The 144,179-nt window shown below is 39.6% G+C and overlaps 1 protein-coding gene across 2 annotated transcripts; it reads left to right on the top strand.

Moving 5' to 3' along the window:
• Positions 1 to 48,943: 48,943 nt before the first annotated feature.
• Positions 48,944 to 115,069, top strand: pbx1a (pre-B-cell leukemia homeobox 1a). 2 transcript variants are annotated; one of them, XM_077221245.1, is made up of 9 exons: positions 48,944 to 49,535; positions 50,534 to 50,607; positions 104,284 to 104,528; positions 104,738 to 104,928; positions 105,157 to 105,292; positions 105,434 to 105,593; positions 107,860 to 107,969; positions 109,616 to 109,705; positions 112,179 to 115,069. In XM_077221245.1, exons 1-9 carry the CDS (start codon positions 49,348 to 49,350, stop codon positions 112,269 to 112,271), a joined length of 1,287 nt encoding a protein of 428 aa, XP_077077360.1. In that variant the 5' UTR covers positions 48,944 to 49,347; the 3' UTR covers positions 112,272 to 115,069. The 2 variants fall into 2 exon arrangements, with proteins under 2 accessions (XP_077077360.1, XP_077077361.1); XM_077221246.1 differs by lacking the exon at positions 107,860 to 107,969.
• The last annotated feature ends 29,110 nt before the right edge of the window (positions 115,070 to 144,179 follow it).

Genomic DNA, 144,179 nt, shown 5'->3' with positions numbered 1-144,179 from the left:
AAATATCCTTGATTCCTTTCACCACATGTGAGACAATGGTGGGCCCTCCAGCCTTGTTGCCATAGTTACCAAGCAGTTTAGGCAGACAAGAATTGTGGGTGCTGACAACAGTGAATCAACTGATACTCCAGTGACCTCCCTATTCTATCAGCGATCACTGTTAATGGAACGTCTTAATGCGGCAGCTCTGAGAATAGTGCACGGTGATAAAAACCAGCAAAACACCCATATGTGCTGAAGAACAGCATATCTGACCATGTATAAATGAGCATTTAAAGTCAACATGAAACCTTTTCGTGCAACCCATATTGCTTCTGTAATGTTATGATTCCGAGTGAATCAGGTTATACAGTACATTGTGATACATCTCATTATAATCACTGGTAAAACGTGGTTCTAGGACACATATTTGTATATGAAGAACTTTAGAGATGAACAAATGTTTACAATTATTTTTAGATTTATTAAATAATAAATTCATAGAATTGATATATTGATTTTATTGTATTTGTTCAATGATATAAATAAATATGTTCAGTGTCACATTAAATTAACACTTTTATTAATACTAATTTGACATTATGATTTAATTCTAAATGCATACATTCTGTCATCATTTAATCAGTAATTTTATAACTAAAATTATTGTCATTATGCATTTATCTGGCAATTGAAGTTTGGGGTTCAAGAACAGGGTTGGGCATCATTTGAATTTAACGATTCTGATTCTGATTCCGATTCCACTTATTGATTCTGATTCTTATCGATTCCTAATTTTGATTCCAATAAGATAAAAAAAGAAAGAAACATTAGATGTTCACATTTATATTAAGTCTTATTGCAAAACATTTAATTGTAGCTTAATACTATGAACAAAAATCAACAGGTTAAAGAACACACTTACGCAAAGAACTTTTTCCTATTGTTTAATAGCAAAAACAACTAGACTAAATAATCTAAATTTCAAGCATTAATAAAGGCAAGTAAACACTCAGTAATTAAAAAAGAACAAATTAGCAATTGCACAAATAAATACAACTGAACAAAGATACGATTGAAATAAATGGTGTTTTAAGAATTTCAGGTATTCAGGAACTAATAGAAACTAATGAGATGTAACTTTTAATAAAATATAGGCTACATTACAAATGTAGTTACAAAAGTTATTCAATCAAGAACAGCGAGTGAATTTGTCTTTTGTTGTTTGATTAACGTTATTATAGAGACGGCAGCAGGAATATTAGCTGCTGTCACTTTAAGAGCTGCACGGATCCAATATACTGTTATAAGTTTTCTTTGTCAACCTTTACATTAACTTAAAACATAACTGACTGTGTTTAAGAAAATATTTTGACATATTTTTGTGTGCATTTGTCCGTTTAAGTGCAAAAAGACGCAGAAGAGAATTCAGTTAAGTATTGTGCTCTATTCAGTATGAGAGGCGGCTTTCTGTGCGTGCGCTTTGGATGTGTGTGCAGCACAGAAAACAGTACACAGGTCTTCTTGCGCCTGAATGGTTTAAAGTCATTTTAAAATGCACAAAAAAGAATAGACAAGAGGAATCGAAACTTTAATAACAAGTATCCGATTTCTGACCATAAGTATCTGATTCCAGAATTGGAATTGATTTTCGATTCCCAACCCTATTCAAGAATATCTATTTTTGGGGTGTGCAGTCTTTACCATGGCACCACTGTATAAAGGTCTAACATCACATAATTTTCACAACTCATGTTTTTTAAACTGTTTTATGGAGTTTGTCTAACTGAAAGTTTTTTTGGGGAAATATGTTTCAATTGAATTGTTGTTAAACACGGGCCAATCCATTGAACACACTATATTCTATCTCTCACAGCCTCATTTTCATTGCTTTCAAAAGTTAAATATGGTGCTAAGGTCTTTTTCACAAGAAGCTCGTTTTAACCCTTTAATGCATGAATTATGTTAAACTTAGTCAGGATTTTTCCCCGCTGTGTGTTTTTATTGCTCTTAGGGCATATAAAACAAGATCTAAACTTTTTTTTTTTACACATTTTTTTAACAATTGTTTTTCAGATGTCCACTTAAGTGGACAGTATGCGTTTTTGGTATTAACTGAAGAGATACAGTATTAAACATAGCCTAATACAGTAATAACACTATAAAATGATATAAAATCATGTGAAAATTTTTACAATATTTACAAAAAATATAATAAAGCTTCAATTATTGCAAACACAATTGAGTTTGTTGAGTTTGACTAGCAGACGGAAAAGAACTTCAAACAACTTGAACGTTGTATGTCTTTTGATATCAGAACTTGAGGATATGATTCCATCAAAGATGTGGTGGAGGTACAATCAAAGTCCCTTTCAAGTCTTTGGTGCAACTCTATGAAAATCCAACTCAGACTATGTAGAAAATTATCATGCTCCCTCCAGTCTACCAGAGTATGTCGATTTACCCTTATTAGCTGATAATTAAGTTTAAAATGGGCAAATTTCTACCATAGCTCTCCTCTCTGAGAAAACCTCAGACTGAAATCTATATTGATCTATTGATGTTTTCAGACTGTCGAAAAAAAATAGCGATCAGGTGTTTTCAAATCTCATCTTTGATGGTGGTGATGGCGCAGTGGAAAAGACACATGCCTTTGGTGTGAGAGACCCGGGTTCGAATCCACTGTCAGACACCAATGTGTCCCTGAGCAAGACACTTAACCCCTAGTTGCTTCAGAGGCGTGCGACCTCTGAAATATAGCAATTGTAAGTCGCTTTGGATAAAAGCATCAGCTAAATGAATAAAATGTAAATGTAATGCATCTGAAAACAGCAGTGTTGGGAGTAAAGCATAACATACATTATATAATCAGATAACTTTTTTGATGTAAGGAGTAAAGCAACACATTACAAGTAACATGCATTATGTAATCAGATTACTTTTTTTGATGTAACGGCAAATTACATTCTAATAAAACAATTACATTTATTTACAACCAAAGAAGTTACTGCAGATTAAGGATTTTCAAAAACAACAGTCACAGGAGTAGTATAAAATATTGGTAGTGATGCATGATGTCCAATTAGTGAACAGATGATTAATCAGAATTTCCTTCCAATCTAAAATCAATACTTGGAAAATGTAATAATGATGTGACTCTTTAGATGTTATGTGATTTTACAAAAATTTCCCCCCCTGCAAGATTCTCCTAGGATAGAAGGAATGGATGGATATCCCAGCTCAACTTGGCCGTCGGCCATCTTGGTTTGGAGAAAAACAAATTCTTTGGTTGCAGTGTATAGGGTGCACTAGTGCCTACTGTAGTGGTTGATGTGCAACTATCCATCAAAACCCATGCCCATGCAAGAAATGGCTTTTTGAATACTTGTCCACTGTAGTGAAAGGGTTAACTGTAATTCGGCTCCCTTCATAATTTTCATTTAAAGGCCAATTCACATTGCACTGACAGACGCTTTGTCAGTTTTTGTCGGATCAGTGTGTTACCCCGGTCGGCGTCTGATGGTTGGACGTTGGTTGGCACTTGTTTCGCCAACACCACATGTAGAGTTGGCGTTTGTCGGGTTGTGGAATATCTGAGAAGTGACGTCTGTCAGTGCAATGTGAATTGGCCTTAACAAATATGCCTTGTATCATTTCTTTTATTAAAAAATCATACTGACCCCAAACTTTTGAACGGTAGTGTACCTAAATACTATTTTTTAAATAGTCATATTTTATGTTTTAGTATGTATCCAATCATACACAAATTGTGTGATCGTTATGTACAAATACCTACAAATATTAATGAGATTAGGCAGGGACTACATTATTCTCATCAAGAAGTCATAAAAAACGGCTATGTATATTGCATTAATGAAGTAAAATATATAAAATATACTTCATGTTAACTTTAAGACACTTCCTTTTTTTTTACTTTAAGACACTTCCTGTTTTTATATCTATTTTCTACATATGATTAGTAGTCCTTCAGAGGGTCATATCTAGGTTGATGGATGAGGGTTTGGAAAATTTAAATTGATACTATTGTTAGCATGATAGTGTGTGATGAAGCTGGTTGTAGGCGGATAATTAGGCTACTGTCAAAAGCTGCTGCCAATCAAAACTGCTAGTATAAGTACACAGTAATGGTGAAATACACCGTTGGCACGTTTAACTGCTAAGAACTTGTATCTGAAAGTTGAAATAATATAAACAAAAACAAGTATACAGCGAAGCATCTATTTTTTCTCAAGCTCAATCCATTGTCACCTCTGTTAGCACCTACTGTAAATGCTGTGTGTTAGATGGGATGGAGTACGAGCTTGCCAATGAACAGTTGTGACTGTGCACTAATGGTTTTATATGAGAGCTAATCACTGCTGTGCTGTTAGCCACATGCTCGTCTCTCGCTCAGCTTTGTGTTTCAGGGGTTAGCAAAACTGGCGGAACACATGATGGCTCTTTACGAGGTGGAGGCCAGGAAGAGGGGGTCCGTAGACACCGCTAAAGAGACGATAATGACAGCTATTCACCGCAATCCAATTATGCAAAAGGGAGTCTAAACAATTCCATCATCCCCCAAATTAGATTGTCCTAACGAGATAAAGGCACCAATTAATCCTGAATTAATTTCTATAGCTCATTTTCCCAGAAAACACTCTAATATGCTAATGCAAATGAGAGACAGAAAAGAGAAAGCCCTTCAGCGGGGGTTGCCCAGAGTTCAGGTCGTTTTGCTTTGCAGAGTGTTCCCGATAAGTGCCAAGGTGCTACATGAAATTTTTAACAACGGAGACGAGATTGCAAAACTCAGAAGTGCAAAGGTGTCTTTGAAAAGTCTCTGTGTAGAAGCTTGTTGAGCTGTTGGGCTGAAACCCCAATGGTCTACTGAAGCTAAACTATAGTAGGAAATATGGACATCTCTGTGAACAATAGGGCATCACTCCACAACTATTGGTCTGCTCAAAAGGATGATTCACCTGGCTGGCGTTGCTTTTGATATTGGTAAGCTATGGTTGTGGGGCTCCAAAATTAAATGGTAAATGTTAAATGGACTTTATTTATATAGCGCTTTCACAGACCGAATGGCCACCAAAGCGCTTTACATATTTGCCTCACATTCACCCATTCATACACACATTCATACACCGACGGCGCTGTCAGCCATGCAAGGCGCCACCCAGCTCGTCGGGAGCAGTTGGGGTTAGGTGTCTTGCTCACGGACACCTCGACACTTGGTCAGGTGGAACCGGGGATTGAACCACCAACCTTTCGGTTTGTAGACAACCTACATGAACCACTGAGCCACTGACGCCCCAAAGAAATGTCAGTGAGATTAGTCAGTGAATTAACATTCGCCAAGTAAAATTAGACTTTAGTTATAGTAAATAAAGATTGCCAGTTGGTATGAAAAGATATGACAAACAAAAACACAATGCGTCTAACTGTTTTTGTCAGACATATGCTCATTTCCTACTGTATATAATGCTGCAAATGACCTGCTGTAATGCTGTGTGTTCTGTTTTGTTTTCTCTCGGTTTGCTCTGTTCCCATTTGCCTGTTCTTATTAGTTCCTTTGCTTACTCATTCACACTCTTGATTGTTCCCATACTGATTTTGTTCAGTTCCCTTTCGTTGTCAATCCGAGTTACGTCGGATGACGACGAATGGGGTTTCTCTTAGAAAGCCTATCAACTTCGAGTATTACAAAACGAGCCAATGGCAAAAAAATGCCATGGGTCTGCGGAATTTGCATAGCGTATCTCCGCCCTACCTCGTGGGTATAAAAGGAAGATGCTGGCAACATGCAGATATGTTTTCGCTTCGGAGCCAAGTTAATCCTTCGTTCCACAAGCCATCTCTGAACTGTCAGCTTTACAGACGAGCGAGATTCTCTGGTGTTGGTTTGACGGCGATCTCTCGGCGAGTGCGCACTTCCTGCTTATCTGTGCAGTGGTTTGCCAGTGAGTGTGTTTCTCCCCGGGCGCTTCAACACTCTCAGAGTTTCTTTTCTCTCACAAAAGAGCTTGCACGTGGCACGTTTTTTTTTTAAAGATGCATCGCCCGTGAACTTCTGGTTGCGGTAGACTGGTGGCCGACTTTGATGGGCACGAGCGCTGCATAGTGTGTTTGGGCATTGATCACGCTAGAGCAGCGCTCGTGGATGACTCATGCTCTCACTGCGGGAACATGACCATCGCAACATTACGATCAAGACTCAGTGATCTCGCAAGAGTGAGGGTCCCCTCATCCACACCCCGATCTAGCGCATCCACGAGAGGTTCTACTTCGGCTGGTGGCCAAGGTGATCTGAGGGTGACGGTTTGGAACAAAGCGCCGACTATCCGTCCGTGCCCATCCGCACCCTCTCCAATGTTGCAACCCACGAGTGTTCAGGGGATTTCCGCGGGACCATCTTCTGATTCCCAGCGGATTTCCTTTGGCGCTCCAGAGGAGGATACTATGTCTATCGCAGCATCACAAGGTGGGTCTGATTCTTCTGGAAGTGAAGACTCGTCACAGCTGCCACCTTCCGGTGTGCATACGGCTGTGCTCGAAGTCCGATCCGGAGATGACGGCCATGCTTTCTCAACTGCGCAGAAACAGACTGAGGCTATCAAGCACATTTTGCCCGACGGCCCGCTGCTGCCTCCACCGAGCCGACCGGGCAGAATACTCAGTCTGTTCGCCGCCGAGAGCGCCCTCCTGCGGTCTCCCCCCCTCCCGGCGTCCCAAGCAGCAGCCTCCACCCGGGCCTGGTCGCGGAGGAAGCCGTAAGAAGGCGCCCCAGCCCTCTCCTGCCCCGCCCCCCGCTAAACGCCGGGCCAAGCGGCACTCCTGAGACGGGCTGCTCAGGGATGACTTTCACTTCTCAGGAGATGGTAGCAGGACCACTCCTTCAGAGGGGGAAGAGGGCTGCACGGCTCGGAGGCGGCGCACCGTGTCGTCCGAGAACTCTGTGTGCTCAGGGATGAACATGTCACTTCTTTCTTTAACCACATTAGGGTCTTTTGTTCTCCAGAATCTTTTGTTCTCCACCCCCCGCTGCTCACCCCTGGGTGGGCAGCACCCTAATGTGGTTGCCGCTTTGCCGTCCACGTCGGGAACAGTCATTCCGCCTCGCTGCCCCACCGACGGGAAGTCTGTGGTTCGCATGACCCCGCTGGTACAGTTCTTGGGAGCCTGGCTAGAGCTTCCCAACCTGTCTCGCTGGGTCGCACGAACGATCAGGCTCGGCTATGCGATTCAGTTCGCGCTGCCTCCTCCCAGCTTCAGGGGAGTCCGCTCCACTTTGGTCGGTGGCAATGCCCCTATCATGAGAGCGGAGGTTGCCACCCTGCTGGCGAAGGGTGCGATCGAGACTGTCCCTCCAGCCAAAATGAGGTCCGGCTTCTACAGTCAAGTCAAGTCAAGTCATCCTCATTTATATAGCGCTTTTAGCAATGTAGATTGTTTCAAAGCAGCTTTACAGAGATAAACATATAATTTAAGGTAACAGAGATTGGTTTGGTTTTATAGTGGCTCTTGAAAAATGTTTTTTCCAGCTAAAGTTAGTTTTGATTGATTCACTTCCGTCTAAATGATCATTTGTTATTAAATTAGGGGCCGCTAAGACGACACCGTTCTCTCTAAACAGACTTTAAACGTGAACCTGTGATAGACGCTGATGGCGTTCACATGCGCATTAAGAATTGATTCTATAGTTATGTGCGTTCCGCACATACAGTCCGTACTTCATTGTCTCGAAGAAAACTGGTGGGTTACGGCCAATCCTGGACCGGCGCGTGCTGAACCGCTCCCTTCACAGGCTGCCGTTCAAGATGCTCACTGCCAAGCGCATTTTCGAATGTGTACGGCCCCAGGATTGGTTTGCAGCAATCGACCTGAAGGACGCCTACTTTCATGTCTCCATTCTCCCTCGACACAGACCGTTCCTGCGGTTTGCTTTCGAGGGGCAGGCATATTAGTACGCGGTTCTCCCATTCGGGTTAGCCGTGTCTCCTCGCGTCTTTACGAAGGTCGTCGAGGCAGCCCTTGTTCCCCTTCGGGAACACAGGGTTTGCATCCTGAACTATCTCGACGACTGGCTGATCCTAGCTCACTCTCGAGATCAGGTTTGCGAACACAGGGATCTAGTGCTCCGGCACCTAGCCTGTCTGGGCCTTCGGGTCAACTGGGAGAGGAGCAAACTCTGCCCCGTGCAGAGGATCTCTTTTCTCGGTATTGAAATCGACTCGGTCGCCATGTCCGCGGGGCTTACGAGCGAGCGCGCGCAGTCACTGCTGACTTGCCTGAGACAGTTCGAGGGCAAGAGTGCGGTTCCACTGAAATTATTTCAGAGGCTCCTGGGGCATATGGCATCTGCAGCCGCGGCAACGCCGCTCGGATTGCTTCATCTGAGACCGCTTCAGCTTTGGCTTCGCGACCGAGTCCCGAGGTGGGCATTGCAACACGGCACCCTCCGAGGACCAGTTACTCCTGCCGTCAGACCTTCACCCCATGGGTGAACCTCAGTTTTCTACGGGCCAGAGTGCCCCTGGAACGAGCTTCATGGCATGTTGTTGTAACGACAGATGCCTCCTCCACAGGATGGGGCGCCATGTGCAATGGACGTGCTGCTGCAGGCTCCTGGACAGGACCCTTCCGCCTATGGCACATCAATTGCCTCGAGTTGCTGGCTGTACGTTTTGCTCTGCGCCGCTTATGCTCTGGCCGTTTTGCTCTGGCCATGCTCAAGGGCCAACACGTACTAGTCCGATCAGACAATACCGCGACTGTAGCGTACATCAACAGCCAAGGTGGTCTGCGCTCCCGCCGTATGTCGCAACTCGCCCGCCACCTCCTGTTATGGAGTCAGAAGCATCTGAGGTCGCTTCGTGCCATTTATATCCCCGGAGCTCTGAACTGTGTAGCCGACGAGCTCTCACAGTTTCAGCTCCTCCCGAGGGAATGGCGGCTCCATCCCTGGGGGGGTTCAGCTGATTTGGGACCAGTTCGGGGACGCACAGATAGATCTGTTTGCCTCTCATGACTCGACCCATTGCACCCAGTTTTATTCCCTGACCGAGGGCACGCTCGGCACGGATGCTCTGGCGCACAGCTGTGCCTCCCGTGTGCATGGTCCCTCCCCTGAGCGACCCCCACATGTGTATTTCCACTGTAAGCCTCTCTGAGCATGTGTCTTTCCCTTGGCAAGCCACCTTGCTATCCCTGGGGTTGAGATATTCCACCTGCGGCTGGACACCCCAGTGTTCTCCAAATGCATCCTTCGGGTCATATGTGTATTTTCTAAGTCCCCCCCTCTGGGTTGGCAATAATTGCATTTCCACTAAATCTTGAGATATGCTCCCCAGTGTACCTTGGTATTCCTGTGCTAAATAGCAGTCCTTCGTCCGTGCCAGTCTCACGACAGGGATCTCAGATTTGCGCAGGGCACTGGAAGCAGCCGAGAAGGTGGCGTGATTAGACTGGTAACCCCATTCGTCGTCATCCGACGTAACTCGGAGTGACAACGAAAGGGAACGTCTCGGTTATGTATGTAACCCTCGTTCCCTGAGTAGGGAACGGAGACGTTAATTCTTCCTGCCACTTTCCGCTGTACCGCGGGTATCGCCTGAAGCTCAGTCTTGGCTCCTCAGCGGAGAAACATATCTGCATGTTGCCAGCATCTTCCTTTTATACCCACGAGGTAGGGCGGAGATACGCTATGCAAATTCCGCGGACCCATGGCATTTCTTTGCCATTGGCTCGTTTTGTAATACTCGAAGTTGATAGGCTTTCTAAGCGAAACCCCATTCGTCATCATCCGACGTAACGTCTCCGTTCCCTACTCAGGGAACGAGGGTTACATACGTAACCGAGACATTTTCCTTAGTTTTTCGTCCGTTATTGTTGACGTTAAGTGTTTGTATTGACGTGACAGCACCTTAGTTTCGGCCCAGATCCGGGCCAAATCTGGTACATGTGAATTCCACACGTACCAGATGTGGGCCGGATCTGGACCGACACTATGTTGCCATCAGGGGTACTTTTGTGGATTATATTAACGTCTGTTTTCCCTTCTACTCCTTCGTCATGCGATTCCTACTGGCAACAACCAAGCGTGACACCTGTGCTGTTTGTCACAAATATGCAAGAAAAAAAAAAAAAAATTCCATTGTAATAGGGACAGATATATTTGTATGTAAGTTACTGTGGATCAAAATCTCCAAGATGCGTAAACGTAAATGATTTTTTTTTATTTCATGGCCGGTAAGAAATATTTGTAATAAAGAAATATATAATACACAAATATATATTTGTTTTCAATAAATGTATTTGTATCTAAATCACTGTGAATAAAAGTCTGCAAAATGCATAAATGTAAATGTAAAATAATGTGTAAAAAATAAATACATTTAAATAAATAACTGTGAAGTACATTTTCATGGCTGGTAAGAAATATTAGTAACAAATAAATTAATGTATAATAAATTATTATATTTGCATTCAAAAAAATATAGAAAATGTATTTGTAAGTAAGTCACTGGATAAATGTCTGCATAAATGTAAAAAGTAATAATGCTAAATATGTGTTTATGGCTGCAAAGACATGTTTATGGTAGTAAATTTGTCTTATACCTTTTTTTCTTTTCATTTTGGACTCTAGACTCTAGTTGATTTTAATCTCATGTTACTAAACACTTTTTTAGTTTTTTTGTGAGAGCAGTTATTTCCACTATCGCCTCAGAAAAAGGGCAAAAGAGCCCTTTGAGAGCGAGTAAATCAGCCACCTTTCAATCATTGATCACAGAAAGACTCACCTCCTTCCTGTTGTCTAAATCAATCTAGAGCAGTGGACTCCCAAGGCTCCAAAATGTTCAATGGAAATGCTGCTAGATACTCTACAGTGGCCTCAATTCTAGATTCATGCCTTCAAAAGGGAGCCATAATTAAAATTGCATAATTACCATTGTCTGTCATTCCAGCATTACCTTGTCAGTCCCAAATCGGCATCCGACGGTGTAATCTGGACCAAGCCCTGCTGTAGGCCCACAGGCACAGGGTCATGGCAGAAATTATTTTGCTTTGTTAAAAAAAAAAAATATTATAGATTCAGTTCATCATCATCATCATTATCATCTTCACAGTCCTAATTGTTTTGCCTGCCAGCTGTCGGGTGGTGGGATAATTGAGTAATCTGACATTTTTGTAACAGCTTCCTGAAACAATCTCCCCATCAACACAGAATGTTTGTTTACTTAAATGAGGTGCTTATTTCATAAAGAGAAAATAAAAAAGGCTTCATTTGGTGAATTGGTAATATATACTGTAGCTTGTCCTTGTCAGTCATGAATGAGCTTGCTGGAAATGGCACCAAATATATATAGGAGAAGAGTGTTATGATATTCTCTTTCACATTGATAAACAATTTTTGGAATGGTTTATAAATGCAAAAGGGACAGTACTATTAATAATCAGTAAAGAGGTTGAATTGTCACTGGCTTTGATATTATCTCATTGAGCAAAACTTACAAGTCAGGAATGCTATTGTGTTTCCGTGTGCTAATTTAAAATGGCAGGTTTTTAGGATGTCTTTTGTAAACTCTTAAAAGTGCATTAGAAAAAGAATGCAGATTTATGGTACATAAAGTAATTTGGCTTTATTTGATTTGCTAACGACAGCTGCTGGGCTAGAGTGGATAATTAACAGAGAAAGAAACAAATCGACAGGTGCCAGCCAGCCTATTGATTGAGAAAGACTTCTAAATTTAGCTGCTCAATAGTAAGCGCTTTATATTTTGTCGAATAGCATTTGAGTGTATATGAATGTGAAAGGCCAAAGAGATATAATGGGAAACATATTTTGGATATTTTCAGTTACGCTTTTCAGTTTCAGTTGGAGAGTAAAAAGTTAAAGCTAGATTTTTCCAGTCCATGCCTTTGAAGATTGTACATAATGATTTATTATCCAGTTTGGTCATATATTCACCATTTCACGCGGCTTTCAGTCTGTGTCAGGTGTACATCTTGACTTGTATACCCTTAAGAAGTCCAGTTAGAGGAAAGTCTTCATTTACTCGCCCTCATGTTGATCCAAACCTTTCTTTGGTGGAACATAAAAGGACAATATTCTGGTATCTCTTTTTAAAATAATGAAAGTGAATAAGGACTGGCGTTGTCACACTCAAAAATGAGAAAACAACTGCAAAAACAACAACATAAAAGTAGCATGCACTGTACTGGTCTGTAACTCATGCGCATGAATTCTCAATTCATAAAGCTCAAACATTCACAAAGCAACTGTGTGAGGAACAGACTGAAGGAAGTCAGGTTATTCACAGATAATATTCCCTTTATATTGCCTCAACTGGATCCAGTGTTATTCCTGTATTATTTATAAGCTATTATATTAATATTTTGAATTAGTTTTCGTTTTTCAAATCTTAGTTTTAATTTTAATTTTAGTTAAAGCTTTAGTAATTTTGTTTGTGTGCTTTGCTTGAGGGTAACCAGACAGTTGACGATCTCCCTTGACCTCCATAGTATTTGTTTTTTCCATAATATGGAAGTCAATGGGGACCAACAACTGTTTGGTTTCCAACTTTCTTCAAAATATCTTCTTTTTATGTTCAACACAGTGTTAATTTCGTTAACGAAAACTATGGCGAAAAATGTTCGTCGACGACCTTTTTTCCCATGACTAAGACAAGACAATGAGAGACGACACCCACGTCATTAAACGATAACTGTGACTATCAACACATGCAATATCGTTGACGAAAAAAGACGAGACTGATCGGTTAAAACAAAAACAAGACTTTACCAAAACTACTTGTTTTGTCGAATAAAGGAGAAGACAACACATTACAGACTGTGTTTGCGAGCGTTCATGCTTACGGTTGCCTTTTTTCAATAATTTAATCCCCAGTTAAAAATTTCTGTTTATATAACACGTTTTCTAACGACTGTCAAAAATAAAATTGTTCAAGCGAGCAAAAGCAGCAGGCGAGAGCAGATCAAGCGAGAGCGTGTGAAATGATCATGCGTGCGCGCGAGAGCGTGTGAAATGATCATGCACGCGCGGGAGGGCTTGTATATTGCGTTCAAGGAGATGTCATGAGCGCGCGCAGAGTATGAATGAGCTCGCGAGTTCCCATTTCATCGCGTTTAGATCTGTTATTCTCTCGCGAAAGTCATTTACCGCGCGCGCCAACATCAGTTTTGCGCTCGATTATTATTGGCATTGATTTGCCGCCATAGTATCTGGCAACCATGCGCGCGCGCTGTCTCTACATGCTGAAGAAGCCCGGATGATCTGAAAAAACAGAGTTTCCCGAATATCCACACGATTTCAAATGTGACATTGATTTTATACAACAGTTCAACAAACAAAAGGGTAACAAGTGATGTAGGCCTATTACATTTAAAACTGTATTGTCAGTAGGCTATTGCTCTATTTTGCAACAAACGCCACAGCAGAACTGCAGCACACAGCAGTGATTCGTGAACGAATCTGTGGCTTTGAACGAATCGTGAGATTCAATGATCCGTTCATAAGTACAGCAACTTGCTTCGTTACTGAATGAATGAATGGCTCGATGACACACTCATAAACTATAGACAGACTTACCGCCACCTAGTGGCCATTTTAATTTAATATTTAAAAGTATAACTTCGTTTTTACCATCATTGCATATTTATTGAACATTGTTTTATTTAAATCATTATTTATTTTATAAAGGTATTTATAAAGGTAAAAAATAAACTGGAAAAATCGATTAAAGAGGGCAAATATTGTCCCTTAATGGAAAAGGTGTGACAGCAATCTAAGTGGAAGAGGGGTTACGGCATTCTAAATAATTGAAGAACCACTGAACTAAGGAAAATGGATAGAGAATTGCACAAGTGCTACTGCTAGAGTGCAATGTCAATACAGCCTGTTACCTTGATTCAAATTTCTCATAAGCTTAATGAACTGGCGTAGAGAGAAACTTTTTTATGACATTTTTTGTCTAAAGACTAGGCTACATATGCCAAAATTCGGTAACTGCAATTTGACTAAAAGTAATGACAAAGTTGACAAAAAATGCAATGACTTTTCGTCAACTAAAACTAGACTAAAACTATGAAAGACAAAATGACTAAAATGTGACTAAGACCAATAAGCATTTTCGTCTGAAGATGAAAACTAAGACTAAATCAAAAATTGCTGCCAAAATTAACACTGGTTCAACAGAAGGAAGAAATTCATACAGGTTTGAAACAACTTGACTTTTCATTTTTGGGTGAATTATCCCTTTAAGGACAGGATTGTGAACAAATCAGATTGGTTTTGTGAAATGGGTCGAATGATTCATTGGAAATATTGAAGAATATATTGGATCTCAAGAATAACAAATTAATTGTCACATGAACTACTTTAAATTATACCTTTATAGTACTTGTTTAACTCTTAAACGCATACCTCGGGTCTTTAGTGACCCGAGATGTCATATCCTACCTTCCTCATTCATTTTTTTACATCAACCTTTTTAGTATTCCTCAATCAATTCATTATTAACAATATAACAAGAAACAATAAAAAATTATAAAAGAATGCCTGTTTTCCCATTAATTTTTTGTAAAAATTGTATAGGGTTGCTAATGACCGGAGTGTAAGAGTGCAAGTATATTTCTTTTCTGTGCAACAATAATTTAATCTTTGATGACTGAATAAGTGCATTTCACCTTTATTCCACAAGGTGGCAATGTCTGATACACAATGATGAAGTGACATTTCACTCATAGTTACCGCAGGCAGAAAACAAAAGAATAGAAAGTATTATCAGCAATAACTTGAAATGGCTCAGCGGTTTACTGCAGAGTAAGTACTGAACACAATCAGATATTAGTGACTGTGACGGGTCTCCGGTTGTTCCTGCTGTTGTCGACCGGTGGGTGTGGGTGGGAGACTCATCAGGAGAATGATGTACACTTGTGTAGGGTCATGGGAGAGTGATGTGCACCTGTATATAAGCCTAGGTTTTGAGAACGTTGAGCGTGTGCTTCGGAGAGCTTCAGAGCTTGAAGACTGTTGTGAGATTTGTTTGCCTCCGTTCATTTTTGTGTCTGGTTTCTGTTTTGTTTATTTATGTTTTTCTATGCTATTACTTGATTCTGTCTGAGATTTTAACATCGTTTATCAGACAGAAATGGTAGTTATTTCGCAATTGATTTCCTGTTTTATATATTTTCTTTTTATGTTAATAAATTGGTTACAACCTGACCAACGTAACTGTCCTCCACTCATTTGTTACGGCTTTGAGCCGGTCGTGACAGTGACACTGTCACTTGATGGCGGATCTGGTGAAGAGGCTGTCATCGATCAAAATATTGATTTTGAAAATAATAGTTGGCTAGATGCTGAATGTTCTGGGAAATGAGCTTTGACGAAGACAGTGATGATGGTATAAAACATCTGCTCAAACTGAACCCTTTCAAGCTCCAAAAGGTAACAAAATATGCTTTATTTTATTCTTCTGTAATTGTTTCTCTAAATCAGGAGAGTTTTATATTATCTCGACAGGTAGAGATCCAACCGTGTTAGATATTGATCCTGGTCGCTAAATAAGTAAAGTAATTTTTGGGTAAACTATGCCTTTAAAAGTTCAGTTCATTCTCTCTAGTATGATCAGCGGTGTGATTGGTATGATCAACAGATAATGACCAATCTAGGCGCATATGCTATTCTACAGTAATAATGTTTTCATACGCATGACCCTTCCTGCATCCGCACTGATCCTCTCCTCCAAAGCTTTTGTTTGAGTGCTTGCTGACAGACATAAAACACCCCCCCCCCCCAATCTCCCCATCCTCACTGAGACTCCCTCTCCCCCTTCCTCTCTCTCTATCCCTTTATTCCTCACCTAGAGTTATTTTTCATTACGGTGTGAGCCGTTGCAGTAAATACGGCGCTCCTCAGACTGCGGACCTGGGCTGAACCGCTGACCCTTGCATCTCAAACGCCAGTCCCAAGGTCCCTCGCCTCCAAGGCCTCCCTCTGTGCGGCTGTGGCCGGAGTGCGGCCTCTGTAATTCACCCGCTTGCTAGATCGCCTGCCAGCGAGTATTGATTTTTGTTTCCCCAATCTCCAGGAGAGAGGGCAAGAAAAGATTAAAAACACTTTGTCAGTTTGGTGGGGAATAAGAATTCCACGCAGGGGATACCTTGGAGTGTGAAGGGTCAGGGCTGAGGTACATCTTTATGGCCTTAACTCCATCCTGACTAGAGACATTTTGCTCAGGCTCCTGCAGCTTCTTTCCCCCTCATTCTCTGTCCTCCTCATTTTTTTCTATTTGTGTTTTCCCCTTTCTTTTGTATTATCTTATTGTGTGGAGGAAATATTTAGCCAACAGGGAACTGGCCTCATCATTATTAGGTTATTAAATGTGGCTGTGTATGAGAGATGAAAACTTCCTGCAGAAAAGGTGGCCTGCTTAGTGTTTGTGGTGTTGTATCCACCGTAAATCAAGTAAATAATCTTGCTGGATAAACGCTGACCCCAGGTGTTAATTAAGAGGCTGATTGAGACATAATTCTGAGTAGGGTAACTGTTACCGCCCACTTTTTCAGCAGCCTTATGCTGCGTTCCAGTCCACTTTTAGACATGCACTTGCGAACTTCCCTAAGCACGTCCCCTCGGGGGAATCCCTGCCGCCATTTTGAAGTGTGTTCCACTTCGTGAAGTGGACGAGGGAAGTTTATATGGACAGACCCTCGCTCCCTCGATTTTGACCGAGGGATAGCTCCATAGCTGATTCCAAATGATCAAGGGCTTAGGACGTCCCAATTCAGCCCATTGCAGTTTCCACCAGTAGTGGGCACTCATGCAACGTAACCAATAACGTACATCCGAGGGAACAAGACGGAGGGAAGTTAACGAGTGAAGGGCATAACAAATTTGGAATGGAACGCAGCATTGGTCTGGGAACTATTTTTTCCATATGCATTTAGAAAAACAATATTCAGTAAAGTTTAAAGCTGTGAATCTAACCAAGCTGCTCTGAGATTTATCTCATAATACAAAGTTTAATTCGAAGCAAACAAGTATATGGAAATCAGAAAAGAAAGACAAAGGTGCAAAAGAGTAAGTTCTTTTGATTTAAAGGTAGGGTAGGCAAATTTTGGAGAGGCTAGAAATAGAGAGCTAGCTTTGAAAGCATAAGATCCCACCCTCCCTTCAGCGTCTCCAAAGCCACGCCTCCTTCAAAACGCATGAGCGCATACAACTTCTACCTCATGCAAATGACATTACAATAATAATAAACAAAAAACTACTTAAATTGCATCTGACTGCTGCAGATTATTTCGGAGTTGATAGTGTTGCCATTGAAACGCATTAATTCGAGTCACAAACCGCTCAGAGTATAACGTTATGGGTTTGCATCTCTTCCAAATGACGCAGTTATGGCGTGGATGCAGTATAAGCTTGTTTTGGTTCAGGAGGCACAGTTTTCATTTATTACATACTAAGTATACTACAAATCCATTAACATTTACTGACAAATCGCTTGAGACTTACTAATATGAATATTATAATTAGTACTTCTTTATTGCACAATGCGGATAGTATGGATATAAGGATAGTATGATCACTATAATATCAATCTTTAAATGCCAGATATTTATAGTGTACCTAAAGTATACTTGCAATAGTTCCACTTTAGCACAAACAGATAGCGTAAAATAAATGTATTTCAAAAACATACATTTATTTTTCACTATGGTATATAAAAATATTTAAGTTTGAGAGAGAAATTGACTTATGTCATTCGCAGTGCCTAAAATGAGTGAATGGGTGCTTGTAAGGATCACCAGTGAGACTGCCCAGGATAACCATCAGAGGGCACTACAACCCCGACAATCACCACACATCCACAAACTACATTTCCCATAATCCTTTGCCCAGACTAATCAGTCATCATCACATTCACCTGTATGTCATTATCTTGTTTATTCACCCTATATAAGCCTGGTTCTTTCTGTCATTTCCTGCAAAGTCTTGTTAGTTATTTACACTGCATCTCAGAGTATTTTCCTCTGTTTTCCATATTCCAGGTTTTTGATATCTGCCTGTGTTCTGGTTTTCCCATTCCTGTCTCACCCTCTGGATTTGTTTGTTTGATTGGACTGATTTATCGGCTGCAATTGTGTATTACCTTTTTCAATAAAACTGCGTTTGGATTCTCAACCCTCTTGTCTCAGAGCAGTACTTGAAATTGCAAAAGGTTTAGCGTGATTTGCTTTTTTCGATTGGTGGAAATTTCTTTACAGAATCATGGGTAATGTAGTTTTGCCATTCCAAAATGGCTTTCCCATTCCTGTCTCACCCTCTGGATTTTTTTGTTTGATTGGACTGATTTATCGGCTGCAATTGTGTATTACCTTTTTCAATAAAACTGCGTTTGGATTCTCAACCCTCTTGTCTCAGAGCAGTACTTGAAATTGCAAAAGGTTTAGCGTGATTTGCTTTTTTCGATTGGTGGAAATTTCTTTACAGAATCATGGGTAATGTAGTTTTGCAGGAATTCTACTGTTAAACACGATTATTTAAAGAATAAGTTGAAGTAATGCCAACTAACATTAATAAAGTCTCTGAGCCTACACTGTAAAATACAACAGTGTTTCCAACTAACACTTTTTAGTTAACTTTACTTAATGTCTTAACATAATTGTCAAGTCAAGCCACCTTCATTTATGAAGCGCTTTTAACTGGATTGTTTCAAAGCAGCTTTACAGTGATAATAGAAACTACCGTAACAAATTGTTTCAGCTTTACCATAGCTCTAGGATAAAGTTATTGTCCAGCTAAAGTTAGTTTTGATTGATTCACTTCAGTTGCGAAGATCATTAGTTATTAACTTAGGGGCCACTAACACGACACCGTTCTAACAGAAAACCCTTAACGCATAAATCCGCATCCGCATAAATTGTAAATTGTAAAAATCTAGTAATCTGTACTATTCACATACTATGCTTTGTTTACTCACAAACCCCAAGTTAAGATTAATTGATTGGTTTGAGTGCAGTTTGTGAGGCGGGGAAAATCTTAATCGACTTTTGACTATTTTCTTCCACTTGTGCAGTTATTTTTCTGTTTGGATTCACTCAATTCCCATAGTGATCTTAAATGTTGAATTGTCAATACAACTGAAAAATTTGAGGGAACATCACATAAGCTGACTTCATAAATTGATGTTGATTTGCCTAAAATGTTTATAGTCACCATTATGGCGATTAGTGATCCCTTTCGTTGGGCACTTGGAACTTCTTTTATACTATTGTAATTCTCTTTCTATCTAAGAAATCAGTTATTCAGTTTCAAAGGAAGAGAAGTTATATATACAGTATATGTATGTATGTATATATATATATATATATATATATATATATATATATAAAAACTGTATATATATATATATATATATATATATATATATATATATCACTGCTGTTCAAAAGTTTGAAGTATACACCTCATCCTCTCCACCTGCTTTCGCACCTTGTTGACTACCAGTTTCCTCCTTTGACCTGGGGCTGCCTGGTGCCACTTAGGAGGAGCTAAACTGAGCCCAAAACCCTCTCTTCCATGCTGTACTTGTCCCACGATATCACCAATTTGAAGGGCAGCCTTTGCATCTCCAACAGATTTCTTTGCTGACCACTTTCTTCCAGTTTTTAACACAGGTGCTGCCTCCCTAACACATTTGTCGCGTGACTCTACTAAGGTCATTTCGAGTCTGACCTTGACGCACTTAAACTCCTCGGTTAAAGCTGAGACTGGTAGCTGCAATATTCCTTTACTATAAAGTCCCACTCTGCTGAGGCAGCGTGGAACTCCCAACCATTTCCTGATGTATGAACTTATTAACGCTTCCAGCTTATCCACTGTTGTTAAAGAAACCTTGTACACAGTCAGTGGCCACAGCAACCTCGGCAGTAGACCAAACTGAAAGTACCAGAGTTTTAGTTTGCCTGGTAGAAGGCAGCTTTTTATGCTCTTCAACTCTTCCACTGCCTATCATCTAACTTCTCCCACTCAAACTGTGTCCTTTAGATCCCCATCGTACCATCTCCCAAGACTCGTCACTGGCTTCTCAGAAACTGTTGGTATTGCCTCACCATTAATGAAGAATGTTTTATCTACTACTGCCTTTAATTATCGAGATGCTCCTTGATTTAGAGGGCTTCAATTGCATTCGTGCCCATTCAATGTTATTGGTTAATTTACCCAATAACCGATTAGTGCAGGCTACTGTTGTAGTCATGGTTGTCATGTCATCCATGTATGCTCTGATTGGTGGTGGTCGCATCCCAGAAGCCAAGCTCTCTCCTCCTACTTCCCATTTTGATGCCCTAATGATTACTACCATTGCCATGGTAAAAGCCAGTGGTGAAATGGTGCATCCTGTCATTATTCCAACCTCTAGGCATTGCCATGTAGTGCTGAATTCTGGAGTTGAGAAACTAAATTGCAAATCTCCAAAATAGGCTTTCACTAAATTTGTTATTGACATCAGTACCCTGAAAAAATCAAATGCTGCCCAAAGAAGCTCATGTGGCACTGAACCATATCCATTAGCCAAATCCAGGAATGTCACGTGGAGCTCCTTCCTCTCCTTTTTAGCTGATTGAATTCATTGCCAGATAACACTGATGTGTTCTAAGCATCCTGATAACCCTGTAATGCCCGCTTTTTGAACTGAAGTGTCAATGAAGCCATTCTTTAATAGGTAGGTTGACAATCTCTGAGCAATAATGCTGAAGAAAATCTTACCTACGACGTTTAATAGTGAAATAGGACGAAACTGACTGATGCTTGTAGCATCTTTTTCTTTAGGTATAAAGACTCGACCTGCTCGGCGCCATGCTCTAGGTACAACCTGTTTTTCCCATGCCACTTTTATCAATTTCCACAGAATTCGTAGAACTCCTGAAGCACTCTTCTACACTCTGTACGGAACTCCATTAGGCCCTGGAGATGATGAAGCCCTTGCCTTTCTCACAGTCTGCTCCACCTCTTTCCACTTGCACAGACCTCCATTTGGTATTCTGGTGGATTGATAGGTGGGATGTCTGACGGAATTGACATAGGCTCATGCCTTTTTGCATCTGTATGTGTTTCCTCCAAATATCTCTCCAGCTCAACCCTAGATGCTATTAATGTGCCATTCTTCTCACTGGTGAATAACTTCTTTACGAATTTGAATGGGTCTTTATAGAAATTAGTCCTCACACGCTCCTTCTTTTTGTAGCGTTTCCGTATGCGTTCAGCTCTGCGTAATGTTGCAAGCTTATCTTTTATGGCCCTTTGTAAGAGATTGAGTCCCTCCTTCTGACTTTGTTCTGCTCGTTTCCATTGCTTCCTCAGCTGTCTCCTTTCTCTAACTAAACCTACAATTTTCTGCTGCTGTCTAGACATTCCAGGAGTAGTTTGAAATTTTTTCTTGCTTTTTTCCATACCAAACCTCTCACTTCCATATGCGTAAATGATGTCCCCAAATGTATCCAGCTTCTTTTCCACTTTACCAGTTAATCTTTCCAATGCAAAGCATAGATCTGTGTTTACCGTGTCCCATGCAGTTTTCTCACAAGCTCTTGGCCATCTAACTCCAGGCCTATGCCCGTTGAGGTTCTTTTCTCTCTTATGCTGGTTAGTCTGACCGGGTTCACAAGTATCTATATGTTCATCACTAACTGTGCAAACCCTCCTCTCCTCTATGAAAGGGGTGCTGATATCCTGCGAACTGTGGTTTGCTTCCTGTCACTGTATTTCATTCGACTGACTTGACTGACTTCGTAAGAAGTACTGATCAATGCGAGGCCCTTGTCCCTTCCCCCTCAAGCAATTAATTTTTCCTTGATGAATCTTCAAACCCCTGACCGTTGTCGGTTTGATCCAGCCACAGAAACAAGCTTGGAGTTCAATGTCTTTGCTAACTGCAGATACTGAACTAGTCTTTTGTGAAGTACTCTCCATACTCATATCCATTTCCATTCTTAAGTTGTTAACCATGTTGTCCAACATTAAGTCATCTTCCGCCCCCGCTCTCGCAGACTCTAGGGATATTTTCCTCTTAAATTTCTCAGAAGCCTTGGGCGGGTGTCTCCAGGATCCTGTAAACACAGAGCTGGATACTGCCGACAAGGGTAACTAACCCTTACCAGCCCCATTGGGGTCTCTTTCCTCCTGTCAGCTGTCTCTCCAGGCTGTCACAAGGTGTTTCCCTTGTTGCCAGCAGCACTATTCACTGCAGTCACTGGAGGTATCCAGATCTTCATGATTTCCATTACACTAGAGTAGATGTTAAAAACTTCATGCTGATTTGTACTCGGCTTTTGCCAAGATAAGCACCAACTCAGACGTAGCTTTACAGTAACCTATGCTTCTCCATCCATTTACGCTTCTTTCCATGTGGTGATGTGAATCTCCTTTTCTTTCTCCTATTTGGCATGTCAGCACACACAACGGCTGCAACCACAGTGCGGTCTCCCCAGTGGATCAGCATGACAACCGTCTGGATTGAGCCGAGTAGGGAACATCTCTAGGGTCTTCAAGTGGGCACCTTCCATCCTCAGTGTTTCGTCGACTAGCCCATGACACCTCAAGAGGGCTCGACAGTGACTCTGGCGTCCCAGAGTCACCCCCCTCCGTCCCCCACTCAACTCAGCCCAGCTTACTGACCTTTACATCCCTTCTGCTGCTGAGGTTGCTTCTTCCTCATAGTTCACATGTGACCTAACCACAATCTCACCACAACCCGGCCATACACGCCAACCCGTTTGACTAAGGCTGTCGAGCCCCACTGCTGTCGTTAAAGCGGGTTCAGTGGCAACGGTTCCGTATGGCATACGACCTACCGCAAAACGCAATATCTGTCCAAACACCGATAATACGATTATTATCAATGTTGAAAACAGTTGTGTACCATTTTTTTACGATTCTTTGATGAACAGAAACTTAAAAACAACAGCATTTATTTGAAATAGAATCGAAATAGAATAGTATTGATTTATTTTATTTATTTCCCCCAAAATAATAAAATAAAAATTCTTACTGACCCCAAAGTTTAGAACGGTAGTGTTTAATGTTACAAACTGGAATGTCCACGAGAGCTTTTGCCTGTGAATTGAATGTTCATTTCTCTACCATAAGCCGTCTTCAAAGGCATTTCAGAGAATTTGGCAGTACATCCAACCGGCCGCACAACCGCAAACCACGTGTAACCACACCAGCCCAGGACCTCCACATCCAGAATCTTCACCTCCAAGATCATCTGAGACCAGCCACCCACACAGCTGCTGCAGCAATCTGTTTTCATAACCAAAGAATTTCTGCACAAACTGTCAGAAACCGTCAAATACCAAATACCATAAAAAATCTAAACCTGACAACCTCTGCTAGGAATCTTATAATGGGCCATGTTTGGATCTTAGGACAGTGATCCAAAAACAAACATCAAAATCAAAACAAAAATGGGTCACTGGGCACAAAACCAAGCATCTGCCATGACCACCCCAGTCCCCAGACCTGAACCCTATAGGAAATGAGTGGGCAGAACTGAAGAGAAGAAGCACCAATATGGATCTAAGTATCTGAAGGATCTGGAGAGATTCTGTATAGAGGAATTGTCTCTGATCTCTTGTCAGGTGTTCTCCAAACTCATCAGGCAATATAGGAGAAAACTCAGAGCTGTTATCTTGGCAAAAGGAGGTTGCAAAAAGTATTTAAATAAAAAGGGGGAAAATAATTGTTCCCAATGTGTTTTGGAGAAAAACATTTATTTCATAATGAGATTTTCCCCCCACTTTCAATTCTATTACTTCAATGAAAGGTTAGATTGTTTTTTATTTGTTTCAAAATGAAATGTCAAAAGAATGCAGATTTATTTTTTTACATCCATCTTTGATCATATTTGTCAAGGTGGCAAATAATTCTGACCAGCACTGTATACTGTATGTATTTATGTATTAATGATGTATTACACAACTATATTTAATGTCAATTAATGATATTTTATAAATTTGTTTCTAACACTTAGGTCCTAAACACCTTGTGAAACTTTTAATTGGGTTTATATAATCTCTCTGTATTTGTGACAATCTTGAAAATTGATTTTACTTGAGTCACACAGACTTCAACGTTCAGCATGCAAAACACAAAAATGGTAACAATTGTATTTTATTTAAAGTAAATTATCAAGTACTCTCTACAGTTATTTTTTAGTTACTAGAACTCTTGTGAAAGTGAACTATACTAGTAACTAAGCATTTGTCAGTACCACATTCTATTCCTATTTCACTTTACTTATTTTTTTAAGGCAATCGGTTTGCATGCTTTTTTTAAGTAAGTCTAACCAATTAGATTTTACAGTGAACAGTAGGCCTGTCTTTAAAGGTTTTTACAGAAGATTATCGTGAAAATCAATTCCACAATGGAGAAAATTAGTGCGATTTTTACTTTGAGAACCTGACTGCACTCTATACTTTAAAGTAGAGGGCCGTCAGCTCAACTTTTGCTTTAATTTTAGTTTCCATAACAGCATAATCTCTAATTGGTGGATCGCTTCATCACTGAAAAAAATTTGGAGTAGGATTTACTTGAAAAAAGTTAGGCAACTTTTTCCACTCAGAAAATGCTAGTAAATTTACAAATATTTGCCAAGTAAAAACCTAAACATATTCATCAGTAGCTTTAATTAGAAATCGTTAAGTTAAATTTTACTTGGAATATGGAATTAAGTAAACTTTACTTAACCTAGTTAAGTGAAAGTAACAAAGAAAATAAGTAATTTTAACTTGGCTAGTAAAAGGTTGATTAATATCAATTTAGTTGAAATTTCCTTTGCATTACATTTCACTCAAACCATTTTATTGAATTATACCAGTCATTTATAGTATGTGTTTTACTTAGAGTATCTAAGGAATTTATACTTCATCATGTCAAATGTTAAGCATGATGTGAAAATGCAAAGACCCAGTTGCAAGGTCCAGTGCATGATGGGAACCCCAGTGTCAGAAAACTTGAGTAATTTTTACTTAATTTTATTGAGTTGATATTTACGCTTTCATTTCTACTCGCTTGACTTAAGTACTGATATGGAATTTACTTATTTTTTTTTTATTCTTGCCTGAACTAACTTTTTCTTGTAAATTACATTGTTTTTTTTTGAGGATTATGATGAGGATTATGGGTGTTGTGGTCTCTCAAGTGGGGTTTTATAAATACATTGAGTTAGTGTTAAGTGATGCATAGAGTTTGACTGTGCTGAATCATTCGGTGATGTCTGACTAATCGAGGTGTTCACTTACTTGGGTCTGAACAGGCAGTGAGATGGAAGTAAAAGTGTTTATAAGTTGATGCTACTCCCTGTGTCAGTGTGATCATTATAAAACACAACATTTGGCGACGAGGATGGCTGATATCGCACTACCACCGCCTGCTCCTTTCCTCGCGCTACCTGGTGAGCCTCTGATTCCCTGGACTCGCTGGTTGCAGTCCTTTGAGACTTTCATCTTGGCAGTGGGGCTGACTGATGTGAGCACAGCCCGCAAAAAGGCGCTGTTACTACATTGCTTGGGAGCCGAGGGTCATCGTGTGCTGGGAACGCTTGAGTCAGGCACCACAAGCGATTATGACACAGCCGAGGAACTGATGACCGCACACTTTGCGCCCGTACAGAGCGCGCTCTTGCGCCGTTTTCTGTTCCGCCAAAGACAACAGCTGCCCGGGGAGTCAGTGCAACAGTATGTAGCCAACTTGCGTGGATTGGCCAGCACATGCAAGTTCGGTGCGTTGCAGGACGAAATGATTCGCGACCAGTTAATTGAACATACCAACAACGCAAAAGTACGTGAAACTCTGCTATTAGAACCGGATGATTTATCACTGTCCCGAGCGATCACGATTGCATTACAATTAGAGAGTGCAGCTGCATGTGCGTCGGCGTTGACTAAACAGCAAACAATCACGGACTACCCAGCCCCCTCCCCCATGCCCACATCAATATTACAGCCTAGTCAGAACGACACATTGGCGGCAGCAGACTCCTCTGCAGTTATGCTACTGAGACGCCCGCAGCGGTTTCGGCCACGCCCACAAACCCCAGCGTCGCGGCCCTGTGATAACTGTGGATCTTCATCTCATCCGTCTAGAGCGCAGAACTGCCCAGCCCGTGGTCAAACGTGTCGCAACAGTGGCAAACGCAACCATTTTGCTTCAGTTTGCCGTTCTGCTCCAGCTGAGTCACCCACTATCATTCACAATGTCTAATCTGGGCCAGTCTCATTTAAAGCATGCTCAGTGCGCCTAAATGATGTGTGTATCCCACTGCTTTTGGACACTGGTGCCAGTGTGTCTCTCTTGAACATGCACACATACAGTATTTTTTTCGGAGCGCTGCCACTGTCGCCACCCTCGGCTTCACTCTGTGGCTATGGCGACTCAAAGATTGACCTAGTGGGTTCGCTGCAAGCGACTGTTGGGTATGGCACCAAATTGGTACCCAGCTTTATCTTCCATGTTGCCCATCGTGGGGCCAATCTGATGGGTCTGGATTTGTTCTCGGCTCTGGGATTCTCCCTGGTGGACACAAAGGGAGCTGCGATCCTGACAGTCTCCACGCCTTGGCAGCAAAAGTGGTCGTCCCTGTTTGAAGGCTTGGGGTGCCTCACTGCTTTTGCCCACCAACCTCTCCTGAACCCTGCTGTTACACCAGTCATCCAACCACTTCGCCGCATTCCGCTGGCTTTCTGTGATGGTGTCTCAGTTGAACTTAAGCTGCTGCTGGACGCTGGCATTATCGAACCAGTGGATGCATCGCCCTGGGTCTCAAACCTGGTGGTGGCTCAGAAGAAATCAGGAGCCCTACGGGTGTGTGTCGACCTGCGAGCTGTGAATAAAGCAGTGATCCCGGACAGGTTTCCACTGCCTACCTCCGAAGAGCTCACTGCTCAGTTCCATGGCTCAACCGTGTTCTCTAAACTTGATCTCAGACAGGGCTACCTACAAGTGCCTCTCCACCCCAGCAGCAGGAACCTCACAGCCTTTGTGACCCATGAAGGTGTGTTTCGTTACACACGCATGCCGTTTGGACTTAGCTCCGCCCCCAGCTGCTTTCAAAAAATCATGGTGTCGGTATTGGCTGGTATACCGGGGGTGGCCATTTACCTGGATGATGTGGTTATCCATGGGCCTTCTCCAGTGAGTCATGATGAATGCCTCAGCAGAGTTTTTGCAGCCCTAGCGGAACACAAGCCAACCCTCAATGCCGAAAAATGTGTTTTCTCCTCACCGTCCATTGAGTATGTGGGTTTCCGACTGTCGGCAGATGGCGTCACACCGCTTCAGTCAAACGTAGACACTATACTGGCAATTCCCGAACCCAGCTCGGCTGCACAGGTTGCCTCCTTCTTGGGCATGACGGGTTACTATCTAAAGTTCCTCCCACATTATTCTGCTACCACTGCCCCACTACGGCATCTGCTGCGTAAGGATGAGCCTTGGATATGGTCACGGGCATGCTCTGAGGCGGTGCAGGCGCTCAAGGTGCAGCTCACCACAGCTCCAGTGTTGGCTCATTTCGATATCTCTAGCCCCACCTTGGTTACCTGCGATGCGTCGGCTACAGCCATAGGAGCAGTGCTGTCACAGACTTAGCAGGGCGTCGAGAAGCCCATTGCCTTTGCGTCAAGGGCCCTCAATCAGACGGAGCAGCGGTACTCGGTGGGGGAACGTGAAGCATTAGCCTGCATCTGGGCCTGCGAGAGGTGGCACTTGTACCTCTATGGCCGCGCTTTCACCCTGAGGACTGATCACCAGGCCCTGACTGAACTGCTTTCTACATCTGGGACAGGCCACAGACCACTGCGGCTACACCGCTGGTCCGACCGTCTTCGCCAGTATAACTTTGACCTGAAGTTCACCCCAGGCAGAGACAATGTTGTGGCTGATCTACTGTCCCGTGCTACTCCATCCCACCCTGTCATACACACAACCACTGACACGGACCAGGTGGAACGGGACATTGTTCAGATGTTACACACACCCCTCCGGGCCGTCGTATCGTTACAAGAACTGAAGGACGCATCTGAACATGACCCGATTCTTTCTCAACTCCGTGTCTATATTCTGAACGGCTGGCCTCATGAGATATCGGAAGAGCTTGCAGCATTTTCCAGAATAAAGCAGGAGTTGTCCTGCTGGAACGACACCTGTGTGGCACGCGGCCTCTGCACAGTCATCCCCAGCACCCTACGTGCACGGGTCTTGGCAATGGCTCACGAGGGCCACCTTGGTATTGTGAAGCTGAAACAGCGCTGCAGAGACCGGGTTTGGTGGCCGGGGATAGATAAAGACATTGAGGCCCTGGTGAAAGACTGTGCCGCCTGCCTCTTGAGCGGAAAGACGGGTCACCAGGCTCCCCCACCCTTACAACCTCTTGCTTGGCCATCACAGCCTTGGGATAACCTGCAGCTGGACATATGTGGTGAGATACAGGGAGTTCCTCATCACCAGCGCTTCCTAGTGGTTGTCTATAACATGCACTCGAAATGGCCCGAGCTCATTGCCACCGGCTCTGTGACCTCTCTGGTCATAATCAACTTTCTGGACTCTCTGTTCTCCCGCTGGGGCCTCCCAAATACTATCACTACGGACAATGGCCGCAACTGATCTCGGCCGAGTTCACCACATACCTCAAAAACAAGGGTATTCGCCACATCCGCACGGCATACTATCATCCCCAAGCTAACGGTGGTGTTGAACGCTTTCACCAGTCCCTGAAAAACAGCCTAAGAGCACACCTGTTCCAGGGATGGACCTTCTCACAGGCCATCCGCCACACACTGCTGCACTACAGAGCCACCCAACACTCTACAACGGGGGTCTCTCCAGCTTTCCTCATGCTTGGCCGTGAGCTCCACCTTCCCCTCGACAGGCTCAGCCCAGCACTGCCTCAGGGCCCACTACCACAGGTCAGGGCCTCAGTTGAACGCCAGCAGAGGCGGATGAAGCAGAAATTCGATCTCTCAGCACACGCAAAGGCCCCTGACATACAGGCCGCAGATTGGGTCAGGGTTCGCAGGCCCCACAGAGACCACAAACTCACTTCTTACTGGTCTTCTCCTCTCAAAGTTAGTCATCAGCTGGGCCCGGCCACCTTCTTGCTCAGTGATGGCACGCGGTGGCATGCAAGCCGTCTCCGCAAAGTACGGGCCCCGGCACATACGACAGGTGTCACATCTCATGCCACACCCTCAGCTTGGCAGGATAACCCGGCGTGTCAGCCAAGACCTCAGATAGCTCCTGCACAGGCTCCAGGCATCCCTATCAACCTCCCAGCTGAGATGTGTGCTTGTCCATCACAGGCTGCCCAGCCTCATCCTTGTGTTTCACCGCGGCCTGTTCGCACTCGTTCTCGGCCGGGGCACCTACAGGACTTTGTGTCAACATTTCATGTCTGAAAACCTGTAGGAGGGGGGGGGGGGGGGTGGGGGGAATGTTGTGTTCTCTCAAGTGGGGTTTTATAAATACATTGAGTTAGTGTTCAGTGATGCATAGAGTTTGACTGTGCTGAATCATTCGGTGATGTCTGACGAATGGAGGTGTTCACTTACTTGGGTCTGAACAGGCCGAGAGATGGAAGTAAAAGTGTTTATAAGTTGATGCTACTCCCTGTGTCAGTGTGATCATTATAAAACACAACAATGGGCTCTGTAGTTCTTCACATGGAATTCTGCAATTAAACAGCATTTTTTTTTAATTAAGTTGAAATAACACTTGTAGCTTATACAGGAGCATGCATCATCACCTTAACAACCTTGGAGATCATGGTATATCTGTCTTGAAAGATCTTTACAGGTCCTTCTCAAAAAATTAGCATATTGTGATAAAGTTCATTATTTTCCATAATGTAATGATAAAAATTAAACTTTCACATATTTTAGATTCATTGCACACCAACTGAAATATTTCAGGTCTTTTATTGTTTTAATACTGATGATTTTGGCATACAGCTCATGAAAACCCAAAATTCCTATCTCAAAAAAATTAGCATATCATGAAAAGGGTCTCTAAACGAGCTATTAACCTAATCATCTGAATCAACTAATTAACTCTAAACACCTGCAAAAGATTCCTGAGGCTTTTAAAAACTCGCAGCCTGTTTCATTACTCAAAACCACAATCATGGGTGAGACTGCCGACCTGACTGCTGTCCAGAAGGCCATCATTGACACCCTCAAGCAAGAGGGTAAGACACAGAAAGAAATTTCTGAACAAATAGGCTGTTCCCAGAGTGCTGTATCAAGGCACCTCAGTGGGAAGTCTGTGGGAAGGAAAAAGTGTGGCAAAAAACGCTGCACAACAAGAAGAGGTGACCGGACCCTGAGGAAGATTGTGGAGAAGGACCGATTCCAGACCTTGGGGGACCTGCGGAAGCAGTGGACTGAGTCTGGAGTAGAAACATCCAGAGCCACCGTGCACAGGCGTGTGCAGGAAATGGGCTACAGGTGCCGCATTCCCCAGGTCAAGCCACTTTTGAACCAGAAACAACGGCAGAAGCGCCTGACCTGGGCTACAGAGAAGCAGCACTGGACTGTTGCTCAGTGGTCCAAAGTACTTTTTTGGGATGAAAGCAAATTTTGCATGTCATTCGGAAATCAAGGTGCCAGAGTTTGGAGGAAGACTGGGGAGAAGGAAATGCCTGAAGTCCTGTGTCAAGTACCCACAGTCAGTGATGGTGTTGGTCCACTGTGTTTTATCAAGGGCAGGGTCAATGCAGCTAGCTATCAGGAGATTTTGGAGCACTTCATGCTTCCATCTGCTGAAAAGCTTTATGAAGATGAAGATTTCATTTTTCAGCACGACCTGGCACCTGCTCACAGTTCCAAAGCCACTGGTAAATGATTTACTGACCATGGTATTACTGTGCTCAAATGGCCTGCCAATTGGCCTGCCAATAACCTGACCTGAACCCCATACGGAATCTGTGGGATATTGTGAAGAGAAAGTTGAGAGACGCAAGACCCAACACTCTGGATGAGCTTAAGGCCGCTATCGAAGCATCCTGGGCCTCCATGACACCTCAGCAGTGCCACAGGCTGATTGCCTCCATGCCACGCCGCATTGAAGCAGTCGTTTCTGCAAAAGGATTCCCGAACAAGTATTGAGTGCACAACTGAACATAATTATTTGAAGGTTGACATTTTTTGTATTAAAAAAAACACTCATTTTATTGGTCGGATGAAATATGCTAATTTTTTGAGATAGGAATTTTGGGTTTTCATGAGCTGTATGCCAAAATCATCAGTATTAAAACAATAAAAGACCTGAAATATTTCAGTTGGTGTGCAATGATTCTAAAATATATGAAAGTTTAATTTTTATCATTACATTAAGGAAAATAATGAACTTTATCACAATATGCTAATTTTTTGAGAAGGACCTGTATATTCTTAAATTTTTTCATAGAGAAAATTAAAAGGATTTTTACTTCTGCGATCTGATTGGTGCACTCTAATATAGAAGCTTGTTTCTTGCAATTCTGACTTTTTTTTCTTTTTTTTCTCAGAACTGGACTTTATAAATTCTGAGAAAGAATTTCAATTGTAAGGAAAAAAAGTCAGAATTGTAAGGTAAAAAATTGCAATTATCTTTTAAATTTTGTTTTATTCCATGGCAGAAATAAGCTTAAAGAGAGAAAAAAGAGAGAAATGGCAGATTAGTCTTTATTCCTCACATTTTGTTATACCCACACAGGCACACGCACGATTTTAACATGGATTGTTCACCGAAAGTTAACGGAGAGCACAGGCGAAAGCTCAAAATCAGAGGCAAATCTGCTCATTTACGTGAGTGACAAACACTTGTGTTTGAATTATCAAAAATGCAATGCAATTTGCAGGTCTACGAAGCATAGATGTAGGTATAATGTGTTTAATAACCTGCAAAATATAACTGACATCGGAAACCACTGTTGTATATTGTATACTTTGGAAGTCATGCAGAGTATGGGCAGCATTAGTGGCTAAACAAAAATTGTTAAATGTGTTCTTTTAACCAGCTTGCCACAAAACTCCATGCCACGGTTATGTGGTCTTCCCAACAATCTTCATGCTGATTGCGCTGCACATTTAGTGCCTTTTTCAAATGATGCTTCTTGTTTTCATCTGACATTTCTTCAATATTTGATGGCCCATTCATCTCTAACTTCCCCTCCCCCGTCGTGCTCTTACTGTGTTGTCAAGCACCTAGAGGTTCTTCAGCTCTAACCTGAGGGTAAGACATTTTGTGGTCTACCTTGCATCACATAGTCCATTATAACAAGTATCCCGTCCTCAAAAGCCTCTCCCCCCAATCTAAACCAAATAAGGTTATGGATGATGGCCACAGCTGCCAGACCCCATCTGGATCAAAACTGTACTCACCTTCACGTCTTTCCAAACCTGTATGACTTTCTTCTGTGGAACACAAAAGAAAATGTTTTTTTGTCCATACAATAAAAACCAATGGGGTCCAATAGTGTATTGGATGCCACTAACTTACACAGATGCAAAATATTCTTTATGATATATTTTATGTTCCTCAGAAGAAAGAAAGCTTTGGAACGGCATGAGTAACTGCTGACAGAAAGGCATTTTTAAAAAAGACATATCCCTTAGCACACTGAATACTTTTACATATTTAAAAGGACAAAATATACATTAAATGCAGTATTTAAGGGATAATGTACTGGTGTCAGCCAACATGTCAGCCCATAATAAACTGACAGGTTGATCAGTTAATAAATAAGTGGACATTAAGAGATTTTAATTTGAGTTTGTGTGAGACGAGAGAGGCTGAGAGATATGAGAGACATTAAACCGGATGGTAAAAGTATTATTTTACAAGAAAATCCTATTTTTCAGTCTTCAAAATGTCATTTCAGTACTTCAAATTGGCACATTTAATTCAGTGTCCTTGCCTTTGTAATTATTTGTGAAATTTACTTGCAATTTCAGTGAGTGTATATAGCATACTGAATGTTGTGATTGACCAGCCTGAATCAATAGACAACTGTGTAATAAAAAATGTGCACTATTGTATCTATAGTAGAAGTTGTTAAAACTGCTCTTGAATTTTATGGATTGCAATTGCAGATATCTAATCTTTCTCTGTATTGCCTGAACCCTCTGAGGCTCCAGTCTGCATGACATTGAATGGTGTCATGACATTTACACTTGGCCGAGGGCTTTTTTATATGGCCGTATTTGCTATTTGATTCTGCAGTATATTGTCTTCATATTCAGCTGTACCTTTGAAAATCCTCTGAGGGTGAACACACACAATAAGTGCCCCGCTTAAAGGCATATAATTTTATTCTCTCATGCATATTCATTTGCTAAGCCTTTGAGCATAAAGATTTGTCACATTTAGATGCAGATTTCTTTTCCATCACTAGCTATATACTCTTTGCCCTGTAGGCATGGATGTGTTCTTTCTTTCTCTCTCTTTCTTTCTTTTTTCTTTCTTTCATTCTTTCTTTCTTTCATTCTTTCTTTCTTTCCTCATTTCTTTCAGCATTTTCTCTTTTATCCTCAGCTCTTTTCAGCACCAGCCAGTTCTATTACGGGAGACATTGTTCCTCGGAATCTTTATTCCTTTTTTTTTTTTGAGGCTGGCCAGGTGAGGTGTCCATGTGTGTGTCGCCGGGGACCGTGTGTGTGCATCCATGCCTGGACACGTGGCTTTGTCTTGTCCTGGCAGCCCTCTGCACACACCAGATGTTCACATACATTATCCTGCTCCTTGTGGGCCACAGATTCCAGGGGAGGCTTTCCCTATTGTTCCAGCACCATTTACACCTATTTAACAATACGACTGCTTGGTTATCCTCATGTTTAAGGGATTTTGTTTGCCAGTCTAAAAGGTCATTAGTCACGGCAATTAAAGCAGCTGCTCTCTGCAATAAATCAATTCGAATTGTGGAAAATTGTTGCGACAGACATGTAGACTCCTGTTTGTTTTTTATGTGATATTATGCTGCTATATTGAGAAACCGTTTTGGACATTCATCGAAATTCCTCTTCCTACATTTTGCCACAGTATTTCACAATATGCATCCCAATTAATGAATGGGTGATGAATACACGTCCAAGTAACATTTCACCTAAAAAAAAGAAAGAAAATGACTATTCTTTAAGTAATTTCAACTTTCTCAGTGGTCATTCGTTTCTCAAATCTATATACAATGCAAAAAATATTTAAGCAACACACACACACACACACACACAGAAAGACAGACACACACACACACACACACACACACACACACACACACACACACACACACACACACACACACACACACACACACACACACACACACACACAATACATATTAACCAATACATAATGTGTTAACCAATACATCATAATTAACCAATCAGCATCCAGGACCAGAACTAAATGTGTTTAATAAACTATTATAACATGTCATTATTTTGATTTTGGACTGAAATGTGACCTGAACATATTCTTGACAGTTGTCATGGCATAGGGTTCTTTAACAATGTTTGTTTTATCTTTGTGCTTTTTTTAAACAGGAAAATAGAAAATGCAAAAACCACTATGCAGCTGCTTCAGACCAGTGACACTTGACTTTCACTGCTGGATGTTGTGGAAAAGTGGAGAGTTTCCTCTTCCTTTTTAGTTTTTTGTTTGTTTGTATGTTTTTTAGAGAAACACAAACACACACATACTGGAATCTGATGGCCAGGTGGAATTACGGTTAGCTTGTCTTCACTGTCCACCTTGGTCACTCACCGCACACGCTCACTGGGAATGGAAACATACGGCAGAGATCCTTATGATGAGAGGGGAAATATTTTATTCAGATTTATTAATTCAAAACTGAAGGATGCCTGTCGACAGAGGGACAGTTCTTCTCAATCTGTCATCGTTGAAGTCAGACGCGGTTGACACCGCGATTCATTTGTCTTGTCGTCACTGACAGTCGGATTTTCCCACAGCACTCCCGCGAGGAGTCGCACAGGGATTTTAGAGACGGCATAAAGAAAGGGAGGGGGAATAAAAGACAACACACTGTGACAAGGAACAGCGATTTCATTAATGCAATAAGCCTGAAAAACTGCTATGAACAGCACTGGAAATACATTTTGCATTAGTTAGTTTTTACCCCCTTCCTAACACTTTTTAAAGAGGAAAGAAGAAAAAGAAGTATTGAGTGTGATGGTCTAAAAAGTCATTTTAACACTTAGGGATGGAAATCGTAAAGAATTGAGAACATTTTGGTTTTGATTCCTCTGAACAATTCTGGTTCCTTAACAGTTCCATTACAGATTTTTGTTTTTAGTATTTATAAAGAATAAATATTTTAAGAAAAAAGAAAGAAAGAATAAATGACAATCTCAGAAATAAATAAATGTAAAACAAATAATTACAACAAGTATACTTCTAGAATAAATAAAATGCAGTGCAATAATTGGTCTTAGCCTATATAGTAATATAAAAAATGTGGCAAACCTATTTAATTCATTAAAAAAAATATATAAAATACTACAAAACCCATAATGTCAATCTTAACTAGAGGTTTGTCTTAATGAACTCCCTAGCTTCCTAGGTTGTAGACCAGTATATCATGTACACAAATTCTGGCACTGGTAAGGACAGTAAGAAACCTGGTTCACCACACATTGGGACACTGATGACTCTTTCTGGTAACATGACAACATCCTCATTGTACAACATCACTATACTGGTATTCTTGAAAAACATAATGAAGAAGGGATATCGTGATTATATTATGTTTTATGTATGTTAAATAAATTTCATTTTTACATGTACTTGCAACATTTCAGCCGCAAATAAATTTTAAATGTTGTATTGTCTGTTGTATTTTTATGCTCACATATATAATAGAAAATTGTTCGCATTTTAAATAACATGGATCGCGTCTCGTTATTATGTGTGAGTTGGCTCATGGGATTAATGTTTCACGCTTCCGTTAAGGGAATGATGACTGCAATATCACATACTTCTCTACTATATAGTAGGCGAAAAACATTATGACAAAAGAAGTATGTCTGAATTCACAGTACTCATAAAAGAGTAGGCAAAATGTACCCGGATGACCTACTACAGTACTTCCGGTGAGATTCTGACGTGTGGACACTTCACTATCCCATGAGGCCAAAGGAGAGGATTTATGAATGGCAGTAAAATGACGTAACTGACTCTGGTAGGTCACATGATAATGACAACACGGCGAATAGTACGTCGAGATTACACTCATATACACACACTCATACTATATAGAATGTACTTTTTTAAGTGGTAAAAAAATAAGTACCTACTCAAGAGTGTATGCAATTTCGTACACAGCCATAGTGAGCATTGATGCTTCCTGCATGGTTTTCATAGTGCATTCGTGGGACTTTTTAGGGAGTTAACGTTTCAGTGCACTGGTAGGATTTTGAGATTGAGACAGCCCTTAAAATGGCTGACTTTAAACTTTCAGTGTGTCTACCACTTGGGGGCGAAATGCAACAGTTGTATGCAAAAGGCATCTTATTCGATCGTTTGGGGGAGTCAAACAACAGTTGAGCTCTGTGGTTTAGATTCAATAAAAAGTACAGACTCATAAGAGTTGTTCATTTAGAAATAATTTGTTCAGGCATTCATTGATCACGCTGTTTGTTTCGTGCTGTAGATTTAGCAGTGGTGTATCTTATGAGATTGCATGTGTGCGATGACCATAACAAACATAAACTTCATTATATATATAAACAGCTTCTATGAAATATATTTTGTGACGGAACTTTCCGAATATCCAAAACAATGCTGTTCGCTGGGCTAAATGCGCTCATACAGTATGTGCGTACTGCATGACAGTCATCACATCCTGCTTTTTGGTCCTATTAGGTGTCTTTGGTCAGGTTTCAGATGGCAGTGTAAACACTTATTCAAATGAACTGCACTAACAGAGCAATCCCACTAAAGTTTGTTTTAACCAAACCAAACCTGGCAAGTGTGAACACCCACTTCAGAATTGAGTTCTTATTCAGGTGCTCGGTTCCCAACCCTGCATTTACTGTAAGCTAAGGTGGATGATGTGTTGTCAGTGTTGAACATGTAGGTTTATTTCTTTTCTCAATTTCTCTCTCCTTCAATGTCTTCCTCGTTCCCCAGCCTCCCCCGGCCCAGCCCGCCCAGCCCCTGCTATTTGTAAGTTTGATTTGGAGCGCTGGGTCAGCACATAAACTCAGCCTGCTATCTGCCCACTGCTCTAAGTGGCCTTTTCGCATGGGAGGCTGGGAGGTGCTGAGTGGCCTTCCAGTAGCATCTCTTGACATTTACAGTAGTTACTCTCTCTCTCTCTCTCTCTCTCTCTCTCTCTCTCTCTCTCTCTCTCTCTCTCTCTCTCTCTCTCTCTCTCTCTCTCTCTCTCTCTCTCTCTCTCTCTCTCTCTCTCTCTCTCTCTCTCTCTCTCTCTCTCTCTCTCTATTCCTCCAAGCATCCACCCTGCAGCCGTAAATGAGAATGCTTTATGACAGGTCCCGCTCCCTTTTTACTGTGGTCAGGAAGAGCTGCGTGGTGTGTGTCCTCACAATGGCCTAGGAAACTGACAACCTTGTGGAGGGATGATTGGGAGAAACACTCAAAAAGGGACATTTAGATGAGCTACAGTTACCAGTACCCAACGTTTCAGCATTTTTCTATGGAAAACAGCTTTTTGCATATGAAATAGCAGGGTAACATTGTTCCTGCTTTTTGATCGGATTTGAAATCACTCAGATCATGGGGTTTGTGTGTTTGGCTGTATTTATAACATTGAAGGTAATGACAAAAAAAAAGACAGCTTTTTTCTCAGAGGTGCGATGCTAAGTGAACAGGTAGATTTCTTCTTATCCCCAAAGCTTTAGGAAAGCGCAAAATGCTGAATCAACCGCTGACCTGTAACCCATTTAAAGCTCAATGAAAGTTTAATTCCTCTAGCTCCACCTGAAGTCTGTTAGATGGAGAGGTTTTCAGGTTTGCACTTGATGCAGACTCAAGCTGTGTCCAAGTCTCTGTATTTCACACTGCCTTTTATACATGCTTGGGGGATACGGCGCCCCAAACAACTTAATATTTCATCGCAGCCTCCCCCTGAGAGATGTACTTGAAGCTTGCAGCGCTGCAATGTCTTCTAAACCTGGTCTGCACTCACCGTGCAACATTGATCAATAGACGTGTCATGAAGTGCTTTACTCAGTCTCTGTTACATTGTGGCATGACAGAGGTGATGAGTATCTAATGTCTTACTTAAGAATAATAAGTGATTGCTAGATTAATTCCCAAAGTTTTTTTTTAATGGAACCCAAAGCTTCTGGAAATCCTTCAAAATGTTGCACGCAAAAAAAACAAAAAACATTTTAATATTTTGTAACATGTTAATTGCGTTAGATCACAAAGTGACATCATAACCTTTAGTCTCTCCCTTATATAATTTTGTCTGTCCTTTGGTGTCGAAGATCACCAGCGGTGAAAATGAGAAGCCAAAAAAAAATGCTAATATTTAATTCGCTAAGAGTTTGAGTCATGACTTGTGACATTCATTTATTGTATGTGACTATTAGTTAATATAAAAAATACATTAAAAGTGCAATTAATATAAACAACGACTTAAAACCACATCTATTATGATGTTTTTAATTTTAATTTCTAATAAAACAACTGCCCTGATATTATAATAAAGAAAAAAAGACTCATTCAAATAATTAATTATTTTAATTATAACTTAACATTTTTTTTAAATAATGAATAATAATAAATATAGCCGCAAGCAGCTATTAAGTGGCCATGCACAAAGAAGGGATGATAAGTCATGCCATTATGACTGGGAGCATCAGAAGAACTGCAACAATGAGCAATTTAACACTTATTAAGATGATTATAGGCAAAATGGCTGACAAATCATAAAGACAGTCACTAGTAATGTGATTTAATGGTTTATCACTTTTGACCAATAGGTGCCACTGTGTACAAATTGATGGGGTGTGGTCGGAGTAATGTGACAATGACATGCAAAGTTTGGTGTCAATATGACAGAGCATTGCAGAGATACAGCCTTAGAGTCGTTTTTGCATCATGCCATCATATTTGTTGATGCGGTATATGAAAACGGTTTTGCCTATCGACACAAAATCTGTAACTTTTTTTGCCGGCATGGTCTGAAGATGATCTGACTTGAATTTCGTGAAAATCGGATAAAAGGTCTAGGAGGAGTTTGAGCTTGAATTTTATTTAAAAGTTATTAACTTAAACAAGAGTGCAACTTTGGACAGTTGGTGGTGCTAGAGCGATTGAGTTAGCGACTACAAATATGCTGTGGTGACAGTTCAGACTGTCATCTATCTGTGTGCAAAATTTCATAACTTTCCCGCAAGTGTTTCTGACTCAAGAGCGGAAGAAGATTAAGAAGAACTCTACCGATTACAATAGGTACACACCTTCGGTGCTTGGCCCCTAAATATGTAACAGGTATTCTGAGTTTGGGTTGTTTTGGGTGGGTTTTGTATTATGTTTCAGTTCTGTGTCCTAGTTTTCAGTTAGTTTCCTTGGTGATTCATTATTTGATTATTTTTGCAAACCTGTTGTTCATTTAGTTGATTGGTTTGTTTAGTGTATTTTTTACCCTATGTTTCCTTTAGTTCTTTGTCAGTTCTTGTCACATTATGTTGGGTTGTTCTGTTCTAGTTTCATGTTTTCTGACTTCTATGTTAAATTTGATACTGCTTGCGTTTAGATCCTGCATTCGTCTATATTTTGCAACCAGCTGTGGCAAGTAATATATTTTTTTTTTTGACAATTTATTACAAGGCAAGATAGTTCTGGTGGTTCAGGTTTCATGTGGTCCAAATCCACACAACCTAATGAAATTTATTAATTAATGACTCATGATTTGTCAAACTTTTTCTTATGTAAAATAAATAAAAATCTTAATGAATATGCTTACGCGCATGTATTTAAGGTGCAAGGGAATACATTACTTTTTTTCTTAATGGTTACAAAACATGATATTTTTATGTTCGAGTCATTAAATCAAATTTTGTGTAATTTTTATCGAAGTTTTTCAAAACCAAATGAAACCAATGTGAATAAAGAGTACATTTCTAAAACTTGTCACATGTGTTTTACACTCGATTTTTTGATTGACCCAACTATCCAGCTTCACACTGCACAACCATTTATATCTATTTAAATGTTTCCAAAGCTTTGAAAAAGATGAATGTGCTTGATATAAGTGAGCGTATGCAGATCAGACGTTATTAGAGAGGACAATTTAGATGAGCTGGCATAAATATGAATGAAACGAGTGAGCTAGAAAAGTGTTCGGCAGCAGCACAATGTGCTCCTCTCACCGCTGGGAATACAGAAGTGCTGATCGGTAGGGAAAACCAAACTACTCTAAATTCAAACCACAAGAGTTCAAGCGTCTACAAGAGAATGTCAAATATCTGTAAGTGTGTTATTTGCTGCGTGAAGCTCATTGTAAATTCAGACTGGGCATCGTTTTTTTTAATATGTGGGCAATTTCTGACACTGCTAGAATGACCGGGAAATGTTCAAATATGGGAAACTATATCAAAAGGCTATATTCAAGCCTGATGTTGCAATTTTCTTCATTAATAAGAGATGTTCATACTGTTTATGAAGCAGTTACATTTTTTGCTAACATTTCTGGACAAGTATATAACCAGCCAACTGTTTGTGAGTCAATACTTGGTTCAAAAACACCATATTCTTTCCTGTTTCGTTTGAAGATGTTTGACATTGAGCTGTGTGTCTACGGTATACGTGATGCTGTAGAGTCTGTTCTGGCTGTAGGCTATAGCTGTGAAGAGGTCAGACAATCAGTGTGGTCTGGTTTTACAGAGGAAGGTCACTTAGCCTATACATCTGTTCCAGCCCAGCAGTCTTCAGATACTATCACAGCAGCAGGGCCGATTCCTTTCATCATTAACTAGTTCCTCCTCTTCTTCAACTAATGAGAAATCTGATTTATCGATTTAACTTCTGCCACGATGTGAAAAATGTATTTTACCAAGAGTGATCCTATTTTGCCATTATTTGCAGCAGAAACATCAAGTTGTTCCAAATACACCATATACGAATTGCAATAGTTGCTCATTGCAATTCGTAACTATTTTTTTTTTGATAACTAATTTGTATAAATTTGTATGATGTCATTCATAACAATGACCCAATTCACATTTAGGAGATATAAGCATTCAAAACGTCTCGGTTACGTATGTAACCCTAGTTCCCTGATAGGGAACGAGACGCTGCGTCAAACGCTGCGGGAACGCCCCTGCGTTGTGCGTCATGAAGCACGTATGGAATCAGCCCAATGGAGAGATGAAACGTCATAGGCGGGTGACGTCATCGACCAGGAAACTATAAAGCACCCCAAAAACACAAGCGCATTAGCTTCTGATAGGCTTGAAGGAAGCGCTAACGGGAGTGCCGGGAGTATGGCGGAGCGACGCAGCGTCTCGTTCCCTATCAGGGAACTAGGGTTACATACGTAACCGAGACGTTCCCTTTCAAGGGAACTTCGAGCTGCGTCAAACGCTGCGGGAACGCGAATACCCACGTCGCCATAGGACCAAATGACCGTCATGTGAGACTAGCGCACAGAGGACGAGAGCACCTGTGCCCCAGGGGTAGAGCTTAAGTCTAGGTCATAGAACTTAATAAAAGTATGCGGTGAAGACCATCCAGCCGCATCACAAACATCACTCAGGGAAACCCCCGACAAAAGAGCTTTAGAAGCAGCCATACTCCTGGTAGAGTGAGCTCGGACAACCAAAGGTGAAGGCTGGCCAGCCGACTCATAAGCAAGTGAGATAGCCTCAACCACCCACTTGCTCATTCTCTGTTTAGACGCCGGACACCCTTTCCTGGGTGGCCCGAAACATACAAAAAGTTGTTCTGATTTCCTCCACAGGGCAGCTCTGTGGACATAAGCGTCTAATGCCCTAACAGGGCAGAGTGAATTAAGTTTCTCCTGGTCCGATGACATAAATGGAGGAGGACAGAAAGCCTGCAGAACCGTAGGTCTAACAATATTAGTAGGAACCTTAGGAACGTAACCTGGTCTAGGATGCAGAAAAGCTTTAACCATGCCAGGTGCAAATTCCAGGCACGAGGGTGAAACCGACAGAGCCTGCAAATCTCCGATTCTTTTTAGTGAAGAGATAGCAAGCAAAAAGATAGTCTTAAAAGTGAGAAACTTCTCGGGAACTTCTTCGATAGGTTCAAAAGGAGCTAGGGAAAGACCTTCTAATACAATGGCCAGATCCCAAGTCGGCACCCTCGTACGAACTGCTGGCCTCAGCCTCAAAGTGCCACGGAGGAAACGAGTTATAAGCGGGTGTCTCCCAAGAGAAACTCCACTGAAAGGGACGTGGTAAGCAGCTAGTGCCGCCACATACACCTTTAGTGTGGAGGGGGATAACCCTGTGGAGAAGCGCTCCTGCAGGAATTCCAGCACTGCACCCACTGGGCAGTTAACTGGGTCCTGCAGGTGTTCTCCACACCAAGAAGTGAAAAGTTTCCACTTCAAGGCATAAAGCTTCCTCGTGGATGGAGCTCTGGAGTTAAGAATGGTCTCAACAACCTCGGTTGAGAGACCGGAGTCTATGAGCTGGGCCCCCTCAGAGGCCAAGCCCACAGTTTCCACAATTCTGGGCGGGGGTGAAGTATCGTGCCCCCCGCCTGGGAGAGTAGATCCCTCCTGACCGGGAGCTCCAAAGGAGAACCGTCCAGGAGAGAAATCAGGTCCGCAAACCATACTCGGGCCGGCCAGAACGGGGCTACTAGTAGTAGACTGACCCCGTCCCGGCGGACCCTCTCCAGAACTCCTGGTAACAGAGCAATCGGGGGAAAGGCGTACAGACGTGACCTCGGCCACGGCTGCACCATAGCATCCAACCCCAGGGGGGCTGGAAGAGTGATGGAGAACCACCGATGACAATGAGTGGTCTCCTTGGAAGCGAATAGGTCCACCTCGGCGCGACCGAAACTCAACCAAAGGAGCTCCACCACCTCGGGGTGGAGTCTCCATTCCCCTGGCCTCGGCCCCTGCCTCGACAGGGAGTCTGCTACCACATTCAAATACCCAGGGAGATACATTGCTCTCAGAGATAGTAGCTTCCCTTGGGACCACAGGAGGATCTGACGGGCCAACTTGTAAAGCCGGCGAGACCGCAGGCCCCCCTGATGATTTATATAAGAGACCACCGACGTGTTGTCTGATTGAACTAACACATGATGGCCTCTCAGGTCTGTTAGGAAGTGTTTCAGAGCCTGAAACACAGCCAACATCTCTAGACAATTTATGTGCCACGAAAGATGATGATCCTGCCACAGACCTTGGGCTGGGCGACCACTCATGACCGCCCCCCACCCTGTGAGGGAAGCATCCGTCGTTAGCGTTATGCGACGACAAAGAGCCCCCAGCACAGGACCTTTGGATAGGAACCAAGTTTCTCTCCACATGACCAGAGCACGAAGGCAGCGCCGCGTGACTTTGAACGTGCGGAGCGGATTTCCCCTCGGGGAGAATCCCTTGGTCCTGAGCCACCACTGTAGCGGTCTCATGTACAACAGGCCGCAAGGTATAACGTTGGACGCTGCTGCCATCAGACCCAACAGTCTCTGAAACTGCTTGACAGTGAGTAGCTGGCCTAGCTTCACTTGTTTCACAGCTGAGAGAATCGAAGCGATGCGGGTCGGAGAGAGTCGCGCCCGCATCGATACCGAATCCCAAACGACACCCAGAAAAGTGGTCTTCTGGGAAGGAGATAATACACTTTTCTTTGCGTTCAGCCTCAACCCCAACTTTCTGATATGAGCGAGGACGACATCTCGATGCCGAACCGCCATCTGCTCGGTCTGAGCTAAAATCAACCAATCGTCGATGTAATTGAGAATACGAATGCCCTGAAGCCTCAGAGGCACTAGTGCTGCATCCATGCATTTCGTGAAAGTGCGGGGAGATAAAGCTAGGCCAAACGGAAGAACCCTGTACTGGTACGCCTCGCCCCCGAAGGCGAACCTCAGGAACTTCCTGTGTTGTGGAAGGATGGACACATGGAAGTATGCGTCCTTCAGATCTATCGTGACAAACCAGTCCTCGGACCTGATTTGAGACACGATCTGCTTGATAGTGAGCATCTTGAATTTTAGCTTCCCTACCGAGCGATTCAATATGCGCAGGTCTAAAATTGGACGCAACCCCCCATCCTTCTTTGGAACGATGAAATATCGGCTGTAATAACCTGACTCCAAACTGGGAGGAGGAACCCGTTCTATAGCCTCTTTTTGAAGGAGCGTTTTCACCTCTTGTTCCAATACCAGAGCCTGCTCGGGGCCCACCACTGTGTGCAGAACCCCTCTGAATTTTGGTGGACGACACCTGAACTGGATAGCATAACCCTTTTCTACTGTCTGCAGGACCCAATGAGATATTTTTGGAAGGCTTTTCCACTCTGCCAGAAATTCTACTAAGGGTACCAGCCTCTCGAGACTGGCCTCTGGTGTAACTTGAGCAGCAGACGCAGCGCCCTGTAACGGCGCACCGGCAGGGAACAACTGGTCTGACCGCTCTGAGACCCTCCTCAGAGGGAGCGAGCGTCCCTCGGGAAAGCGCTCGCTGGGATCGTCTGTGCCCCGGCATAAAGGCGGGGTTGGCAGAACGAGCCCCTGAGGGCACCGAGGAGGAATGGGCACCGTAAAAAGAGGTGAACACCTTTCCGCCTCGGTGGGGACCACCCTCAGCATCCTGAACGGCTTGGCGTCAGGACTTCTTCTTAGCCGAAGCCTTCTTAGCCAATATAACTGTCCTCAGATCAGTTCTACTGGGAGAAGGCTTCGGCTGAGAGTGTCGCGGCTGAGCCCACTGTCCAGCAGGGGGAGCACGAGACGCGACACTCTGCCTCTGCTGCGCTCTATGTGATGAGCTCGAAGACGGCCGGGGCTGCTCCCGCCCAGCAGCCCCAGGGACATGAACTTTAAGGGGAAGAAACTTTTTAAAAGCTGCAGTTTGTTTCTTTTCTTCTTGGAATTTATCGATAACTGAATTCACAGCATCACCAAACAACCCCATGGGAGAAAGAGGAGCATCTAAAAGAAAAGCTTTTTCTCTCTCTTTAATATTAGTCTGATTTAACCACAAATGTCTTTCTGCGGCCACCAGAGCTGCCATAGAACGACCCATTAATTTGGCCGATTCTCTGGTGGCACGCAGGGATAAATCAGCAGCCTGACGCAGTTCGCGAACTACGTCAGTACTGACCTCCTCACTCTCACTCATGTCCCTTAGCAGATCAGCCTGGTATGCCTGCAAGATTGACATAGTATGCAGACATGACGCAGCCTGACCTGCTGCCGAATATGCTTTACCCACCAAAGCCGAAGTGTTTCTTAAAGGCTTGGTGGGTAATGCCGGTGCCTTAAAAGATGATGCTGCTTCGGGGGAGAGATGGCTCGCAAGCGTCTCTTCCACACGAGGCAACGCACCATAACCATGAGCCTTGGCTCCCATAATATTAGCGTATGTTGAAGTCTGGGGACTAAACACTCTATATGACACCGGTTTTCTCCATGATTTCGACACCTCGGTGTGGAGATCATGGAAAAACGGCAGGCACCGGCGTGGAGGCTGCACACGTGACGGCAAAAATCTCTCATCCAACTTTGATTTAGAAACAGACTCCTGTCTAGTCACTGGCCATTCAATATTAAGTTTTTCAACAGCTCTTGTTAACACCTCCATAAGCTCATCACTCTCAGGAGTGTGGGGTGGCGAATCCTCCACATCTCCCTCAACACTAACAACATCAAGTTCCTCAGAACTGGATAGCATTGGTGCCTCAGCCCGAGCGGAAGAAACCGCAGCGCGTGCTTCCGAACCCGGGACTGAGGCACTGGATCTCACAGGTGAAGGGAGAGATAAGGCAGAGCCCGTCTCAAACCCCGCTGTGAGATCCATCTGCGATCCCCACGATAAGCGCCGCCGCTCTGCCTCGGCAGAAGCGGGACCCGAACCGCGGGGAGCGCGCACCGAACCGCTCTCCTCAAAGAGCGACCGGCGGGAGCGGAGCGTCCTTAACGGCAAACGCTCGCAATGCTCACAGTCTGCTCCCTCGAGAGCAAACTGGGCATGCTGAACTCCCAAACAAACAACACAAAGATCATGTGTATCCCCGCTCGTTAAATAACGCGAGCAGGGAGGAACACACTTTCTAAACTGCTGTTCGTCCGCCATAATCTCTCAATATATATATATATAGGGATAAATTGTTTGTGTGGTGCAGGGTATGTAAGACAGACAATATCACACAGGGACAGATTCACATGTAGCGCGACTGAAAGCACAGAAGCTAATGCGCTTGTGTTTTTGGGGTGCTTTATAGTTTCCTGGTCGATGACGTCACCCGCCTATGACGTTTCATCTCTCCATTGGGCTGATTCCATACGTGCTTCATGACGCACAACGCAGGGGCGTTCCCGCAGCGTTTGACGCAGCTCGAAGTTCCCTTGAAAGGGAACTTACATTCTCTCATTTCCGCTAAAATGGATCATGGATTTTTATGACATCACCACAGACTTCAGCTTCTCATCACATCTTCTGTCCAGTCAAATGCTCTCTAGAATCTAAAGCATCCCACCCCCTATGTTATAAATACCACCAGGTCAAAGCGGCCGTTGACACGTCACGGAGCAATATGGGTTGGAGATGTGTATTCGGTTGCTCAAACGCTTGAATTTTATTCCATTTTCCAACTGTACGTTGGTTAAGAATGAATTGGCTAGAATTTATTCAAACCTCTACTATTGAATCCAACGTATCATCAGTGCTCGGTGGAAGTGATTCGCTTCCATGGTGCTGTCAAGTACGAATTTTAGTCTGTGAGGTAAACTAAACGCTATTGGCTATTTGAAAAGGGGGAGGAGCCATTCAATATGTCCCGCCTTAGCTTCAGTGGAAATTACTTCAATGCATCCTGCTGGGCGTTCCAAGGCACTTCAGTGGGCCTTTAACTTTAGGGGTGGACCTTCATGCTTTAAAAAAAAAAAAAATCATATGTTTCTGTACGAATCACATTGAACAAATTCATATGAAATCACAACATAAAAAAATAGCTGCATTAACAAGTTGGTTGTTCCTATAGATAGGATAAAAGTTGGTTGTTCCTAGATAGGATAAAACTAGGCTAGTTAATTAAGTATTACATTTATAATTTTATATTATTTTTAATTTGGCACTTGTTATCTATCTTTTTTAGTAGGGTTTTTTTTTTGTTTAATAACCATTTTTTTCGTAATCCAGCTAAATTTAATACATGAGCTCTGAATATATAGTCAAATGCATTGAAGGATTTATACATTATCCCTCACATATCTGTTTGCTCTCTTAAATTGATAATATTGTTTCCAATAAAAAAGTTGAGATATTACCTATACGACCAGCATATGTCAGCAGTCTAAGTAGGACAGGTTAAAGTGGTGTCGTTTGTCATAAGGAACATAATGGAAGGTGACACACCTCATATGTTGAGCATGGGGATGAGACATCACATGAATAGTTGGAGTGGTGCTTCTGGAATATTTGTTCCAGTGATGGGTACTTAGGCATCAGAAATGGCCTCTTTAACACTCTCTTTATTGGTCCTTTTCCCAGCACCTGCAGCCAGAGCGTGACATTTCTGCCACATTCCAAGCTCCATGTCAATAGCCAGTGAATTTAATACCGTTAAATAGACCACATGGCTGAGCAAACTGCCTGTCTGACCATTTTTCCAAGACACATTGAGTGACCATGGTGTCTTTCAGCAGCATGAAGGTCTTTTTTTTTTTAATGAATGTGGAATATCATATACTGTGTGTATATATATATATTTATATAAACACACATGTATATGTTTAATATGGATGTTGAATATTGATATATAGTCGTTTACATAGAAGGAAGAAAAGATGTCTTGTTGCAAAACATGTTGAGAATCAATTTTCTTTAATAAGAGACTACAGCCTAATATAGACTGTCACGTCAAATGCTTTACAAAAATCCCAGTCAAACTAATTTAACCCCGTGTAATTCCGAATTTATTCCGAGCAAGTTTTATTTATATTTACTATGAAGCATGTATGGTTAAAAGGGAATGCTGATCAAAAAATGAATGTAGTGTTGTTTTTACTTTATTTAATTTAATATGTTCTCTGACAAATTTTACATTTTGTGCTATGATGACAAAATATGTACATATTTCTATTTATTTCCCTTAATAACACATTGGAATATTTAAGAGTAAATGCCATTGTTCTTAAGGTGGGCATCTTCCTCCATCTTACACATGTTTATTATGATCATAATTTATATGACAGGGTAATCTAATCTGTATGATTTAATAGATTCTGTACTAACACCTCTGGTCATGTGACACCAGCCATGTTTGATTTATACTTGACAACTTTGTGTAAAATACATTTACAACTATGTTTGGACCCTTCAAACGCAAAAGTAAATTTTGTTCATAAATGTCAACGGTGGCATCAAATGAAAACAGATTTTAAATGACCACATTCATTTACAGAATAAGATAACATGGAAGTCCCGAGCGGGCTTATACGCCAAACGCCGTTATTTATTTTCATCTTCAACCCCTATCCATCACCGTGTTACCACCCTGTCCAGTCCAAGCGCTAACGCCACATCTTAAAGCTTATTACGACGACCCACCTTCCTCAGGAATATGATTGACGTACCGTGGAAGAACCGAGGCGGGGACAACAGCGCGCTCTCGTCCAATCACGGGCAATAGGCGGTTCCCCATCGCTGTGTGCCAGTGTTCGTGGGCGGAGCCTCCCGTTATGTGTCAGTGTTGCCAGCAGACCTGTGCGAAACAAAAGCACTTCTCTCCCCACGTTTAACGCCTTCAAAGCACGTCTTAGAGCTGTTTCAGTCGTAAAGCTGTCAAAGGAAACAAGGAGTTACGCGGCAGAGTCGCAGATTACACAGGATTACAGCAGCCCTTAGACAAAGTTGGGCTCTGTTGTCTTGGCTTTGGTGGCAAGAGCAGGAGTGGCTTGATCTTAAAGCAGCTCTCTAGATCAGATTTCACCCAAACCAGCTGTGTGAGAGAGCTTTGCCTTTTCTCCCCTCTCTCCATGTTGTAAGCGCGCACCAGACATCTAGAAAGCAAAAGGGGGAGTGACGGCGAGAGTTTCTGAAGGAATTTTCCTTCTCCTAGGGAAGAATTGAAAAAGTCACCAGAGTCTAGAGAACAGCGGTGAGGATGGATGATCAGCCCCGGTTGATGCACTCCTCTCACGGGGTGGGCATGGCCGGACACCCCGGCCTGGCGCAGCATATGCAGGATGGCACGGGAGGAGCGGACGGCGAGGGAAGAAAACAGGACATTGGAGACATATTACAACAAATCATGACCATAACCGACCAAAGTCTGGACGAGGCACAAGCCAGGTATATATATAAGAGTGTATGCATGCTATATTTTTTATTATTATCTTCATATTAGCTACTGAAAAACGTCGTCAGGTACTTAACGAGTAGGCTGCTTTATATTTTGACGCGCTACCCGAAGCGCACCGACTTTCTTTTTGCGTCTTCTTTCAAACTTTTATGCAGGCGTACATTTTTTATACTACATTACAAATATGTTACAGCCACTTCCGAGCGCCTCTGTGCACAATCTGGAGCTGTCGTCTTCTTCTTCCCAGATGCATCGTTTCGATTTCCAATTGCTCCGGATCTCGCAGGTTACAAATGAGAAGGCGCATTGATTCAGTGCCATATAGACTTACTACATGTTGCGGGTGGATTCAGTAGTAGTTTTTGGACTGCACGTATCTAATAATTAAATAAATGTTACTGAGCATGCATTCGTTTTTTATGTAATATAACATCAAATTAGTAATTAAAATCAATACGGCAGTAAGATGAAGGCATTCACTTGACCCTTTTAGCCCTTAGTAACTGTCAACACAGGTGTTTCTAAAACACTTTGAAATTAATACAAACATTTTACATTTGAAATCATATTTGAACAACTTGACTTTAAAGCCTTATTAATAATTAGGCTATCATGCATATTGAAATACACTTAGACTGATATGTAATTTATTTTTGTTGTTCTACTTTTTTTTAAGGAAAGCAGTCAGTCACCTTAATTGAGTATTTGATAGCAATTCCACTTTGCAATCCACTTCATCCTGCTCTCTATGATGCATGTAAAATGTTCAGATTTTTTTTGCTCCTTTAACACATTTTATCACTTCCAAAAGTGCTGTGCAATTTAGTGCCATTTTCAGCTGTCTTCTATCAAAAACCATTAGTAAAATACTAAAAATTTCCATCACACATAGCAGACATTCCTTCTAAGCCTAATGTCTGTGTTTTGACAGTTTTGACAGGTCATGCATAGTGACGACTGGTTATTTATTGTCTGTTTGTGTTTTTAGGAAACATGCACTGAACTGTCACAGAATGAAGCCGGCTCTATTCAATGTCCTGTGTGAAATAAAAGAAAAAACAGGTGGGTTTTTCTGTTTCACATAGAGAACAGAAAGCGAAAACTTGCAAGTCTTTGTTTAAATCCAGTTATCACATTAAGCTGAATATTGAAATATTGATTTTTTTGCTACAGAGCTCTTTAATACAGTGATGTATTGTGTCTTGTGAGAATATGCGTTATTAGATATTTAGATTGCATCATGTGAAAGTTCTGATATTACAATACTAACACAAAAATCATACTATTCAAATATCTGGTAATTTATACAGCATTCAGATTCCTCAAATATATACCTATTATTATTATTTTGTGTGCTATGGTTATAATTTGTGGAGCTGAGCTAAAGTTTATTACGGAATACAGCATTTCACATTGTGTGGTTAAGTTATGCTGCATTGAAAGCTAGTGATGAGGCTTTTTCTCATGTTATTTTTGTTTAAAGCCAACATTGTATGAGAATATCAATGGCTTTAGTTAGAGTTAGATTTTCTAGGATGTTATTTTACTCATTTTGTGATTCTGACTGTTAGCTTTAAAATACTCTGCCTCATGGTTTTGATAATGCCCATCTGAGTTTTATAAACTCGACTTATTGTGACATACCATTGTTTTATTGATTTTTTGCTGCGCTTTCTGGTTAGATGCAGATTCTACATTATTTCTGGATAAGTTTTGAAGTTTTTGTGTGCATAAAATGCAGCTGGTTGAGTACGGCACTTTAAGAGCAGTTTAAAAAGTCCACCAGAAGCACTATTCATTAGAGTGAAATGAACATGCTGTTTTCATTATTCGATTGTCCCTGAGTGAAGGTTTTCGAGGCAGATTGCTACAGCGAGAAACAACAACAAATGTAAAAAAAACAAAAAAAACAACAACAACAATACACAGCCGTTTCTTCCTTCTAATTAGCCCCAAAGTGTAAATTACAAAGATTTCATTACATGGCAGCTGAAGTTGGCTCTCTGCCACACTGTCTGAAATGCGTTGCAGTGGAGAGGTTCCCCATCCTCAGTGAAATTCTGACCGAATGAAGAGGGCTTCTGAGGGCCACAGTGTCAGCGATCACATGGGCCTCATGACACTAGGTTCGCTTTTTTGCTCCTCTTGTTTAGCAAGGTTTTCCAAGGAGGGAAAGAGTTATGCCTGACTCTTTTGAACTGCCTGGCGTCACCCGGGGTTCACTCAAAGTTCGTTTCCAAGATGAAGAACAAAGTGACTTGGACCTCTTCCTGACTCTTTGCTCCTTCTTCTCTTCCCACAGTTCCTGACAACCAGGAACCTGCAGAGCTTTTGACTAGAGTGATAAACCCGGTTTGACTCCAAACAAGGCTATTAGAATTGTAAGATTATGAAGATGGTGGTTTTTTTTGGTCGAATTATAGTTGTGATGTCACTCCGTGTGTGGGAATTAGTTGTTTATTTGTTTTGTCTATATTATCTTCATCATATTTCATGTGAGATATCACCCCCCCCCCCCACACACACACACAAACCTCAAAACACCCCTCATGTTGAGCTTTTGTTTGTTGAACGCAGCCCTGGTGTTGTTTTTGTCAAGGGGGGCTCATTTCAGCTTCCTCGCAGTCGCTTTTCTCTCTCAGGACTTCATTAGGAGCATCGGATCATCAAAATCAAACCTACTTGCATTTGATCAGCGTGCATATCAGAATATTAACATTAGCTGATTCCTGCTTTTTGTTTGTTTCACTTTGATACCATAAAAAAGTTTGGGTTTTCCAGTTGTGGAAGGAATTGAAAAGAAGGAAACTTGTCAAATGGAACAGGATAAAAAAAATATATATATATGTATATATATATATATATATATAAATGAATATATTTGTTTAATTTAAACCATCAAATATTCAACCAGAAGCATTTGCAAGCTATTTTTGCAGTTTTTTTTAGCCTTGGCCTGGGAATTCAGAGAGAACAAATGATTTTTTTAATGCTTTTTAAGTGGATGCTATTGATAGTAACATGTTTGTGACTTAAGTAAACACTCCAAAAATAGCAAGAAAAGATATTCAGTGTTTTTAGGTGTCAGTGTTTTATGCTGTTGAAAATGCTGTCGGCAACATTTTCTTGGTTTAGCTAACACTGAAAATAAATGAACTCAAGCCCCGATGGTTGATTTGAAAGATCCTTGTGCTATAACCCCCCAACATGTACTCTCTCGTACAGAATTAGCCGTGAGCTGTACCTCGGTTCACTTCTGTCTCTTTTTAATGTAAGGGTGTAATTTCACACTGCACTGACAGACACCACTAAAAATCCACCGCTGCCACAGAGAAAATGGCTCAAACCTCCGCTGTGACATTTACTGCAAATGTGCTGAGCGCAGAGCGCCCAAACAAGAGCCGCCACCATTTTTGTCAGGCCCTTTTTAATTCTTTTATTTGTAAAAAAATAAAGAGTTAGCCTTGTTCATGGTTTTACATTGTTGCAGCCATGGAGTCCCAGGTGTATTCCAGAAAAGCGAGGTTATTAAATCCGTAGTGGGTCTGTTTTGTTGAAATGGGGTAGTGTGCTGTGTAACAGTGGTGTCTTAGCTTTCATAACAGACTGTGGAGGTCATGGAGCCGACAGAGAGCTTGTCTCAATGAAACAGTGGCTCTGTGTCTAAAAAAATCTACTTTTTCCAGCTCGCAATAACCTTGATTTACAAGAACTTTGGATCAAGTGCGTCGTCACCTCGGCCACCTCAACTCGTAATTCCCATTCAGACAAGACACAGTTTCTACGACAGGAACAATACATTTTCCTTCTGCTGATATATTTCATCTGCAGACGTGTTGAGAGAGCACAAAATGACACGGCTCCTGTAATTCTTCGTAACCTACGGCCGTCTTGCCGAGATTGACGCGGCTGCGAGTTGCCCGGCGTGCAGCACGTGTTGCGTGGTGGCGTCGGTGTGTTGACAGTCGTGGTGACGAGCCCTCCTCTGGCAAGCAGCTGACAAGTGGGGCAGGACGGTGTGCCAGCAGCAGACAGAGCCGGCCTGAACTCCTGACCTCGCTGTGTATTTTTACACAGGGCCTGACCGAGCTAACATGGCACAGGCCGGCGTGCGAGAATAAAACAAGTACTGCGGCTCACGGAACAGGATGTGATGCGGGGTGGGGGCTTTTAAACAAGGCTGCTTTAGCACTGCAAGCATTTCCATGTATATGTGTGTACCACATGCTCTGGGAAGGCCAATGTTTGTATTTGAATTCAGTGACTGGCACATATAGATGGTCGTCTTTGGAAAGGTGGACATTAACTTGTATGTTTTGTTGGTATCGGGTTTCAGCTCTGTTTTACCCTTGGGGCATTCATTAGGTCTGTTTCACATTGACAAACATTTGCCTGATCATGGACAGAGCTTTGAAAAATAAACTTAAACTTAGCGTGAACTCTCTGAGCCACAGAGGGTCAATGACGAATAAGAGTCCACGATAAAGAAAAGGAAAAAACATAAAAAAAAAACTTAGAAATGTACTTGTTCATGTTGGTTTCATACAATTTTGAACAACTTTTAGACCACTTTTTAGAATGACATTTTCTATTTAATAACTCTAAATATGTCACGTGATGTAACCATCAAGTAGGTATCTCATATTTTAATATATTTTAATCATTATGTTCCAAAAAGTTGTAAAATATATTTTTCAAAGTAAAATATTTTTTCAAATATTGTAATGAATTATTAATTCATTTTTGAGGAATCTGTTAGAACACATTTTAGACATTTTACAGCCTTAACTGTAAAAAATTTTTTTTTTTTAAATGGTGAAGAGGTTTTGACGCACAGTCACGAGGGTTTCTCACCGCAATTATGCCCTAAAAATATTTTTTTTTGAGAAATTAAAAACATTCTTTTCAAAATATACTACTTGTCACTAACCACTATTTTTAAATAGGTTTTGGACAAAATGAATGTCAAATGAATGCTAATTCATTGGCCAATGTTAAATGTGGTAACCTTTCTTGTCATGTACGGTGCGATGAAGTAGCAAGAGATCTTTTTTTCCATATTGAGACCTACATCTGCGTGAAACCGAAAAAGAAAGAAAACTGTAGTTCAGGGAGTTGTCAAATCCAGCAGTTGTTGATTGGATAGTGGCAGATCTGTATGTGAGTTTGTGATTAATTGTTAGAAAGGGGTGGGTTTAAGTGGACTAACTGATTTGAGAAGTCCAGCATGCATCACCTGTGAGAATTTGACGTTTTTTTGATTATTTATTTATTATTAAATTAAATGCAAGTGTTCACAATAAGACAAATAACATGCATTTAGACAAATTAATTTCCATTTCATACAAATTATACATTTTGCATATGCATGCTGATAAAAACAATATGTAGACATTTGATACATTGCTAACAAACATGTCACGCATGTCTCAAAGTAATGACCTTTAACAAGATTCAGCTGGGAAATTCGTACAAAACAACTTTCAACTGTCTTTCTTTCATATATTAATATTGCCATTATGAACACATAGGTAAACAACAGAGTACACTTTGTGAGGACTGTATTTTGATATATTACTCTTGTTGTAATATTCACATATTTATTCACAGTGTTCTTTTACCTTTATTGTAGAGTTAGTAGTGCTTGCAACACCACGCTTAATAAAGTTTGGGCTTCATTCCTTAACTAGTTTGTTCTTTTGCGTGCCACGTAATTTTAGAGATGGCATGATATCTAACGACCATCGTGGTGAATTGTGGAGAAATATTGTGTTTGCTACAGCTACATGAGGGCTGCCTCTCCTCCTCCTGTTTTATTTGGAACGTGGTTTCTAATCATACTTAGGGCCGTTGGAACGGACATGCCTCAGTAGCAGCATAATGTTTCCTGTGTGTTTCTGTTATTACCCAGCTTCAAGTCTAAACTCACTCGCAATTAGAGCTCCTTATAAATTATGCAAATGATGACTGGCGTAATTGAGACATGTTAATCATGTTTTAAGAGCCTAATTACAGAAATGTATAACGGAGGTGGGAGTCTCTAATTAGCTCTGATAACAGGTTGCCCGTGTGAATAGTGAAGAAGCTCTTTTTTGTGTGGGAGGTGTTTTCCTCCTGCGGATGGTCAATAAAGAAACCGAAACCCTCATTTTATGGAATCATTATTGACATGGCTTAAGGTTAAAGTGGTCCTGTTTGAAACGGTAGCTTTTCTTACTTGTGTTCTGTGCAGAGTATTGGCTGACGACATCATGTTAATATTATTTCACATTGCTTCAGGATCAAAACCTTTATTTACATGTAAACCCATTCCTTCCTCCTTCATCATCTCTACACATGACATTAATCATCAGCATTATAATTTGTGGCAAACCGAACCTTATTCCTGGATTAGGGCTGCACAATTTTGGGGGGAGATCAAAGTTTTCATAAAACAATTGTGATCGTGATTTAAAATGCTATATTTAAATAAATAAAAAAGTCCAGGTATGCTGTACACTTTTCTAGGTCTGCACAATTTGCCCCCAAAAGTTTTTGATTATACATCAATGTTATTATTTTTGTTGTAATTATTATTATGATTACTAAATAAAAATATTGAACAAAATAAGAAATATTACTAATGCAATATTTCACTGTAAAAAAAAAAATGTATTTAAGAAAAACAATATAATATTAATAACTCTAAAATGGCCAACTAACATTTATGGCTGTCTTAATATATTCATTTTAAAATGTCAAAACCCTCAAGTTTATTTACCGCTTGAACCCCTTAAATCTTCTTTGGTTGCTTGTTTATAAGCGCTTCTTATTACAAGTTTGGGAAAATGATCAGCACATGTTGCATTCTCAACGTTATATAGAGTTGTGTGAAGAATTTACTGTTAACCAAGCCGCTCTGAGACCCTAAAAACATGAGATGTTTGCGTAAAAAGAAAACAGGTCCAGGCTTTATTCTGATATATTAAATCATAGCCTTTGTGATTTGTTAATCGCACAAAGCCATATTATGTTATATAAATGTACTATGTACTATAGTAAATACATCATTACTTTTTAAATAAGGGATATGCCGTTTCTCACTTTTGCATGAACTGACTAACAAAATGGATTGTTAGTCATTGTTTTTTTTTAGTGTAAGGCACAATGGTCATTTAATATTTCCTTTCAAATGATTCGAATGCATCAAATGTGCATATAAGCCGGTTTGGATATCTGCAGCCTCAGTGCCAGCCATTCTGCAAACTGACTTTTGTTCATAGTTGTCTGACAGATATCATATTCAGAGCCATTACAGTGAAAACATCTACTCACTTATTGGATTAAAAATTGCTTTAGAGAGGAAATCTGCTTGCAGATGCGACGGAGCTCTTTTTTTCTGTCTGATATTAGTCTGTGGTGCAGTTTGTAGCCCAATGTAAAAAAGCGAATTACAGTAAAAGGCTCTGCAGATGCTATTATTGTCTCTGTGGAGTCAGACTCAGCCCCTCAGCGGTGCAGTCAATGGCCGTGATCCATATAACAGCATTAGGGCTCTCTCTGCCACAAAATCCTCATCGTTACAAACACATTTCAATTCATTCATTTCCTTACGTGGCTTAAGTGTAAAAGGCGGTGCCGTTTCCAGCTACGGTTGCCATACCAACACTCCGGGAGTTCATTTAGTTTAATTCAAAGGCCGGTGATTGCCGTTCTCCCGCGTCCTGCTGTTTGATTTTGACGACGGCAGTGGCGGCAGTAGCGGCACAATACATAAAACATCCCCCTATATTCCCCCCAGCCATCAACCCCCCCCAAGCCCCCTCCCCCCCTCCCGCTGCTGTGAGCAGTCAAACACGGACTGGCGAGCACCCCTTCCTGTCTCGACTTAGTAAAAATGACACAAATTAATATATGCTACTTAAACCAGACCAAGATTAATGGCCGCCTTTCGCCGCAGCTTAGGAACACTGTCAGTCGACACGCGCTCATTGGACGGAATCAACACTGATCAACATTTATTCGCTGTCGTACCTCTGTGCTCAGGGAAACGTGGAGGCATTGAGGACCCGCACACACACGCGCACAGAAATGTGACCCGACACATCATGTAGACTCTATTCACAGCCCAAAAATGTCATTTACACACCTTTTCATTTGAATATATAGTGCATATTAGAGTATTAAAAAGACAATAATATCTTGTACCTTTGTTAGATTTCAGCATACACTTATAGTGTTGCCTCAGCCATATTTTAGTGTTTTACTTGAGGGAAGTGCATTTTCATATTCATTCCATATACTGTACTTTAAGCTAATGGTATGATGTGCAGAGTGTGCTGGGGAAAAGGCATGTTGCCTGAGTGGTTTAGCATGTAATGAATGTTTCTAATGTAGATTAATGTAATGCTATTGGCATGGTGTGGCTGTGCTAAAGATCCCCTCCACTCTCTTTAATCAGCAGGGGGTTAGATGTTACAGCGGGCGAGGAGATAGAGTCGAGGGGTGCGGGAGGACGTGTGCCGTTATGTCGAAGGTAACGCATATAGCTATGAGTCGCTCTCTTGCCGTGAAATATTCTAATTTATGCTAATGAAGCTGGCGCTGTCGTGAGAAACAAAAGGGCTGGCTATGAGCCTGCGTAACCCCTTCCGCTAACGCATACATGAGTGTACATATTTTCTCTCTGCGAGAGTGAAGGAGAGAAATGATAAATTAAGGCACCGTCCTCGGTGGTGTTCGTATCTGATTGGCAACACTTTAAAGCATAAAAAACACTGTTTTAGGGCTGTTATAGATTTAAATAGAATGTTGTAGGTGAAAGATTTACAGTGACTTGCCAACACTTTTTTACGATTAAAAATGTATTCATGTAAATTTTCATGAGTTATACTATCTTAAAGAACATATAATACACCATCTTTTGGTGGGCATATATACTGTAGTGTAAATATAAATTTTTAATGTATGTTTTTATTCGGACATTTAACATGAGTTAGAATAAATGAAGGTCACTTTGAGTTGAAGTATTTATCATGATAATGAAAAAATCATACTGTATATACTTTTTTGTTTTTATATGCATTTTATTCTGAGTTAAAGCTGTACTTTACTATAAAGTGTGTACTGTATTTATTTATATACCTTTATTTTTCAAGTAAAAAGTATCCTGAGAAAAATGTATCATTGTTTCCACAAAAATATTATGCAGTTCAACTGATTTCAACATTGATGATAATAAAGAGAAGGTTCTTGAGCAACAAATCACCATATTAAAATGATTTCTGAAGGATCATGTGACACTAAAGACTGGAGTAATGACTGACAAATAGTAAAGTTATTTTAAATTGCAATAACATCTCACAGTATTGCTGTTTTTACTGTATTTTTGATAAAAAATTGCAGCCTCAGTGAGCTTAAGAGACTACTTAAAAAACAAAAAAAAGCATTTACTTATCTTACTGACCCCAAACTTTAGAATTTTTCAAAATTTTCCGATTTTTAGAAAAAAAGTGTCAATATTCATACATTTTCTTTGTACACATTTGAAAATTACCATGCATTTGAATAAATTACTTTCGGAGATTAGTAATTTCTACTCCTCTAGCATCACAAAAAAAAACAAAAAAACAATGATCTTTTTTTACAGATTTCCCTGTCTGTCATTGGTGAGTCAAACAGATAGCCCCGCCCCAAACTCACACCATTGGTTGAGTAACTGTTGCTCTGTCAGGCAGCTTAAACAATTTAAAACAATTTGATAGTGCCACAATTTTTACACTTTTCAGGAGAAATTAAACTATTGTCTTACTTACTGTTTTCTGCACATTAAGTTCTGATAGAAGAAAGTGTTTTAACATGTTAAAATCCACACTTAAGCTGACGGCACAGCAGATGTGACCGGCTGTGGAGGAGCAGAGCGTGCAGGGGGAGTACGAGGAGGTAGATTTGGATCACTTCCCAACATGGTGGCCAGTGAGCGCGTAGGTAGCTTTTAGCACAGCAGGGTGAGGAGCAAGAGCTTTAGCAGGGGTCAACGCTCACCACGGCCGCCTGGAAACACCACACACACACACTTAGGAACCGTGACACTCTCTGCTCTGAACACTCAGGCAAGCTTAATCGAGGGGAAACAAAGAGCCCCTCATGTGGCAAGGAATTCAAGGTCTCGCAATAGCTCAGTGGGCTTCCTTTAGCAAGTACGCTAGATGAAGAATGAAATGATTTGAAGGCAATACTGTGCATTTGCGAATTGCAACACAGTCACCTTCTATAATTATGTGGGTGGTAATTATTTCCTGTTCGCAGAACACAAAATATTCAATAGCGTCTGACCTTGAGGACGCAGGTCTTGCATCTTTCGGCTAATTGCATGTTTGCTATTATAGTTCGTTTCTAAACTGAGAATAGTTTGTGCAGTGTATGCTCGCTTTGTCCCTGAACCCACACACACACACACACACACACACACACACACACACACACACACACACACACACACACACACACACACACACACACACACACACACACACACACACACACACACTCACACTCACACTCACACACTCACACACTCACACTCCTGATTGCCTCTGTTTGCCAGCTCGCCTTTGGCAGTGTTAGTTATGGACAGTTAACTCCTGGAATCCTATTAATGACTGTCATTTTCCTTTTTTGCCTTTTGCATAATCAGCATTGTGTTCCGCTGTCCTACATAACCACTTTTAGCAGCTCTTGTCTAGGTCTTCCGTTGCTGAGAGCACAGGCGGAAACATGGGTGGCAGGTGTGTGTGTGTGTGTGTGTGTGTGTGTGTGTGTGCGTGCATTTGGGAGCAGGGGAGGAAGAAGGCTGTTCTAGTGATATATTGCATTTCAAGCCTCCTGCCAGAAAAAGGAACAGTGAGATGTCAAGGCATGTGCAGTAGAGTTTACCTCGACCTGCAGCCAAACCTCCGCCATCGAATCCTTATCGACTGGAGGACTCTCATCGGAGGCTTGTGTCGTCAGGCCAGCTGGTGACATTGTGTACTCTACCCTACTGACTGTGTTTTTTAGATTTTGATGTCCTTTCTCTATTTATATCTGCTTTAAACAGGAACTCACTCTGACATTGTTGTCTTTTCCCAGCATGCAATTCAAATTAAAAGTAGGGCAGTGCGATTTGGACAAACAAATCATATTGTGATATTATAAACATCTCGCACTGAAACTATATTATATTACATTACATTACATTACATAATATAATATATTATTATAGATTCTATTCTAATAATTATATTAGAATATATTATATCATTCTATTCTATTCTATTCTATATATATTACAGTTTTTGCTGTTTAATAACAGGCCATATAATGGGTTTGATCTTATTTTGATTTATTTATTTTGTGCAGTCCTATAAATGGTTTTAGATTTTAAAATAGGATATTATCAAAGATAATGGTCAATTGAGTTGATATTCTGTGCTATCAATACTGTAGACTGAATTTGTTTTGGTTTATTTATTTATTTATTTATTTATTTGTATTGACTTGACAAGGAAGTACCAACACTTTTGACATCCCTAATGGTCTAACATTGTAAGCTATGGTGTTCAGACCTTTCTTTGCTCTTGTCTCTGGCCAAAAATAAAAAAATGGGACCTTTCAGGATCAGACCCAGTGCTAAAGCAGCTGTCTGGCATCTCCTCTTGTTGCCATTCCAATGTTTTTTTCTTGGTAATATCCCCTGACAGCATCGTAAGCAGGTGCCTCCTTATATCTGCATACATTTTCCTTTCATTTGATTTCCTATTACCACACCTCAAAGTACGTGTCTTTCGGAAATCCTCCTCGATAAGGCGCTATTGATGAATTGATATCGGTGGAGGCGGAAGGGAGATAAAGCTGCGCAGGTTAAGAGCTCTGTGGATAGTTTAACCTTGATATAACAGTTGTTTCAGCGAGGTTGATTTTCTCTCATCCATCTTCATCCATCAGGGCCTCACTGAAGTATGCAAATGAGCACAGCGGATAGGCGCGTGCTGCCGTTAAATGGGCCGTTTCAAATGTGCGGTGTACCGCGCTGACAGGGTGATACTCCTTACTGTCCAAATTTAGTGTGTCTTCACAGATATCCCCCCTCCACCCGACCACACGCACACTAGCCCCCCATTACTCTCAGCCGAATGCTGAAAGCATGGCGGCTTATAAAATATTAATAACATCTTTTATTTTTGTGCCTGCCACATTGTTCATCATATTCATATGTGTCAGTGTAAAGTGTGAGAGGAGACACACGTTGTTATGTGCGTCTGGTGTGTGTAAAATGGTCTGACAACAATAAATACTGTTATTCCCATGCCAAATTAAGTCGTTTATTTATGTTAGTTGGTTGTAACGAATGTGAGTATTATTAGTTGTTTGTGAAATATGGATGTTTAAGTTAATTAGGGAGTGAGGAGATGTTATAATTATAATGCTTAATGTCCCAGAATACCATGGTCACAAGACCACTAGAAAGACACTAATGCAGATGTGTGAAGAATGTTTTTATTGCAGAGTTGACTTTAATCTGACACCTCTTGCTTCTTTGTTTACTTGCAGTTTGCTAAAGGGAGAAATGAAAAACAAATTAGATAACAATCTGCGCCAACCGAACAGTTTTACTAGAAGTAAACGTTTCATGGTTTGTTATTTCTGAGCTTGTTTTTTATTTCCTTTTTTTTCCATTTTGCTCGTATCCGTTACTGCCTGCAAATTTTTATAGGGCACTTTTATATTATGCTTATTGAGTGTAGCTTCTCAATCATTTCTTATGATTCTCATGATGATCCTGTGGCCTGTAGGTTGACATTTTCACTTAAGTGGCTCTTGAATTTGATCCTAAAACAGCATCTGCCTTGTTCCTTTGTAATTGCCGTGCAGTCAGAAAGTGGGAGTAGATTTCTACTCTTTGTAATTTTGGCTTCCTCTGGGATGTCACCAACATTTCTTTTTATAGGAGCTTTTAGTTTATAGCAGCTATTACGATCCATTGTGTGATTTCAATAAGCAAGCGATCAAAACGATGAATCTTAAGAGCTGTTAGCATCTCCGCTTCACAAGCTGTCAACTGTCCAATCGCTGTATCGCCCAAGGAGGACTGAAATACACCAATGAGGCGGATCTTAGTCAAGAATGGTGTATCTCTGTGCCAATCAGGGTTCAGTGTGGAGGGAATCAATGTAACAAGCCTGGGAAACCTGCCATGTAGACCTAACCACAACTGGCCTCCACTAAAAAAGCCCATTAACATTAATGAAGGATGGTTTTTAAAGCTTCTTCAGCAATCAAGCCCGACAGGATTTATGAAATGAATGGCCTGTCATTAAGAATCATGATTATCATTAGCCAGGTCCACACGATAGATTGGTGAGGGATCAGTCAAAGACTTTGAATGCCAGCCTTTCCCTACCAATACATTGATAGACGCATCTCTGTAATGAATATCTTCCATTCCTTCCCTTAATTTTTTTGCAGTTCTTGAACATCATAAGTGACGTTGAAGTTAAATGCTGTTTACTGTAGTAAGATGGTATTCTGTCTTCAAGTCTTCTGGAAAGATCCTACTTACAAATTCGAAATGTGAAGTATGCTCTTCTCGGCAAGTATTGTCTTAAACAAAGTCAGTTATGTCTTAAGGCTGATTTATACTTCTGCGTCGGACCTACGCCGGAGCTTCTACGCCGTAGACTACGCTTTGGTTTTAATTTATACTTCTGCGTCGTTGTCCGCGTTGACGCACGCAGAGGGAGCATGTGAAACCCGAGGAAGCGGTTTGAGCAGACCAATCACAACGTTTGCATCCACGTAGAAGAGACGCGTAGTTACATTTTTGGAGAGGTGCACGTCAGGGTACGCCGGAGGGTACGCGCGCTACGCACAGCCTACGGCGTAGCTACGGCGTAAGTTTGACGCAGAAGTATAAATTGGGCTTTATGTGAATGTAAACAGTTGAGAAAGAAATCATAGGTGTATCATTATATTGGATCCCAGGGCCAGTCCAAGCCTTTATGGAACCCTAAGCAGAATTTCATTTGGGGGCCCCTGGTGCCTCCAATATGATTGACTAAAGTCAATGCTTGATTATTTGCAGACTACAAAACACACCCATTATCAATTTTATTACTTGTAGCTGTGTTGCTCACATACATGTCTTCCTGGCATGTTTTTACCCTTTCAAATACATTTTCAAATTGTAACAGTAACAAACCTACAAGAGTGGTCAGGTCTTATTTTGCACTTCTCAATTTATTTCTTCTGCTGAACACAAAAGAATATGTTTTGACGAATGTGTGTAACCAAACAGTTAATAGACCCCATTGATTTCCAAAGTATTTGTTTTCCTATATGGAAGTCAATGGGGACCTGCAACTGTTTGGTTACCCACATTCTTCAAAATATCCTATTTTGTGTTCAGCAGAAGAAAGAAATTGATACATGGAGAGTGAGTAAATAATATCATGTTTGGGTGAACTATCCATATAACTATACTCTAGGCTGCTGTCCCGCTTCTAACAAAGTGACAGAAGCAACTGATTACTTTCACTTTAGACATAACCAACTGTGTTTATGTAAACCCTGAGTGTATTTGACAGTATTTGCACAATCAGACACAATTTAGATAAAGTCCAGTAATCAGGCGCTGTTTGACAGGTCTTTAGTGTGCGCACGCTCAGTGTGTACATACACAGAAAAAAATGCATGTTAGAACAGCACGCGAATGAAATGTTTAACTGGCAGGGCTTTAAAGCAAATGCAAATAATAAACTTTTGTGATTGCGAATAAGTGCAGTGTCCCTTGAGTAACTCTACCGCTGCGTTAACATGTGATGCGAATTTACGTTGAGTTATAAGTGCAGTGTCCCTTGAGTAACTCTACCGCTGCGTTAACATGTGATGCGAATTTACGTTGAGTTACAGGTCAGGGTCTATGGTCGGACCATAGTTTGGGGGCCCCTAGTGGCGGCGGGGCCCTAAGCAGCCGCTTAGTTTGCGGATAGGTAGGGCCGGCTCTGTTGGACCCATTCATTAGATCTTAAAGTGACAGCAGTCTATAAAAATCTGCTGCTGTCTATATTGTTAATAAACAAACAACAAAACGCATCTTTAACAAAGATTAATCGGTCACACTTTAGATTAGGGTCCAATTCTCACTATTAACTATTAACTACAGCTTTTGCCTCAATAAACTCATAATTACTGCTTATTAATAGTTAGTAAGGTAGTTGTTAAATTTAGGTATTGGGTTGGATTAAGGGATGTATAATATAGTCATGCAGAATAAGGCATTAATATGTGCTTTATAAGTACTAATAAACAGCCAATATCCTAGTAATATGCATGCTAATAAGCAACTAGTTAATAGTGAGGATTGGACCCTAAAATGTTACAGATTAATCTATATTTAATTTATACAGTGAACACTATAGTGTTTTTTTACATTTAATTATTACATTTCTGTACCTGAATAATACTGTGAGACCATACTTTATTTGTAAATTTGTTATATTGTATTTATCTATGCTTGTAATTTGTGTATTTGTTTTTATTTTATTACTGACTCTTCACTTGTCTTTAATAATATTTAATCATTAAAAGATAGATTTTTGCGGTGGTATCGAATTACTTAAAGTGGGCTTTAAGTAATAAATGAAAAGCAAAGTTACATTAATCCCACAATTTTTGTTTTTGCTGATCCGAAAAATGATCTGATCCATGACTCAAAAACTGTAATATGATCCAAACCGTGAGTTTAGTGATCTGTTGCGCCGCTGATTGTAGGTGAAAGCTGATTGTGATAAGCCAAGTCGATCAGTATATTATCATTATATCACATAATGAAATATACACAGTTATGAGTTGTAAAACATAAAGGCACAAATATGTTATCTTTTAATACCTGAAAAACTGTTATTATATTTTTTTACAATGATTTTCTGGCAATCACAGGTGCAGGTTTTGTACCATAAATATCACAATATTTTTTCAATGATTGCGGACTACAGTGTATGTCAGGTTATTATAATCACTACCAATTTTCTTTTGCTACAATACTTTAATTGACACTGAACTTGGGGCTTAAACTAAATTTCCACAAAGTTTCCCTTCTGTTAATTAAAACTTTACTTTTAACATACAGTAAGCATTTAATCACTGTTAAATAATAAATCAATGTGTAATGATATACCTTTGATTGAGAACAGTAGCTACGTTCTTGAACATCATAATATGTCATGGACAGCACAGACAGTGCTCTATAAATCTGTCTTGTAGGTGTCATGATAATTTTTCCTGTGGGTAATGCTAGCACTTCCTCTTCATGTTATGTCTGTTTTAGCAATTAACCTCTTAATCAGTTGGTATCAGATGACTGCTTGGGTTATGCTAGTGAACTGAAGTTCTTATTATCTGTTATTTTATGTTGTTCAATCAACATTATATCTTGTGCTGCTGAGCTCAATAACCAGGAAGCTGTATGTTATCACAATATAACTTATGACTTTTGGTTTAAAAGAGAAAGCCACCAAGCATTTCTCTCTTTTCGTCATTTTCTCTTTTTCAGTCAAATCTTTTTCTACATGTTACTCTTTTTTTTGTTGCCATGTTTCTCATTCCCCCAAACCTCAGAAGTCATTACAGTGCGCGGTGGAGTTGTGTAATGGAGCCCGCGGTTATCAACTTAATGAATTCTGCCCAGTCTCCTCCATTTATTGTGCCCCCTCTCAAATCTAAGTTACATTGTATGTTTGTACGTCGAATTCGGCTGCACAGGTGCGCAATATAAACCAAGGAATCACCCTGAGGATGACATATGAATTTTTTTTTTAAATGGGAAATGTCACCTACAAGTTTTTCGGAAACTGATTTCTTTGCAAAACCAAAGATTCAAACATCAGTTGATATTCTATATGGATTTTATTTGGATTTAACTGAAACTCTGCTGTAAGTGTTGCGGGGCTGAGTGATTTATAATAAATATTTATTTTATATTCACACTGATTATATTTAAGCAGCATTGTTTTGAATATTGTGACAATTTTAATGTACTTTGTGCTCACTACATTTCCCAAAGATTGTGCCATAGTAGGGATGCTCTGATCAGGATTTTTGCAGCCGATAACGACATCATGATCGGCCGATACCGATCCCGATCGTTCAAGCTAATTATAAAGAATATGTAAGCTGTCTGTTGACTGTCACTGTTAAGCCCTTTCACCCATTTTTAATGATTTCACATAATTTCAAGTGGCATACTTAAAAGTAATGGCTTATAACTATATAATGGTCTCATTAGATAGAAAACCTTAATAGAAAATAGAATTTGATCAACTTTAAAGCGGTTCAAATGTTGACATATCTTGACGCTATTATGGGTGTGTTGTGGGCTGAAGAACAAGGTGGAGCCCAAAGTTCCAATTTAAACATTTACTGATTCCAAATATCACAAAACAGGTACAGGCAGGCAAACGGGCAGAGGGATGCAACATAAAAGTAACATTAACACAGCATAACATATCCACAAGAACCGACAAGGACTAACTGAACAGAAGGAAACTAAATATAGACACAAATGAAAAAATAACGAGGTGAGGACAGATGACACGGATGATGATGACGATGAATAGGTGGGTAAATGAGGGTGAGTTCAGGTGGGAAGATACAAGGAATTCTGGGAAGTGTAGTGCAGACGAAGACAGAGTGGTGCAGACGAAGACTGTGACAGTATGCCCCCTTAAACGGTTTTATTGGACAGCCAATCAGAATCGAGTATTTAGAGAGACCATGGTAACAGCCAATATGGTTGTAATTTGCAATCTAATAGTGAGAATTGGTCCCCAAACTAAGGTGTTACCCAAAAATGTTTATAAAACATTGCCTACCATAGCTTTAATTGAAAATAACACCCTTTTAATACCACCTTATTTATCACATATTTTCAAAAGGCTGAAAAGTTTGATGAAAATATTATTCTTTTAGCTATAATGCCTAGCTGTAATATGTTGCTTGTGAGGTGGCAGCCATATTCCCAATCTCCTGCTTCAGTTGGCATCCAGCACACTGTTGCTCTGTCTCTCTTTCTCTCTTGCTCTCTTTCTCTCTCTCTCTCTCTCTCTCTCTCTCTCTCTCTCTCTCTCTCTCTCTCTCTCTCTCTCTCTCTCTCTCTCTCTCTCTCTCTCTCTCTTTCTCTCTTTATTCTCTGCTGTGTAGGTTGGGGTTTTCTTTGGCAGACTTGGACCACAGCTCGTTAGACTGAAAGAATGCAATACTTTAATTAATGATATGTAAATATCTTTCAGTGGGCTGCATTTGCATATTAAGAGAGATTTGCGGAATCTGTGGAGTAATATATTTTAATTAGGGATTAATTAAAAATAATGGGAATTTCATTTTGCCTGGCAGGTTGGTTTGTGCTCCAGCACGCATCTGGCACATTTGTCCGTCTAAATACCGGCCTCCCACCTCCAATCAGCTTCCTTTCTCTCTCTACTGCTCTTTAAGGTCCTCTTCTCTCTTCTCTGGCTTTCTTTTTCCCCCACTTCTTATCCATCTCAACATCTCTCAAACCCTTTTCTTTCCATTCTCTCCATATCTCATACAGACACATCTTATGTAAGGTTTCAAAACGAACTCTCAACTCTCTGAATGAGACAATAGACAATTATAATATGATAATGGTTTAACTGGTTTGCAGTATGACTCACCTTCCATCCCTCCATCCATTTATTTCCCCTTTCTGTACTCTCCCTCTCTCTGTCTCTCTCTCTTGCTCCGTATTTTTCTCCTGAAGGATAGGGAATGACTCTCAGACACGGAACACTAGTTGTGTTGGCAATTATGTTAATGGGCTGCCATTAGGCTGTGGTGCTGTATGAGCGATCGGGGAGCCGAGCTGGCATGGTGGGAGAAAATGATCACAGCCTCCGGGCCTCCTTGATACAGCTCCAGCACCCTCATTTGCATAGGATAACCCCTCCCACTGGCAAAAGCATCACCCCGTTTCCACGGCACGGGGAGGAATTTGCACGGGCCAGGTGACGCTCCGCTACATGGCTTCGGTGCGCATGTGACAGGCGTCGGACATGATGTCTGCTCCCGTAGCCAGATGGGAGCATAACCCGAAGCATAGGCCTACTGAGGGAGTTTTATAGGAGTGGCGGAGTGGTTCATAACATTTCTGAAACATCATCATAACGTTGGCTTGGCGGCATAATGAGGACATAATGAGGTCTGTTATTACCAGAGGCCAGCTGAAAATCCCTACACACTCATTGTTCCCATTCGTGACTGTACCGTGGGCTGGAGATTGTGCTAGTGTGGTGCATACGTGACACAAGTGGGTGTATATACTTATATATATATATATATATATATATATATATATATATATATATATATATATATATATATATATATACGTATATAATGTTTTTAAAATGGGGAAATTGTTGCACAATATCGTACACACTGCACAAGCCTGATTTCAAACTCTGACTTGAATTCACAAAAAAGACTAGTAAAAAGTCAGTATAAAGTATGAATAAACAAATAACGAAAAAATTAACAGTGCTCTAAGTTTTTTCAGGTAGGTCTAACAGTAGTATTGAGGTAAGAAATACTAAAGAAAACAAATACTGGATGGTCTTCCTTGAATAAATTGAATACGAATTAATCCTTACAATTAAGGTTACAAAGGTTAGTCATTGAAAAGCAGTGAGTGTCATTAATGTTAATCAAACAACAAAAGACAAAGAAAAAAAATCAGAGACAGCGGCAGAATTATTAGACTGCTGTCACTTTAAGAGCTGCACAGATCCAATATAACCTACTGTTAAACAATTTTCTCAACTGTTCATTTAAGACAAAACCAACTGTGTTTACGTGCATACTCGTCAAGACGGTAATTTTGTACATACATGTGTGTGTATTTGACCATTTAAGCACAATTTGATACTTGCAAGCTGTTTGTGAGGCGGCCTTATGTGTGTGTGCTTTGAGCTTGCATGAGCGCTCGATCTCTAGGATAAGTGCTAGTGCTGAGTGGTTTAAACACTGGCAAGACTTAAAAAGAAATGTAAATTATAGAACTTTAGTGATGATACGACACTGCCTCGATTGTGCAAGTGCCAATTCCTGTGTCAACTGTGCAGCGTGTAGCTCGCTTATAGTGTAGACAAGATGTGGTGATGTGAAGCTATTTGCGCATTTTGCGCAGTGATTCACTCCTGATTCACACACTTTTCGTCTCGCAGAAAGTTTTCAAATTACTTTGTAAGTTATTTAATAAAGAAATATATATTGTACCACAGAGATTGAGACGGTGCCGCTGCAAGTCACATATCTCTCACGGCAGGCGCGCGTCTTTATGCATTGTCAGCATGAGATTAGTAAATGAGATCGGCCTTTATAGAGACCGCCGATCAAACTTCCCAAAGCGATTATCGGCCGATAGTGATCGGTGGCCGATCAATCGGAGCACCCATAGTATTTTGCTAATAAAATGATTGTGCCAGAAGAATAGCATGAGAACTTTATTATGTCTGTTCTCTCAGTATCATCTTGTGAGTTTTTATTATGTTTTATTCATGTGCAGTAAGGTGATTTATGCATATTCAGATGTTTCAGTGTGAAAACGCTAGTGTGGGCGGGGAGCATTTTGAAACGAAAATGCCGTTTTCATATGTATCCGGATTAATGTAGACGTAACCTTAATCTCAATTAATTGCAAATTAACATTTGATGTGAAGAGTCATCAAATGAAGACAATTCAAAGACATTAGATGAATGTGGCAGATTAAAGCAATGAATAGGCATGACAAAAAGTGGCTTAAGAAGTCTATAGGCCTATAGATTGTTTGTTTAATTTCCATATTATGGAAAATAAATCTGTCACTGATGTACTGTTCACCGAAATCCATTCATTCCGTCCGGAGACTTGCTTTACATAGTCCAATCAAAACAGCACTTTCTGAAGATCACATTTCACGCTACCGTTACAAACACTAAAAGGGTGAAAATAATTATCCATCAAAACGCAACAACTACTAGAATTCTGTGTTTATAGGTGTTCATTGCTTTTTTTTGGTTTATGTTCATATTTAGATGAATGTCTTTGGCCATTGCAAACTTTTTGAATGGATACAAAAAATCCTTTTGAATGGAATTTTGCTCAGGGAGCATTACATTCACCCTCACATTGTTTTAGACCAGTAAGACTTGTCTTCTCCAAAACATAAAAGTTTTTATCCATATAATGAAAGTCAATGTGATGCAAAACAATTGTGGACCCCATTGACTTGCATTGTATGGACTAAATAACACGGATTTTTCTTTTTGGAGATTATTTGGAGAATACTTTCTTTTGAGTTCTGCAAAAGAAGACTGACAGGTTTGGAATGACATGAGGATAAATAAATAATGATTGAATATTCATGTTTGAGTGAACTATCCGCTTAAATGTGTTAATTTTGCAGCCCTAATTTCTACCAATATTGAGCATTTTAGATTTTGTCGTGATATCGAAAATTGCCATCGAGAATCATGAAATTTCTCTGGTACTGGTATTATGTCAACCCTCCCTTTCTCTCCAGTGGAGACCATCAGTGCTGACTGCTCGTTTGGTCTTTCTCTGTCTGATCTCACCGCTGCAGATAAGAGCACCCCACCCCCACACTAGTTCACTTTATCAGCAGCCTGTGTGTGTGTGTGTGTGTGTGTGTGTGTGTGTGTGTGTGTGTGTGTGTGTGTGTGTGTGTGTGTGTGTGTGTGTCGCTATCGCAGGCTGCCTGACTCTTTCTCCATCTCCTCAATACTCAACATTAAGCCGTATTGTCTGTTCCTGCTGTGAGAAAATCACTGTATCAAATCACACACTTTTTATTTTCACCACATCATATTTTTTTAAATGAACTAGTCAGTGGGTTGTCTGAATGATTGGCTGGCCAAGCAGAAGCCATGTATGATTACACAGGTTTTAAACCATCAGATGTGTTTGTTAAAGTGCAATCACATAGACTACATTTAACAATGAATGAATCAAACTTATCTAGAACGTGCCCTGACAATTTATGACATTGTTTTGCATGCATCAGAGACAAATCGTACACTTGAGGCACAGGTTATAGTATCACAAGAGACAGATTGTGTGCTCTACTGTCTTCTCCTATTCATAGTTGCCAAATCGCATGCACAATGTATGTCAGCCATATTGGTTTCTGCCAATATATGTGATATGTGTGTATATACACTATGTAAGAAATAAGTGATGTTGGACCATTGAATTATTGAAAAATAATGCACACGCGAGGTGGAAATACACCCACGGCACAAAGTGATTCGCTGATCTAATATGAAAATTTGGTGCTCAAGAAACATTTCTTATTATTATTAATGGTATGCATATAATCAATGTAACAGTTGTGTTGCATATTTTTTTCAGTATTCTTTGATGAATTGACAGTTTTAGAAAGTCATCACTGCATCATATGATCATTTAAAGGTGTCCCCGCAGAATAAAAATATATATTTCTTAATGAAAACAAAAATCTTACTATAGTAAAATATATATTTGTATTTGCACTTTTTTTTATAATTCAAGTAATTAGTTTTTATAGCAGATTTTAGTTATATTTTCAAATGTTTCATACTATTCCTTTATAATGTAATGATAGCTTATTTTAGCATATAAACCTTTTTTTAGTTTTTAGTGTATTATTGTTTCTTTTTACTGTACATAAAGAAGTACATAGTACATTTAGTAGTACATATTTATAATATCTGCATTTAAACAGCTATATAATGCAAATAAGAATCTGCTTATCTGTAATCTGCCATATATTCAATATGGTGCATTCAACTTTTTTCAACTTTAAGTTCCTGGAATGTTCCACGCTAAAACACAAGGCTGAACGCAAACAAAACTAAAAACAAAAACAAAACAAGACATTGCACCTCCAAATTCATCACCTGTTAAGCACAGACACAACAATTGTTAACTTGTCCAAATCATTAGTTGATCTCCATAATTGACAAGAGGGTTGTTGAATAGTCTACCATTCTGACCAAACCCTACTTTTCAGTAGTGATTTCAAAATGTTTCTTTCATAGCATTTCTGTCATCCAGTGGAGTCTTATCTCTTTGACTGTATGTGAGCAGCCCTTCTCCCGCTCTCACTCTTCTTTGTGTATGTATAAGGTAGAGTCAGAGTGCTGATATTATTGATCCCGGCCTTCAGAATTCATTACACCGCTGCGCCACATCTTTATTTATGCCCCTGCTCGGCGCTCTCCTCTCCTCTCCTCTTTCTCTCCTTTCACATTATTCTTTTATTATTTCTTTACCGCCACCTTATCTGCTGTATTTGGGCCTGGATGAGACCTGCCATCTTTAGGCACTGCCGGCGGATTTGATTGGAGAGATATCTCAGGCCTTTGGGGGGGATATTAAACACCCCACCCCCACCAAGACCACAAGACTTCTCCGTCCGACCCCCCCTAATTATTCCAGAGATCAGAGACTGTGGCTGCGGAATGGCCTGGCACGGCCTGGGTAGGTTGTGATACCGGGGACGTGACTGTTATGCTGATGGAGGCAGTGGATCAATAATTTAGGCCTTGGCCTTAATGGTAGCGTTAAAAGCTCATACGTCTGGAAGCCCGCAGGCTAGGTTGCTTAAAGGTGCAGCGCAGAATGAATGGACGTTGACGTAAAACCCTTCATAAGGACGAACGAGAGACGGTCTCCTTTTCAAATGTGTTTTTGAACCGCTTGTTTGAGCCGCGCTATTGGTATATTCAAATCCAGGCACACATTATCGTATATGTCAGCATTGTGCTCCTCAACGCGCTCCTACCGGGGAGTCTTTAACACGTTTATGCGAGCTTTGTTTTGCCGCTAATCCTTTTTAAGACCCGATCCACCTCTTGGTCTTATTGATTTGCACAAAGCTGTCCTCGTATCCACACATCCCGGAAGAACAAAGAGTCCCGGTGAACGAATGCGCTTAATATGTCTTGCTCCCTTGTTTCCCGCTCTCTGTCTGCCTTGTCTATCTCTCTACCCTGTCTTTCTCTCCTTCTCAGCCTTAAGGCGATACACACCACACACTCAGGATTTGGACATCCATTGATTTGATTCAGGGACATTAACGTCAAGGCCCTGTGCATCTTGCCAAATCCAAGAGCCAAGCCAAGCTTTCTATTCCCCAATGGCGGGATTCAAGCACCTCATCTACTCATCCAGCCCTCCCTCCTTCCTTCCCTCCAACGTTCATTCTCATCCTCTTTCTCTCTCTCTCTCGTTTCTCTCACTCGATCTCCCCCCTTCCCTTCGGGGGTGGATATATTAGATATAACCAATTCAATTTTATGCAGCCAGGACAGACTCCCTTAGGACATAAATACACACATTTTTTAATACACTCCACACCAGGAAAGGCCCATCCGCCACAGCCGCGGGCTGCACTGGGTCCCCTCGCACTCAATTATTAATGTAACGACTCTGCGACTTAATTAAATAATAAAGACAGTGTGGCCCTGCAAAGGAATGGAACAAGGATGGCTCATGTATAATGGAGCGCCGGCACCCGCAGATACTGCCCTCTGCAAGAATAAAGAGAAGGGGGTAAACAAATAAAAGCTTGCAGGATGACCTAAAGTCTGGAACTGGCAGGTTGTTAGCCTCCGAAGAGCTGAATGATTTATTAAATAAATACACGCTGAAGGTATAAATGGATATTAGCTTCTGTTTAAACAAACTTGGGTTTGGCCGATATCCTGTGTGCTAGCGGGGCTGTATTAGATGGGTAGAGATATATGAATGTGTTATGGTGGGTAAATTGTTTTACGCATTAATTTGGGAGGGCTGAAATACAATAACTGAATGGCTCCAAACAGAATAGGTATGTGCACAACCTGCTGAATGAGTAGTCGACTTAATTGTCTTAAGGAAGCCTTGTGTAATTGTGTAATTATTTTGTGCATATATATGTAAAGATGACTGTTGGCCAGTTATTGGATTTCTCATTGGGAATATGAATCACATCCTCATTGGAGTGTAGCCCTCATAATTGTGAGTTGACCGGTCTTTGATTTGACAGCTGGAGTGCAGGTTGTGACCTCAGGTCAGGAGTCAGCAAATAACCCCTTAGACTGAAGTGGAGAACCGGCACTCCAGGCAAATTCATTTCTTTACGGTGAAATCACACATTTCTGCCCATAATGGGTGAGTGCCAACTCAAAAGCACAGCGCAGGAAGCGCTCGAGAGTTGACGTGATCGAATGTGACGTTATCTTTTACTTCTGTTTCATTAAATTCGGCTGAGATTGCTATCCTTGAAGATTAGCTCTCAAATGAGAAATCCCTTTGGCCTCGGGGATGAAAAAAAGAGTTCAAACTCACCGTCTGAGCCCCGAAACTCTGTTACTGTTGCTCGTGCCTGGTTTATCGTGTAATTAATTATTCAAATTCGTTCTTAAACAGAAGTCACATTTGGAGAGGCTTATTCGAAAGCAGATGCCTTTTTAGCTAATGGCAGGCAAGCCCTACCATTAGCTTGAAAAATAGGGCCATTGTTGCTTTTGACTTGGTTGTGTGTTGGGGATGAATAATGGTGACAAACTGAAGTGTTTCAATGGGCGAATTTAAATGAATGGCTCCTAAGAGCAGGAACAGTTGACAATATGTCTATGTTAATACTCGTGTGGAGCAAAACAAATCTTTGGGTTTGGATGTGAAACACAGGAAGCCTGTGTACAGCTGGAATGATTGAATCTAGCCGAGGTAAATCTTCCCAGGTTGGTGACGTTAAAATGAGACGGGAAAAACAAAAACACGCAACAGCATGTCGACTGATTTGAATGCGCAAATCTATGTTATTAAAAAGGCTAGAGGTTAAACAATCTTTTTCTGCCATAGAAAAATTCAATTGTTGATGTTTTTGAAAGGGTATGAAAAGTCCTTGTGAGCTTGTGGGGATTGTTTTTTATAAATGAAAACTTTTGTGTAAACGTAACAATAGCTAAAGCAACAGTCCATTTTCACCTCCTGAGTCATTCAGCGAGCGTTTATTGATTTATTCAACCTTTCGATGTGTATTTATCCAGTTACTCACTTTCGAATCCTTCCTACACTCAAGAACCTGCTTAACTTTTGGTGCCAAATCTTACAGAAACAAACCGAGTGACAAATTAATTACCCCATTTCATTTTGCCACAATGCTGTAATCATTCATACAGGAAATGGAAAAGTCTATGAGGGCTAAAATTGCCCCTTTCCCCACCTCCCTTTCTTCTCTTTCTTCCCTCTCTGAAATGGACTGTGGCTGGCCGAGGGGGTTATTTATTTTCCTCAGTCTGCGCTCAGCTATCCTGGAGTTGGCAGAGTGATTTTGTAGAATTGAAACATTATAGACTGTTACTGTCAGAGTGTTAAATGTGATATATAGACCTGGGGGGTGTTGGAAGAGGTGTGCATGTGTGGGGTGGTTGTTGGGTTGTGTAACGGTCTGGAGCAGGGTGCTCATGGGAGAGCGAGGCCATCCAGCATATGAGCTGGCACGGCAATGTGGCGAGAGGTAATGGCTTAAAGCAGCCTGCTGGAACAGACCGTTTGAGCGCGCGCGCGCGCAAACAGAGAAGAGTCGACGTTAACCCCTCAATGCTATTCCCTTTTCACGTGTGGCTGAAGATGCACAGACACCAGGAGTGTTTGTGTGCCAGCCAGCCAGAGCAGAAGCACATCGGCAGGCGAGTGGGCGTCCTGACAGCAGCCACTGATCTAATGAGGGCCTAGGATGCTCCGAGATGTCTGCCCAGACTAGCACTCCGACTCAGCCGCGCAAATGCTTGATACACTGACATTTATGTAAACAGAGGGACGCCTGTGGTCGCGGTTCATCACCTGCTTAAGAAATGATGTTAAGAAAGAAGCGCACTGACATTTACTAGATTATACTCGGGGATAGAAGTATGCATGTTAGCAGAGGTTAGCAGATGGCTGGTTTTAGTCGCTCGTTGGCAGTAGTAGAAGTCAAAATATAGACATATCTACTAATTCTTTATTATTTCTATTTTCCACTTGTTAGAATAATACTAGAAAATACTAGAACATTTTAAAATGTATTACATTCCTGTGATGTCAAATTTTACTCACCCTAAACTTTTTAACAGCAATTGAATTGTTTAAAGATAGTAAGAAACATGAATTCAAGAGTGTCTGTACTTCAAGGGTTAGTTATCCCCAAAATGAAAATTCTGTCATGTCTCATGTCTTTCCAAACCGTAAAACTTTCGTTCATCTTTGGAACACAAATTAAATCTGATAGCTTGTTGTCCCTCAATTTACAGTCTACACAACTACTATTAAAATAATCCATGTGACTCCATTGGTTTAACCTCCCCCCTATAATTTACCACTTTATTTACAAAATATTAATCTTATGGAACGAAAGTATTACGTGTTTGGAATGACATGAGTGTGAGTAATTAATGACAGAATTTTTGGGTGAACTAACCCTTTCAGACTGTCATGCTTCATAAAAAAATTTATTGACATGATTTTTTTTTCTTTTTTTTACGTTGTATCTTCATTTCAATCTGATATTTTCTTTCCCTACTCTAACAGTGCTATTAGTCCAATGAACGACAATATAAATAGATTTACATGCATTTCATATTCCATTCACATTCAATTCTGAGTAAATTCTGTTTTGTGAATCCTTCCACAATAAAAACTGAAGACTGATCGACCTGGCAAAAAAGAGCCTGTTGGAAGATGTGCTAATATTAATAAAATCTATCAATTATTCCCTCATTGACAACCTGCAAAACTATTTTTTATGGCTGATTGAAACATATAAAACTTTATTGCATTAAAGGAAAAGGACTCATTTTTGCAATAGCTTTCAGAGTGCCATTTTTGCATAGCTTTCCTAGCCCCAAGCTTTTATATGATCTCAGTTATTGCCCCTCTGTGACATTTTAAACTTTATTGAACAAGACTTTTAAATCTGTGGGCAGTATATAAAAATTGAGGAATTTATTGCTTTCTCCCGTGGATGAGTTTCCCAGGCACGGGGCGTACTGCACTTCTGTCAAGCGAGAGTCTTGCTAAACCTGACGGTCAGGTAATTCATTCATAAATTTACGTTCTAAACACTAGGGTTTCATGGCGGATCAGAACATAATGCTGTTTATTTTCATCGATTCACTGTGCTCTTGATGTCATGTAGCATTTTACTACCGTGATAATGTTTCCATGGCTACCAAGGCCATTACCGCTCAATCTGGCTGTCCTCCGTAATGGCTGAGAAAGCTATTATAAACCGTAGGCCAAACTCACTCGAAACAATCTATACCATTTGAGACAGACCTAATATCACCTCTGTTTCCAAATTCACAGCAATGTAGGCTCCTCTTTTCAATTAGCACTGTATTATTTAAAAAGGTGTTTTATCTCACTTGAAGTGTAGCCCTCTTTTATGTTTCTGAACTGAATTAACCGCCGCCCAATGAATATTAATCACATGGCTGCTTAAAATGAAGTAAGAAGTCTCTCAGATAACATTGCTATTGAATATTGGAGCTGTGCACACGGATGAAAGCCTTGGGACCAGATTGAGCGCTGAACAAAGATCAATTAAGCTGAATAAATGTGATAGAAGTTAAACAAGGAAAATGAATAATGACCTTCAGAGACGACACAAAACCCCTCATCTTTAAACACGATGTATGTACATCTCAGACACAAGGAGGCTGAGACGCTGGGAAATATATACTCTCTAGTCTCCTGAAAGATGTTCAAACGCTGTTTTCATCACAATTAAAATGAGGTGTCCATCAGGGCCTATCTGTCTTTGTGTGGCCCCATATGTTTGGGTGCTGATACAGTGCGGATTACTCTGTTTGGGAGGCCGATAACAGGCTGTTTATAACCTTGGCACAGAGCAGAGGCTAATCTGGCTAGAGCACATTTCCCCTCAACCCCTCTGATAAAGGCTAGCTGGCTCTGACACAGGAGATGGAGAGAGAAGCACACACCTGCAGGAAAAAGCTATATCTGTTTTGACCTATTCCTTGATTTATTCTTGTATTCGTTTTTTTTTTTTTCACTCACTCGCATACTAATTCAAAATGTGTACTTTTAGAATGTTCTGAAATGGAATATAAAGTGACTTTTTTACATTTTAGATTTGCACCTCACATTACATTTCGCTTGTCTTTATTCAGCACCTGTATGTAATCATCTGCCATAGATATCGATTTGAACTGGACATGATTTGGTTTTGTTTTTAACAGATATTAAGTGACATTTTAAGATGATGCAACAAAGCAGAACATAAAAAAGATTGCATTTACACAATTCTACTTTTGCCATGTACAGTGGGTTTCTGTACAACTAATTTTTAGATTTTTAGGATGTTTATTATATTATTATTAGCATTAACAATATTAATATTTTTTTATATAAAAATATTATTATAGAACAGGTAGTTCCGGTCCTTGATTATGATTGGCTGAGCTGCACTTAAAGCCATTATAACATTCCCTATAAACACACACCGGTGACCTCATTACAATCAGGATTACTGCACCTCTGCATATGTGTGTTGCTGCGCCTTTGTGTTGCTTGACAACCATTATGCTAATTGTTTGCTGAAGAAATACATTGCTGGGTGGAAGAATTATTATTTATAAATAAATTATTATTATTTTAAACGAAACCTTAGCAGGTGTATAGTTTCATTATTTAGGTGTTCACAGCTTCTAGGGACTTATTGCTTTATTATTATCATAAACATTTTGTGGTAGATTTTACAAAAAAACACTATTTTATTTTTGAATAATAAAAGTAAATTATTGATATTATAAGTAAATATTGTTATAAATACACTTTTGAATTTTTAATGCATTTTTGAATTACATTTTTAACTAAATATTTGTTCTTATACTATTAATACTTGGAAAATACTTGGAAAAAGTATTCAATTAAATGCAAAGCATCTTACGGACCACACTGTATGTAATTTTTCATTCGCTTGTCAAACCTTTGATTTCATTCATTTATAATTACAGTACGTAGTCACATAAACAGGTCCAAAGTGCTTCAAAGAGCCCTCTCCTGTGCTTATTTTTTACTACACATCCTGTTTAGAGAAGGTCAAAGCCCAACCTTGGTAGAAGCCCAAGTGAGTTTAACATAGACAGACTCAAATTAAGAAGCGCAGGTTCACAGAGCTGAGAGTGTGAGGGAGATGGAGCTCATATAGCCCCTGAGCCAAAGCACAGTCATGCTTTGTAACCACCGCCCCCACACAGCAATGTCCCGGAGAGGCCCAGAGTCAACACTGAGACTCTGAGCGAAGGCCTGTCTGCCCATCTCTCTCTTTCTCTTTCTACTTCACCAGCCGGGAGAAAATACAGCCAGTCCCAGCCACTGAGGCAAGTATCTGAGCCTCTGGAGGCAACTCCCAACTAGGTCAGACTCATAATGTAATCCCACCATCTCTACCCTTAACCAGCTGTATGTGAGGATGGAGAAGATGAAGCAAAACCTCCCACTCCCATAGCATATTTCAGCTTCTCGCCTGCAGCGCTCTTACAAAAATCCTATTTCTATATTTCCAAGTGTCGAAATCGGCATTCATTATCATGCTAATGTCTGCGCTGGCCCAGATCATACCAAGTGCCACAGTGGCACGCTTAAATCATTTTGTCAAGTTTGCTGTTTGCTGTGTGCCGAAAATGGCTCAGGTTTTGGATGCATTAAAGATGCACTAGTTGTGTAAAATCTTGTTCATTTGTATGAGACATTTACATCATAATACAAACATTTATCGTTAAGAATATTTAGGAGTTTAATGGAGAGATACACGTCTTATACAGTACAAGTACAATTCCTTGGAATAGTATACCAGTTTCTATATTATAGAAGTATAAAAAAGTGAAAAGGTTGCTCTTTTGTAATTGATATGATTTTATTTGAGACTAATTATGTTTTTTGGAATTATTTATTGTACAGTTTGCTGTGTTACCATCTTTAAAGCATAGGGGACCACAGTGAAAATAAGCCTTTGGCTAAATTGTGTTTATGTATTTATGACATTTTTCTTAATTGTATTTAAAAAAAATATATTATATATAAAAAAATCCAATAATAAACGATAAAAGTCATATCAGTACCCTAGTAAAAGCTGATTTATTTACATGGAGCAGGTCGTCTCGTGGGGCCTCCATTTTTAGATCACATGACCAACTGAATACTTCTGACTTTATCTCTCTAATATGCTTTTATAAATAAATAATCACTGCTATAGGATTGAAAACTATTGCTTTTGCATGACGCTTCATCCACGACACTAGGTCTCAGTATAAATCCTGTCATATAGGCCACTGCAACATAGACAAAAGATAACTGTGTACCTAGCTTTCACAACAAGCCTTTCATATGCAGGTGCAATGTCTTTAGAGCTACACGTCCAAAGGACTGATTGTCACGTAGCGCTTCAAAACCAGGCCCTTGCCAGATATAGGCCTGTTCTTCACGCAAACAGGCTGATGAAAGTTGATGAGTAAACAACATGTGTTTCCATTTACTGTACCTGCCTGCAGCCAGAGGGGGGAAAGCCCAAAGTCGACTGTGACAACACTCCCCGCAGGTGTGAAAATAAAAGCCGTGGCTAAAAATACAGTCAGCAGCTGGGAGTTATTTGGAATGGGCTGTGTGCAGAGGAGAGCGCGGCAGTCCAGCTGGGGAGGCAGGTGTGGATGGGCTGACCGACAGAAAGCTGCCTATTTAGTCACACTACAATCCCTCAAAGCAGATGCCTCGCAAACACGCCTAGCGTTTGCTCAATTTCCTTTTGTGTTGACTCATGCATAGCTTATTTGCAGTGGGCATTTCGGTGAGGGATGGGTTGGGGAAAAAGCTTCCGAGCCAGCCGGGTGAGGAAGGAGAATGACAAATGGAGGGAGCGAAGGAGAGAGAGGGAGAATGAGGATGCTTTATGCGTTCTTAGCGCAATCGACCGGCCCCTGAGCCGAGACTCCGATTCCCCTTGACAGTTATGCACTTCACTGGTTTTCGCATTGAGGCGTTTTCAGACGAAACAGGATTCTCTCTCCTTTTTGTTTTGTGTTTGTATAACATGTGAAGCGCTCTGTATTGTAGCTCTATCATCAGCTTTCCATCTAGCTGTAGCTTCAGACCGCAGTGTCTTTTTTCGGGTCAAGCGTGGCTGCTGCCTTCCGAGACTTGCCTCTCATTTTTCATACATATCGCCTCAAGGACAGAAGGAGATGTAAAAATGACCCCCCACTATTTTCTCTAATGAGTTCATATACAAATGACCTCCTCTCTCTACTTTAGTCTCTTGATTGACAACGGGGGTTCCCTTTGACCCACATATGCATCTGTTATGCGACCCACATAAGCCAGTAAAGATTGAGTGATTGAAGTGTTGTGAACCTTGGGGCGCGTTGGTTTTGTCCAGGCCGGCCTTTCCTCGAAGCCCGGCCCATGTTGAGCTCATTTGCATGTTCAGCCACATTCGTTTCTTAACTTGTCGAGTCTGCAGGAGTCCCCGTCTCACTGGGGAGTCAAGTGAGTAACGCTGTTAGCACTAATTAGCAAGATTAGCTGCGCCGCTAATCTCCAACCCAAAACAATCAGAACAGAAAATCCCATGTTGTGACAATTATCTTTGAATATGTGAAAAATTGGATCACATGTTTTTTCTAAGAGTTCATTCTGTTTTCTCCTCAGTGATATGAGGTTTGGGAAATTAATGAATGCTGTCTGTTTCTGAAAAAAGATTGTTTTTAGTAGATTTGGGTGTGGCAACTGATTTCATTTGAGATTGTTTTAAAATCAATTACTCTGTGTGTTGCCTGTAAGCCTAGTCAAGCAATATAGTGAACTAATAACAAGTCTTAAAGTGTTAGTTCATCCAAAAATGGAAATTCTGTCATTAATCACTCATCCTCATGTCCTGCCAAACCCGTAAGACTTTCGTTCATCTTCAGAACACAAATGAAGATCTTCTTACAGTTTTTTTTCAATTGCTAACAAGTATCGGTCAATACTGAAGCCACATTTTCAAAACTCTTCATACATTACAAAGATGAATCTTGGCCAGACAGTTAATCTCAACTCCAAAACTCACTCTGACCAACAAAACACTTCATACATTTATCAAAATAAGCTTGTTCCACCATTACACTGGCATGAATTCTCATTCAGAAAACATGCATTTCATTCATAACACAATGCACACAGGGAGCATTACATAAACCATGAACTTTTATTTTTTGCACAAATATTTATTATATGATAAGAATAAGATCTTTTCACTTTACTGACTGTATTACAGCATAAAGAATGAATAATAAATGCAGTTTACATACATTAATTTACTTGCAAAAAAATAAAAAAAAGTTGGAACAACAACAACAAAACCCTGAAGCAATCATAATTAAAAACATCAACAACATGTATAATATAATGGCATATGCGCAGTATTGGAGACGCAGCATGAGGTCTTTCTGTGTGGAGTTTGTATGTTCTCTCTGTGTTGATGTTGGTTTCCTCTGGGTTTCCCACACAATCCAAAGACATACAGGACAGGTGCATTGGAGACTGTAAGTTTGCCCGTAGATTTGAGTGTGAATATGAATGTGTGTGTCTCATCCTGTGATGGACCAGTGTGTCCAGGGTGTTTTCCTGCCTACGACCCGAGACGCTGGGAAAGACTCCAGCCTCCCAACAACCTAACATGACAAGCGCTTTAGAAAATGGATGGAATAGATTGATGGATGGATGGATGTACAGTACTTTGAGGGTTCTAGTCTTCCTTCTCTCTGCCACTCTTCTTTCCACACCAATGTGTCTTCCTTGATCCTTGTTTCCAAACAAAACCATTCGGAAGCCGTCCTGATTTACCAAAAGATGTCTGAAAAAAATATTAGTGTAATAGAGACTAAAAGTAGGACAGCTGGGTAGGCTTTCAGCTGAAATTGCAATTAGTTGTGTTTGTAATAGTTATTATTTAATTTCATTGTAAATATTCTGCTAAGATTTTATATTTCAATACAGTTCCTGCAGAAAGGCACAGAGTTTGCCATCATTTTGATTTGAATGTACTTTTATCAGTTTTGAAAGCAGTGTGTTAGCATTTTAGGAAATGTGGTTATTGAATGCATTTTGTGTGAAAGCAATGACAAATGATTCACAGTTTGGTCCGTATAGACTTCTGTTTAGCTGAATGTGTGAAGAGTTTTGAAAATGTGGCTTCAGTATTGACCGATGCTTGTCAGCAATTGAAAAAAAAACTGTAATGAAATCTAAAAGCTTTCTGTCCCTCCATTGACAGCCTACACAACTACCACTTTAATGCCCCAGAAAGGTAGTAAAGACATCATAGAAGTAATCCATGTGACTCCAGTGGTTTATCCTCAATTTACTAAAGCGATGCGGGTGCTGTGTTTGTGCATCGCTTCATAAAATTAAGTTTTAACGAATGAACGAATGTCTTACGGGTTTGGAGCGACATGAAGGTGAGTGATTAATGACAGAATTTTGGGGTGAACTAACCCTTAACCCTTGTTTTTTGGGGGTCACCTAACCTCGATCAGACACCAATTTCTTGGGGATTTCCTTATGGGTTAGTTCAACCAAAAATTTTAATTCTCTCATTTACCCTTATGCCATCCCAGATGTTAGGGCTGGGCGATATGGCCCAAAAATAATATCTCGGTATTTTCTGGTTAAATGGCGATATACGATATATATCTCTGTACTTTCTACAATTTTCTATTTGGATAAAGAAATTCTGTATTTATTTAAAAAATATATATATTCCATATCCTGCCCAATGATATCCTACAAACAATGTTGAAATTGAAGGATATGGAAACAAATATAGTGCATGTAATGTAGGCTATGCAATATATTATGTGAAAATCTCATTACATAGTAACATTGTAACATTACAATCTAAAAAACTAAAATAATGCTTTTGTTTTTAAAATAACTAAAGGCTAAACTAAAAATGAAAATAAAAACAAAAACACAATCTAATTATATTAGCCTGCATTTGATTACCCCATTATAATTGTCACTTTCATAAAAAATATACTTGTAAGTTTCAAATTCCACATATGGCACATTTATTGTCAAATATTTTAGCGACATGTATATATTATTCAGAATTATTGCGCTATGCTCCGTCTGTTTGGCGCGCATGCGCACGGTGGCGCTCATTCACGGAAGCTTGAATTTTAGCAGAAATCCACTTGCTCGTCCTCTCTCCTGACAGTGAAATGGACATATTTGTTTGACTTTCTAACATTTACAGACCGCGAATATACCAATGAAATTTTAAGTTAAGCACAGAGGAAAGCACCACAACTCAAATCCATTAAATAGCGCAAGTATTTATCTGTCAGTCAGCAACAGTATCTGTCGGAGCATCTGACAGGGCAAGCTGCTTTAAACTTGTTAACTTTATCTTACCAGTTATTTTAAAGCCCTTAATATAAGCTTGTGTCATGTTTAGGACAAGTTGTACTTTCACTCCAGCAGCTCACACTGCGTCCTCCGCTATTTTTCAGATGTGCTCGTATCAAACTACTGTATCGATATAAACGGTATTGTCTCATTCCATATCATTTCAAAAAAAGATATCGATTTATCGTACAAACTCGATATACCACCCAGCCCTTCTTTCTTCACATGAACACAATGGCGTGAATATCAACACATTGTGAAGCGTAATGTAAGCCGGTTGTTAAACTTACATGAGAACGGATGTCCCTCTGCAATTCTGCACTGCAAAATCTTTGTTTGTGTTCATCTGAAGAAAGAAAGTCAAACACATTTGTGATGTCATGAGGGCGAGTAAATGATAAAATAATTTTTTGTTTTGGATGGAGTTCAATGAGTTTTCAAATTCTGTAATTGACTGTCCCATGTCGTTCCAAATCTGTATGACTTTCTTTCTTCTGTGTAACACAAAAGAAGATATTTTGAAAAATGTTTAAATGTTGTTGTTTTGTTGTCCATACAATACAAGTCAATGGGGTCCAATGTTGTTTGAACATGAATTGGCACATGAATTAAAACCAAAAATAATGATGTGCACAGATATATAATTAATTTACTGATTTAATCATTAAATCACTGCAGTATTCCATAAAAAAATAAGAATAATCCATTTTGATTTCATGGTGACTTTAACAAACTTTATTCACATAATCTTATATTCTTTTTTTCAACTTGATGCTTAACTTGCTATTGGCAAATCTTTAGTTATATTGGAGTAAGTGAAAATTATGACTGGCAGTAACTGAAACAAACAGTCCCGTCACTGAGTACAGACCTGTATTCTCCAGGGCCTGCTGCTTACCACTCATAAAACGCTGGTCTCTAGCGGCCTGGTGTCTTGTGGATAGAAGTTGTTATGAAGTTTGATGTCTCATGCTGTTTTACTCTTACTTACTGCACAAGGCAGCCTCAGCAAAGCCAACACACCACAGCTTGCAAATGGAAAATTTCAGCGGGAGACAGACACATTGAGATAACAAAATGTGTGTGGGAATAGAACGTGTATAGCCAAATATTATTTTGTTTTGCTAGGTAACTTGACATTTTCCTCTGCAGATTCCAGATGAGACTTGTTACTACTTTTTAAGTAATCGGATTCAAAAACACTAACTTGCTTGCTTCCACAAGACATTTATAGTGTACGAGGAAACTGTTTTAACCAAGAAAAATAGCTTATAGGCTCTAGTCCAATTAGAGATGGTGCTTGTGTCAGTGTTGGCAAGGCCTCTCATTTTTCTTGTTTACATAAAATGTGTCAAGTCCGGTACTCAGTGTGAGATCTCCTCTCCGGCTTGCACTTGGAGTGAGATCACGTTAGCAACGTGTCATTGAAGTAACAGGTTGACATGGACAACCGTTCAACCGGACTTGAACCTGCCCTCCGTTACCGCCATACGTACCTTGGGGTCATTTAAGATCCAATTTCTTCGTCGGAATCGGGTCCAAGCAGACTTTTCTCGCCTTCTACCAGTGCTCTAATTTACACCTCAACAGCAAACGCTCTGTGGGCCAATCCTGCAGAGACATGCAGACCATTTGTTTCAAATACTACACTAGGATGGGCTCACAGAATGCAGTTTACAAGATTCTCTTGATAATTAAAAGATGAGTTCATCCAAAAAAAGTATTTACATTATTTAATCACCCTAGTGAAAAATAAATATGCTAAAATATATTTGAAATACATTTATTTTATTCTAAGTACACTACAAATACATTTACATATTACATACTTAATATAAATACCCTGCAATTGTACTTTTAGTTATTGGTATACTTTAAGTCTGCGAAATTGGAGCAACTAATTTTGCATTTAATGCACTTTAGTTATCCGGAAATAGTGCTGAGGTCCAACTAAATATATACTTAAGTATATTTGATTGTGCTAAAAAGGAACTATTGCAAGTATACTTTAGGTACACTTTAAATATCTTGCATTTAAAGACTGATATTATACAGTGATCATACTATCTATCCTTACTATTAGTGATATTAAAACATATTTTAGGCTTAATATTATGAAATGTGCAATAAAGAAGTACTCCAAATAAAGTTTAATTATAATTTTTATATCAGTAAATCAAGCGATACGTCAGTAAATATGTCAATGGATTTGTACTATACTTAGTATGAAACAAATTTTGGTATAGGTTTTTTCACTAGGGCACCCTTATGTCATTTCAAAGCTGTTGGTTTATATGTGCAACACAAATGAAGAGATTTTGACAGTTGACAAATAACATATTGATTCCTCTAACCAAAGAGTATAGAAGTATCAAGAGGCGAAACTCCGTTGCAGTTTTGGTAACAATCGCTAGATGGCGCAGCTGTCGCGCTGACGCCATTTTGGACTGAACCAACGGTTTTACCGTTAGCACAATTGTACAGCATTATGTCTGGAAATAATTGGAAACAAAGAAAACAGTGTTCTGCCATCAACTGCAACAACTACCAGTGTACAACTAATCAACTAGCATTTCATAGATTCCCCAAAGATCCAGAGAGGTCAAATAGAAAAGGTTTGTATTAATGTTAAAGTGAGCAGCGTACGTAGGCCTAAGTCTCCATACGTAAATAGCGGCATGGATGTGTAACGTTACAACAGTGAGTGCAGGGAAGTTGTGTGTGACAAGGGAAAGTGCAAAAACACTCTTGCATACATGGTGAAACTATTCAATAGATTCAGAATCCATCATATATTACGGTCCCATCTGAATATCTGTACATAAACTCTCTCTTTCTGTATCAAATGTAACGTGTTGTACAAAGTTTTTATCAGTCAAGATGAATTAAATTATAATAAAACTAAGACTAAAACAAATAGAACAGCTAATATACTTAACGTTACCATTGCCATTCTATTTGTAGTAAATGTGTGCACTTTACTTGCACAATGTTTGATTTGTTGTGTGTAATACAGCCAGAAATGATGTGCTCTAGTTACCATCACCAATTTTATTACTGTTCATTTTGTGATGATCTTCTATTACTATTAAATATTCTCTCTTGACTAATGTGTTGCCGCTCTTACCTACTCACTGTTCATTATGTTTCGGCTTTCTCAATGAATTTGTTAATCATTTCATGAGGAACATGGGCTGTTGTTACTGGTGTTGTAAAATTGTGCTGTATGAAAACGGGAGTTATCCCTAAAAGTTATTGGGGGTAAATAAATAGCATATTTGACAGCTTCATGCTCTATGAAGAAATTGTTTAATAAACCGATCCATAAGCATTATTTTGTTGTACATTATTCAACACGCCATTTTAGTTTAGACTATAGAGATATTCAAAACTAGAAACTATTATTTAGTTCCCTTAACCGCTTTTGAATTGGAACCGGTATCGTTCAATTCTATGACAGCTGTGTTGCGTTCAGTCCAAGATGGCGGAGCTGCTGCTCTGCGCATTGGCGCGTTTCTTGCAACGGAATGTTCTATTGAGTTTCGCCTCTTGTAACTTCTATACTCTTTGCTATAACACAAACAATTGGTGGTGGTTGAGGAGATTCCCCCTTCCATATATAAAGCCCAGAAAAGCGCTATATAAATGTAAATGTAACGAATTAAAATAATAATAAAGAAGATGAATTTAATGACTAATTAATTAGTCATAATTATTTAGTAGATAATTTCAATACTAAATAATTTTAAAACAATTATTGCAAACGGTTGATTAAAAGTCACAGTAAAGACACAATGTTACAGAAGATTTCTAATTCAAATAAATGCTGTTCTTTTGAACTGTCTATTTGTCAAAGAATCCTGAAAAAAATGAATGCATCATGGTTTCTACAAAAATATTAAGCAGCACAGCTGTTTTCATCATTATTAATAATAATAAATGTTTCTTGAGCACAAAATTAGCATATGATTTCTGTAGGATCATGTGACACTGAAGACTGGAGTAATGCAGCAATATTACTGTTTTTTGATCAAATAAATGCAGCCTCGGTGAGTACAAGAGACTTCTATCTTTTATGTTAAAAACATAAAAAAATATTACCGACCCCCAACTTTTGAACAGTAATGTGTTTGATTCATTAAAACGGTTCCCAACGCTATTCTCAAATCTATCGATCAGAAGACTCTGAATTTAGCTCACACGTCATGAGGACTCTTTTATGCTTCTTTATTGTGCCCACCAGACACAGCAGAAACACTGAATTTTGGGGAGTTGTGATTGGATGTGGAACATTGGTATGAATGTTGGTGGAGTGTTGACACATGGCATGTTTGTGAATATGTTCTGGAGACGAGTGCTTATCTGCCGGATGTTGAGTTGGAGCTGTTGGATATGGATGCAGTATAAAGCTTTGTGGTGAGTGGGCGGCTGGGATGGCACATGGAGGCATAGGCTGCCTGCAGGTGTGGCAAATAGCCTAATCCCAATTTAATCTGCTCACACTCTGTGTAAATACCTGATTAGAGAGTGACACACACATGCCAAGCATCCACAGCCCACAGCACTTTCATTTCTCTGTTTGAGTGTTTAGTTTATTGGTGCATCACTTAAGCACTATTGGGATGAGATTAGCTTTCTAAACAATGTTTGAGTTACAATTATTAAGGTAGGATGTCTATGATTCTGTGTACTGATTTGACAGGATTGGGATCTCCGGCTTTTATTAAGATGGGAGTATGTGAGTGTTAAGGAAGGTCATGTGCTCTGGATACATCCATCAAAAAAAAACAAAAAAAACACTGAAATAAACTTGTAGGGAAACATTGACAAATCTTATTGTGCTAAAATATTAGACATGTTCTAGTATGGTCTAGTAAACATAGCATGTTTTAGTAATTTTCCTTACACTTTTAATACATGTGAGTGTACACATCTTAATCATTATTTTTCAGATATTTAAAAAATACTTTTAAACTATTTTTGTACTTAATTTCATATTGTAATTATTACATTTTTAGGGGGAGTCACACCAGATGACATTTACAACCTTGCGTTTTACTAACCTTGTCTTGTCAAACAAAGGTCAAATTATCTGATATTTTAAGAGACTTATTCACCCTGACACATAGTCATGAGGGTCTGCAGGGGTCCTTTCTATAATATAATTTCCTGTTTTTTGTTCTGCATATTTATGCAACAAGAAAATTAGCTTTAGTTACAGTATTCGACAAAAGGTCAAAATAAATTTGTAGAATTATTATTAAAAAATAAATAAACAATGCGCCACAATCACAGACTGGACGAGATCAGATTTCTCAGAGGATGTCTGATTTGAAAACCATTGTGTAAATTTTAGCTGTGTAAAGAAAAACAACAACAACAATAATTATGTTGATATGGACTGGATTAAAACCACAAAGTACATCTGTAAAAAACACAAATTTATTTGAGCTCCTGATCACGGAAAACCAGTCTTATGTGGATAGGGCTGTATTTGATAAACACTCTCATGTTTGCATATCCATAGAGGGATTGAAATGACTCGGGATCGCACAGAGATGGATTTATCTGATGAGGACTGTTATCTCTGAGAATCCGGTGTCATATGTTAGATGCAGACATCCATGTTCCAGAGAAGCCAGACACCACAGGCAATTGTCTGTGTGTCTTCGAGTGGCCATATGTTGCACGTCCTTGTGTCGTTGCTTAAGGGAGATGCTCCCCTAGAGATGAGAGGTTATTGTAGTTTGAAATGAATCCCTCATTCCTCCCCCTTCCCATCATGCTCCATCCCCCTTAGCTTCACTCACTCAGTCATTCTCATGGGATCGAGAGCAAAAAACATAGGAGTCTTGATCAAACAGGTAGCCGCCACCAAATGCTGTCAGATGGCTTCGGTTTCGCCCCCGGTCCTCTAAAAAAAGTTTATAAAAATAAAAATAGAAAACAGACCGCTTCGGTTGCCGAGCCCCTTTCATCTGCCTCCAGATGTGGTTTAATTTACTGCGACTTGGCTAATTATGGTAATTAAGGATTAATTACTGTTAATTACTTTCGCATAAACTCATCACCAGTCAAAGAGCGAAGCCTTATGAATTGTGCCACGCGTGCAAATACACACCACAGGGACCTCGGCGAGTGTGCAGGGGCTCCCTTTACATGCTGTCGCTCATATAGAGACCCTGTTTAGGGCCATAAAAGAGCGAGGTTACTGCTCTCACACGTTCACCTCTGCTCTTAACCCCACCTGCACAGATGAGCATCAAAGTACAGTCACGCTCAGTCCGGCTATGTTGTTATTTTTAAAGACAAATCACTCACTTGAAGTTGCTTTTTTGACAATATTTATTTAGATTTAAATAGTCAAACCCAAAATGAAACATCTGTCATTATTCACGTATGTTTTTAGAAACCTTTAAGACTTTCTTTCATTCATGAAAAACTAATGGAGATGTTATGAAAAATGTTCATAATGCTCTTTTCCATACAATGAAAATGAATAGTAACCTTGACTGTCATGCAAGATTTTCAAGTTACATTTTCTGGATAACATTTCAGTCGGTTCCTCTTAGGGGTGCACGATAAAAAACAATTAAATCACAATATAGCTTAGTACAATTATCAAATCTCAAAGAAAAAAATCTCTAAATATATATGCCCTGCAGGTTTCCAAGTAAAGTGCAGCACTGTGTTCATTTACTTGCATTTATTTGGAAAAACCACTTCAATAAAAGCTATATGGTTCAATGTTTGAAAATACAGTAAGTGATAAATAAGACATAAATGCAGTAGTATTAAATTATTTCTTAATTGGTTTAAGTTTTTATTTAATAATAATCATGATAAAAATCATTATTAGTGTTTTATTGTTCATATTGAATGGGTCAAAAACAGTGGGAACAGGGAACACTTTATGGTTATTTAAAAAAGGTTGGAATTGGTTCTTGAAAAAAAAAGGTTGGAATTGGGAAAATTCTTTCCCAATTCTTTCAGCCATAGAAGGGTGGTTTGCACTCACAAATAGTAAATTCCAATTAAACAATAGTTACTATTGTTTATATATATATATATATATATATATATATATATATATATATATATATATATATATATATATATATAGTTTACAATAAATTATATAAATAGTTACACTCCAAGTAAAATGTAATTTTTCAGCTTTTAAAATAATCTTTATTGTCTATGCAAGTTTACTTCCCTACTAAAACATCCCACTATTTCAAGCATGATTGACTATTTACATAAAAAGATTTTCAGATTTTTGCGGAATTTTCTGTAATTTGCAGATAATTACAGATTTTCCCCTATTGCAATATAGGGTATATCGCAATTTTTTTTTTTTTTCTAATCTCGCGCAGTCCCAGTTCCTCTCATAAAGCTGTTAGAAAACTTGAAAAAGAACAGACTCGTCATATGGGCTACTTTTATGTCGCTTTTATGGTGCTATTTTGTCATCTTTGGTCCCCATCCACTTTCACTGTAAGGAAAAGAGCAGCATGAACATTCTTCAAAACATCTTCTTTTGTGTTCTACAGAAGAAAGAAAGTCATAATACTTTAGAACAAAATAAGATGGATTGTGAGAACATTACAATCCCTTCAAGGCTATATTCACTGCTTTGTGTGTGTCAGCCTTCAAGTATAACTCTGCAGGTATTTATTCGAGGAGAAAGATGACTTGATTTCCTTGGTGGTTGATTGTTACAGAGAAATTCCTCTCTAACATGCAATCCTCATAAAGAAAGCAATATACAGAGAGCTGGCGGAATCCCCAAGGAGCAGAGATTAAGTCATACGCACCTCTCCCTTTAGTAAACAGGCACCACACGCATGCAAGGGATGACAGAGAGGAAACCATTCCGCTCCAGCTCGATTAGATTAGCAAAATTCACTGGGAGAGGAGGAGGGGGACAGAGACAAGCGTGCATAATTAATTCTGACTTTGATCACTGTCGCTGTCTTTCAAAGGGATCATTTCCCATCTCTAGCTCTTTAAGAGACAGACATTATAGAGTAACTCTGGAAACTCAATACGTGTCTGTTAGAAGCCAATGCAAAGTGTCAAAGTGGAGGGTTATTGACAAACTGCCAAAATCTGTGTGAACTTTTGTTCAGGTGTTATATATGGTTTGTATGTCATACAACGTGAACTAAATTAGCCGTTCTCATGTATTCTTGTCTCTGTGATCTGTCCTGGCAACATACCCAAGCGAAAGATATCTAATTTTGCCCAAAGGCTATAAAAACTCAGCTAGCTTAACGCACCAAGCTGAAGTCTGATTAGATCTAGCGAGGTTCGTTTCCGAAGCACCTTAAAAGACAGGACTTTGATAGCCTGAGGACACCTTGTGTCGCCTGTTTTGAATAACAAATTATTTTAATGAAGGTCTTTAAGTAGAAGTGCGTAGCTCTAAATTGTCTTGTGGTGTGCACCAGACTGCCTGGTGGAGGCTTGCTAATGCTAATCACAGTTATTAGCTGTAGCTTGGGGGCCAGTGGTGTCCCAGCTCTCCGCTCTCCTCCCAACCCGTCTCGCTGACCATCGTACGCAGGGAAGGGGGAAGGGGGGCAAGACAGGGAACAACGGGAGCCACCAAAGCTGCGTAATGTAACGCCTGTCATCTCAGCTCCCACCAGCTGTCATCACGCAATATATACTCCAGTTCATTTTTTTAATTGACACCGTACTTTACCATTCCATTTCAGTTCTTTCCCCTCCTCCTCTGCATCTTCAGTGTTCATTCTGTCACCCTCTGATTCCTTGAGCCTTTCTGTCATTATTTTGGAGAGTCCACCTATAAGACGTCAATTTTGACTTAAATTAACTCTTTGTTGTAACTCTAAACCAAAACGCAAGTTAATGTTGCATACAGGACCAGCGAAACATTTTTCTTTGTGTTGTGGGATGAGATTTTCAGCTTGTGACAGTAACACAAAATGAAATCGATTGGCAAAACATAGTCCGAATCCCTGCATCACAAACAAAGAGTGAAGAACAGAGCTGTGCTGAATGACTGTGGATGTTATTATTATGCTGCCTGTAACATTGATAGTATCTCTCTCTCTCTATCTCTTTCTGTCTCTCTCACTGTATTCAGGCTGTGTAATGAATGACGGCAATGTTACATTAGCATGTCGCTGTCCCTCTTTTGGTCTCACAGACGAGTTGGTGACAGGCCCACCATGACACAGACAAGAAAGAGAAAGTCAGAAATAGAGAAAATCTGAACAGATGGCCCATGAGATTTATAACGTTTTGAAGCTTTGCACACTATTAAGCAATAAATAATTGACAACGGGTCATTGAATTATTAGAGAAATAATACACACCAGAGGTGGTAATGCGGTCACGACACAAAGTGGTTGTTTGTGTATTTTACCATGGTTTAGTTTCCACCAAAGTACCAAAGCAATAGTTGTTGAATGTACAATAAATGTTGGTATCTTGATATAGGCCTATATAAAGCTGTGCGATTAATCGTAATTGATTTTTGATTTCGGCTTCCAATGATTATGAAAACAAGATAATCGAGGTTAAACGATTGTTGTGCCGCTGCCGCATTCCATCCAACGCACCTTCTTTTCTTTCACAGTGTGCTTTCATTCCTCAAGCCAAAACTCGCTAAACTGCGGGATGTGTTTGATATTAAACAGTGTTATTAAAAGCGCATTAAGCCGCAAAAGAGACACTGTTCCTCAGGCCGCTTTATGTGTATGCGCTCCAAGTCGGAATCGAACGTGGATAAGCAAATGGGCTTCGGATACACGTCTAAACACAGAAATTGTCAAAATGGGTGTTTGGAGAGTATTCACGTAAACACAGTGGGCTATGTCTTAAGTAAATGTACACAGCTGAGAAAGAAAACGCGTGTGTAACAGTATAATGGATCCTGCTGAAGCCTGTAATTACTGATAATATTTAATTTCTGTAATTACTGATAATCAAACAACAAATGACAGGAAATCACTCACTGATCTTGACTGAATAACTTAAGTAGCTTTAAACAGGATGAATCTATATTTAATGTATACAGTAAGACTATGCAGTGTTATTTTACATTTGATTATTCAGTTTGTTGTTGTTAGTACATCTTCCTGAAAAACTTAAAACATTGTTGATTTAATTTGTATTTTCATTCTGTTGTATTTATTTGTCCATTTTTTTGTAATTAGTTTCTTTGTTCTTATTGTATTGCTGACTGTTTACTTGCCTTGTGTAATTACTCTGATGACATTTACTTGTTACCTTAGTATTCGTTTTTGCTGAAGTATCAATAATTGGGAAATTTGTATTGATATTTAAAATTACTCATATCATGGAATAAGACTTTGATCATATAACCCACCAATAATCGTGTTAAATAATCGGGATTTTAATATTGACCAAAAATAATCGTAATCATGATTTTTGCCATAACCGAGCAGCCAAAGGCCTATATATATTTTAACCGTTGTGACCATAGTTTACAAAAGCTGTTGTACATTGCTTAATGGTGAGGGTTTTACTTGCCTTGCCAAAAGTTCCACTGGCCCCACCACAAAAAATTAACAACAATAGCTGTGGACGCAAACTTTATCAGTGTGCATTTTGATATCAAACAATATTAGTTTTGTTATATTATCATTCTAGGTAGGCCGATTTGCCAGGTAAACACTTTTTTTTGGGGTACACCATTATTTAAAAAAACAAACAAAAACATAATACATTCATACATAATATAATTGTCACACTACTGCAAGGATGAAGAGACAGAGAATGGCGTTAACAGGTTTTATTTTAGACACTGTATGCAACTCCTGAATACAGGAATGAGCTTCGAGATCCACACAGGGAACACAGGGAGAAGACTTGAACTTGAGTCCGTCTTGTAGATACTGGAAATAGCTGACCACTGGAATACTGATAGAGATCCGCGAATTCCACTGTAGAACACAGAGAGGCGGTTTGGAGAATCCCGGGGAACCACCGCACACAGAGGCTGCTTGGAATATACACACACACTGGGAGGTTAGTGTAGAAGGACAATACTTGCGTAGATATATTGATGATACTGGAACCAGACCGAAGGGTTTAGGAACCGGAGAGTCACTGGCATCAAAAGACGAGACCTGACAATGAGCTGTAGACTGACTGGGGTTTATATGCAGAGCTGGCGTGGTGAGTGAAGTGATGAGGGTGCAGGTGAGGTGAATCAGAATTCCGGTGATTGCGATCGGGACCAGGTGTGTTGGGTTGAAGCTGGCTGGGGTGTGTCGTTGGGTGAATCCGTGACAATAATACATGCATAATGTATTTTAGAAAAAAAACTAATATTGTATTGACCATAACATTAAAATTATTATTGGCTGTCAATATCGGCCAATATATATATATATATATATATATGTGTACACATCCCTGTTTAGGCTAAAATGAGGGTTACAGTGGTCCTTTTATTTTTGTAAGGATATGTCATAACACTTGCCTATTGATATTAAATTGTTCGAATGAAAGAAGGTTTAACTTTATAATTTGTATGGTATATTCTAGCCAAGGCGTGTGTGAAGCATCGGCAAAGTGTGGTGTAGTGAGGTGCTTTACATGCTTGTTGGCTGACTGCATGAGTCTGCTTGGAGATCTCAGGTCTCACATTACCGTATTGACTGCATCTGGAGAGGCTCCAGGGCCCAGCGCTGGCTGCCAGTGCCAGTCCAGGAAGGTAAACTTTCATCATCCTTGTCAGGGCCATCACAAGCGCCTTGTTTGACCATACATCTTCCTAATTGTGACAGAATACTTCAACATCATCAATTAAACATGCTTTCATTTAAGACGCTCACAGGGAGTTGAGGCCAGGGAGGGGGCTGGGCAGTACGAAAACACAGCACACCGGGACAGCTTGTTTGCATATTTTTGTTTTTCCTTTCTTTTTTTGTTTTGACTGGTTGGGTTTGTGGTCGTGTCTCTGTCTAGTTTTTTTTATGGGATCGGGGTTACGTTCATGTAAACACCAAATGACAAAATGAAGTGATTTGTAAGAGGCTTTCACAACAAGACAGTATGTTCAATGCATCAGAATGTTCCCCTGTCATCCGTATATTATTTATCTTGTGTGTGTGTACATTCGTTCCGGTGCAATTAACACAATTTAATGTCATTGATAGGGCCTCCTTCATTCACAGATTAATTATAGATGAGGACAGAGAGAGGTGGGAATTGTCTCCTGTCACCGTTCAATTAAAACATGCCAGAGAGGGACGATTGCTTAATCTCTGGCTTTACATAGTCAAGCTAGACACATCGCTGTAATCTCGCTCAGAAACAAATAAACTTTGCCCCACTGACTATGCGTGTGGTTTTATCTTCTAGTAGAATTAAGTAAATGCATTTTCTAAATTAAATTAATCTATCTTAAATTAAGATGCATTAAATTGATCAAAAGTGACAGTAAAAGATTTCAATTTAATCTTGATAATAATATTTTTTTCCTTAGCATGAAATTAGCATATTTAATAAATATACCTTATTGCTTTTTTAGCTTGTAGTACAACTTTTAGCAACGCTGAACATTTCAGCAAAATTGTTCAGACATTCTTCTCCAAGGAGGTTTTACAGAGAACTAAAGAGCCACGAGTCTGCTGTGTGCCATATGTCTGTCTTTCTGATACAAAATCAGGCCAAATCCTCCTGTCTCAACAGTAATCCATTCCACTCTTTGACTCCCAACTTAATTCCCTGAAGTTGATACCAGCCTTGGTTTAGAAATTGAAAAGATAAACCCCCTGACTAAACCTAGCTCGAAGCCCCTGACTGCGTAAACGCCTTGTTTCGCCTAAACGAAACACTTTTTATTGCTCCAAAGGAGGATTACAAGACTGTTCAACCTTGTGATCGAGCATACATTTGAAAAAGATTACAATTTCAAAAACATGAGGAAGATGTGAGTTTTGACAGGATTATGACAGGGAATACCAGACCCGCTAGGCCTTGTTGTAGAAGTGAGGAGAGTGAAATTAGGTCTTTTAGGTGCTATCAGGTGCGTGGGTTCTAGATTTGGCAAATCAGCTGTGAAAAGGGAAACGACTGCTTGAAGGGTGAAAAGTCTCCAAAAGTGAAACCGTCCATTAGAGACTTCTAAAAACTGCTGAAGTTCATAATGCTAAATAACGTAAGATGGGGTAACATGTCCCTCCTACCTCAAAATGTCAGTAAATTTCATCTGAACACATTAATTAAATGGTTATGCTCTTATTTATTTTGGCATGTCATCAGAAAATGTAAAATTTTGTTGTTTTTTGAGGATTAATATCTTGGTGAACTGGTGAATTTTTATATTTATATTTTTTTGTTGGGGACTTAGTTGTAATACTTTGATTGCTTGCTTGCTTGATTGATTGATTGATTGATTGCTTGATTGATTGATTGACATTTGGAGCCTCAGAAATATGAAATATGGCAGAAGCTCTCTATGACTAGTGTTGTTACTATGATTAGTCATTTATGATTAGTTATTTTTCTTTTATCTTTTGTAAGTTTTTTTGTGGTATTTTTTTTTTACCCAAATTAAATAAACTACAAAATAAGATGCATGCGATCATTTTAAAAATCACGTTACAGCTGGAACACACCTCAATAGTGTGGCTGTAATCTAATAATTTATATATTTTCCCCTAATATATTGATTGATACATCATTATTTTATACATGCTAAACTCCTATCTTATATGTTCTTATTTATTAGTGAAAACACATTGCCACACACAGCAGCTAAATTTGAATGTCAATTTCCCTTTTAGTACTTATTTTACAATTCTTCCTATTCTGTAAGTAAACAGTTCAGTAATTTACGGGAATGTCAACCGCATTCTACAAACGAATTAACTCCTGAAAAATCCAGGTAGTGACAACCACATTCACAAAAATTATACACAGTGTGTACGGAACCGAACTGAACAACTAGTTGTTAATGGCGTAGTTTAATGTGCATTAGAAATGTTTTTTTATCTTTATGTGCTGTGCAAGAAATCACAGGGAAAGCGGTATGAGTCTTGACTCATTTGTTTTGGCAGATCTAGCTAGAAAAACAACGAACAAGAACAAGCCAACAATAAACCGAAATAAATCCAAATGTTTTATGCTGAAAATAAGACCAAAAATATTGCGAACACATACCCGCTTACTTTAATAACTCCGTAAACTCGATAGCTTTATGAGCCAAGCATAACTCTTTCCCCGACATTGACGTAAATTTCCTGCTTTCTGTGTGTTCACTGTTATACGGTAAGGGGCGCTATTACGCAACTTCTGAAAGAGTACTGAATCTCTTGATCAAAACAGGTGAAGAAGAAGCAGAAACAAGCGATATCACGTTATATGCATATTTAAAATAATCAACCATCGTCAACATTAAACAGCATAACAAATCAAACTAATGTTATTGAATGTAATGTCGATCCAGGATGAGCTGTTGATGGACTCGATCTACTCCATCTATGTTTTGATCATCGTTCTGAATCCGATCCAGACGTAGTCTTTGACAAACGTGATTTTTTTCAAAATGTTTTTTTTTTTATGAAACTTACCCACATTCAAGTGTTGATAAAAAAGTATGCATTAAGCTAGAATAAAATGTTTTTTGTTTAATGTTTTTTTTTTTAAAGCAAAGTGTCTGTTCTTTATTTTGATGTATTGCATATTCAGATATTCATACAACAAATTTGACCATGGGCCATGAACATTTTGTGAAAATTATCAGAAATGCTGGCAGTGGCTGGCAACTTAAAAAAAGAGTTAAACAACAAGCCCGAAAACGCTTATAATGAGTGGACATTGCAACACTGCAAGAGAGCGCTCTGTGAAGCAGCCTTTCTAAGTATAAGCAAAACACTCTGTCGACTGTGCTGTTGTTAAAATTGCTGAACTTAACAAGTCCTTTGTCGTTGTAATATTTCTTTGATCAGAATAGCGGATACCAAACACTCAAGACGGCAGAACGTCAGTATGTACGTAGCTGTAGTTCTTAAGGGGGTCGTCTTACTCCATCTTCCCCTACAGAGAGAGAAAGAAAGAGAGAATGATCTGCTCCTCAGAAAACTGCTAATGTTTGTCTGCGGGTGGTTGAGTTCAGCTCAGTTCACATAAGCAGCGCACTGGGCACGGACCACACACACACACACACACACACACACCCACGCACACAGGGCCGGCAGCATTACGGCCTAATCGATTGCCATGCCATTACTGAATCAAAATAAATAAAGTGCATTGCATCGGTTTGGGGTAATTAAGCAACAGCAAAGTGAATTGTATGATTATCCGCATTCGTTGTATTTATTTAATATATTTCATGCATTTAATTGTGCACTGGAGGATATGGTTGGAATGAATAAATCATTATTTGCCTCATTAGATTTCCTCTCCAGATGAACGTTGCACACTTCTGGGCCTGGGTTTCTTTAGTCAATGCCGTACACCAGTCACGTTCCACTGTTGCTGTCTCTTTCTATTATAAAGGCATAAAAGACTTGCTCTTTCTCTCTGGTTTTGAGCTATTGATATACACTCGTGTTTTTTTATTCGCTGTGAAATATTTGGGTGGGCAGACAGTTGAGACGAGCCTGAAGTTGGACACATGCCGCTGAAGGACACGCTAAAGAAGCAGGATGTTTGCTGTACTGCCTGCATTCTCTGGAGAAATCTGACCTCGCTCAACCCATGCCCTGACCTCTTGACCTCTGACGGCCCCTGACATTTGCAGTGGGAGTGAGCTGATTGGAAGAGGCTGGGCTGATTGGGTTCGGGTTGTGGAAACAGATCACCCTCCGCTGTCATCTTCAGAATGCTGTCACAGGGACGTTTGCATTGGCTCTTCTGCACTACATTGCAACAGCAGCAGACATTGGTTGTTTTTGCAGGTTTGCTCTGGGTTCGGGCCAAATTTTGAATATATGTAAGTTTGAACTCGTGAATACATAGAAAAACAATGCTTAATCGAAATAAAAAACAATAATTCCATATAGTTGGAATAGTGTATGCTTTTAAAAAGCAGGGGAAATGCTTCCTATATCTTTTGTTTTGAATGTTATAGGCTGTATTTACACACAATCTCTTTTTTGAACACTAGGTTCTTTTTTTTCTCTCTTGCTGTTCAAAGGCTGTATGTATTTGATAAAAAATACAGTAAAAACTAGGGATGCACGATATATCGGCCACTATAACTGTATCGATATAGATATACTGTATGTTCATTTTTAATGTTATCGTTATCGGCCTGATAAGAAAATGTGGCCAATATATTAAATAAATAATGGATTATTTCCTTCAGCTGAAACACTTCAGATGCACACTGTTCGCCATGATGGTTTTGAGTTGCTTGAAATATGAAATATAGTTTAGTGCAACATGTGCTGTCATACAGGCTACATGAAATTGTAATGAGAACATTACAATTGTGTGCTTGGGACATGGCTTTTAATGGTGAGACTAATCAGGCTCTCAAAAATTATATAAAAATTTGGATTCAGATTTATCGGCCAAGATATTGATTATCAGCTTTCAAAAATAAAGCATTATTGGTTATTGTTATTGGCCAACATTTTCAGTAAAAAGTGTAATATTGTGAAATATTAATACAATTTAAAATAACTTTAAAAATATTGTTTCTACATTCTTTGATGAATAGAAAGTTAAAAAAACAGCAAAATGAAATCATTTGTGACATTATAACTGCCTTTAGTTTACTGTCATTATTTTATCAAATTAATGCACCCTTTCTGAATAGAATTATGTTTTTTTTTATTTGAGATCTTAATTTTGAACAGTAGTGTAGTGATACAGTGTTTGGTCACCACTTGACGTCCACTGTTAATGTAACCAAGACAGAACTGTTGCTTTATATAAAGAGTATTGGTTTTATTTACATGTAACATTGTTTACCGCTGTGGATCTTTATCGTCAAGCTGTTCTTCTTGCTAAATGTTTGGATGGTTGTTTGTGAGATTATTTGTAAATCAGGATTTGTGTGCTGTGTCAGGTTGCTCTTTGTTGAATCAATGGCTGGTGCAGGTTCTGTCTGCTGTCGGTCTGCCGTCCCTGAACAGAACAGAAGGAGAGACATCTAGTGGCATACAAAGATACAACAGTTTATCATGGTCTAATATCACCGCACAAACACAGCATCAACTCCTCTGAGAGACCTTATAATATCTTCTTTTCTTAGTTTAGTAATAACCTGACCCACACAGAATCATAAACATCCTCCACTCTTTGCATGTTTGTTTCTTGCTAATTTGATCATACTTTCTCCTAACAGAGTCTTACTCCTAGCTCTGTTTAACATATTTTACCAAATTATTTTTACCATATTTTACATTTAAATCAGGATGATTAAGGTCTTTGGAATAATTGGACCCGTACTGGAGTTAAATGTTGTAGTAATGTAGATGTTCATTCATGCACTGAGTACCTATGTAACACAGCCAATATAAACAGTGATACTGTACACGTGTATCACTAAAATCAGAGAGATTCAAAGAGTAGAGATGCATTGTATATTGACTTAAGTTGGAAAAAGGAAAGATGTCCAAAGAACTTGACAGTTTTATGAAAATAAAGAAAAATGTAGCAGTGTGGTGGGTAATAATCTTAGTAATAATTTTGTATAATGCTTTTAATAATAATAATTTAATGATTTTACTCCTCACTTGGTAAATATCACAAGATCCAGAACCAAAAATGAGCTCTGATATAATAATTTATTCTAAATTATAGTGCAAATCAATGAAATGATGGTTTTATTATCTCATGCCCTGCCAAAATCAGTGTATAGTACCAAAAAAATTTATCACAAAGAAGAGAGCAATTAAAATGAAGGCCATATATCATTTTTCAAGCTCCATGAAAACTCATAAGGAGACAATGAGATGTTATTATGTTGATTTTATTGCAGACATTTACTTTAACTTGACATTTATGGAGATCACTCATATTAAAGTTTTACACTAAACCCCATTCTCTGAACCAAGGCCTAAACTCATTTGTCAAATAAATCATTATTTCCGTAAAACAAGGTTTAATGTGGACAAAGACCTCAGTCTGGATCGAACATGAAGACATAATGCTGAGGCACAATGAATCTCTCATTAACATTGATTTTGCAGTTGCAAAACATTGTACATAGAGTGTACTGTAACATGCTTTTCATTTAGAGTTTTATTTGACCTTTTGGCCTTTTGCATTTCAACTACTGTATTTTCACAGTATGCAAGTGCTGAATATACAGACATTCAATAGTTTACAATATTCAATACAATGCTATACTTGCAGTACATACAGTATACTATTTATTCACCTTAGTTGGAATTACTATACTTTTTTTACATAATTACAGATTTTGTTTACTGTATATGGTATACTTAATTTCTTGAACCTCATGCTTTGGATGCTGTGTTCTCCATGTTTTATGTAGTGTCTAATGAATGACCTGTAGTGTTAATATATTGACTGGTGTGTATATAATCTTATACACTTAAAGCATTGTTTGATTTCGAGTGCAGGTGAAATGGTTTTGAGACGATTGTTTGGTTTTGCCACAAGAGTTTTGTTAATGTAGTTCGAAGATTTGGTTTTGTGTTTAAAATGGGTGAAGCTGAAGGTTTCAAGAAATGTGTCTCAGCAGTTGTGAAAACCTGTATACATTACATATTTATGTGCTTCTCATTTTTGAGTCAAGTCACCTTTATTTATATAGCGCTTTTTACAATACAGATTGTTTCATACTGGCTTTACGGGGATAACAGGAAAATACTTCAACAAAGTTTGTTTTGGCAGCTCTAAAAGAAAGTAGTGTCATTGTCCAGCTTAAGTTCAGTGTTGATTCATTTCCATTGTAAAAATCATTAGTTATTAATTTAGTACATTTATCTAAACAGCAGCTCTGGAGAAAACAATGATGTCATGGTCCAGGTCCGTTCTCATGTAATTCTCATACAATGGTGTCAATGCAGGCAGATCAATAATATTAAGACCTCCTTATGTTGTATTGAGAAATTACAAATCTTAGCTTAACTAAGTTAATCAGAAATGACCTCTATATGGTTATAAACAGTATAATATATCAGAAGATTTTCCATTAAGAGGCTTTCAGAATTTCTTTGATGGCGACTTAAGGCTGTTTTTGCAGTTGAGCCTACAAAAATGATTCAAGTTTTTATCCTCTCTTTCGTTCTTGACAGTACTCAGTATCCGTGGAGCTCAGGAGGAGGAGCCACCAGATGCTCAACTCATGCGATTGGACAACATGCTGCTTGCCGAGGGCGTGTCCGGTCCCGAGAAAGGAGGCGGGTCGGCTGCAGCTGCCGCCGCTGCTGCTGCAACAGGTGGTGCCGGGTCCGATAACTCGGCCGAACACTCAGACTACCGGGCCAAGCTGACTCAGATCCGTCAGATCTACCACACAGAATTGGAGAAGTATGAGCAGGTGAGAGAACAGAGTCTGGAGTAAAACAAAGTCTCCTAGATCTGACCTATGTAAATTCAAATGTTTCAAAAACAAAACGCTGTAGGCCTTAGCACACACCCAAAAAAAGAAAAGAAAAAAAAAAGACACATACTCTTCTCAGGATAGGATATTTGTCTAGGAGAGCAGCTCCTGTAGTTATGCTAACACGCCCTCCTGTGCATGTTCAGGCGTGTAATGAGTTCACCACCCATGTGATGAACCTGCTGAGGGAGCAGTCTCGCACTCGGCCCATCTCCCCCAAAGAGATCGAGCGCATGGTGAACATCATCCATCGCAAGTTCAGCTCCATCCAGATGCAGCTCAAGCAGAGCACCTGCGAGGCGGTTATGATCCTGCGCTCCCGCTTCCTCGACGCCAGGTCTGTATGAGTGTATACGTGTGTTTGTGGGTGGAAGTATCTCATACATATTATGAGATATAAAACATCACAATTTTATGAGTATCTCACACAGCAGGTTCAAAATGTGAAGGACTTTCTAAACACTAGCTTTGAATCAAGCTGGCTTTGCTCTTTCCCATTCTCATTCTCTCTTTCACCTTCTCGCTTTCTCTCTCTCTTTCTTTCTGTTCTGTCATTTACCATAAGACGAAAAAGGAGAAACTTCAATAAGCAGGCCACAGAGATCCTGAACGAATACTTCTACTCCCACCTAAGCAACCCTTACCCCAGCGAGGAGGCCAAGGAGGAGCTGGCAAAGAAATGCTCCATTACAGTCTCACAGGTGAGACTCCCCAACCTTCACCTCATATAGTGACACAGAATACATTGAATGCTTAGACATTTGTAGTACAAAGAAACTTAAGAGCTCTTAACTAACATTAAAGTTGAATTCTGATTTAACCATTAATTCTTGTTTTCTCAGGTATCCAACTGGTTTGGAAATAAGAGAATCAGATACAAGAAAAATATTGGAAAATTCCAAGAAGAAGCCAACATGTACGCTGCCAGAACCGCCGCTACCGCAACCAACGTCTCCACCCACGGCAGCCAAGCCAACTCGCCTTCCACACCAAATTCAGCTGGTGAGTATTGCAGTAAATCCACACACAAACAACAGATGTGCTTGTTTTTCATTAGTCTTCAACAGGTTTTTAGAATGTGGTGCAGAAATGCCAACTTTAATTTCACCAGCTGGCAAAAAAGAAGTTCACCATGTTAATGTTTTTAATATTCCACAATTGCCTACCTTCAATACACTTCCTCTACTGTAGCGTTACCATAATCCCTCTCTGAAGGAGATCCAAATCCTCCTTTTCTTTATCTACATCAGCAGCTTGACCTGTAGCACAGCTCATACAAAACTCTTGCTTTTCAATACGGAACATGTATCTTCTACTAATCTCTGCTTACTATTTCTCCCTTTTTTTACAAAAAAATTTGCCAGTTGGACTTAACAGTTATTTGCCTAAAATTTTATTTTGCTTTATCTGGATTCTGGGACGAATGCACCTAAGGTATTAGTCGGCTCGGTCACTGTTGTCTGGTTGACCTCCTGGATGTCATTATGAAGAGATGGTCAAGCCTTTTGTCATATAGCCTTGAAGTGATTAGAGGTCCATGTACATTTGATTAGTACCCTGCGGCTTTTAAAGCGGAAATTAAGTTAAGCTCTGCTCTCTCTTAAACATCTAGGGCATCTTGCGTTGTCTCCTCCATTAAAAGACAAATAGCATTCTTTGATTCCTTGTGTGACTCAATTAGCACATCCTGAATGACTTGGCTGTGGCCGTGGACAGTAACTGTACTGTCCATCTTAGAAATCACTGTAGTAGTATTAATAATCCCTTCTTTACCCATTGTTGTTCTTGAAACACTTTAATAGCTTTTTTGTGCTAAGGTAAAGGTGCGGTCACATTAGCAAAATTTCTGTGAAATGTCTATTGTCATAATGTTTTGATGGTTTTAGAGGATTTGGGTATTGGCCAACCAGTTAAAGACCAGCATGACCAGGCTGAGAACAGTAAACAACCTTAGGCAGGATCAGCAGGACTGTTCCAAAACCTAGTAGGCTTCCTTGCTGTCTACTTTCTATATAGACAGCATCCTAATTAAAAAGGAACCTGATTTAGAATGTTCTCTAGCATTCAAAAATTTAGTGCGTATTTGAAGCGCACTGGAGACTGGACTAGACAATTGATTTAAGGCTGGGCGATAAATCAATATAAATAAATAAACCCACAATATTACTGACGATAAACCATTGAGTAATTTTCTATTTTTAGCCAACATCTAGAAGATCAGGTGTGTATCGCTAAAAGAATGTGTATTTTGTGTGTTTGTGTGAATGAGTGGCACAATTTCATCTACTACACATACTCAAGCACATGAGATGCACACTGTTTTGATCTAATTTTCTCATTTTTAATTTGAGAAAAGATATTGTCAAATACACACTGAAATTCAAAGATCATCGGGACAATCTGCCAAAATAAAAGTTCTTTAACAATTTGTGACAGTAATATATTATTATTGTATATTAAAATGTACTTCTCAAAGCAATAATAATAATTATATATTTTTCCTTATATAATATATAATCCCATAATATCACACAACCAAGATATTTTTTCCATCCATGTGTTATTCAAAAAATATACAAGTTCTTTTGTGCTGCACTAATTAATTGTAATATTTTGATTACATTCTAAAATATTAATTAAATTGTTAAGGTGTTATGAATTCATTTCCCTAGACTCCTTTTTTTTTACATAAACGTGTATCATAAATCACAAAATCAGAATACAGAACACAAAATTGGACACAGAATATCGAGGGGGAGGGGGGGGGGGGTAAATAAAATAGATTTTTAAATGAATAGCTATAGCTTACTCTGTGTAGTTTATGAACAAAACAAATTATGTTTACATCCATTCTCAAGGTCTGACAAACACTTGGAATGCATTTCCTTCCTCGGTGGTTTGAAATGAATACTGTGATAAATACTGATATTCAATATGGAAGAATATTGTGATAATATTTTTGGCCATATCGCCCGGCCCTAAATTGATTCCAACAGAGTTAATTGGCATGTTGCTAAGCTAACAGAAATATTAGGTACTTTTAGATACTGAATGAATTTTAAATCGATTAATATTAATCATTATTTCTCTCGAGCTTGGATCTGGCATTTGGAACAAAGACTGTGTGTTTTTTTTATCATATAACCCTCACTTAAATTAACAGCTCTGCACTACTAACCCTCCTTACTTCAGTCTTACTGTTGCATGACTGTTTCTTGTCTTTATCTATCCCTATCTTTCTCTCTCTCTCTGCCTCTCTTCTTCTTAGGTTCCGCTGGCTCTTTTAATATGAACTCCGGGGACTTGTTCATGAATGTGCAGTCTCTGAATGGAGACTCATACCAGGGGGCCCAAGTGGGGGCCAACGTTCAGTCACAGGTAGGGAGTAGTGCTGAGAGAAAGGGCAGATGACCGTAACTAATTTCATTCAATTACACCTAATCACACATTGTGCTGTCGTAATGGTGGTCCTTATTACCCAGCTCACAAAATCACGTCACGGCTATGGTTTGCCCAGTGGGCCTGGAACCATTAGTACTCCAATTATTTTGTTATATTTATTGAATTTATAACAAAGAAACCTTTGGAAAGTGCTTCTGCCTTTTTGTGGGGTACTTTTGTTAATTAAGCTTTGCTTTTCGCCAAACCCCTTTTGCCAGCAAGCACATGCTGTTCCTGAAATCTAATTATTTGTTCTTGTGTTAGCCAATATTTTCAAGGGAACTCTCTTCGTTAGTACCGAATGACATGTCTCTGTCATAACTGATAAAATAGTCAACATCTTGTTATATATCCTTGTCACAACAAAGTTCATCTCTCAGCTCCAGCCCACTCATCTTTTTGTCCGACGCGTGTAGATTTCTGCTCAGTCGTGGCTGACATGACGGTCCTCCTGACCTTGAGAACAGACTGGGGTTACAGTTTGCCTCCAGCAGTCGTACACTGCTTCGTGGCCATTGTCAACTTCCAAATGAATAGACCATCAACGACAGTCTTGGAAACAATACAGCTCTTGTCAGCGGGATTGCACATCTGTCATGCTGTCACGTCCGCCACCGTGGCTGCCTGACCTTGCCCGGCACGCTTGCATCCAAACACGGGGTGCTTCAGTTTGTCCCCTTTTGAGATGTTCTTAATGTTTTCCTTCCATAAGGAAGCAACTTCTCTGAAGGCTTCTGAAATCAGTTCATGTGCTGCAAAAATTACATGAGAGACATTTCACGTGAGGTTATTTAGTGTGTTTCGATATAACTGATCAAAATATAAAATGTATAATTATATATATACAGTATATATATGTATATGTGTTTGTGTGTGTGTGTGTGTGTGTGTGTGTTTAATTAGGGCTGTCAAGCTATTCAAATTTTGCAATGTAATTTTGTAAATTTTGTAATTAATGTCCCGAATCGCATAAAAAAAATCAAACATTACAAAAAGTAGCTTAAGAAATTTTATTCAACATAGAATTTACAGGTAATAAAGGTTTATTACAAACGTTTATGTGTAACGTTTATATTGCACATACATTTTAAGGCTAGCTGTGGCTTTACAGGATTTTTTGTTTTGCAAATTTGAGATAAAAAAAAAAACAATAACAAAACACACAATATTGTGTTTAACATATAACACAATATGATCTTCTTATTTATTGAACTGTTGTATAATATCAATATCACATGAGGCTGGGTGGGTGCATTAAAGGCATTATTTCCATAACTAATTAAATGAATGCCTAAATCAGCACCCCTAGTTTTAATATATACTAATTATAAATAAAATCACACATTCACATTATTTGTCAATTACATTGTAAACATGGGTTTATTTTATCATCTGTTCTGGAACAAATTGCGTCCTTTGTTTGATATCTGCAGCACAAACATTTCATTCAACATTTGATGACCTTTCCAGTTGCCAATATCCTTTTGATATCAGGGTGACCTTTTCTCAGCACAAACGTCTTTGTTTTGTATAGGTATTGTCTGACCCTGTCTTTTGTTTGTGTTGTGTTCTTCTGTCTGCAGGTGGATACTCTTCGCCATGTTATCAGTCAGACAGGCGGATACAGTGAAAGCCTCGCTGCCAGTCAGATATACAGTCCACAGGGCATCAATGTAAGTCCATGCTTAGCCTCTTCAATTTGATCTTCTCTTCTTTTGCTCTTATAACTGATTCTCAAGAACAGTGCCATCAGCTTGATATTAAATTCGGGGTTTTACAAGTAAAGCCCTGTTTTAAGATCGTTTCTGATGAAATCGAACGGTAAAGATTAAAATTTGGACAAATGCTGCTGTCCCGAGAATTTTAGGTTTTTGTGTTAGCACCAGCAATGGTCAGCAAATACAATGGTTTCATAGGTGCATTGGAACAATGATTCATATAAACGCATTAAACTTTAGTTTACAAAGACGTGAAACTCACCGAGTGGTCTGGGGTGTTCACTGATATGCTCAAGCAAAAATCGCTGCAAAAGAAGCTTATAATGTAACGTTTAACTTAATTTTTTTTTTGAAATTACGCTTTTTTTAAAGCCTAATAAATGTAAAAAATTAGAGCTTTTAATTATGCTGTAATGATGAATGCCTATAATTAATGGCTAAAATTGAGATTTTATTTATTTATTTTATACACACAGTGATTCTGGCCTTCTTTTATAAAAAAAGATGCAATTAAACAAGTATTTAAAATACTATATATTAATTTCTAATTTTTTTAGTTTCTATATTAATTTGGATATTACATGTGAAATTATTAAAAATATTATTAATTATTCAAAATATATTGAAAATTTGAATGGTAGGTGCAATTAATTGCAATTAATTACAGAAAAATGATTAGTTTTTTTTTTAAATCAATTGACAAGATATATTCATATCTGGTATATAAATACTCTCACATTCATTATTGTAATATTTGATTATAATATTTTGGTAACACTGCTTACCTCTAGCTGCTCTAGCTTGTCTGTTGCCATATTGATTAGTGGTGCCAGTGGCAAATATGCACACCAAGGCGACCGTAAATCATAAATGATCAGTGTCAGTGTTACCATGGCTCCTTCAGCCACATAAATACCAACAACATCAAAGAAGCCCAGATGCAGGTGCTTTTCTGACCATCAAACTCATTGAAAGCTTTCGATTGTGTCCTCCACCACAGCTCGAAGCGCACATTAAAAGAATTGTGTTAACCAGAAGAGACGAGCAGCTCCAACCATCAGTTTTGTACTGGGGGAGGAGTATTTAAGAGAGAGGGAGAGAGAGAGAACGAGAATACAAGCGGCAGAGGCCAGCATGTAAAATCCACAGCGACAAGCCGTGTCGCCAGCAGAGGAAATTGATCAGACAGTCTCAAGGGAGGGCTGAGTAGAGATTTGGGACAGCAATCCAAGTGCATTGGTCATATCACACATCTGCCACCTTAACAGCACTGACAGGGAGCCAGCAAAGTGTGAGGAGGGGAAAAAAAAGGAAAAAAAGACAAACACACTAACATGGTCTCTCTAGATAGCTGGCTTGAAGCAAAGCCGAGTGTGTCCTGTGGAAGTGACCCAGCGCTTTTGTGGCAAACTCACAGGATATTTTTTATAGTACAATGACCTCGTTTATTCCAAAAGATCAAGGAATTTTTTTTTTTTCAATTCACAACCCCTTTAAAATGTTGAACCGTATTAAGGTAAAAATATTAAATTGATGCAGTCATTTCTAATACATATTTATAAATGTCAACTTAATTGATTTCATGTTCGTTTCAATAATTAAATCAACATTATTTTATACATGAACACCATAAATTAAAACAAAAGAAGAAAGCAGCATCCTGAACATTTGCATTGTAACGCTGTGATAATGTAGCCAGAGAAAGTGTCTCAATCTTAAATATTTAAGACAGGATTCACTGTCTTAAATAACATGATGTTTTTCCTTCTCCACCCAGATAAGTTATTCTCCTTTTTTCCGGTTGTGAATAATGACGGCCTGAGACATAAAGCGTTTATGTGGGGGAGCATTCCTCTCGCCCATGCGCTGTAATTACGCCTTTGAAATAGACATGGGGTGTCACCAAAGCTGAAGATTTGAAAAGTTTTTTTCTCTCCTCGCTCTGCTCTTTCTTTTTTTGATTACAGACTGCCTCTATCTAAAATAACAGGCTGGGAAAATAAGAGGCTGCCAAAGCCCATTTCTAGTCCTTTTTCTGATGGCATGGAAATTGCTATTAATGCCCCAAATGCTCTTTAGGCAACCTGTCTCCCGGACATGAAATGGCCTCCATTTTAGGTGCCCATTATACTTTCATTCCTTTAGCCAATGTGATAATTTGCAATAATTGATTCCTCCATCATCTGTCTTTTGAAAATCGTGTTCTGGAAATGACTCGCTATGACTCATAATATGCAGCATAATATCGTTCCTTTTTACTGCCTCACTTTGTGATTCACTTTCTGCAAAAGTGTGTTTATAGTGAGGGGATTCATTATAGTCACCCTTGTTTCGGTTTCGTTTAGCATACGTCTTTTCATTCGGATGAGCATTGTGTTTAGAAATGTACACTTCATCATTTAGTTTTTTTGCTTTTTCCTCATGAAAGGCGAACGGCGGCTGGCAAGACGCCCCGACACCCTCCTCAGTGACCTCGCCCACGGAAGGACCCGGGAGTGTCCATTCCGACACCTCCAACTGATCAGCAACATCCATCCACAAAAACACGTGGGATCTTCAGACTGCTCTCGCTAAAGATCCAGCGATCCACCCTCCGCAGATTCGGATTAACGTCCCACATGGTCATACACAATCATGCCATACCACCATGGAACATTTGGGATACTTTACAAGATTTTAGAAAACAATTATGAATTTGAAAATTTTAAAAAAGAAAAGAAAAAAAAAGATGTGTTTGTACAGTTTTCACAGTGTCTTTTAGGTGGCACAGGGCGACTAACTAACCTGTGACTGTTTCAGTCTTATGAGGCTATTGTTTATGATGGAACAACCAGTCGTTGTGTTTCAATTTAAATGCTTCATTCTACCTCTCAGCAAAAAAAGAAAAAAAAAAGAAGAGAAAACAACAGTCTTGGTTTTCTAAAAAAAATATAACAGATACCACTTGATATTGTGCTTGGGAGGAAGCTCTCCTTATCGGTACGATCAATTATTATTGCCTCTTATGTTCGTTCAATAGTGATATATTGACTATTTGTTTTTTGTTTGTTTTGTTTATTTTCAAAAGATCCTCTCAATTCATCTGTATTAATGTATTTCCTTTGACAATTTTTGCCCTATAAAAACAGATTTTTCTTATAAATCTGTGTATAAAACGTGAAAGAGGATATGTGGAGGTCACTCCATTGACCAGTTGAAAGCTGATTATCATGTTTTCCCCATAAAACCATCAAAAGCTGTCCATTAGATAAAGGTAAATGCTTACTTTTATCGTAGAGAGCGGTCCATACAACTCTGTCGTCGTAGATTTCATTTGGAGTCATTTCCTCACTCTGTTTGTTTTTGAGGACACCGTCTGCGAGTCGATGAAAATATAACTGATTCCGGAAATGGCGGAAGCATCAAGTCATTATGGTCTATAATGACATTTCCTCCCCGCTTTCACTTCAGATTGCTTTCAAACGCTCCCTTATTCCCTTTCTCCCTTAAGTGAAGGAATTTGACTTAAAGAGCAATATATTTGTTTGGTTTATACAAACAGGTGTCCTTTTCTACCCCAAATCATGGACAAAAACAAGCACTAATGCTCTTTATCATTTTATTAGTTTTAGTATGCTCCCTTTTTAAAATGATCATTGCTTATTATGTTCAGTTGACTAGCAAAAACCTTAAGGATTTCATCAAAAGGCCACGCCATAACAAATGCTATCCTGGCGTCTTGATCATTTCCCTGTAATTTCAAGTATGAGAGCCAACTGTGAGTGTACAGTTTTAGAAACAAGCTATGTACATTTATAATTACAGCTGAGTGTTGCTGGTAACCAAAATCCGTTGTGTAAACAATGTAAAAGAATATGAAATATCATGCTCATAGCTGTTTAAACATATTGAGCTTTTCTCAGTTTTCTGTAGCATTTGTAAGGAAGTCAGAAAAACATGTCTTTTGGCCAATTTGTATTGCTGAAGCAACTGTTTCCATTGTGAAATCATGACTGATGTAGCACTTCTGCCTAATTGAAAAAAATAAATGATCTTGAAAAATTCAATACCTAACTAATTTTTGTTGAAAATATATCCCTGTCTGTCAGGGCTCCGGGTAATGAAGTTTGTTTTGCAGTACATTGAATCAGAATCCATTTAAATGGGGAAGTCATTAAGTTAATAAGATTTGGACATTTTGACGGTCACTCTTAGCTGTTGATGCAGGTAAAGTGCCGTACAACCATTCAGTCTATATGGACCCTTTTGCCCCCGAATCCAGAAACCAGTTCAGCGGCTTCTGAACAAGTTCCAAAACCCTGACGTGACGTGAAGGCAGTCGATCATCTCTGCTCTGATGTGTATGTATCACTAATATGACTCCAGTTTCCAATAGCATATATCCCCTCGTTGATTTGGGCTCTCTAACACGTGTTCTACCAAAAACATTGCCAAAAAAGAAGAAGCTCCACCTCTTTAATGGATTTTTTGGGGGAAATGTTTGGGAATGTTCTTATCTATTCACTATCAAAACCAAAAATGTAAAAAAATTGAAATAACTTATGTATGTATAAGAAACAGAAATATGTGACCGATATTTCATTGCCTTTGCCTTCAATAATGGCTTTGATGATTCTTTTTTTTTCTTTTGTTTCTTGTTTCTAGCTTTTGTTTAGCTCTCATTCTCAAGACATTCATATATTTTTTTGTAATAGTTTGAAGATAATCATGCTAATCCATATGGAAATTCAAACATCTGTTATTTGAATGACATACTTTTGACATAAGAACACAAATTCTAGTTTGCTGATGGTTGCCATTGTGAAAATGTATATATATTTTGTGAAATAGACTTGACCACACCTGCTATAAATGCATTATTAGACTTCACGATTATGTACCATATGAAGCATTGAAGTCCAGACCATTGTGTTTGGGTTTCCGCCATAATTCCCACAAACTTTGTCTCAAAATTGACATGATTATCATCAATAAATGTTGTATTGCTCACTGAACAGTATTGATACACATCAGTATGTATTTTGTGAGATTCTCTGTTTTGGTGTTATTTTTTATAAAGGTTTTACAGGGTTTAAGGCTTTTCTTGTTCTCCAACTTATGTTTAGGGACCATTTAAGTACAGTAAAGGAAATATGGATTCACAGTGTATTACACCTGGCATTAGTCAACTCAATCCACGACTTAGATTTTGCACATTCCTTGTCCAATATCACATCTTTTCATAGCCTGATATTTAAATTCAGCCCGCAACAAATTATCCCATTTTACTTTGTTGCATGTGTTTTGCTTACAATAAAATACTGCAGTGTTTTAAGTAAATCCTGATGTATTTTTTTTTTCCATAAGGTTTTTTACTATTTATTTATTGTCTGCAAATATACACTACTGTTCAAAAATGCTTTAAGGCTTCCTTTATTTGATCAAAATACAGTAAAATCAGTTACTTACAATTATTACAATTCTTAAAAAAATATTGTAATTCAAAAATAACTTTTATAATTGAATAGATGTTTAATGTAATTTATTGATGCAAAGCTGAATTTGCAGCATCATTACTCCAGTTTCAGTGTCACATGATCCTTCAGAAATCATTCTAATATGCTGATTTGCTGCTCAAGAAACATTTCTTACTTATATCAATGTTAGAAACAGTTGTGCTGGTTAATATTTTTTTGTAGGAGCTGTGATAGATTTTTTTACAATCAGGATTCTTTAATGAATAGAAAGTGCAAAAGAAAAGCATTTATTTGAAAAAGAAAACTTTTGTAACATAAATGTCTTTACTGTCACTTTGGATCAATTTAATGCATTTGTGGTCAAGTCACCTTTATTTATATAGCGCTTTTTACAATACACATTGTTTCAAAGCAGCTTTGACAGAGATAACAGGAAAATAATGTTGTAATAGTATTGTTAAATACAGATTTAAATGTCCCCAACTAAGCGAGAAAGGCGAAGAAAGGCGAAAAGGCGACAGTGGTAAGGAACCAAAATTCCATCAGGTGACAGAATGGAGAGAAAAAAAAAAACGTGGGAGAACCCAGGCATTTGTGGTGAATAAAAGTATTAAATACTTTACAAAACAAAAACAAAATTGTGAATGGTAGTGTAACCATATAAGGTAAAAACAGATGTTTTTACAAATATTTCAAGAATGAAGATAAATATGTTGTTTGAGATAGAAAGTACCATAATAAATTCGAAGGATACTTTGTGGCTTTTAAAGTGTGTGTAATGAATCAGATTTTTGGCACAAAAATAACTTTAAAAAGTTTTAAATAAAACAAAAACTGGTGATTGATATCCATTTTTAAAAAGTATTTTAAATGATTATTATTACCCCCCCCCCCCCCCCCCAAAAAAAAAAGAAATACAATTTAAATTAGATTATTTTATGATTACTCAAATCATAATTTATTCTGATTCATAACAATTAACATTTTTGCCAAACCACTTTGTGCTGTGGAGACACATAAACACATAGATGGTTGTTGCAGTAAATAATCAACATCTTTATTTGACTGATTTGTGACTCTGTGGTTCCATTCCTAAACACAAATATAGATACATGACATGAATATCAGTAGGATCTCTGCAACTCACTACCTGAATGTCATCATGTTCCTGCTCCATGAGTTCTGTCATTTCCTCATGCCGATAGTGAAAGAGGGCCAAGGTCAGACCTCGACTTCACAGGTCTGTCAGGGTCTCATGCCTGGACTCAGAACAGCTATGGGCTGCTTGGCCTCAGGAGTACTGGCAGTTTGTTTTAAATACATATTCTGGCAGCCATTTCTCACTGCCTTCAATTGAGGGGGGCTGAGGAGTGTGTGGTGCACGAGGGTTTTAACATGTCTCCCACCTCCACAGGCCCATACTGACCCAGTCTCCCACCTCCAAACTGCAAACAACCCCACACGTCTTTCACCCTACACATCCTCAATCCCGCTCATCCACATCTTTCACTTGTCAACACGTGAGAGAGAGATGTGAACGCTAACAGAAATGAAATGTGAAATTGTCCTCTGTAATGTCAAGTCTTGTTTCACATCCACAGGGGAAATATAGTTGCTGAAAGTCGTAGATATATATCTAGATCTCCAGACAGAGGATGGTCACACTGATGTCAATTAAAATACAGATTATTTTGACATTATAATTAATAGAACAGTGTGATTTTTATAATAGACAACAATACAAAAATCGCAGAATTAATCACCATTGAATCAACAAATACTATAATGACAAATTATATATAACTCTGTGCTGTGTATATATATATATATATATATATATACACACACAGTCAAAAGGATTATATATAATGGTGGTCAGAATTACTGGCACCCCTGGTAAATATGATCAAAAAATATTCTAACATTTCACTGAAGTAAAAGAATTGAAAGTGGGGGGTAAATAACATTATGAAATAAATGCTTTTTTATTACACGCTGGCCATAATTATTGGCTCCCTGTTATTAAAGCTGCAGTCGGCAAGTCTGGCAGATTGAGTGGACTTAGGCAAAATTTTGAATGTTTTTCTGAAAGTCTGGGGCCCCTTTTTGGAGTACTTTAAAGAGTCAACAACTACATAATTTGTGGTGATTTGCTTTTCCCCCTTTTACTTTTTCTTTCTTTTTCTTTTTTTCTTTTTATTTTATTACAAAACATAACATTTAAATTCCTATTGGATTTTTTTGTGTATGTGTATGTATGTGTGCATATAATTATGTTTGTCTTTTTATTTTCATAATCTGAATCAATGTATGTTACATCACGAGTGTATATGTATCTATATTACTTACACTACAGTATATTACATGTTATTGTTACTCTCTGTCAGACCCAAGATGGAGCTAATTAAAAAAAAAAAAAGAAAAAAAAAGAAATTGAATGTTTACAACTCTCATGTCCCTCCCCCACTATCAACGAATAGCCTCCCACCGAGTTCGTGCTCGTCTTTGCGTGTTCAACAGATTTTCTGTGAACGTGTCCGTCTCATCAGCATCCATCAACACCATGGAGTATTTGGAGCTAGTCAGATAGCACATACAATAACAGTAGCTTTACTACTGTTCTTACTCTCGTAAGAAAGATAGAGTAGCATTGATTCTTCCAAAAAGCCGAACTTTATCCCTTTATCTGGACATGTTTATCCACCTAACGTTACGTTCACACGGATTTCAGTGCAAACAAAGCTAACGAACCTGCCCAACAAGTGCTAACGTTAGCTATCCATACCAACCCATTTGGGCAAACATACTTAGATTACTAACATAACACTAAGAAATAAAGTAACTGGTTAATAAAGCACAATTACCTGTCGAGAAGAAATGTTGCAAGCTCTGCATCCAGCTTGAACCCAATTAAATCACGTAAATCTCTAACGCATTCTCATCCTTTGGCGTCATATGTGACGCCATATGACAAAACGGCGAAATACTACGTACATGGCACCCTTTATCGTCAATATAACACGCACTGTGATGGGTAGGTTTAGGTGTGGGGTAGGGTCTGCGTCTCATATTCACGCTAAAGGATGCAAGTCAACTTTATGACGCCTTGGGTTCGCGTGTTATATTCACGCTAAAGGGTGCCATGTGCGTAGTATTTCGCCGTTTTGTCATATGGCGTCACATATGCCGCCAAAGGATGAGAACGGGCTCAAATCTCTCCACCATTCAAATGCCGATCCGATGTTGATCCTGGTTTATTTACGGGCACGGTTGCATTCTTTCTTTACTTCTTTCTTTTCAGCAGGTGTTCTCTTTTCCTGTGATGTGTTTTACCTCCTAGCTCTTGAGGTTAACCGAGGAATTGGAATCTTTTCCGCCATCACTCTTCCTTACTGCGCAAACCTCAGGCGTGTGCATGTGATTGTAACGTGCTCAAAGGGTGGCGTGTGAACCACCTGTGATTGACAGTCAGATCTCACACCCCCCTGCGCTGATTGGACCCGATGATCCGGGAGCGGTGGATTTTTGCAAAACAAATAACACGCTACAGGTGGAGTTAGAAACTCGTGTTTTTATCTAAAACCACTTTATTTATGTTGTTCTGTCGGATTACAGTGTCGATTTCACTGAATATGATAAAAAAAAAACGTTGCCGACGGCAGCTTTAAATACTTTTTGCAACCTTCTTTTGCCATGAATAACCAACGCATTCTCATCCTTTGGCGTCATATAGGTGACGCCATATGACATTTCGTCGAAATCTTACGCACATGGCATCCTTTAGCGTCAATATAACACGCACTGTTATGGGTATAGGTTTAGGTCTGGGGTAGGGTACGGTTATGACGCCTTGGGATCTGCGTCTCATATTCACGCTAAACGATGCCATGTGCGTTGGATTTAGACGAGCGTCACCTGTATGACGCCTTGGGTTCTGCGTCTCATATTGATGCTAAAGGATGCCATGTGCGTAAGATTTCAACGAAATGTACAAAGCGTCACATGTATGACGCCAAATAATGAGAACGGGCTGGAATAACAGCTCTGAGTTTTCTTCTATAATGCCTGATGAGTTGTCTGAACAACTGACAAGAGATCAGAGACCATTCCTCCATCTCTCCAGATCCTGTTGGTGCTTCTTCTCTTCAATTCACCCCACTCATTTCCTATAGGGTTCAGTTTAGGGGACTGAGACAGTCATGACAGAAGCTTCATTTTGTACTCAGTCACACATTTTTGTATTGATTTTGACCGTTGTCCTGATGGAAGATCCAACCACAACCCGTTATAAGATTTCTAGCAGAGGCAGTTAGGTTTTGATTTTTTATCTGTTGGTACTTGCTAGAATCCATAATACCATGTATCTGAACAATATGTTCACGACCTCCAGCAAAAAAATAGGCCAACAACATATTAGATCCAGCAGTATATTTAACCGTAGGCATGGGGTACTTTTTATCCCTATTTGCACCAAACACATGTAGTGGGTTTGCTGCCAAAAAGTCATTTTTTTGTTTCATCTGACCATAGAATCCAGTCCCTTAGGAAGTTCCAGTCGTGTCTGACAACTGAATATGCTGGAGTTTGTTTTTGGAGAAGCGAGGAGGATTTTTCTTGAAACCCTCCCAAAAAATATGTGGTGATGTAGGGGTTGTTTGATATTTTTTCTCAGGCTTTCTGACCCCCAAGACTCAAGTAATCTCTGCAATTCTCCATCTGTGATCCTTGGAGAGTCTTTGGCCACTCAAACGTTCCTCCTTACCGTGCATTAAGACAATATAGACACACGTCCTCTTCCTGGCAGATTCGTAACATCTTTAGTTTTTTGGAACTTCTTAATTATTGCCCTGATGGTCAAAATGGGGATTTTCAATTCTTTAGCTATTTTCTTACATCCACATTCTATTTTGTAATGCTCAATAATCTTTTGATGCACATCAGAACAATATTCTTTGGTTTTACCCTTTGTGATGGATGATTAAGGGAATTGGCCTTTGTGTTTCCTCATATTTAAATTCCTGTGAAACAAGAAGTCATAGCTAGACAATTTCATGTTCCTCATCACCCTGTTGTGACAAGAAAAAGGTAAATATATTATTGATCTGCCTTACTTAAGGTGGACGTTGACTCAGTTTTCTTTTAGAAACAAACTCTGTTATATTATTTTCATGTTATCACTGTGAAGCTGCTTTGATACAATCTGTATTGTAAAAAGCGCTATATAAATAAAGGTGACTTGACTTGACTTGACTTGACTTAAATATTAATGGGAATATACTTCATAGATATTTTACTCGTAAAAAATTCTAGGGGTGCCAATGTGCCAATTGTGGCCAACGTGTTTTGAAGAAAAATATTTATTTCATAATGTGATTTCCCCCCCAATTTCAATTATTTTATTTCAATAAAAGGTTAGATTTTTGCAAATTTTTTGAACGAAAGAACAAAAGGATAAACAATGCAGATTTATTTTTTTACAGGCATTTTTGATCATATTTACCAGGGGTGCCATTCATTCCGACAATCACTGTATATATATATATATATATATATATATATATATATATATATATATATATATATATATATATATATATAATCCTTCTGACTGTGACCATTGATATTGCAAGCTATTTTGTTTTTCTTCATCCATATACCAGGAGAAAACATTCAGTGCCACAGACAGTGAATCCAGCACTGTGCATTGGGAAATTAAAAAGGGCAATAGGAACATCTGTGATCAGTTCCGTTTAATTCTTTTTATCTGTTTAGCGCTGTAGGAGCCTCCCCGGTCGCCTCTGTGTCATTTGGCATTCCATCTCACAACTGATCTTCTCAGGTTTGAAAGGACAGGACAAATCCCAGAGATAGGCCGTCTGGTCCAGACGCACAGGCTCTGCATATCAGCCACTCACAGGAGGGATGAGAAATCCCCTTCCTGACACTCGCAAAGGCTTTCTTTGTGAAACCTGCTGAATTATCTGAGCTCTGAACACATAAGCTTTGGTGCCAGTAAAATATTGAGCAGCTTCCAGCCAACTTTAAATTATACTGAGTCCATGTATTTCCCCCCAACAAAAAACTGAGTCGAATGAGAAGTGAATGTCTGATTATTTTCAAGTTTTATACTGTATTTGAGATCACTAAAAGTTTTATTAAAAATCTTAGGTTCTGTCTGTAGAAAGTTTTAAATCTAAGTTTAATTGTATGTAAAAATGACAAGTTAATTTTTGACATTTTAAATAAGTTGAAAAAAATTTGAAGGTTGGTGCGTTTTTGTTCTCACATATCAATATAAACATAGCAACATTGGCTCAACTAATTCAGTGAGTTTAGAATGCTTCAGTGATGATGTATTTTTGTAGCCCAACCCGGAAGTTGGTTCCCATAGTGATTCGTAGTTTATGAATCTTACACGTTTTGTTCACCAAAATACACCATAGAATACCAACTGAACAAGAAACAGGTGCACAAAGCAATAAGTAACCATGAAAACTAATAATGAATAAGAACTCAGCCAAACAGAAACAGGGAAAACCAAACTAAAACAAAATAAAAAATCAATATAACCGTTACATTACACCCCCTCCCGGAAGACGTCTTCGCCATAACAGCAAACAAATTCAAACAGATGAGGAAGGGTGGGAGCTCTGGAAATGGTCAAAGAACTGAAGACAGACGGACACTGGAAGACGCACACTGGGAGGAGCTGACAGAGAGAAACACCTCGGAGGAGCCGACACAAGGAGGAGCCAGACAGGAGATGGTGGATTGAGGAGACAGCTGAAGACCTTGAGCATATCCAGTACGAAGGCCCGAGGCAGAACCGATAGTGGGGGGAGCCAGGGATGAGCTGAGGAGACACAGAGACTGGGCGACACCGTAGGTCCTGGAGGAATTGACTGTCTACGGTAGAGGAGGAAGGAGAGGGAGGCTGGGTGGGACCATCAGAGACGAAGGAGACTTGGAGCTGCACCGGAGCAACAGAGATGCAGGAAACTCCGAACTGAGCGAGACAAGCAGAGACGCAGGAGACTTGGAGCTGGGCGGGACCAGAAGGGATTCAGGAAACCTGGAGCTAGGCAGGATCAGCAGGAGGTTTTGGGGAATAACCTCTTCCAATTCCTTAAATCATTTTTGTAGAGACCAGACTCAGCTCACCTTCAGTGGTGGGAGTATAGGCGGGGCTCATGGGAGGGCAATTCATGCCCTCGTACTCCACGAGTGACTGGAAAATGAATCCTCAACCTCACCCACAGTGAACAAGGATCCACTCCTAACGAGCATCAGTTCTACAAAATCCATACATTTTCCTCAAGGACCATCAGCGGGCAGGGGAACAATTTGTTTAATGTTGTTGGAATTTAAACCCTTCTAAAAAACATGCATGTATGTGTGTGACGAAGGCAAGGAAGAGTTGAGGTGTAAAAATAACAGCTGTGTAACTTTATTAACAAAAACAAAGAAGGCAATCCACCATAAGAACAGTCCACAGGAGAAAACAAACACATCAGATTTACCAAAGCAAAGATAATAATAGACAATGAGTAGAACTAAACAGAGGGCTTAAATACACAGGAGAAAGTGAAATGAACAAGAAACAGGTGCACAAAGCAATCATAACCATGACAACAAATAATAAATGAGAACTCAGGCAAAAAGGAAAACCCAAACTAAAACCCAATGAAACTAAACATAACCCTTACAACGAATTTACCTGTTCTGCGTGATAATGTTTAATGTCCCAGAAAACCTCTTTAGTCCCATTTCAGTCCTTCCAGAGTTTTTTTGTGATTGTTGCGGGCAAAAATCCTTGATTATGTGGCACGTTTTCTTAAAAAATGCGATGGAATATGTGGGATATTTATGCAATTTTATGCGATGAAATTCCGGGAACTTGCAAAAACGGCGGTTCGATGAAAAAAGGGAGAAAAAAAAGTGATTCCCCCAACACCCTGTTTTCACTAGGCTACTGCCTTAATGTAAAGAGTAATTTCTTATTACTTCCTATGATAAGCAAGCATACTATACATCACAGAGAGTGCTGGGAATATTTAAGTTATCATCTTGTTTTATTTCAGACCTTAATAAACACATGGCTCAAACTTACAAAAATGGCTACTCTTGTGTGAAGTAAAAGTTTTTCAACTTTCTGCTAAGATATATGTGACTTTTTTGCAACGAAAATGCAGGGATTATGAAATCATGCAAGTCCCGCATATTTTGCGCGGAAATCGTCAATTTATGCAGCGAAAGGCCGGCGTATTTGAAAAAATCCAGCCCCACATATGGCTGATTATGCATTGAATTATGCGATCGCATAATAGCGTTTTTCTGGAGGGACTGCCATTTAGTAATTTGTTAGCAACCGCCTTTTTTGAGATACAAAAAAGCTTTTAAAAAAATGATAAGATCACAACTACTGATGTACAGACCTTATTTCAGGCATTTAACCCAAAACCCATAAAAAAAATAAAAAACATTGACTTTACATTACATGTATGTATGTATGTAGCCAGAAGTGCTAAAATGTCAACTTGTTTCTGGGTTTTGTCCTACAAACATTCATCATCCCTGCAGCACTTTAATGCAAAGTTAAAAAAATAATAATAATAAACTGCGGGGGGAAAAAACAGTAAACAATAAATAAAAAAAATTAATTATACATAAAAATATAATAATACACAAAACAGTGTATGCAAACTCATATATGTAATATAAAATAAACTGTAAATAAAATGATATATGTAATTAATAAATAGTATTAATATAATACTAATAATTAATTTTGATTAATAAAAAGAGTATAAATGTACACAATAGATATTGACTGTTCATTTGATGTCCATGCTCTTTTAAAAAAAAAGTTAGTGTCTCTTATTTTTGTTAGACTGCTGTCACTCAAATGTCAGTGTCCCATGAATGTGCCTTCCACATGCTTGAGGTCACACTACACAAGCAGTTGCTCAGTATGGGGTGGTGGATGCCTGGATGACCGGCGTTAAATTAGCCATCTTAGCGCACTGCTGTCGCATGAGCAGGGTCATGCAGCGTGGCAGCGGCCATGACTCCCGCTGATTTCATTACAGTGGCAGGGCCGAGACCTCACTGGCCTGGCCCGGTAATGATCACACCCTGTCAGGCCTGATCAACATCTCACCCTCGCTCTCCCATCAGTGGGGTCACAAGCACACATCAATACACACATACACAACAACATGCTCACATACATTTCACTCTCACCAGCCACAGAAAAAAATACTAAATAATAATATTCCACAATACCACCTGGTTGTTGCTTTGTTGCAGGACAGTAGATGTGATTTTGCGGGAAATGTGTGTGAGAGATACATTTACTACTATTATATTATATAAATATTGATTTACATTAGTTGGAAAGCTTATTTGCCATCACGTTGGATGATAACGTTGTAAATCGTCATTATGCTTTATCAATTGTGACCGGCTCTGTGACTGGCACACAATTTGCCCAGGTCGAGTGATACAATGTCACTTACTCTACTGGACCTATTCAGTTTACTAAATATAGGGCCTAATGAACTGAATAATAAGTATATATTAGTAGTATATTGTAGGTAAAAATCACATTTTAAACTAAAATAAAATTTCTTAAGTAGGAACTTTAATTTCCTTCATTAGACTATGCAAACAGTAAATGTATTTTTACCGAGTTCAGTGTATCTTGAACTTGTATGTTTTTAGTGTAGCTATATTTAATGAGTTTTGATGAGGTCCACATGGTTCCTTTGCTTCATCCATGCAGTTGTCATCAGCAGAAAAGTACCTCTCTACGAATGCGTTAGTTATTTTCCCGCTCTAGCTACAACATGATGGATTTTAATAATACAGACATAATTGAAATGCGGGACACTGATTATGTCTAGTGGGACAAGGGACAAAGCTTTCAATTTCTTGATGAACATAACACACTTTCACAAACTTTTAATAAACTTTGAATGGTAGTGTATAGCAATATTATATAATATATTATACCAAAATCTTTTTTTGTGTGTGTGTGGAATGTTTTGATAAACATATTGGGGAAAACCAGAAAGAACACCCTCCCCCCCACACACACACCCACACTTTTGCACCAGGAACCTGCAGCTGATGGAACACTCATTTGGATGAACGTTGTGCAGAAGGTTTAGCCAGAGGCTGCATTGAATATGAGTTAATCACAGACCACAAAAACTAATCATCCATAGAAATTTTGGAAGATCATTTGTTAGGACCTCTGCATATTGCTGGATTACCACTCCTGCTGATGGAGCCCAGTTGGGGTGATGGGATGGGGTGTGGCAGGCAGGAGGAACACAGTCCCATATAGTCATTTCCTGTAGGAATCATCCGCAGTGGACAAGGGTTGACACCTGACCCTCATATCATCTGCTGCCCTTTTCTTACAGACACAAAGAGTGATTATGAGGAGCATCTCCTTCACAGCAGCAAAATCTGACCTAAGCATGCATGCTCTCACTTTGATAATGACACTATTGAAATAAAGATATATAGAGTCTCAGCTTTTAATTGAAATTAAATTATTATCATGCAAAAATGAAAATCATTACTCATCCTCATGTTGTTCCAAACCTGTTTGATTTATCTCCTTTATTTAGCAGATTATTCAAGCTCTTTACATACAATAACACTTGTCAAGCTAAAAATATAATAATTATAATAATTATGATAAAAGTAGTTCATTTGAACTCCACATTGTTTTGGGGAAGTTTGAGGTAGTCATACAAACAGGGTTATTATCGTTAACTAAAACTAAAACCATTAAAAAAGTCTTTTAAAAAAAAATAAAATAAACATTAACTGAAATTTGCCAAGGCAACGTTTTTCATTTTCTATTTGGTTTAAGTACTTAATTAACTGAAGATAAATAAACTAAATCTTAATAAAAACTATATAGGCATAAAATAATATTAATAAAAACAACTAAAAACTGCTGCTAAAACTACAAAGATAAATTAAAGTATTAACACAAATTACAAAGATACTAAAAACACTGCATACAATAACTTTGTATGAGGAACAGACTAAAATATAAGACGTTATACACTGAAAATCAGTTGACAGCGATGGTAACCATTTAGTTTCAACAAGGACATTCTACTAGAAATATCTACTTTTGTGTTACATGCAAGAAAGAAACTGTCACAATTTTGAAATAACATGAGGATGAGTTAATGCTAACACAATATTTATTTTTAGTTAACTATCCCTTTAACTAGAATGAGGCCAACTGATTTAATTGTTCGGTTTAGAATATAACTGAGCATTGATGAGATGTATCTGTCCTGTCCATTAATTTATCTAACTTGTAATATTTTGTGGTTGCCATGCTAACATGCTTAAAATCATGCTGGACATGCTAAAAGATTGTCATGAGGATAAAGGGTAAATGAGATCTTAATTGTATTATGGCATTATATGTTGACAGTTATATAGATTCATGAAAGCTCAATGAAGGACCACAAGACCTTGAGCATGATTCTGAATCCATCCCGACAGATCTAAAGCATTTCCCCCATGATTCTCTTGGACGGCAATGCGTATGTGTGAATGTGGTGGATGTTTTATATGTAGGTCAGTTAGCGGTGCATATTGCTAGCTCTGGTCATTGTTCTACATCCATATGAGACAGACAACGGAGTGGACAGGCCACATTTTTTTGAAGGCCCTATCCCCCCGCATGTGGATTCTGTTTCCTGCTGCTAATGACTTTGACATTATTGGGCCGGACAGTGGCGTGTCTGGCCACATTACTCTCAGCACTATTGCATATTCATAATCGACTAAATATAGTCAGCCAAAGCGAAGACTAGCGGGCAAAAAGTCTAGGGATGGACACTGCGGTTGGCCACTGAACAATGGCGAAATGGCACTGGACCCTCTGACTGGCCGCGGGCTGATGGGTAACGGGCCAACTCTCAACATGCAGGGAAATCAAAAGGATTCAACTTAAGGACTCTTTTCTTAGAGTCCCTCAGGGTTAAATTAGGGAACTGAAAAGACACAGATTTTACATGTTTATGAACATTAAGTGATAATGACAGAGGAGTAGTTCACTAACATTAGATGTCCTTTCATTTGAAAATATTCTACAAACTTTTTGTCCCATTCTGTTGTAGATTTATAAATGCATGTCTGCAAGATATCACTTTTTTGGCTTCCCTTTGGTCTAAAAACAAAAACAAAAACACAGAATAGTAGCTGTTGAAAGGTGGGCTCATATTGTTTGGTTTGCTTGTTTTGTTCAAATTTTCTTTTAAAGTATGTTAAAGGTGTGTAGAGCACCTTGTTCACTGCATGAAAACTTGTGATGTCTGGAGGGGATATTTGTTTTTATTGACCCTACATCAAAATATGAGGAAAATATGTTATATTTAAAAGAACAAAACTCTTAACATGGTTAATGTATTTATCTGACAAATGTATTTGGCAAAAAAAAAAAAGGCACACTACAGCTACAGTTTTTTTTCCCTCCTAGAATATTGAAAAGCTCACAGGAAAAATCATACAATGACTACAGCATAATCAGTTATAAATATTTTCTTGGTTTTCTACTGTTTTTGTATGTGTTCATGATTTCTTTGTATGACAGCCTGGCAAAATTATGTCAGCACAATTTGGCATGGTTTATTGAGGTATCACATAAACTGACTCCAGTCCAAGCACAACAAAGCAATATGCTTACAAAATCTGTATTTGTATTAATATTTAAATAAAGGGTACATATGTCTGTTTTCCTATAGACAGAGCATCAATTTTGTCCATTACTGTACTTAAATAAATAAATACATACATACATACATGTGATGTCAGCATTGCGGCGGCCATGAGGGGGCAACTAGAAGACTGATATTTCCCTTTCAAGGGAACTCGAGCTGTGTCGATAAACTGTGGGAACGCCCCTGCGTGATTGCGTCATCAAGCACGTTTGTAATCAGTCAATGGCGAGACGGAGCGTCATAGGCGGGTGACGTCATAGACCAGGAAACTATAAAGCACCCCTGAATCACAACGGCGCTAGCTTCTGTGCCTTCAGCAGGATCTCTGTGTGAATCGTTGTCTGAAAAAGTGTTTTTGTCTGTCCTTAGTTGAAACTAGGCAGGAGTTTTATCACACATTATAAATATATAGGGCTGAGGCCCCAGTACTGCAACTATCCAGTTCTAAGGAGCTGAATGTTGTTAGTATCGGAACAGGAGATGCTGGAGACTCGTCCAGTGCTTTGCGTTTTTTCCTGAGGTGTCGAAGTCGTGGAAAAGACCGGTTTCGTACCGTGTAAATAGTCCCCAGCAATCTACATATTAAAATATACATGGGTCCAAACAACATGGTTATGGGGCGATGCCCAGGGCTGAAGAGACGCTTGCGAGCCATCTTTCCCCTGAGTCTGCATCATCCTTTAAAGCACCGACATTACCCTCCAAGGCACTAAGAAATTCATCGGCTTTGGTGGGTAAAGCTTATTCGGCGACAGGTCATGCCTGCACACAATGTCCAATCTGCAGGCATACCATACTGGCCTACTAAAAGATATGAGTGAGAGTGAGGAGGTCAGCTCTGATGTAATTCGCGAATTACGTCATCCTACAGATTTGTCTCTCCGTGCCACCAAGTAGATGGCCAAATCAGTAGGCCTTTCTATAGCAGCCCTGGTGGCCATAGAGGACACCAATGGCTGAACCTCTGAGGAATGAAGGAGAGAGAAAAAAAAACATTCCTTCTGGATGCCCCGCTTTCCCCTTTGGGCCTCTTCGGTGACTCAGTAAACTCTGTCATTGAGAGGTTCCAAGAAAAAAAGCAGGCGGCGGTGTTCCAGAAATTCCTGCCACTCCCTCATGTCTCAGAGGCTGCTGGGCGGGAGCAGCCTCGGCCGTCGACAATAGCTCCTCACACCGGACACAGCAAAAGCAGAGTGTCGCATCTCGCGCAGCCCCACAAAAAGAATGGGATATGGCGTGACACTCTCAGGCGAAGTCTTCTAAGGGCAAGACAGATCTGAGGACCGTTATTGTTTCGAAGAGGGCTTAGTCTAAAAAGAAGTCCTGATGCCACCGGCTCTGGTAATGGAACAAGAGGTAAAAGCTCTTCTGCAAAAGGAGGCTATAGAACGGGTTGCTCCTCCCACCAGGGAGTTAGGTTATTACAGCCTTTACTTCATTGTCCCAAAGAAGAATGGGGGGTTGCGTCCAGTATTATATCTGTGCCTGTTAAATCGCTCAGTAGGGAAGCTCAAATTTAAGATGCTCACTCTCAAGCAGATCGTGTCACAAATCAATCCGAGGACTGGTTTGTCATATCTAAATGACGGGCACTTCCATGTATCCATCTTTCCACAACACATGAAGTTCCTGAGGTTCGCTTTCGGGGCAAAGCGTACCAATATCGTGTTCTTCCATTCAGCCTAGCTTTTTCACCCCGCACATTCACAAAATGTATGGATGCAGCTCTGGCTACGCTGTGACTCCAGGGCATCCGCATTCTGAATTATATCGACGATTGGTTGATTCTAGCTCAATTGGAGCATCAGGTGGTTCGGCATCGAGATGTCTTTCTCGCTCACATCAAGAAGTTGAGGTGAGGTTAAATACCAAGGAAAGTGTGATATCTCCACTACAGAGGACCACTTTTCTGGGTGTGGTTTGGGATTCGAAGACGATGCAGGCACGCCTGTCCCCTGCTCGTATTTCTTCGATTCTCTCAGCCGTAAAAACAAGTGAAGCTAGGCCAGCCGCGTGACCTAGCGGGTCTTGGCGGGGTTCCAGGCAATGAAACACTTCCTCCCAGACCTGAGGGGCCGATGGCTGGTTCAACAGACAACACATCGGTGGACTCATACAGAAACCATCAGGGGGGTCTGTGATCGCGCCCCTTAAACAAGCTGGCTCACCAGATCCTCCTGTGGGCCCAGGGGAAACTACTTTCATTGAGAGCGATTTACAGTTGGTACCCAACCAGAATAATACTTTTACTCATACAGTATTCTGATCAATTTAACTTAAAATAGAGAGATAAGGACAGACAGGAACAAGCAGGTTTGTGACATTTACCTTAGTTACAAAAATTCACACTCGCTGGCACGGGAGAGAGTAGAGATAACACTGCGTTCTATTATGTCAACGAACCGATTTTTCAATGAACCGATTTTTGTCAACGAACCGATTTGGCCCTCATATATGACGTCACTTCTACGCTTCAAGCATTCTGGTATGTTTTGGGCGTCCGAGTCGGAGAAAAACATAGACACCACCCAGAAAGCTGTTGCTATGGTAGCACTGGCCGAGTACCAGGCGCTTATCAAAACGTAACCATTTGAACTTCTAAAATTCTCACTTTATTTCATGTTTTAGTTATCTTCTGTAAGCAACGCTAGCCACGTTAGTAACACCCGTTTGAAACAAGGTTTCATTCAATATTGCACTCAGAACAAGGCCGATTCCCATACCCATGGGCAGTGTTACAGACACAGTAAGGAATTGCAGTAATACGAGTGATTAAAATCGTAATTAAAACAACCAAAGCAGTCCAAAAATAATGAAAACAATTCATACAAGTCACACAGGGCGCAACCATCTTGGATTCTGTATCTGAATTCTTGCTCCGTGTCCACACGGTTGTCTGACTACCGAGCTGGGAAATCTGAGAAATCTGAGACAGACGTTGCTGCTAGGCAACGTCTGTCTTCCTAGTCTGAACTCCCACACGCATAAATAATAGAACGCAGCACAAGTACATTCACTGGGAGACCAATTATCGCTGGATGGAAAAGAGTAGAGATAGATGCATGCAACGTCCGCTGGGAGACCAATGCTCGCTGGACAGAGAAAGAAGAAACAGATGCATGCAACATCCACTGGCAGACCAATGCTCGCTGGATGGAGAAAGAGGAAACATAGATGCATGCTACGTCCGCTGGGAGACCAATGCTCGCTGGACAGAGAAAGAAGAAACAGATGCATGCAACATCCGCTGGGAGACCAATGCTCGCTGGATGGAGAAAGAGGAAACATAGATGCATTCAACATCCGATGGGAGACCAATGCTCGCTGGATGGAGAAAGAGGAAACAGATGCATGCTACGTCCGCTGGGAGACCAATGCTCCCTGGACAGAGAAAATCATCAATTAGGGTTTTTTTTTTTATGGAAATACTAATTCTGAATAGTGAGGTACTGGAGAGAAGACATCACTGCTGCGGCAGTGGAGAAAAAGCCAGAGAAACAGAGCTCCTGCGGGAGCAGAGTATACATCACTGCTGCGGCAGTGGAGAAAAAAGCCAGAGAAACAGAGCTCCTGCGGGAGCAGAATAGACATCACTGCTGCGGCAGTGGATAAAATTAGCCAGAGAAAGAGAGCTCCAGTGGGAGCAGAGGAGACATCACTCCAGCGGCAGTGGAGAAAATTAGCCAGAGAAACAGAGCTCCTGCGGGAGCAGAGGAGACATCACTGCTGTGGCAGTGGAGAAAATTAGCCAGAGAAACTGAGCTCCTGCGGGAGCAGAGGAGACATCACTGCATTGGCAGTGGAGAAAATTATCCAGAGAAACAGAGCTCCTGCGGGAGCAGTGAAAACATCACTGCTGTGGCAGTGGAGAAACTTACCTGGAAAAATTGAGCCCCTGCGGGATCAGAGGAGGCATCACTGCTGTGGCAGTGGAGAAACTTACCTGGAGAAATTGAGCTCCTGCGGGAGCAGAGGAGACATCACTGCTGTGGCAGTGGAGAAAATTAGCCAGAGAAACAGAGCTCCTGCGGGAGCAGAGGAGACATCACTGCTGTGGCAGTGGATAAAATTAGCCAGAGAAACAGAGCTCCTGTGGGAGCAAAGGAGATATCGCTGCGGCAGTGGAGAAAATTAGCCAGAGAAACAGAGCTCCTGCGGGAGCAGAGGAGACATCACTGTTGCGGCAGTGGAGAAAATTAGCCAGAGAAACAGAGCTCCTGCGGGAGCAGAGGAGACATCGAGGCTGCGACAGTGGAGAACATTAGCCAGAGAAACAGAGCTCCTGTGGGAGCAGAGGAGACATTAGCCAGAGAAAGAGAGCTCCTGTGGGAGCAGAGGAGACGTCACTGCTGTGGCAGTGGAGAAAATTAGCCAGAGAAACAGAGCTCCTGCGGGAGCAGAGACATCACTGCTGCGGCAGTGGAGATAATTAGCCAGAGAAACAGAGTTCCTGCGGGAGTAGAGGAGACATCACTGCTGCGGCATTGGAGATAATTAGCCAGAGAAACAGAGTTCCTGCGGGAGCAGAGGAGACATCACTGCTGTTGCAGTGGAGAAAATTAGCCAGAGAAACAGAGCTCCTGTGGGAGCAGAGGAGACATCACTGCTGCGGCAGTGGAGAAAATTAGCCAGAGAAACAGAGCTCCTGCAGCAGCAGATGAGACATCACTGCTGCGGCAGTGAAGAAAATTAGCCAGAGAAACAGAGCTCCTGCGGGAGCAGAGGAGACATCACTGCTGTGGCAGTGGAGAAAATTAGCCAGAGAAACAGAGCTCCCGTGGGAGCAGAGGAGACATCACTGCTGTGGCAGTGGAGAAAATTAGCCAGAGAAAGAGAGCTCCTGCAGGAGCAGAGGAGACATTACTGCTGCGGCAGTGGAGAAACTTACCTGGAGAAATTGAGCTCCTGTGGTGTGAGGCTGAGTGAAGGGAGGAGGAGATTGGGGCCTGGCAGACCGATGCTCGTCTTCTTGCACGTTAATCAAAGACGCTAGGAAGAGCAGGTGAGAGATTAATCCTTGCAGGATTATGCGCATCTGAAGTTTAAGTGGCCGAGCAAAGATAGCAGTCCGCGTTCAGAACAGTTTAGACTGCTTACATGAGAAGACTAAAACATATTTGAACCTGCGTATATTCACGTCTGAACCATCGGTTTGATTCAGTAATCGTTGTTTGATGTTGGATGATCATCAAACAGGAACCGTCAACATGACAGTTTATTTTAATTATTTCTATGGCTATGGGTCACATTCCCTGACGATTTGTTCGTTATGAATCAGAAAAACAATAGTGAAGCAGTGGTTTTAAATTAGGATACTTCAAAAATTTAAATAGAAATACATTTACGCTATAACTTTAAGTTTCTAAGCGATTTTTGTAGATACATTGCAGGTCAGTGTTAGTGATAGGTTCTTGATGATTCTAGGTGCAATCTGCACGTAATGTAAGACCTACTGTTTACGTGTGAGTTTATGCCACGAGGAAGCATCGCGTTAATGATGGCAAATCATTTGTACAGAAATAATTTAAAGCGACTGTTCCCCGATCAAAAATGAGTATCCAGAAAGCATAACTGGCTCGTGATTCAACAACTGAAGCGATGCAAAGTTCAACCGGGGACGGAAAAAACGAAAAGGTTTTGAGCTGAGCACTCACGGGGTTGACCCGGCAGACGTTGAGAGTGTGGACTGGTCGGGACTGAATCTGCAGCGTGGCTTACTTAGGGCCTGCTGCGGCGGCCTGGCACTGGAGGAAGGCCCGTTCCTTCGCGTGAAGAGGGCCGCATTGCCTTATTGTTCATTTCTCTATGGCGGGAATTATTGAATGGTCCGGTTTAAAGAAATACGCGGAAATAGATTGCGGATGTTTCACCCGCGGTGGCGAGGACCCGCTTGTTTAGCCTGACGTGATGCCCGCGAGTTAACACCAGAGGATTGCGGCAAATATTCCTGATTCTGAGGGACGAAAGATTCTTCATCAATTGGAAGAGCTCGATTCGGACATGATAGGAAGGTAGGCTACTGCGGGGGCCAAATGCTGATAAACCGTCAAGAAACACAGGTGGGTTCTGCTGTTATTTACTGTTATTGTTCTGCACCTGCTCCTCCCGAACCTTGTTAATAAAACATCATATAATACTATCTTTTTTGCTGGCAAATACATTTAATAAAGAAAACGAACAAAAGTATTCATTCGGAATATTTCATATTTATTTTAATCTGAATTATGTGATGATATTGGGGGGGTTATATTAGCTGGATCTGATTTTTGAGGGGGTCATGACCCCCGTAACCCCTGTGCAAATTATGCGCATGCATCCTGTCATAGCTTTTTGGTAAATAACAGCTACCGTAGAAGCAACATCTATCTAAAAAGCTATCTTTCTTCTTGCTATTTCGTCTCTCAAAAGAATTGGAGACATTCAAGCACTCTCGGTCTCTCCCTCGTGCCTGGAATTCTTGCCTGGCATAGTAAAGGCCTTCCAGGCTATGTTCCTAAGGTCCCCACTAATATTGTTAGACCAATAGCACTGCAGGCTTTCTATCCTCCTCCTTTTCTGACGTCAGACCAAGAGAAACTAAATCTGCTCTGCCTGGTGCGGGCCCTAGATGCTTATGTTCACAGAGCTGCCCTGTGAAGGAAATCTAAACAGCTGTTTGTTTGTTTTGGGTCACCCAAGAAGGGGTGTCCTGCATCTAAGTAGAGGATGAGCAAATGGGTGGTTGAGGCTATCTCATTTGCTTACGAGTAGGCTGGTCAGCCTTTACCTTTGCCTGTACAAGCTCACTCGACTAGGAGTATGGCTGCTTCTAAAGCTTTATTTTCAGGAGTTTCCCTACAAGATGTTTGTGATGCGGCAGGCTGGTCCTCACTGCACAAATTCGTTAGGTTCTATGATCTTGACTTCAGCTCCACTCAAGGGGTGCAGGTGCTTTCATCCGAATATGTGCTTTGACTTCACACGGACGGACATTTGCTCTTATGGCGACGTGGGTATAAGCGTTCCCGCAGCATTTAGACGCTGCTCAAGTTCCCTTGAAAGGGAACGTCTCGATTACGTACGTAACCCTAGTTCCCTGAAGAGGGAACGAGACGCTGCGTCGCCCTGCCATACTCTCGGCATGCCCATGATCAACTTCCTTCAGCCTATCAGAAGCTAGCGCTGTTGTGATTCAGGGGTGCTTTATAGTTTCCAGTTCGATGACATCACCCGCCTATGACGTTCCGTCTCGCCATTGGACTGATTCATACGTGCTTCATGATGCAATCACTCAGGGGCGTTCCCGCAGTGTTTTGTTGCAGCGTCTTGTTCCCTCTTCAGGGAACTAGGGTTACATACGCAGAGGTGGAAAGTAACGAATTACATTTACTCGCGTTACGTAATTGAGTAGTTTTTTTGTGTACTTCTACTTTTTAAAGTAGTTTTTAAAATCTGTACTTTTACTTTTACTTAAGTACGTTTTCTTTGAAGTATTGTACTTCGCTACATTTGAAATCATATCCGTTACTGAGTAAAAAATAATAATACAAGGGGGAAAAAAAAATCACACACTCCGGAAACTACTGAATTGATTGAATGGCGGGAGAACAAACGCGCAAAAAAGTTGACGCAGACCCAGCTGAAGCTGAAAGCTAAGCGCCAAGCGAATTATGGCCCGTATGAAAAGTAGAAAAAAAGCGTGGTTGTCCTCGAGGATAGATATCCAATTTGCAAAAAATGTGGACGCAAAGTGGCTGCAAAAAGAGGATATAGGACACCATCCCTCCTGCAGATAAAGGTATGTCCCGATTTACGTGATGCAAAGGGAATCCCAGAATCCAGTCATGAAAATGGAATTCACTTAATGCAGATGTCACGTAAAATATGCAAAATAATGGATGGATGAATACATGGAAAGTAGAACTGTGCAATAAATCCAATCGCGACATGGTCTGTGGATATTTAAGCTAAGCACAAAAATACTGCAAGTAAATATATAACCCTATTTGTTCTGCTGAGCTGCGTTTGTCTACTACATACTCAAGTACTCGTGACGTTCATGGTGTTTTCAGCGTCTCACAAACAATTTGAGGAATACATGAACATTTCCAGAGCTGCTCTGAGAGAACGCCTAATGAGCATTTTCATAATTTTATTTGAGAAAATCCATTGTCAAATACACTTTTAACAGGTCTCCACAACCCGTCAAAATAAAAGTTCGGTTTTATTAGGAGAAATTATGACATAAATATATTACTATTGTAGGCATACAGTAGAACGTAGCCTACTTCTCAAAATAATAATAATAACAATAATAATACATTTTATTTGAACATTATTTATAGGAATATTTTTTTTTGTCCATGGTTTAATTTAGTAAATCTTTTTTTTTGCAGCGCTTCCCCAAAAAATAAAAGGACACAAGTTTAAATTTACATTTGATTAGCCTACCACCGTTTTTGATAATATATTTGGATTAAATCATAAAAAGTAGGGGTGTAACGATACACAAAACTGACGGTTCGGTTTTCCCACGGTTTTGACGTCTCGGTTCGGTTCGGTTTAGAAAGCTAAAAAAAAAAATTAAACAGTGGTTTAATGAAAAAATTGTGTCTTTGTCTTTAAATTAATTCAATTACAAATAAACGTTTTGCAAGGATTAAAAATCTGCTAATGCTGTATAGGGAGCCGCACATTACTATAACATTAAAGGTTAACAACAGAGCCTAAATTTAGATGCTATTTATTTTTTAGATATAATAATCAACACCCAACACATTGTATGAAAACATGTAAACTGAATATAAGGCAGTTTTTGCATTAACTTTACTCTAATTTGTTATTGAAATATAATAATTTACACAGTTGCTGTCATTTTCATTAAAGATATTTTAAACGTACTTTAAATAATCAAGATATAATTAACAGGTTAAGTAAAAATATAATATATAGGATAATATTGTGCATTTATTTAGTGCAAGAGTTAATTTCTCTAGGAACCAACAAGTTGTGGACACTTAATCACTAGCCTGCTGAGGTAAATATAATGCTAGTGACAAGCTATGCAGTTTTATTGACGTCTTTGCGCTGCTGAAACGCTGATTGAGCGATTACACGAGTTGTGATGCCTTTCAGTAAGTATACTGTATTTTTCAACATACCTTCAGGTGTCCATTCATGTTTATTCTGTAACTGAGGAAGAGATGATCGCGTTTACTCCGCGCTGCCGCTACTGTTACAATCCGTGGTGACAGATAGTTTTAAACTGTGGGTACAGATTGTCAATTTACATCCATGTGGACAGATTGTTAAACTGTGCCTAGTTTTGTAAAACTGTGCACACGGTAGTTTATTTTTCTTCTGTAATGAAGCTTGGCTGTCCATCTAGTGAAAAATGTTGGTACTGCGGCCAAATAAAATCTTACTGAAAGCTCATTTTTTTGAGATATCAACCTAAAATTTGGAACACAACTTCTTCAGATTTTTGGCTTACATTTTCTGGCAGTTTTAGAGTAAAATATATTTTGTAATATATATATTTTATATAAAATATAAATAATTATATTTTTACATTATTCATTTTCATAAACTCAAACTTGTATAACTTTTTTTCTGTTTCACTTTCATAACTTCATAATACTTCACTTCAACATTAATCTGGCAAATGTCTTCTTTAAAACAAGACCAACCATAGGTCTATATTCGAAAGCATTCTTGAATTACAACCATTTAAGTTTGAATAGTGATTTTCATGTCTATGCGAAAAAAGGGGGAGTGACAGTTAAAGGGTTAAACAATATTAAACTATAATATCTATATCTATAATATCTAAAATATAATTTATATATAAAAACTCTCCTACAGTCCAGTCACCATCAGTCGCGACGGTCGCGACTCGCACGTATTTTCATTTAAACGTCACTCACTGACGTTTTCCTAACCAGAAAAAAAAACGATTGCCCTGCTCTGCCTCTGATTGGCTAGTACTCATTGCCATCTGGGTCAGAGCCAATTAGAAGCAGGATGTGGGTGGGGAAAGGGGAGAGACAGAGGGAACAGGCAAGACAAACTCCTACGTTTAAATAACATATAGAAAATATCCGCTTGACAACGAGCTGAGAACAAGCTCAAATAAGCAACTACACTTTAGAAACAAGCCAAAAAAAAAAAAAACGCGATCCGCGACTACCAATATTTGTAAGCGACTTTACAGCAAAACAAGCCCAAAGTCGCTTATAATAAGCGGACTTGGCAACACTGATTCCAGGTCCAATCAATGAGCCGGGCTGGGCGGGGCCGGGGTAGCTTGCAGGGCGGGGCGTGTTCGGTACGCCATGAGAGTATCGCCATTCGAATCGTGGATTCTGTATCGCAGTTCTTCGGTTTGGTTCGAATATCACCCTAATAAAAAGAAACATTAATTTTCTGAATAAAATACATTTCATAGGACATTATTATTCTTAAACATTTTAATAAATTATTAATGTTAAAAATAAGTTGTTAATCTAATTCATTATTAATTATCAAATTTAATTGATTAGACATGTTTTATTGAAATTTTAATAAACAAATTATTTCAAGTTTGTTATAATAAAAGCATTTGTTCAACCAAAAAAAAATCCTGTTTTCATTAATTTAACTGTCATTTTAACTGATGATAATAATAATAATACCCATAATTTAATAATACAGTTTATTTATTTAACAATTGATTAATACTGTAAACCGTGATATTTTCTGAGACGTTACCATACTGTGAAAATCGTATACCATTAAAACCCTACACGGGAGGGTCCCCCACCCCACCCCCGCTGTTAAAAAAGTAACTCAGTAACTTTTACTCTGAGTCAATTTTAAATGAGCTACTTTTTACTTTTACTTGAGTAGATTTTTAGACCGGTACTTTTACTTGTACTTAAGTAAAATTTCATTGAAGTAGTAGTACTTTTACTTGAGTAGAATATTTTATTACTCTTTCCACCTCTGTACATACGTAACCGAGGCGTTCACCTTGAATCCATCTTCAAGTGTCCATTATTATAATGATAGTTCAACAACGTGAATCTTTATTTTTTAAATTGCGAAAAACTACGGAGTGCACCTCTAAGGTCATGTGCAGATTTAACTTTACATATATTTGCATATTTATAAAGGAGTGTGTGCACAGTTGAAGATTCAACTGAACTTATGGTAGGCTAAATATAGCCTATGCTTTATAATACACTGGTAATAGTATATTACGCTTTATGATATCTACTGGTACTAGTAATTTTTTAGTATATATCAGTTACACTATTACTATTAGGCTAGAGTTCACACTGTAGCCTATTTATTCGTATTACAAAAGTTTTTCAGGCTATACTGTACGTTGGTGTTTAGACTCTTGTTGCAGCTGTTAGTTACACCTCATTTGTGCTATAGGCTATGCATATTGTCTTTTTCAAAGCATCTCAAGAGCCAAGTTATTGATTTTTTTTTGTCAGATACCTAACAATACCCTAATTAACGTTATTTAAATCAAATAAACAGTATAGACACCCCTTTTTATTCTTCCCCCTGATCATATAACAAACGTTGAGTAATGATATCATGGTAGTCTCCTTATCATATATCTGAAAATAGGACAAATATTTTTGTCTCTGAAAATGATGTTGAGTCTTGAAATCTTATGAAAACAGACTAAATCTTATTGAGGCACCATGTTGTGAAAATTGTCGAAGATTATTTTAGCGTGTGCAAGCGTTTCGCGAGTCATTTCCCCCATTTGCAATAAAAACATGATATTTAAATGAGGTATATTAGGGCACATGTGTTAAACACCAAGTAAAAGAAAATTTAAAAAATATGTTTTTTCTTACTCATAGCCTACAAGAGGGCACCAGGAGGAGAAGGTATCAGGCAGGTCAGTACAAAACTTTAGTACTGCATCAGCATCACCTCCTGTTCTCCAATTATCACTCCCCCCTCCTGCCATCCAACCTGAGCTTAAGGTCTGTGTGGAGGACGTGAGCCGAGTCTTCAAAAAACAGAAGACTAGGAAAGCCTCAGGCCCAGACGGCATCTCATCTGCTTGTTTAAAAGCCTGCGCTGACCAACTGGCCCCGGCCTTCACGCAGATCTTCAACAGATCATTGGAGCAGTGTGAAGTTCCCTGCTGCTTCAAACGCTCCACTATCATTCCTGTCCCCAAAAAACCCAAAATCACTGGACTTAATGACTACAGACCTGTCGCTCTCACGTCTGTGGTCATGAAGTCGTTTGAAAGACTGGTGCTGGCCCACCTGAAGGACATCACTGGACCCCTGCTGGATCCCTTTCAGTTTGCTTACAGAGCAAACAGGTCTGTGGATGATGCAGTCAACATGGGACTGCATTATATCCTGCAACATCTCGACAGACCAGGGACTTATGCAAGGATCCTCTTTGTGGACTTCAGTTCGGCCTTCAATACCATCATGCCTGGTCTTCTCACAGCCAAACTGACCCAGCTCTCCATACCATCCTCGATCTGTCAGTGGATCACCAGCTTCCTGACGGACCGGCAGCAGCGAGTGAGGCTGGGGAAACACACATCCAAGACACTCACAATCAGCACTGGTGCTCCCCAAGGGTGCGTTCTCTCCCCACTGCTCTTCTCCCTGTACACTAATGACTGCACTTCTAAAGACCCCACTGTCAAGCTCCTGAAATTTGCAGACGACACCACTGTCATCGGTCTCATCCGAAACGGTGACGAGTCTGCTTACAGACTGGAGGTTGAACAGCTGGCTGCCTGGTGCATTTATAACAACCTTGAGCTGAACACGCTCAAAACAGTGGAGATGATCGTGGACTTCAGGAGGAACAGCTCAGCACTCCTCCCACTCACCATCATGAACAGCACTGTGGAAGCAGTGGAGTCATTCAGGTTCCTGGGCACTATCATCTCTCAGCACCTGAAGTGGGACAATCACATTGACTCCACTGTGAAAAAGGCCCAGCAGAGACTGTACTTCCTTCGCCAGCTGAGGAAGTTCAACCTGCCACAGGATCTGCTGATTCAGTTCTACTCAGCCGTCATTGAGTCTGTCTTGTGCGCTTCCATCACTGTCTGGTTTGGTTCAGCTACCAAATCAGACATCAGGAGACTACAACGGACAGTCCGGACTGCGGAGAGGATTATTGGTGCCCCCCTGCCAAACCTCCAGGACCTGTACTCTTCCAGAGTGAGGAAGAGAGCAGGTAAAATCATCACAGACTCCACTCACCCTGGACACCACCTGTTTGAACTGTTACCGTCAAGACGGAGACTCAGATCACTGGCCACAAGAACATCTCGGCACAGGAACAGTTTCTTCCCACAGGCCATTTCCCTCCTGAACAGTTAACACTCCTCCCAAGGCATATGCCTGTAAGTGCAATACTCCCACTGTTTAGTGCAATATCCCACAACTCAGGTGATACTTATATGTAGATTTATTTATTTATAATATTCAAAACACTGTAAATAGGTTCATAATCTGTAAATCTGAAAATGTCTATTCTGACTAAACCCAACTGTGATAGTTTTATTCTCATATATTTATATTTTTATTTTTTATTCTTATAATTTGTAGTATTATGTTTCATGTTGTATTTGTATATGTCCACTGGAAGCCTCAGTACCAAAACAAATTCCTTGTGTGTGCAAGCACACTTGGCAATAAAGCTCTTTCTGATTCTTATTCTGATTCTGATTTAGGCCTAGCCTAGGCCTATGTGTTAAATTCCAAATGCATACAGTTACACTCTATTGTTTTTTTGTGAGATTCCATATAGAATGTGTTTTTAAGTCTCCTTATAGACAGTATATACCCTTACACATTTGTCCTTATTTGTCCTTAAAAAAACTTTGTTTTTTTCTTTAGGTTCATGATCTCATTCAAGAGTACCATAAACACATGTGAAGGTTTATGCACTTTGTACTTCTGCCACGAGAGGGAGACATTGAACCATGTTAATTGGATTGTTTCAGAACTGCTCTGAAAAACTGCACAGTTTTCATCTGATGTTATTGTGCATAAGACAAACAACACAGTATGACCCCTGGCAAATCTTGCTCTTAGGAGACTTATAATGCTCCTGATCCTGAGAGAAATATTCCATACTTATTGTCCCAAATGATACGTTAGGGAGGTGATGCATGTTAAGAGATGAGAGAAGAATATACCAGTTGTGTGACGTGCTGATGGATTCTTAGTCATCCCCTTTCAACTATGCTGTCACATAAGCAAAATTGCAGCCCTCCTACTTACAAGCCATTTCCTTCAAAGGAGCAGTCTGGGGTGACCCTAAAACAGGGTGTGATGATTGGAGCTTTTCTGTTCCAGCACTCATGAAAATAACACCCTTGAACAGAATAACATAACCACTAGCAATGGGGTCATTGGTCAACAATGAATGAAATGCAAAGATCTTCACAAAAAAGTGAAACAGTCTTAAAAAATCTATCTATCTATCTATCTATCTATCTATCTATCTATCTATCTATCTATCTATCTATCTATCTATCTATCTATCTATCTATCCATCTATCCATCTATCTATCTATCTATCTATCTATCTATCTATCTATCTATCTATCTATCTATCAATCAATCCATCAATCAGGGACCTTCGTTTCAACCAAACAGACATTGTTGGAAAGATTCAAATTCTAGCAAAATGTCATTAAAGTTTGATTATTGCATTAAACATTGGTAATGTACTTGTCAATAATTGATGTTTAGTTGAAACAATTATTCCTCAGATAGACAGACGCTACGGACGGACAGACGGACGGACGGACGGATCATTGGTACCCCCCCCCCCCCCCCCCCCCCCCCCCCACCGTCCCACCAACACTTTTTGGTTCTTCTTACTACCTTCCCACCTCTACTTGTTTTTAATTCTCTCTCTGTTTCAGGTAGGCTGGTGGGATGTATTGAGATGAAAGGCTGGGAGGAGGGATGGCGGTGTATAAGCACTCAGAGGCAGCAGTGGAAGGTGATGTGTGGTGATAAAACTAGCCAGTGGTGCTTCTGTGTTGAATTAGGATGTCTCTATTATGTGCTTCGACCCAGGATATGCTTAATGAGGTACCCAGCAGGATTATGTGTGGTAGCAGAAATAGGCATGATTGATTTCCCCCACATTGAATAATGCAGGGCAGTTAAAGCACAATTGTGCGGTATCAACATAAACCACCAGATGTCAGTCTTGGGCTTCAGGACTTTTCAATATTTAGGACTGCCCTGCTTGCCATGGGAAGTTTGTTGTGAACAAATAATAAAAATTTGAAGAAAGGAAGATAACAAAAAGAATGAAATGCAGCATGTTTTTATGTTAAGGTTTTGAGCAATTTCAGATTTTTTTAAAGGATAAAAAAAGAAAGGGAAATGATTTACTCATATTTTGATTTTCTTGTTTAGTTCCGCAGAAGAAAGAAAATAATACAGGTTTGGAATGACATGAGGGCGAGTAAATGATAACAGAAAGTTATTTTTCGGGGGGTAAAAATTCTATTTCAAAATTCATTCTAATATGAAAATGATAGTAGCCTGCTTCACCTCTGGTTGGTCAAGTAAAAGTATTAAAAGCCTTTCAATATGAACTTTACTGAACTTGAGATGGGTATATCAGGGGACATTACAAGCGGATAATACTGTTTAGATTTTAGTGCTCTTAGGTGCTAGTCTGAATGCAGTAGTTTGTCCTGAGTGGTCTTTCTCCACAGGAATTATTCCATTAAAAGTCTGGCTGGAGGAACATGACATCAGCTATCACTTTGCTTGCCCTGGAAGTGCACTTACCTGTACAGTAAATGCAATAGCTTTTGGAAATAGCTGTTAGTGAGACCTGTTTGGTATTCAACGCTTTAATACAGATAAAAAAATCAAAATTACAAAACTGAAAGTAAAACGTAACGACAGGGAGCCTAGCCACTGATATTCTGAAGCATCTTTAATCCAATGTAGATTTTTCTTGCAGAAGTCAAAAACGTTGGATAAGGTGACATTTAGGTGACCTTTTGCTTTCAAGACTTTATTCTGGAGTGTGTCCATTTGCAAAGATGATTCATCAAGACTTTATTCTTTCAACTAGCCTTACCATTAAGCCTACAATGGCTTGAGGCATTAATGTACCACTACTATTACATCATTATTTGCATAGATATGATTGTGGGATTTAAGGACACTGCTCATAAGGATGTTCCTGTTTCTATATTTTCTACAA

Source organism: Siphateles boraxobius, unplaced genomic scaffold (assembly GCF_051911475.1).
Source record: "Siphateles boraxobius isolate OS27281-9 unplaced genomic scaffold, OSU_SipBor_1 1, whole genome shotgun sequence".
NCBI classification, from domain to species: Eukaryota; Metazoa; Chordata; class Actinopteri; order Cypriniformes; family Leuciscidae; genus Siphateles; species Siphateles boraxobius.
This window is presented reverse-complemented; position numbering and strand designations above follow the sequence as displayed.

Excerpts from the sequence above, each read along its gene's own strand:
- pbx1a (XM_077221245.1), top strand. The coding sequence starts at position 49,348 with ATGGATGATCAGCCCCGGTTGATGCACTCCTCTCACGGGGTGGGCATG. Across the intron at positions 50,608-104,283 it reads TGAAATAAAAGAAAAAACAG|TACTCAGTATCCGTGGAGCT; the intron begins GTGGGTTTTTCT and ends CGTTCTTGACAG. Across the intron at positions 104,529-104,737 it reads AATTGGAGAAGTATGAGCAG|GCGTGTAATGAGTTCACCAC; the intron begins GTGAGAGAACAG and ends GTGCATGTTCAG.